The sequence below is a fragment of the Magnolia sinica genome, chromosome 1 (assembly GCF_029962835.1).
Source record: "Magnolia sinica isolate HGM2019 chromosome 1, MsV1, whole genome shotgun sequence".
Classification (NCBI taxonomy): Eukaryota; Viridiplantae; Streptophyta; class Magnoliopsida; order Magnoliales; family Magnoliaceae; genus Magnolia; species Magnolia sinica.
This window is the reverse complement of record NC_080573.1, coordinates 90,816,494-90,960,672: the sequence shown is the minus strand read 5'-3', so window position 1 is coordinate 90,960,672 and position 144,179 is coordinate 90,816,494. Positions and strand designations below refer to the sequence as shown.

Sequence of the window (144,179 nt, the reverse complement as noted above, 5' to 3'; positions counted from 1 at the left end):
GATTGCGTGGGTCCGCACAAACCCTCACATTGGTTGCCTGCACCCGCACAGTGTCAATATGACCAGGATGAATAAAATAGTTGGGATCTGTTGAAAAGTGGGTCCCACGGCATGAAGATCGAGGATTCGCACGTGTGGAGGCCTATAAATACCCCACTCCCCCTCTCATTTGGACACAACGAAGGTTCTGAAGAAGATCAGCGCTCTAGAGAAGAAGAGAAGAGAGGAAGAAGAAAGAAGGAGCTTTATGCAGAACCGCACAACAGCATGGTGTTGTGTGGCCATAAACATACAGGGGCTAGAATGTTTTCGGAATGATTAGATGGAATTCAATCTTTCTTCCCTATAGGAATATAAGTTTAAGAAGGAGATATAGGACGGTCATATCTGCACAATATTCCTCTCAATGAGATGAATAAATCACAAGTCGAAATGCTGCCAGATTTGATAGTCAAACTCTTTCAATTCTTGTATTCTGAATAATCTATCTTAAAATCAAGGGAAACAAAAGGATGTAAATGAACTCAGAATGAATAGATATGATGATTGTTTTCTTTCTATTTTCTCTTTGTTATGATTAAATAAGATAATCCTCCAAACCAAATGCTTTTGTTTCTTGTCAAAACAATTGTCGAGCCATGTAATAATGGTAAACCAATCGTCTGGCCAACAGGGTTACTAGATCTGACTGGGATGTGACTCCCAGAAGGGTGGTAACTCTGCCGGCCAAGATGTTCTGATTGGTTATAACTACAACATCTTGTTCTTCCTCTACCACCTGGGAAGGCAATAGAGGTCGGGCAAGTGGCTTGCCTTCGTTGACTTTGTTCAAGAGCTCAATGAGTTGTTTTGCCTCATGTCCTCAAGGATGGAGAATGGGAGAATGTCTACCAAAAACTTCGAGTCTCCGAAGATAACTTTTAGCATTTCTCTCACTTATCTCATATCGTGACAAAGCATACCTATTAATTGGTTGTATGCACTTTGTGAGGCCCGTATACTAGACCATACCATTCCATAGGCTTCCATGGTCCTCCCGATCAAATTCTGACGACCCTCAACCTGTATCCGACGTTTGCACGTGATCCTAAGCCGAGTCCTGCATACTGAAGTCGGCTCGACCTTAGACTTGTACCCTAGCGACCGCACCGTCGCCGCGGTTTCAACGCTACGTCTTGCGCACCAAGGCGATAACCGGGTCAGGAGATGTGGGCCCGCGTTTAGTTCGAGGAAAAACGTCACGCAAGAGAATCTCTACCAAATATCAAATCAATCTCATCAATCAATCAAAGTACAACCCATCACTCCATCCCATCCCCAAGTCAACTCTCTCTTACACAACCTATACCACACATCACCCATCATCCATCACTCCATCCATCACTCATCTCTCTCCCTTACATCACTCCTCTTCTCTCTCTCTTCACTCCATTTTCTTAAGCAACCCCATGTGAGCAATCGTCCAAGCTCCATGGATAGAGTTTGTGTGGCTCACTTTCTATCTCTCATCTCCACCATCTAAAGATCATCTCGACCGTTGAAATCGTTCCCTTAGAGCTCTAGATCGCATCGGTGGAAGGAGGAGTCCAAAATCTAAGGTGGGTGTTAATAGCATTAATTTGTTTATTTTGATGATTTGAGGGCCCACATTTGGTGGGAGCCATCTTGATGTATGTATTGGATAGGGAGGGCCCAATAGTGGCGGGGTCCCTCCCCTTCACATTTCCCTCCTCTCTCCCTCGCTTTTGATGATGATGATGGTAGATATATGTGTGTGTGGCCCACCCGATGTAACAAATAGAAATTCAGACTGCCCAGACTTTTCTGTGCATCCTGTTGGTGGAGTCCACCTTGCTGTCCACTGCTGGACTGGCTTGGATGAAAGGAAACCACAAATATCAGCCTTGTTCCAAGCTGTTGGTGGGTCCCACGCGTGTGGACCCACCTTATGCATGCAATAAACCTGGGCCGTCCATCAGGGGGACGGCCAGCAGCTGGACGTTGCTGCTATTGCAACATTAGCAAGTCTGGTATGAAAGGCCACCTTGATGTTGTATTTAATATCCACTCCATCTGTCCAAAGCATAGCCCACCCCACACGTGTGGGTGGGACCCACCTTGGTGCATGTATGCTGTCCCCACCATCCAGAGAAGACTGGATGGTGCTGAGGGGGCTGCACCATGATGTATGGTTTCATCCACACTATCCTTGGTTGGGACGGTGGATTCCCACCATGACGTATGAGTTTTATTCATGCCATCCATCTGCTGATGGAGTGGGCCCACCCCACACGTGTGACACGTGTGGGTAGGTGGGACCCACCTTGATTTATATATTGTATATCCCCGCCATCTGTCTTTGGACGATGGTTGGGTGGGGCCCTCCTTGACGTATGTATTTTATACATACCGCCCATCTATTTTGGATGTGGGGCCCACCCCACACGTGTGGCATGTGTGGGTGAGACCCACCTTGATGTATATGTTCTATAATCCACGCCGTCCACTTCTGGAGACCACAGAGAGGGGCCTACCTTTGATATATGTGTCTTGCACCCATGCAGTCTGTCTATTTTCAGGACGATGGGCCCACTGTAGTGGCGTCAGTAAGTTGTGTAGGCTGACCATGATGTTTGCAGCCATACCGTCCATCTGTTTTGTGCTGAGTGGGGTCTACCATGATGTAGTGTTTTATCTGCACTGTACACGGTGCTATCAGGCACTGTATTGATGTATGTGTTGTGTCCCCACCACCGTCCAGCAGACAGTGGGGCACACTTTGATGTATATATATTTTATCTACACTGTCCATGGTGTATGGGTTTTATCCTGACCGTCCATCTGAATGGACCCCATCTCTGATGAATGTATTTTATGCACTCCGTCTGTTTAGATCAAGGGAACGTGGGCCCCACCTTGATGCATGTGCTTCATTCCATGCCGTCCACCTCGAGGGTCCACCATGATACATGTATTTTCTCCAAATCGTCCAGCAATATGGCTGCTGCAGTGGGACCCTGATGTATATGTCTCTATGCTGCCCATCTGTTTTGGCAGCTGTGGGCCACGTGCCATATGGGGCCCACCTTGATGAATTTATTCTACATCCACTCTACCCATTTGTCGTCCAGGGATGTGGGATTCCTACATGATGTATGTATTTTGTATCTGCACCATCCATCTGTGGACGGTGCCATGTGGGCCACACCGTGATGTATTTGTTTCATCCACACCGTCCAGATGTGTTGGATGGTGCTGCGCTGTTTGGACGGTACTGCCATGAACGACCCCACTGTGATGTATGTTTTGTATTCCAAGTCGTCCGTGCCTGGACGGTTCTGTGGGACCCCACCATGTTGTATGCATTTTATAGGCCTATGGGCATGGCCCATTGTAATGTATTCGAGGCCTATGGGCAAGGCCCATTGTGATGTATTTGTGGCATATGGGTAAGGCCCATTGTGATATGTATTTCTGGCCCATAGGATGTGGCCCAATATGATGTATTTATGGCCCATATGACGTGGCTCATTATGATGTGTATGTGGCCCATGAGCGAGGCCCAATGTGATGTATATATAGGCCCATGTGAGCGGTCCATTGAGATTGTATGTGGCACATTGTGATTGTATATGGCCCATTGAGATTGTATGTGGCCCATGGTGATTGTATGTGGCCCATTGAGATTGTATGTGACCCATTGTGATTGTATGGGGCCTGTTGTGACGTAATTGTACCCATTGATGAGGCCCGATGTGATGTATTTATGGCACAGTGTGATGAATATTAGGCCCTTGTGTGAGGCCATGGACACACTATGTGTTTAGCTCTATGTGGGCCACTCCTTGAGAGCAATGTTGGTTAAATGTCCGCATTGATGGGCAATGATGGTTGGATGTCTACATTGTGACCTACTCTTAGGCCTTGTTAGGCCCGTTCTCACTGATTCCGATTGTATAGGCTGATTGTCGAGGTCGATTATCGAGGCTGATTCCGATTATTGATGCCAATTCCGATTGTCGAGGCCGATTCCGATTATCGAGGCCAATTCCGATTATCGAGGCCGATTCTTATTCCGATTGTCGAGGCCGATTGTTGAGGCCGATTCCGATTTCGATTGTCGAGGCCGATTTCGATCATCGAGGACGATTCCGATTGTCGAGGCCAATTGTTGAAGCCGATTCCGATTTCGATTGTCAGGGTCGATTCCGATCGTCGAGGACGATTTCGATTGTCGAGGCCTTTTATTGAGGCTGATTCCGATTGTCGAGGCCGATTATCGAGGTCAATTCCGATTGTCGAGGCTGATTGTTGAGGCCGATTTTGATTTCGATTGTCGAGGCCGATTGTTGAGGCAGATTTTGATTTCAATTATCGAGGCTGATTCCGATCGTCGAGGCCGATTCTGATTGTCAAAGCCGATTGTCGAAGCTAATTCCGATTGTCAAGGCTGATTGTTGAGTCCGATTTCGATTCCGATTATCGAGGCCGATTGTTGAGGCCGATTCCAATTCCACTTATCGAGGCCGATTCCGATTGTCGAGGTCGATTGTTGAGGCCGATTCTGATTCCGATTATCGAGGCCGGATATTGAGGCAGATTGTCGAAGCCCAATGTGATGTATATACGGCCTGTGTTTAAGGCCCATTGTGATGTATATGCGGCCTGTGTTTGAGGCCTAATGTGATGTATATGCGGCCCGTATTTGAGGCCCGTTGTGATGTGTATTCAGCCCGTATTTAAGGCCCAATGTGATGTATATGAGGCCTATGTGATGAGGCCCATTGTGGTGCATTTGAGGGTCAGGCGATAAAGCCCATTGTGATATATATTAAGCCCTTATGAGAGGCCCATCATGATGTGTATTAAGCTCTCAAGTGAGGCTCATGGTGTTATATATTAGGCCCTTATGTGAGGCCATGGGTCCACTATACGTTAGGCTCTATATGGGCCATTCCTTGGAGGCAATGTTGGTTAAATGTCCATATTGTCGAGGCTGATCGTTGATACCAGTTATTGATATCGATTATGAGTATGTGATTGCATAACATCATGATAGATGCCCATACGCATCACTGCATGTTTATTATGAGTTGTGATTGACCATTGCATATGCTATAGTATAGATGGTTTATGGGACTCCCTGATAGGTGGAGTTATCCCACATGAGCGCATGGTATGTACAGGATTGATGCATGATTGGACTACATGACTCATATATCTTGCATTGTATGATTGTGATTACTATACGCCCTAAAGACATCAGGGCTGCGACCTCCACAGGCATGTCGTGGATGACCAAATGGGACACCGAAAATGTTTGAGTTCGAGCATCTAGACACTTTGGATGTCCATGGGTGAAAGTCTCTAAACCTCCAAGGCCAGGAGACACCCCAATATTGAGATGGAGTGGATACATGAGCACCCAAGTGTCGAATACCAGGAGGTCGCGTCTCCCACTGTGTTGTTGTCAATTAGGAAGGGGTGTGGCCTTATCTGCCAGGGGTTGTAAGCTAGGCTGAGTTTGACCAGCTCCCAAATGGGTCTGCTATCGACGAGCCAGGTAGGCATCGGTATACTACTGGCAGGCGGGTAGTGAGGTCTTTTCCACTCCCTGGGCTACCCGGCCGGCTGGGGTGGTAGCCAGCTTAGAGTGTACTAGACCCCGGTGATGATCCCAGAGATGTACAGTACTGATTTGTGGAGCAGATGTTGCATACTCAGCATTATATTCATTCATTCATTCACTATCCACTCGGGCTGGTGGTGTGTAACTAATAGTTATGTGTACTTTCACAATGGTCAGGATTTCGGTTGGGGCGTGCGACTAACCTGAGATCACGAGCTTACCACATTGAGTTTATCTATTAAAATTTAAGTATGGGACTGGTTTGGATAGAAGTCCTTTATGATAGGCCCCATAGCCTGCGATACCACGTACTATCATCCTGAATTCATACTGCGGCTTGGTCATTTCATTCGCACCACATATTGCATTACATCCTCAACATATGGCATTCTGGGTTACTATGTTTCTACATTTATATAACGTAGATAAGGTTGATGGTATTCATAGCTCTTCCAAATTGCATATTGTATTGCATCCTCGATATCTGATATCTGGTTTATTATGTTTCCGCATTGCATAGCCGATTTACGTTACTTTCTCGATATCTGATATCTGGTTTATTATGTTTCCGCAGCGGATTTCTGGAGCATATGATTTTTAATATATGTATTTTTCCCTTTCAGTATTATATTCAACTATTTATATTAGTGGATATGTGATGATGATGTTGTCTTTGTGATTTGGGTATGTGTTATGCTTCTTATTGGACAAATGTATGTTGGAAAATCCTCCTTGTAGGATCACAAGATCGGAATCTGGCATATGGGCACTGGGAGCCGAAAATAGGGTAATACAGAGGCTGTCGGCATCGGATTCGGCGATCGAGAATTTTGTGAGCCCAGTTTCCGAGTTTGGGGCGTGACACACTTCGTGAATTGATTCATGAATGCAGCAAAATCACACGGGGCATGATGGGAGGATGCTTTTACGTCAACGTCAACGACAACGGCAAGCTCATAATGCTAAGCAAAGTCTCATTGTTATTCCACAACATTGGCAATAGAACTACTCTTTTTCAATTTTGGTGGTATATCTTTCTAATTGAGAAATACACACATTCATTGGGTCCCACTGGGCGTGCCACGAAAGGGTGTTGCTCTTAATTCAGCCAGCCGAGCCACTCATGTAACCGAGGGCCTAAATCAGTTGTACATGTGTGTGTATGATTGCGCGGGCATGCCAGAGTTTGCCCGACTCAAGGGTTTGCTTTGCTTGACTGAATTGTTGGTGCCCCCATGCCAAGATGGATAGATTGGAGACTGGACTAGGATCCAGGGTCCTCTCGACTACCAATTAATGTGCTCCGCACTCAAGCAATTTGTGCAAGGGTAGGGGTTAGCCCTTATGAATGAGTTCTTTTTTGTCTTATGCTGGTAGATGCAAGATCGGCCGGCTTAAGGACTTTTTATTACACCAACACATTAGTGTAGTATTTCTCAATTAGAATGAAAGATTTGCAAAAAATGGAATATAGGCCAAGCTAAACACAATTAATTTTATTAATAACTCAGCCTTATTACAATCATCGTACTTTATAACCATATATAAATAAAAGCGAGAAACTAAATAAATACCTGATGCGCCTATTGGAACAGACAATCAAGACAGGTAGTCAACAAACTAAATAAATACCTGATGCGCTTATTGGAACAGACAATCAAGACAGGTAGTCAATAGGATATGATTAGGATATGAACAACTGAATCATAACTTTTATGAAACTGGTGATCTGGCGACTTAAGGTCACAAATATTTAACCTACTCATAAGATAAACATGCTACAACGAAGTCCGCTGGCTAGTAGCGAACTAAACAAGGAAAAATAAGATAGACATTAATGTAAAGTAGATGTAAAAGTATATAAATGTGTTTGGTGTAGGCCTGTTTTTCTCCTTGTACTCCTTTTGTAGCTTTCTTTGGTGTAGGCCTGTTTTTCTCCTTGTACTCCTTTTGTAGCTTTCTCGAGGTGGTGAAAGCCCCTTGTTGGGCTTCTGGATCCTTTATGCAGGCTTACCAGATACATGATTCCTTCCTGAACGTGTAGACTTGTTTGGCCTCATCTTCTTAGCATCTTTGCTTGGATCACATGGGATGATGTCCTTGATGATCGGGTCCATATATCATGATTGTTAGCCATGGCCCACCTCGTGATGATAAACATTGTTGTCGTTTCTATGGAGGCAAGGTGGATCAGTGTAGACTAGAAGATTACCGTATATGATCAACATCTTTGTCATTTCTCTAGTGCAGACTGATGCCCTAATCATAGATTAACTAATCGTTCGAGTCACCTTGAACTTGATAATTTGGCTTAGTAGCAAGGGTCAATAGTGAAAATAGGCCCAACTCAGCCGACATATGTTCAGCCGTCCTTTTACGATCTAGGTCGGAGACTGGGTCTAGATTGACTCGGAAGTCAATTCAACGCCTTGATCTTTGAAATATTCTACATCGCTGCTAGTTCTCCGAACATCCCTCGGAGAAATCTCACATTTTAGAAGAATTGTAAGAGAACCTGGTAGATGAAATCATATCCAGTTGTAAGATAGGATATGCTTGCTCGACAGGTTTTTTATATTTTATAGACGTGCCAGGCACGTTGCCTCATTTAATAGGCACGTTAATCATGGCCACATGGCATGCGATAATTCCTCCCCTTAAAGGGCCTGATAAGAGTCCATAAAATCCATACCATCACATTAACGACAACATACATAACACCGAAGGAAGATCAAAAGCAATTTTCTTCATGTGCAAGTACGGATTCTGCATATGCTAAACACAGTCTCCACATGGCATCTCTCTGTTGGTTCATGTCAAGGCGCCGAAAATGGGTATAAACAGGTACCATTAACGAAGTTAGGATATCATCAGTCTGCTAGAATACATCTCAACGTAGTGTATTGCTTTGTCCACCACCTATTTAAGGATTGAGATTCCTCCAACCAATGGAATTTTTGGTACATGGCATACCAATAATAAATTCCACAATAGCAAGTATTTGGATCGCCCAAACATAGGCAAGGCAGGACTGTTCCAAAATTTACAGTAACCATCATTTCAAATCCAAGATGAAATGGACGGATTGTAGGTTAGGGTAACTCGTTTTTTAAAATTATTCCTTCCTGATCAGTCTTGATCTGCAGCACAATCGGGTTACCATTTCCTACTGTATTTGACAATTGAAGGAGCATGAAGTCTTCCTTTCCTCTTTCAGCTTTAATCAAACAAAGAAACATAACATAAAATGAGAGGGAGAGGGAGCTGCTAGGGAGCGGGGGAGGGAGAGGAGCTTCACGTCATTTATTTGAGCCGAGTCCAAGTTGATTAAGTCAGCATAAACTACTGCTACTACTACTACTACTACTAATAATAATAATAATCACACTCTCGCCACTTAAACTGCTGAGAGACTAGCAAGATAATCAAAGACAAACCTTAACATGCCATAGGCAAAAAATGAGCAAGTCACCAAGAGCCCATTTCAAGAAAATGGGAAGAGTACAGAAAATCCTTTTTTCTCGTCTCCCTAACAATGTTAGCTCCAAAATGCAGGCATATAGAAAGAGCGAAAACATGACTAGACTCTTGAATTCTGTTAGAATTGATGATACAGTCAGGTCTACAGTTTACTGCGGATTGTATATGCACCCAAGGCAGAGCAGGCCCCACCATACACATGAACGCAAAGGGGCATTCTTCAGTTGCTAGCATCAGATACCAGAAACAAGGACAACCCACTTCACCATGGCAAGTAAAATAAAACATCAGCAACCACATGCAGACCACATTAGATGAAACAAAAGAAAAACGATAATTGATCAACAGAGCTGTAGATCTATTTCTTTTAAAAATATGATAATAGACGAGAAGACAAAAATCAGAGAGATGAGCTCCCATTTTGAGGCACAAGCAAAATACCATGAACAGTATGCATACATAACCTGTTGGAGCAAACCTGATTGGCAGGACCCGACTTTTACGTATGTACCTGCATTACAAATAATGATGTGCAATTTCCCTTTGGGATATCAACCATCCACTTGATCCTGCAAACACCAACCCCCAACAAATAAAGGCTCAAACATCCATCTACTTATTTATGCAGCATAAGAAGCAGAAATTTCAGAATCTACATTAGAGTTTATTGCATCTCCAAGACTCAGATTCTGGTTTGTAGGTTTACTATGAAGGCTTAGCATCATGGTTTAAGAGTACTTGTAGAAATGGAGCTGTTTAGAATGTCGCTAGTAAGGGCCCAGGCCAGGTCCCATTTACTTTTTAGGTCCAAACAGGGTCATGGACCTAAGATTAGCCCATAGAGACTTCCAGTCCAAGCCTAACTTATTTAGTAATGGGACCCCGAATCTAGGTCACAGTCAGAACCAACAGAAGCATTGCACGGCAGAAGCTCAGCACATGTCAGACCAAGGCCTGTAGTCATTTGAGCTCGCTTGGTTCATTGACAGCCTACATTGAGCCTTAGCTCTTAGGTTCGCTGTTTGAAGGAAAACCTCAGCTCTTCTTTACCAGAAATGAAACAAGCAGGCAACGAAAGGTAAAAATAAACACTTTCATGGCCAGAAGTTGCCAGACGCTAGAGATCACAAGATTCCAAAGTGGATGGGGCAAACTGTATGTATTTGTTCAATCATGGAAATATGATTGTGGGTTACTTGGGTTTCCCAATTTACCTCCATTAGGGGAATCAAGTTGGGATCATCACAGCCACGGAAACTTAAAACATGTCACTGAGCAGAAAGAATAGGATCCATTTCGAAATCAAGTCAATTTAGAGAATACTGCCATACCATTTCAACAGGCCCAGCCATGTCCAATTCACCATTTGAGCTTCTTGACACGCAGTTGGCATGTACAATAGGGCCCTCTGCAGCACTCCCATCAGTGTGTCCTGCATCACCTTTCCCATCAAGTGTAGTCATATACATTGCACCCTTGTACATCCATTCGTCCCTTTCGTCACTGTAAAAATCCTCAAAGGGCTCTCCGCACAACACACATATGACCTGGCTTTCATCTGCGGGGACCATTGGTTCACATTTCTCCGCTGATGTGGCCACCACTTCCATGGAAACAGTAGGCATAGGTCCACATGAAGGTCCCAAATTCCCAGCAACCCAGTCCCTCAAACTTGCATACCATTCCCGGGAAACACTCTTGCAACTGCTCAACTCATGTTTCATTGAAGTATGCCAGTCCAAGTGTCTCGCAAACTGTTCTTCGAGTTTTAGTCGAAGGCCGCATATACTGCACTGATGTGGAAGGTCATCAAATAGGGCATCAATCACTAATGGATGCAATTGTCGGATGATTTCTGGTTTAAACATAGTGCCTATCATGTCCTTTGTCTCTACTGTTGTTGCTTGAGACAAGGTAGTGCCTTTTGCAGCAGATTCCTTTGCAGAAGAGTGAGATAGGGATGAGGAAGGTGAACTACAAGAAACAGGCATGGAGGCACTGGTAGTGGTGCCTGTGCTCTGATTCTGGAGTTCGATGGGAATCTGACATGCAGTGACAGCTGGTGATTCTTTTGGTGGTTCTGATAATAATCCTTTTGCAACTAATGAGCTCAAAAGAGTAGAGAGGGGATTCAAGACAGTACTAGTAGAGTTTGACATCTGAGACAATGTCACATGGGATGAGGGAGGTGGTGGGCCAGGTGGCAGTGGAGGCGGGACTACTCTGGGAGGATGTGCGGCAGAAGCAGGTATATCAACATGGGAGGTTGGGCCTGGTACAGAAGCAGGCGTTACCGTAGGCAAGGAAGATGTTGTCAGCGGGACAGGAGGAGGTCCACTTGGTAAAGGAGGCTGACTCTTCAAAATAGATGGCGTTGATGATGACAGATAACTCAGGCTCGGAAAACTATTGGTGACCAGTCCGCTCTTCATAAGGGCCAACAATAAACTCCCTGCACTAGATTGTCCCACGATATCTGTAGGACTATTTGAATGGCCAGGCCTTAGGTTCCCTGTTGTTTGGGGAGCACTGACGATGGCTGTTGGAGATGATAGCTTCTGGTTCTGACCAGATGGTTGAGATTGCATCGGCTGCAGCGATACTTCTGGCAGTGGCTGCTGTGGGAGGGGAACATGATGCCTGAGCTGATCTAGCAGTGCTAAAGAAGGCAATGGATTTTGCAAATGCTGAGAGGGCAGCTGTGAAGAGGGCAACTGTAAATTGCGCAACATGCTTGACTGAATCTGATTTTGAGGCACAGCAGCAGTTGAATCTTGAGCAACTTTAATATGTGGTACTTGGCCTGGCTCTCTTGCAGGCTGAGAAGATATTTCACCTGGTTGAGGTAACAACTGCGCTAGTGTGTGATTGTGGTCACTCAAACTACGGGAATGCTGATGCTTATGGAGCACTGATGATGAAGGTGAGTGGGGATGTTGGTGTCCATGTGATGGAACAGATGGTGCTAGTCCCAGAGGCTGTGACTGTTGATGCCCAAGCTTCCCACTTGATCCTGAAACCACATTGGCCAGAGATCCAAAGCTTGACGGAGATACAGGTAGCCTTATATGTGGCTTAAGTACTGTTCTGGACAAAGATGAACTCACAATCATTGATACGCTACCAGTTGGAGGGGTACTGTCAGATTGTTCTGAAATTGTTGAACCTATGCGTGTGCAGTTCAAACCATCCACAGGATGTGGCTCTAGTGATGACCACGTAAATGCTGTCTGCTGCCCAAATGAAGTTTGTTCTCCATGTTCTCTGGATAGTGAATCTGTGGAAGTTTCTCTAATAAGCCTGGACCCATTACGTGGTTGGCCGTGAAGCTGTGCAAGTTCATCTTCAGAATCCTGCATGAGCAAAATGAAAACATATGGGAATAAGAAAATTGATCATGCAGCATTACATTCTGAATGGCCAACTAGCAAAACCAAAGTGAACGCACAGCCACGCACATGCGTGCACACAAAAACAAGCACAAGCATAAGCACAAGACAATCTAAAATGATTTAGACATTAGGAGAAGAATAGTACTCTTCGCAATGGAACTCTATCTCCACCTCCAGAAGGCTTCTTCAATTGAGAAGTATTGAGTGTGTTCCACTGAGTTTCAAGAAGTTCAGTCTCCAAAGGCATCCATTTGCCTCTTTGCAAGCTTATCGGCTTCTCCATGCCATCATAAGTCCACCCATCTTTCTGTGAGTTTTCAGCCCCCCCATGATCTTTCAATCTGGAGTTCATATCCTCCCACATATACTCTTCTTCCTCCGAGTTCTTCCAGTTCTCCAGCATCCCTTTGCTGCTTCTTGTTGCCATGTTATTTGGTGCATGCATCTGAGTAAGTGCTTGCGAAGGTCTGGGTGCTTGGTAATTTCCATATGCATTTGAAATATCAGAACCATTCCTTTCTGCAGCTGTTGTCTCTACATCACTGCTACCAGTTCCATACCAAGGCTTTTCTCGTCCTCTCACTGCAACCCTGTCATTTGCTTTTCCAGCTCCTAGGTCTGAACGCTGTGGAAGATCAGAAACAAATTCATAATCTCCATATCCTGCACCTAGGTTCTTCTCATGGGCGGGCTCATCCAATTGTTCTCTTTGAGGATGATGCATGTTCTGCAAAATGTGCCTTAAGTTGATAGAAGGGGCGCTAAGAAATACAACAGCCTCTCTACAGTTGATATTTGGAAAGGCAAATAAAGTAAATAGTCAAGTTAATTGCATACATGCATCTTAGCAGGCAGATCTGCCCATTGTCTTGAACTATCAACAGCAGCTGTTCTGTCAGGCCTCTCTACATCCTCTGATGAGGTAACTGTATTCTCAGTGTTGTCACTGCGTACTCCCTTTGACTTCATCATATAAAACAAAAGAACAATAAATGAAACAGACTCAAATGTGAAATCCCAGATCAGCCTCTCCAGAAGATAGAATAGATATGGAAAATTCACTGAAATGAATTGAACAGATGGGTCATGCTGAAGGGAAAACTTATTATGCTGCAAATTCCTACAGCATATTTGAAGAGGCATCAAGTGTTATCCAATATATGAGGACCTTTGTTTAGAGAGCTAGTACATGCACGATAGCAATATGATAAATGGCTACAAACACAGACACAAAACTCTTCACATTATCGAAGATAAATGCCTACGATGGGTTATGCTAAAGTGAATTTTGCAGATTTTGACAGGAAGTCCTGTGTGTGCAGATTCATAATAAATTTGGTGGGGACATCACGCGCACGCACGTCGCCTCCCTACGCACGTACGCCAGAAGAAGGACCCCCACCATCGATCTGGATCGATGACGACATCCAGGGAGGGCCTCCTAGTTAGGAGACAAAGTTTTGATTCAAAAAAGTGGGCCCGACAATCAAGAAAAGCCCACCATGGGATTTCATTATCGTAGCCCACTAGTGGGATTGATTTCATATATTAGGTTTTGCTTATTGTTATTATTTAGAATATCATGAACACTTTAGATTTCTTTGTTTGGTTTTTATTTTAGTTTACTTCATCGCCAAGTAATAGGTTGCACACATGGCGCGAGTTTTAGGGTATAGGGTTCTCCAATAAATAAGCATCCATTGTAGTTTTTTTGATTCATTGAAGCTTAATAAAAATTCATGCTTTATTTTTCTGCTCTCTTAGTGAGTTGTGGAAGAATTCAAAAGTGGGCGTAAAGCCCTCCCTTTTCGAAGGGCTAACTACGTGGTGTGAAGCCACATCTATCATCATCCGTCCTTACCCTCTCCCATTCCTATATCTCATCTTATATCATCATTATTGCTTTTAATTTCTCAGTTTTTGCAACTATTCATCCCCCTATAGCCAATTTGCAGAATCTAGACCTGTAGGAGGGCTGAAACTTCGGCGGAGGACTACGCCTCGACCTTACGTCGGATCGTCGTCAAACTTGGAGGGATTGAAGGTCTTCACTTTGGGGAGGCGGGCTTCCATCACATGTGCGGTCAACCCACCCGCACACGTGCGTCAGCCGTGGGCCACCATCTGCACGCAAGAGCTTTCTCCGGGTCAGGTTTTCCTCTGATTTTCCTCCTTTCATTCCTATTTCCTAAACCCTAGCCTTAGTTTACATGAGCCCTAATTTATTTGCCCGTTTTTTCACCCTAGAGCTCCTTGAATTGAGATTGGGGAATCACTTAGATTAAGGACTGTTTGCTATGCATGTGCAGTTGATTTCTATTTCCCTTTGAGCATTGTTTGGTTTATAATTTTTATTGGTCTAGTCTTATAGCCTGTGTAGGCCTGGACCTGCATAAATTCCCCTTTGCTTGAATGTTTGAATTTTTTATGTGGGATATGGAATTTGTGTGATTGTTTCTGAACTATGGTGATTTTAAGCATGAAATCTCACACATCATGTTTAATTTCATGTCCTGCATCAAATTTGGTATTAGAGCTTAGGGCTCTTATAGGGGAATACATTACTTGTTTAGGGTTAGTTTGTTTGAGTCCTTCATGCATCCAGTCCATCACATGTAGCTTTTAGGAGTCCATAGTCTCTGATATTAGTTGCTGAAATTTCTGTTAGCAGGAAGTTAGCAATTAACATTGCTGTAACTTTCTGTTATTCCTTTAATTTGACAACTATATTGCTGGATTTTAGTAACACTGCGTAGTTTCCCTCATATAGAGTCTCATAAGATCATTTAGTCACATATAGTCGTCGTAAAAAGTCCTTAGGTGGAGTTAGCAAGTTGTATGCCCACACGTACGAGTCATGGTTTTGGCTAGCACCCTACACTAAACATGGAACAACTACTAGAGTCACTAAACAAACTGTCACAGCAGATTGAGTCTTGGGGTAAGTGCTTGGAACAAAGCATAAATCAACACCTTGACCAAATAGAGGCCTCCCTCAGGACATACCCCGCCATTAGGAAATATGGTCAATCTCAAGCAAGTGGCCAGGGGGATAGACCAATGAATGGAGGTGGCCAAAGAGTCAGTAATGGGCTTGCACCCGTACCCCCACCCCATGAGAGATATCAAGACCATTATTTTGAGAGGTACAACATGTGCGGCCTCGTGGCTAGAGAGAGTGCACCAGAGGCTTCTGTAGAGTTACCCACTGAGGCCATTCCGGTAGTGGATGAGTTTCGTGACGGCTTTCCTGATTATCTACCGGATGAGTCTCCCCCCAGGAGGGATATAGAGCACACTAGAACATGGGATACCGTAATACCTACAGCCGAGTTTGCGTTTAATAGTTCTGTCGATAAATCCACAGGTCTCAATCCTTATGAAGGCGTTACTGGTTATAAACCTGAGAAACCTATTGATCTTGTCCCCATGTCACTGTCTCATAGGCCGTTAGAGTCTACAAAGTCTTTTGCATATAACATTCATTCATGGCATCAAGAAATCAGGCAAAAGATCACTACTAGTAATGAACGTTACAAATTTTTTGCAGACCAACATAAATGTTTCAAGGAATTCAATGTAAGGGACTCTGTGATGGTCCGCATCAGGCCCGAGCGGTATCCTTTGGGGATCGTTCGTAAGTTACGCGCGCGTAGCACTGGACCCTTCAAAATTATAAAACGAAACAGTCTCAATGCATATGTGGCAAATCTTCCACCCTCCATGGGAATTAGTTTCACATTCAATATGGAAGATCTAGTTGCATTTCAAGGGGTCATTGATGCATTGTCCATCATTTCGCCTAACCATCCTAATTCCCCAGACCTTTCCCTTGATCCATGGCCTCTTCCTGACTCATTTTCTCAGCCTCTACCTCCCATACCTACTCTTCCTGACCTTTCTTCCCAGGCTCTACATCCCATACCTACCCTTCCCGACCCATTTTTCCAACCTCTACATCCCATACCTACCCGTCCCGACCCATTTTCCCAGCATCTACCTCCCATACCTACCCGTCCTCACCCATTTTCCCAGCCACTACCTCTCATACCTACTCTTCCTGACCTTTCTTCCCAGCATCTACCTCTCATACCTAACCTTTACACACTCAGAGAGGAAATAGAGGATCTTGGACCATCAGATAGTTTCAACATCGGACAGCGGGTTTCAGAAGTGTCTGGTTAAATGGAAGTCACGCCCAACTTCAGACAGCACGTGGTTCACTGAGGAAGAGCTTCAAAGACTTGATCTTGACATCCTTGAGCGGGTCAGGAGTTTTATTTCGCCAGTGGCGAAATCTTCGCAGCCTGAGAGAATTGATGGGGACATCACGTGCACGCACGCCGCCCCCTACACACGTACGCTAGGAGGACCCCCACCGTCGATCTGGATCGATGACGACGTCCAGGGAGGGCCTCCTAGTTAGGAGACAGTTTTGATTCAAAAGAGTGGGCCCGACAATCAAGAAAAGCCCACCATAGGATCTCATGATCGTAGCCCACTAGTCGGATTGATTTCATACTTTAGGTTTTGCTTATTGTTGTTATTTAGAACATCATAAATGTTTTAGATTTCTTTGTTTGGTTTTTATTTTAGTTTACTTCATTGCCAAGTAATAGGTTGTGCACATGGCGAGAGTTTTGGGGTATAGGGTTTTCCTATAAATAGGCACCCCTTATAGTTCTTTTGATTCATTGAAGCTTAATAAAAATTCCTACTTTATTTTTCTACTCTTAGTGAGTTGTGGAAGAATTCAAAAGTGGGTGCGAAGCCCTCCCTTTTTGAAGGGCTAACTACGTGGTGTAAAGCTACATCTATTCCCATCCGTCCCTACCCTCTCTCATTCATATATCTCATCTTCTATCATCATTATTGTTTGAATTTCTCAGCTTTTGCAGCTATTCATCCCCCTACAGCCAGTTTCCAGAATCTGGACTTGTAGGAGGGCTGAAACTTCGGCGGAGGACTACGCTTCGACCTTACGTCGGATCGTTGTCAAACTTTGAGGGATTGGAGGTCTCCCCTGGCCAACCAAGGCCTAGGTGTCACTTTGCGGAGACGGGCTTTCATCACACGTGCGGCCAGCCCACTCGCGCAAGTGCGTCAGCCCCGGGCCACCATCTGCACGCAGGAGCTTTCTCCAGGTCAGGTTTTCCTCTGGTTTTCCTCTTTTCATTCCTATTTCCTAAACCCTAGCCTTAGTTTGCATTAGCCCTAATTTATTTGCCCATTTTTTTCACCCTAGGGCTCCTTGAATTGAGTTTGAGGAATCCCTTAGATTAAGGACTGTTTGCTATGCATGTGTAGTTGATTTCTATTTCCCTTTGAGCATCGTCTGGTTTATAATTTTTATTGGTCCAGTCTTAGCCTGTGTAGGCCTGGACCCACATAGATTCCCCTTTACTTGAATGTTTAGACTTTTTATGTGGGATATAGAATTTGTGTAATTGTTTCTGAACTAAGGTGATTTTAAGCCTGAAATCTCACACATCATGTTTAATTTCATGTCCTGCATCAAAATTTTACCAAGTGGAATGTGGAGGACACAAGAACTTCATTGCATTGGTATGAGAAAACTTACGATTACACTACTTGGGGCGCCCAAGATGCCAAACTTAAAGTCTTCTATACATAGATGAAGTGGACGGTTTTTATAAACCAAATGATGTGAGTCACAGTGACTCCAATTATTAATGATTGAAGAGATCTCAACTTTTTCAATATGCAACACAAATACATATTAGATATTTAGATCCAAAGCGGATATACACAGAAGTGACAATGGCAACAAACAGGAAAACCTAGATCAGAAGATTCTAGAGGTCCAATCTGTTAGCCTTCTTTCCATTGACCATGAACCATTGTTGCCATTTTTCATAGCCATTTATGTGTGCGTCACTATTCAATGGACAAGGATCATCCTATAATGAAGACTTTTGGATCCATCAACAGTAAGCCCAAAATTTCAAAAGTTTGAATCAACTAACAGCAGACCAGCTTGTACAAACTAATGCCCAAGGATACCATACATATCCTCGAGTCAAGGATCATATAATTCCTTTTTCAATAATCACAGTCAGGTATGTACCAATTTGGAAATTCCTGCTAATTTTAGATCAAGATATTTTGTTTCTATTGATATTACACTAACTATATATTTATTTCTTCAGTTGAAAAAAGTTAACCCTTAGCACATGTAATAAACTTACGTAGGGCAGTGTTGGGCAATAAGGAGGCAACAAGAACAGAGGACAACTGTTGCAGAGATGAGAATGTTGAGAAGGATGTGTTGGAAGAATAGGAAAAAAAGAATCAAGAATGAGGTCATCAGAAACAGGCTAGGCAGCCTACTAGAAGATAAATTGATGAAGAGTTGGCTGAGATGGTCTGGCTATGTTCCTATGGAAACAAGAGATGCACCTCATAAAGAGGGGAACATTGATTAGAGATAAAGGGCCTGAAAGGAGGATGAGGGGAATGCTAAACAGATTGGATCAAGGTGGTGCAGTAGGATATGAAGACTCATTTACTTACTGAGGACGGGACCTGAGATAAGAATGTTGGAAAAATAAGATCCGTAGCCAACCCATATGGCTTGGACAAGGCTATGGTGATGGATAAACTTGCAAACTGATCTAGGAGTAGCACCTTGTACTACTAACGTGTCAGCTCTCAGGTAAATGAGGGAGCAGAATGAGAATGGGTTTGCTGTCTGAATGCTATGATAATGAAGTACCTTCATTCTTTTCTGGTTTAATATTTCATGTCAGGCTAGAAGGACAGTGAATCTTAGATTATACTTTTAAGTAATTTAAATTCAAAGACCTTTTGTATCTGAATGCCATTTTCGCCACCTCAACAATGAGAAGATCGGCAGGTGGAAACTGTTTTGTTAGCCAGAAGTTTGTCAATCCAGTTCACCACTGCTACAGCATTAACATCTTAACAATGCACGTTGAGAACAGGAAATGCAGATGGTTGCGCTTCTTGAAGAATACCTTTTTCATCTGATCTTTATCTTCAATCTTAAATCGAACAGTGGGCCCAGCACCAAATATAATATATCCCATTAAAAGAGCACTAGCGACTGAGCACAAGCCAGATTGAACACTTCTTTGTCTCAAAAGAACCCTTCCCACTTGGGTTTGGCTAGTCAACGGACAACTATTATGATTTAAAACAGATCTTAGCAATAAAACCATGTTGGTCACCAAGTCAAAACCTCAACTCAGTGACTGACATTTTTCAGATGGTATTGCTCACATACAAGGAAACACAAACTTAGGCATACAATAATACACATGGATGAGCCCATAGCTCAATCGGGTAGTGCTCTATGTCACAACTGTGAGATCACAGGGATGGTGCCAGTTATAATACATCTAATATTGTATTTTGTTGCTTGCCATCCTTCTAGTTCCTGAATTATAGATGCTGTAGAGAAATCATATGAAAGTAATTCCTGTGGGTTTTCCACTTTAATTTCTTCATCAACAGTAGGTCATGACAGACTTACAGATGGATCGTTGTCATCTTTACCCAAGCAAGGATCTATTACTGCTATACCATCTATGTCCTTGACACCTATTCTTTTTGCCTCACTTATACTACAAACTTGTTTATTCAAAAAGAAAAAGGATGATGCAACAGTGCCAGAGCTATAAGCCTTGGCTCTTGTCCGAAATCTGTATTCATCCTGAAGCACACCTTCCTTGGCTAACTTGTGAACTGTAGAGAGCTCACCAATGTGAATGACAACAGTGTTTTAAGTATCGATGATATCGACCGATATATCCCACGATGTATCTTGTATCCCACCTGTGTGATACGAAATGCATAGGTAGTGCCAATATATCCCACCTATTCGATCTAGTGAGCATTTTCGATTTTCGATCCACTATCTTGCTGTAAATCACGTTAAATCAATGTCAAATGGTTACAAATCTATGATTCTTCATGTTTTCCATGAAAAATCATGGATTTGAAGCTTCGATTTCGAGATTTGGGAGAGATGGGCCAAGTTGCAGAAAATTAGGAAAAATCAAAATTTCTCAATTTCTCACAAATCAGTTGCAATCTTAGTATCCACACATGATCAAACATGTACGTAACCTGATCTAGTGATTCACCTTTCGTTGTTGAATGTGTTGCTTGTTTTTCCATACATGTCTTCTTATTTTTATAAATTATATGAATAGACTTTGAATATGCTTGCATTAGTTCAGTAAGACATCGCATATATTAAGACCCTATACAAAGGAAACCCCTATTATGTGCACTTTTCTTTTGTAATGTTTTGATTTCAAAGTATGTATTGATGTCTTTTTCAAAAATCCCTAAAGTTTCATTGAAAAATTCGATCTATTTACCAATATTCCCACGTTTACCAACAACAGCGATACATTATGTGATACAACCGATATATCCCATTCGATAACTGAGATGTATTTGTATCCCAAGGCTACGATACATTACGCGATAACGATATTTAAAATATTACATGACAGAATATGCTGAGAGAGGCGAGGATATTTCTGAGGATTCCTCGATACGATTGATTAGTCTCCAACGGTATCGGCCTTCTATAATCCATTTTACCATGTTCCTAGAATCCCCTTCTATAATTATTGGGCTAAAGTCATACTCAATAGCAATCTTGACACCCAGAGCTAGGTATCTAGCCACATTGTCTCTTTCTACTCGTCGTTGCTTTCTTCTGATCTTGGTCGAGACCTACTTTAGATAACCTGCTGATTCCTCAACTCTCAACCGGCAACACTTCCTATCTTGAAAGTGCCTTCTCTGAAAAAGAAATTAAACAAGCAGTGTTTTCCTTAGCAAGCGAGATATCTCCAGCAGCCTTTTTTTAGATATTCTAGATCTAGTTAAAGATGATATTATTGCTTTGTTGTTGAATTCCATAGCTCTGGGAAAATTTCATGTGACATGGGACCCTCTTTCATTCTCATCCCTAAAATTGAAGAGGCTTCTGATGTTAAAGATTTTTTGCCAATAAGCCTTTTCTGTGTGCTCCTATAAAATTTTGGCTAAATTTCTAGCATCCAGATTGCGCCCTATTCTCTCTTCAATCATATCTGAATCTCAGGGGGCTTTTCTTGCTCATGGACAGATCTTGGACTGTGCATTACTTGCCCATTAACGTACTGAGTCTGGTCATAAATCGGGGGAAGGGAGAACTGTCTGCAAATTAGATATAGAAAAGGCTTTTGACCATGCAGATTGGACCTACCTTGATTACATGCTAGGCACATTTGGCTAGGGTAGGAAATGGAGAGGGTGGATTTATGAATGTCTCTCCTCGGTTTCTTTCTCTGTTCTGGTCAATGGATCCTCTAAAGGCTTCTTTTAAGCTTCCAAGGGCCCTCTCCCCTTATCTCTTTGTTATAATTGTTGATGGTCTTAGTCGTATGTTGTCCAAAGGGCCCTTTGTGGGTTACTTCAGGGGCTTCAATCTTGCCTCTTCCTATCCCCCTATTCCCCACATACAATTTGCAAACTTTGCTGCTCTGTGAAGCTTCTGAATCTGATTCTGTTGTTTTTATTTTACACATGTTCATAGGATGCTTTGAAACCATATCTCGTCTCAAGGTTAACCTTTTTAAAAGTGAGATGTTGGGCACTACCATCTCTAACGATACTCTTGCTTCCCTTGCAGATACTTTTGGCAGCAAATCTAGATCCTTCCCTTCCAAATACCTCGGCCTGCCTCTCTGCATTGGAAAACCTCCCAATCATCTCTGGGATGTGTTCTTGAAAGAATGGATAGGAAACTTGCCCCTTAGAAAAGTTGATACCTTTCTTTGGGAGGATGCTTTACTCTTATCAAATTCTCCCTTCCAATCTTCCCTCCTACTTCCTGTCCCTCTTCTGAGGACCTAAATCTATTATCCAAAATTTTGAGAAAATTAGGGGAGAGATTTTCTCTAGAATGGGAGCTTCCCCCACCCCAAATTCCATCTCCTCAACTGGTCTGACGTTTGTAGACCTTATACTGAGGGAGAGGCTGGGATTAGAGTCCTCGCTAATATTAATTCTGCCCTATTGGGAAAATGGCTTTGGTGCTTTAGTTCCGAGGCTGGAAGTAGGTAGAGGGAAGCTATTGCTACCAAGTATAGTGCGGAGGATGGTGGTTGGTTCACTAAGCTATTCTCCCTCTACAGGGCTTCTGCCATATGGAAAACTATTTTAGGTGTTAGGAATCCCTTTTTACAGGAAGTCTCTTTCAGCCTGGGTAATGGTACAAACATCAGATTTTGGCTTGACAGCTAGGTCTCAGAAAGACCTTTAACTAATGCCTATCCCAATATGGCCAATATCTCCTCTAACATCTCTGTTTCTGTTGCCGATTGTTTCTCTCCCTCTGGTTCTAGAGCCCGAACCAGAGGCCCTCCTTGCAGAAGAAACCTGTCTGATTCAGAGACTAAAAACACACACACACACTCTCTCTCTCTCTCTCTTCCAACTCTTGCAGGGGATTCAGCCTTCTCCAGCTACCCACAAGCTCAGTCTTTCCCTTCCAAAGGACTCTTGCAGGGGATTTAGCCTTCTCCAGCTACCCACAAGCTCAATCTTTCCCTTCCAAAGGTCCTCTAAAAGTTATTGCTTTCGCGTGGTTGCTTGCTAGAGGAAGAACCCTGACTACAGACAACCTTCAGAAGCGCAGATTGATAGCTCCCCAATGCTTGCCCTCTATGCCTCAGACTGGCAGAGTCTATCCCTCACCTCTTCATCCACTGCCCTTTCTCACCGGCTATCTGGATTGTCAACTGTGCTAAGTTCTCAGTGAATTGGGTATCACCAAGATGCATTCCATCCTTCTTGCATGCCTGGCACAACCCTAGTCTTGACAAAGACTCTGTCCCTGTGGAGGCTTTTTGGGGTGGCCACCTTATGGGTTGTATGGCACAAAAGCAACCTTCACTGCTTCCATAACTCATCCAACTCGCCAAATGCTATAGTCGCTCTCATTGCCATGGAAGTTCGAGAATGGTCCATCTATCTCTCTCTAAAAGATAGCTCCCTCGTTTCCAACTTCCAGGCTAGAGTTCCTCCTTTCTCAGCCTGCAACTTGAGGCTTGTTATTGGTTCAGTCTCGAGTTGCATATGTTTTTTCTCTTTTCTTTTGCTTCTTGTTGCTTAGGGTTTTCTTCTATTTTTTTTCTTCTAATATATTTCATCCTTTAAAATAATAAAAAATAATAAATTAATTTTTAAAAAAAAAGGGAGCATCATTTGCATGCTAATCGAGGGCTTGAATAGGAGGGACCACAACTAACGTCATCTTTTTGTTTTCTTTTTTCTTTTGTGTGTGTGTGTGGTGGTGGTGGGGGGGTTGCTCACAACTAATGTCATCACTACATACGAAAGACAATCCTGAAGAGTGAAGTACATCTTTTGGTGGAGAACAATTTAGAAGATTTTGGTGATGTTTTTTCAAGATTTTTTGGTGTGTTTTAGATGCTGATTTCCAATTCAGCTCTATGGATAAATTCAGAGCTTCCAAAAGTAGAAAAACTCAAATCAGTTGAGATTTGAGATTGTTGTGATCGATTCTTAGAGGAGCCTTTGCCATCCGGCCCTTCTTTTGGACTTATTGGGGACTCTGGTATCCTTCCCTTTTAGATGATGATTAATGATTTGTTGATGCTAGTGATAGATTTGGGTGAGGATCAGTGCTTGCTGTTAGGGTTGAATAATTGTTTGGGGAAGCTTATGTAGTTTCTTAGGCTAATGAGATACTAATTATGACTATGTGTCGTTACTTGTGGGTTTATTAGAGATCTGGTGTGGACTAGATCTACGCTTCCGCATTGATATATTTTGAGAGGAAAGTGCAGCAGTTTGATGGAAGGAATATCTTCCAGTTCAAGTGGGTCTTCCGATATGGTTCTCAACTCAAAAGGATTGAGTAGCTTCTGGGGTAATAAAAAACCCAAGTTTACAGATCACTGCTGTCAAGTTTGATGGAGAGAATGATTTAGAATGGACCAAATCTGCAAAGATGTTTATCAGTGGGAGATCAAAACTGAGCAATTTGGATGGTACAGCTGTGGAGTGAATCCCTCTCATGCTGACTGGGAAGCAAGACAAATTATGTCATGGTTGCTTCATTCTATGAAGCCTGAAATTAGTAAGACATTCATGGACCATGAAATTACAAAGGATTATTTGGAATCCATTGCTGCCTCTCATTATCAGAAAAGAAATGTGGCTCAAAATATTCCAATTGACCAGAGAAAATGATTTGTTTCAGCAACATGACAAGTCTGTGGGGGATTATTACAACATGCTTCGTGGAAAGTGGCTTGACTTATCATTGACCCATCAGACCATGTTGTTGTAAAGAACACAGGCTGAAATAGAAGAACAACATATCTTTGATCTTCTGACAAGCTTATGATGAAGTATGACTAGAAGTTGTCTATGGTATCATGCGAAACTTAACCTTAGTCAAGGTCTTTGTATTCAAAGCATGGCCATTTAGATGTTAAGGTGTGCCGTGTGCACTATGTAGATTGGGCAGGGCCTCATAGAGATTGGCGCTCAAGCACTAGCTATTTTACGCTAGTGGGTGTAATTTGGTGACACACAAGAGTAAAAACAACTGGTTGTGTCTAAGTCTAGGGATAAGGTGGAGTACCATGCTATGGCTCATGGAGTTTGTGAACTTTGGTTGAGACATTGTTTACAGAGATTGGGTTTCCTGTAACTCTTCTGATGATACCATATTATGACAACTTGGCTGCAATTTGTATTTTGTCCGATCCGGTATATCATTTTTTTAATGCACACACCCTCACACCCACACACACCACAATGGGTACTCGAACCCATGACCTTAGTGTTGAAACTCTTGTGAGTCTACCACCAAGCCATGAGTAGGGACCCAAAAAGAAAATGTGTGCTGTAGCCTGTAGGAGAGCAAAATGCATGCTTATGTCTTTCAAAAAAAAAAAAAAAGAAATGTGTGCTTATGTATGTATGCCTGAGTGTTTGAGATTTATATGAACAAAGTCTCATTTATGCCTGAGTGTACACTTCCTCCCTCAGTACGCCAGTCATTTATGTTCATTAGGATTAATAAAATATCATTTGGGTGTGAGAGTAGAGATTATTCTCTACACATCCCTGCTCCAAAGTTCTCTTTTCTTCTCCAATCACATTGAAGTTGACTTCCATTTTCTTCAAGAAAGAGCGACTTCAAAGAAGGCGAAAATGTCATATCAGAAATCTAAAGATCAGCTTGCCAATTTTCTTACTAAAGGAATTGTTTGTAATCATCTTCATCGGGTTTGTCGCAAGCTAGGCATGATTAATGTTCATGCTCCAGCTTGAGGGAGAATGTAGAGATATACGAGTCACATACCATCGTGCAGTCATGCAGAGTATCATACCCCTCTATTGTTAAACAAGTAGTGTTAGTCACTTCAGATTAGCAAAGAGCGTTAAGCTGGTTAGATTTACCTTTGGAAATTACAGTGGCTTGGACAAACACACACACACACAAACACCCCTTTTCTATTATTCGGATCAAAAAAGTTTAGGTGGCAGCATCCACGTTCAGCCAAAAAAAAAATCTTCTATGTGATAAAATATAGAGTAATGGTATTTGAGACACAAAGATCAACTCAATTGGATAGATTTTCAAATGGAGTTTTCAGGTTTTTTAAACTATAATATATAAAGATTGCAGGATGTCTTGAGAAAATTTCCTAATGATTAGAATTATAACGAGCAGGAAGACAGATGACAAATGCATCAAACAATTCCCGAAGCACCTAATATTCATTACATAAGACAGAACTGACAGTCCTGTACAACTTATTAAATGTAGCGCTTCACTTACCCTGCTTGATTGCTGGAGCCGTTGTCTTGCCTCTAAATACTTGGGGTTTATGTGGATACTGTGTGGTGGGCGTTGAGACTCAGAAGCAGGCCTAGATGAAGTGGTTGCAGAAGATGAACCATTGATTGTGGCTGTGAAGCCAAGTTCTTTCTCAATGATCTGAAGTGTAGCAGGGTGGAAAACCCCTTTCCAAGTCCCAAAAAGATGTCGCATAGCAGGATGTACTGAAGAATCAACCTGTCTATAAGCCTTGCAGAATACCTAAAAACGAGAAAAACATTAATAAGGTTTGACAAATAGCTGTACGAAACTCCGGCATACCAAACATAAGTAGCAGTTATAAATTAATGAGAGGCTAGCATGATAAAACTTTCAAGAGGAACTCGAGGGGTCCGAGAAAGACTAGTGACGAACACAGAATATAAGTTGTGTTTTGGTAATGCAGCTGGGTGATTTTCTTCCCCCACTTCTGTTAGCAGTATTTTATATATTGCTCAGACTGAAAGCTTGTGCAGTTCTGTTAGGCCTTTCAGTTTGTGCACATGGCAGCGATGGGTCGGTTATCCAAACCATTGATATTGTAGCCCTGTTGTAGACAGCCTGTGCACCAAAAATCTCCCAGATGGAAAAGAAAAAAAATCCAAATCCTTCAATAGGTGGCTAGCCAATAGAAATGGACATTTAACGAACAAAGGCCAAATATTTATATTCTAGAACAAGGATTTCTAAAATCTAGTGGATTGTGGTGCATGAGCCAACATGGTGAGACCCATAGTATCATTGGTTTTGATCAGAGAATCATGGGCCAAACTTTTTACAGAATGAAAGCATGGGCATAATGTACAAACTCTCAGCCCAAAACATTGTACAATACGGTACCTCATGTAGAATTACATTATAGTATGGCTTTAGCATAATTCTCTCCTAAAAATTATGAGGACTCAACGCACATGAAAGACAGAATTCTCTCCAATATTCATTATGAATTATGATACACATAACGTATAGAAAGGCATGTGTATTTCTGGAATATAAAACTGATCAAAATCCCCTTTGACACATTGTGTCAAGTTGATAGATAGATGGGAGAATCTAACCTCTGGAAGCCTGGTGGCAAAATATTTGATGTAATCTCTTCCAATATTCTTAACGATACTATCTAGAAGATAGAGAGAGGGCAGCTTTTGATCAGTAGGAACCTGCACATGAGCTGTAAGATCAGATAAAAGAAACCACAATTAAATTCTTCTCCTAACAGCAACAATGAGAGATGGCATAACCACAAAGAACAGATTCTCATGAAGAAACATGTTACATACTATAATTATCATTAAACTTCAGCTTGCAGACATTTTAACTGTAAAAGAGACAGGTAAGACGACTATAAAAAATAAAAAAAAATAAAAAAAAATACACAGTAATTATCAAAAGTGAGAAAACAGGAAACAGTCATGGAACCAGGATTTGGCCTCCAACAAATACATATCCATGCAAACTGAAGAAAAAGATGGTAGGAGAAATGATAGGTGAGAACACAAAATAAAATAGCCTCTGAGGGCATACCACAAGGCACAGGTAACTATATCAACAAGCTTCTGTTACACAGAGAGGGCAGATGTGTTTGAAAAATAAATGAAATTTTGGGAAGATGGAAAATTGTAGGAATAAATCTTCCTGGCTTTGAGCAACAGATGACCACTTTCTTTAAGACAACAATTGCCCCATCTACACTTTTAACTGCATAATGCAAATGGGTCCAGGCAATTCCACCTCCAGATACACCAAACCCAAATGTGTTGTACACAGTGTTCGAAGTATCAGTATCGCTACAAGTTTCGCTGACCAGGGATACGGAAACAATATCGATATTGCCAATAATATCGCTGATAAGTGGAAATGCAGAGAAACATGGAGAAAACGGTGGAATTTTTAACGAAACTTCGGGAGATGTTAAAATGTACATATTTGCATATTTAGAAATTAAAAAATTGCAAAAGGAGTGCATCCATAACAAGTTTCCATTTAATGGGGCCTTAAAAGCATGTGTTGTTGTAAGAAATCAGTCCAACCATCCTACCCGGTCTATTTAACCATCCAACCTTCCATCCAAACATCCATCGGTATTGCAAAATATCAACAACAAATGATATTTCATCAAGAAATCATCAACAATTGGAAAGGAAATGAAAGATTGTGGTCTCAAATCGCGCACGTTGTGATATCGATAATATCGAGAGATTATCAATATTATCAATGACAAATTGAACACTACATACAACCATGTTGCCATGAAAAAAAAAAATCAAAATATTTTTTTTTCTAATAAACGAAATTTTGATTATGTCAATACATTGGCAATATTATTGAAATATCGTTGATACAATTACGATACAAGCATTACCAAGAATTTACATAGTTGAAAATATTGGTATTACATTGGTGATATTGATGCATTGGCAATACAAGCGACACCTAGAATTTACATAGTTGAAAATATTGGTGATCACATTAGCGATACATTGCTAATACCTGAAATTTCTGATACTACTAGCGTTATCGGTATCACTACCAGTGTTATCGGTATCGTTGAGTTGAAGATAAAGATAATATTGAAGATATTTCTATAATACCGGAGATAATTCGAACACTATTTGTACATAAACTTTGCTTGGTTCAAGGCAACCCGAAAAACTTCAAGATAGATGGGCCAAAATTATGCAAAATTTTGACAATGATTTCTCTACTCTCATAATGTCATTTCTACTCTGTGAGTATATCCTATTGCTAACTCCCCTAACACTCAAAGAATCTCTCAAAGTATTTCCTGTTCATGGTCCAACACTAGAGAGTCAGGAAGGATGTTTCACTCTCTTAAATGAGTTTTTGTCAACCTCATTCTTCCTCCTTGTAACGAATTGTCTTTTGGTGACACCATTTTGTCTTATAGAGATACACCCAAGGAGTCCTTTCATTGGTGGAGGGCACCACTTCTCATGGTCTCGCACTATATCACCTCCTTCAAATTTTTACAACCGTTTCCTGCCCCTTAAGTTTCCAATTGTCAAATTGAAGTCAAAGCGAAATACTACAAAAGCTTCCAACCACTAGTAACCAAGTGCCACATAAGCATGTCCATGACACCCAACCATTACTAGCCAAGCAAGACACACCAACACATCAGCATGCCACATGTCAAACACATGCCATCCACGTGCAATCTAATGATTCAAGGTGCACGCTATTTGGCACACATGTACATAGCATTAACCCCTCCAAAACGTGAGGCAAAAGCTAAATAGTGTATAGTGTAAGGTATATGCTGCTTCAAGATTTTTAGGGCCCATTTGGATCATAAGTCGTTTTGCTTAAGTTACTTATTCCTCAAGTAGCTGATCTCAGTTTCTAAGGTAGGCATGCTTGGTAAATAACATACTTACCTGCCCAAACTAAAGACAGAGAATCTCTCTCTCTCAACCAGGGCCAGTAGCCATGGTTGTCTCCAGTGTTCGAAATATCGGTTATCGCTTTATGTATCGCATCCTTGGGATACAAATACGTATCGGTTTATCGCACTTTTAGGAAAACATGAGGAAACATTGGAAAAATGATTGAATTTTTCAATAAAACTTCAGGGATTGTTAACAACGACCTTAATACACATTTTTAAATCATAACATCTCAAATAAGAAGTGCATATAATAGGTTTCCTTTGTATAGGGTCCTAAGCTATGAGTCGTCTAACTGAACTAATGTAACTATATTCAAATTGAATGCATGACATTTAGAGTTTATGTGATGATCATTTCATCAAACACTCCTAAATACTTCGAAATTAGTCTCAATTAACAGCTGGTTGAAGGGAAATTTCAAAAAAAAAATAATATTTTAATAAAAAAATTTATTAATTTTTAATTAAAAATGTTTTTTTCCAAAAATTGAAAATGACTTAACAAATCAGTAGATCAGCCCTCACATATGCTTGATTTCATGTTTGGAGTCTATTATTACAAGTAATTTGGGAGAAATTGGGAATTTTCCAAAATTTCCCCAAATCGAACCATGGACTCTACAAAACACCCATCTAAGTCCAGAAGAGATCTCCTGGATGAGAACACCGACAGAGAAAGCCCTCGAACAACTATTCCCCTTACGCCAAAGGTAATGGGTCCACAAAACAATAACACCCACCACCGCCCCCCACCGAATTTAAGGACACCTAATCCATAGACCTACGCCCTCAAATAGACTTCACCATACCCCTATCAACATATTGAAGCTTAGACTCTTGAATAACAATAATACTAGCTTTAGACCACTTACCAGAGGCGACACCCTCTCCATGCTACCACCATGACTTACAACAAGAGCAGGTCCAAAAGAAGGCCCTAAACCTTCTACACAAACCACCCTAATAGAGAGCTTCACCTCCCCCACCAAGACAGCGATGGAAGAGGGAACCAACGCCGAATTTTTAAGCTTAATGCAGATCCTAGCCCACCTGAGCTCCTCCCGATTCAAACTGGCATCATCAATGGCAGTCACCACCCTAAGACAGGAACTGATAGCCACCAAATCCTTTTCAGAACAGAGCTCCAAGGGGAGATCAAAGGGATGGAACCAAACTTATGTTCCATCTCTATCAATTTACAGATCGATAGAGATATATGACCTGACCAGACCATTCAACCTAGTTACAAGGGAGATAAGACTAGACCAGACCACTCCAACATATCTGACCTGTAAGAACAACTCTATTAATGTCCTTCGAAGGCCGAATAGAGACCCAAAAAATAGAATTAGATAGTTGTCGGAGAAGGAAGTCCTCCAACAAGCTGCATGAATAGATAAGCCAAAAAAATCAAGTTAGAAATCGAAGAACCCACCTACATCGTCACAAGCAAACTCCATTGAAGAGCTTACCTAGCTTTATCTCTGACTTAAGGGAGAACTCTTACCTCATAACCATTGACAAATATGGACTTAGGATTAGGGCTTGGAACTAGGACCGAAGAAGACTCCATAAGGGGAGAAGGTCCTGCCGGAATCTTAACCTGACTGGAAGAACAACCAACGTTGGGAAGATCCCCCACAAGCACCACCTTAAAAGATATTGAACCCCTTCCCTGGAACCTCCCTTCAACAACCATTCTCACCATAATAACAGGAGTTTTGGGAGATACTCTACCCCCAAGTTGCCGACCTCCATGCTTTCTATCCTTACCCCATTTCCCCTCCTTATTCACCGTCATTGGCCTAAAAAGGGCTCTATGGGCCTTGATTTCCTTACCATTGAAACTTGTTCCTTTAATACCCTCGATGGCTTTACAGAGCTCCTCTTCACTATCCATCCTCACAAAGGTGAACCCCCAAATGAAAGAATACTTTTTCATCCTAGGTACAACCACCTCCCTCCCCTTTCCAAAATGCCCAAATACCCAAAAGAAATTAATCTCCATCCACTCCTCAAAGAACTAGTTGACGAAGATGTCGTCGGCAGCAGTGTTCACAGTATCGGTATCGCTACAAGTTTCACTGGTCGGGGATACGAAAACAATATCAATATCGTCAATAACCGAAAATTTGGGGAAACATGGGGAGAACGATGGATTTTTTCAGTGAAACTTCAGAAGATGCTAAATTACGCATATTTACATATTTAAGAATATAAAAATTACAGAAGGACCGCATACATAATAAGTTTTCATTTAATGGAGGCCTAAAAGAATGTGTTGTTGTAAGAAACCAGTGCAACCATCCCTTCGATTCCATCTATCCATCCAACCTTCCATCCAAATATCTATCGATATTTCACAATATCCACAACAAACAAAATTTCATTGAGAAATCATTGATAATTGGAAAGGAAATGAAAGACTGTGGTCTCGATATCGCCCATGTTGCGATAACGATGATATTGTGATATGATACATATTTTAGTATTTTCCCTCTATTTAAATCATTACCTCGGGCCTCTTGAATAGGAAGAACATGTCATCCTCTGTTTAATGGTCCATAAGAGCATAGTGATAGCTTTCCACAAACAAAAGCTCAAAATTAAATGCACACCTCCTACCAATGGACAGAGAAAAGCTCTCAATATTTGTCTATGGCCATGAGTCACAAGCCTGACATTACAATCAAAGCTTCAATTACCAACTCTTGCTCAAGACTTCCATTGTAGCTACATGATCTATTAAAACCTCAATAGTAATGGAAGAATTGGCCAAGCATCATTGTCGTCCAATTTAATAAGAATTGAAGCAATCCTTTGTAACAACCTGATTTTCCTAATAGCCGGCAGTGCGTTTGTACGAATATCGCGGCTACCCGCTCGTAGGCAACTTTCATGACTGTAGTAGTACCCGAGTACCTCACATCTCTTCCGTGCACGAGTGCACATCATCCGAAGCCCCAGAGCAGGACTCAGACCATTCTTGAGCAGTACACACCCGAGTGACCCGAACCTCAAGACCTCGAAACCCCCTCCACATCAAGCAGCACATCGCCCCGATAGCGGAGGTACCATCCGTTTGTCCGTATGACACTCCATTTGTGAGATACGCCGTAAAGAACCCGAGAATACAAATGCGTAAAGAACTGCACATACGCACACCTCATATGGGCTTGGGCCCATAGCCCATGGGCCATTCTAAAAAGCCAATTCCATGGCTTAGTGGAAAATGCCAACGCTTAACCCACACTTCACCTTGATGTCATGGTCCATTCACCACACATGCATCCAGTGTTTTAAATATCGACAATATTGGCCGATATATCCCACGATATATCTTGTATCCCACTTGTGCAATACGAAACTCACAAGTAATGCGATAAATCTCACATGTTCGATCCGGTAAGCATTTTCTATTTTCAATCCTTTTTTTTCTCTATAAATCATGTTAAATCAGTGTCAAATTGTTACGAATCCATAGTTTTTCATGTTTTGCATGAAAAATCATGGATCGGGAGCTTCAATTTCAAGATTTGTTGGAGATGGGCCGAGTTGCGTGAAATTGAAAAAATTCAAAATTTCCCACTTTCTTGCAAATCGGTTGCAATCCTTGCGTCCAAACATAAAATCAAACATGTATATAACCTAATCTAGAGATTCTTCTTTTGCTTTTGAATGTATTGTTTGTGTTTCTGTACATCTTCTTACATTTATAAATTATATGAATAGACTTTGAATATACTTGCATCTATTTAGTTAGACAACGCATAGATTAGGACCCCATACAAAGAAAACCTATTATATGCACTTATTTTTTGTAATATTTTGATTTGTAAATGTGTGTTGATGTGTTTTTTAACAATCACTGAAGTTTCATTGAAAATTTTGACTAATTTCCCCATGTTTCCAACAACAACAATACATTACGTGATACAACCAATATATCCCATGCGATAACCGATACGTATCTGTATCCCAAGGGTACGATACGTAACGCGATACCGATTTTCAAACACTGCATGCATCACATGCGCATGACACATCACCCCACTCACACCACATGCATATTCTCCATGTGACACCTCACCCCACCCACACCACATATATATTCTCCATGTGACACCTCACCTTCCCATGCATGAGCCATGGCCATGCAATGTCATCATACACCACTAACTAGCTAACCTAAGTAAACTAACTCATCTCCCCTAACCAAGGGTTATCTCCCTACACGAAAGAGGGTCAACCATGGTGGTTAGCCATTTCCAACAAGAAAATTTTCCAAAGAATGAGAGAGAGAGAGAGAGAGAGAGAGAGAGAGAGAGAGGTGGGCCACCATTGGAGAGGAAGATCTAAGCCATCCAACCTTAAGGTGGTTAGATCTACCCCTTGTATTTCTTTCTTTTCTTTATGTATACTAAAGTGGGCCCTACCATGAAATTATGGTAGTTTTTGGGTGGCCCCAAACCACATCTAAGTGGGGCCACCCCATTGAGGATATATGGGAATAAAATCCATTTGAGGAAGCATGGGAATGAAATCCATCATTGAATCCCATAGAGGCCGACTTAAGTGTCTATGTTTCTTCTTGATTCTCTTTTACTTTGGTTGTATTTATTGATCCTTAATTTTATGTGATAATAGCATATTTGATAAAGTATATATGTACCAAATTGAGGGTCAATCCAATCGGTCTAACCCCTTCATTTGATTAATGCAATTCGGACCAGATTTGTTGTCCAGAGCAGTGGTCGACACTATCACCCTTCTGAACGACCCATATTGCTTTGGTCCACAGATATCCAATTGGTCTGAAATTTTGTATGATGATAGTATATTTAATAAGGCATATATGTACCAAATTTGGGGTCAATCTGATCGGCCCAACCCATTCATTTGATTAATGCAATTCATACCAGATTTGTTGTCTAGTGTAGTGGTATGCATTGTCACCCTTTTGAACAGCCCATATTGGTTAAGTCCACATATATTCAATTAATCCCAATATTTTGTGTGATGATATTATATTTGATAGAGCATGTAATTACAAATTTCAAGGTCAATCTGATCTGTCTAACCCCTTCATCAGATTAACGCATTTCGGACCAAGATTGTTATCCAGTGCAGTGACCAGCACTAACACCCTTCAGAACGTTTGAAAATTTATAGGTCCAGAGACAGATATCTAATTGGTCTTAAATTTTATTTGAATATAGTAGACTTGATGGATACCATGTTACATGTATACTAAATTTGGGGTCAATCAGATCTGTCTAACCCCTTGATCAGATTAATGCAATTTGGATCAAGTTTGTTGTCCAATGCAATGGTCAGCACTGACACCCTTCTAAACGGTTGAGAATTTATAGGTCCACAGATATCCAATTGGTTTTAAATTTTGTGTGATGATATTAGACTTGACAGATCTTATATGTACCAAATTTGAGCTATATCCAATCTGTATAACCCCTAACATGGACCCCACTATGATGTTTATTTGTCATATAACCTATTCACAAGGTCACATAGTCATGGGTGAAGGGAGTACACAAATATTAGCTTGATACGAAACGTTGTGGCCCATCTTAGGGGCCCACTATGCATGTGATCCACACTGTCCATTCGGACACTAAACCCACCTTGAGATATGCATTTTATTCTAGTCAGGGGACCCGATCCACAAGGCTTGAAACGTGTGGTGCACAAGGTTTGCAACCCTAGGACTATGGCATGCGGACAACCCTAAAATCCATGAATCTTGCTGTGTATGCAACCCATAATGACATGATGAACGAACCCCTATGTTGTATTATTTGCGCTGTATGTGTGGCCCAAAACCACAAAATTTCATGATATGTGGACCACCCCTAGAACATGTGAAATATGTTGCTGTGTGACCCACTTTTTTTAACCTTTTTTTTACACGCACTCACACCCCACACACCCATGCATTCACACCACAATGGGTACTCAAACCCATGACCTCGTGTTGATTGTGTAGCATGTGTGGCCAGTTAATCATGTGAAACCGTAACGTATGTGTGGCCACTTGACTATATAATCATGTGAGATTGGTGTGGCCACCTGGTGATGTAAACTTGTGATATTGTATGGCCCTTAATTGTGTGATTTTGTGACGTATGGATGACCCTTAGGCAAATTTTCAACATATGTGTGATCATCTAACTATGTTATCATGAGAAGTATGAAGGGTGTGGAATGTATGAGGTGCATGAATTGAAGCCCACCAAAGGGACTTGGGCCCATAACCGATTGAATGAATAACATATAGTGACTTGCTGACAGTAGGATAATAGGTGCTTTTTGCATATATTTGGCATTAACATAACATACACATGCAATATCCAATCAATGGAGAGGGTCCAATCAAGCCATGAGGAGCGAGCTTCACAAAATTTCGAATTTGTAAAAAATAATTCTAGAAGTGATAATAATTAAATTTAAATTGATGCAGGCCAAAAGTCAGCCATGATCAAGATATCCAATCAATGGAGAGGGTCCAAGATCGTTCTAATAAGTAGAGTGAATCTCACAAGAATCTAACATCTATTGATGTTTGAGCCAGAGACTCCTCTAAAATCCTTTCTCTTTACCAACAAAGAAATCTTTATGCACACGGCTTCAACTTCTCAGGACAAAGTAATTTTGAACATTGCGAACATATAAATTCATGATATCCAAGATTCGAAAATGGAAGGCGAAAAAAAAAAAAAAAGAGAGAGAGAGAATTGCATAATATTAAGTTGGTGTTAAAGATGGTCATGATGGAATTGTGATGGAGGTAACTGGTGGTAGAAGTAAGAGAAGGATAAAAAGGACCAAAAAGGCAGGATTCTCGAATGGTGTGGCACCTAGACCATTCTGTTACTAAGGGTGACAATATTTCTATCTCAATCTAAGTAAAAGAGAAAGCTTAACTACCAAAGTATTAGCATTTCATACTTCAAAGATTATGGGTGCACCTATGCATGCTCATGGAGAATGAGGCCTGTCAACAAGATGAAAGCATGGAAAACCAACCATGCAATATATCCTTGAAGCAGGATGCTACAAGAAGTAGCAAATAAGCTACCTTAAGACTCAAAGCATGTTGAAGTCATACAATTTTTAAGCAGGTGCTACAACCCAATCAGAAGAAGCAAAGGACGACCCCGCCACATTGTTACAATGCAAATCACAGCAACACTGAAGAGTATATATGTCATGACCCGTGAAAGCCCTCAACTTTAATTTATTCTCAGGTTAGAGTCATCGACACATCGATCAAAACTCATCAAAATTCCTATGCGTGACTTCTACAATACTAAATCTAAGCATCTCCTCCATAGTACACGGGGCATACATGCACACCAATCCAGACAGTAGAAATCATGGGCCGCACTGACGAGGAAGCAAAGCCTGAAAATCAACTTGATGAACAATCTTAGCCATTTGATTTCACCATTGTATTTGGTGTACTAACCATTTTCGACGGGGACCAGCTAATGGTTATAACGGAGTGCCAGACATAGTTAAAACAAAAAATCAAAACTTTATAGACTCTCTGTTCAAGTAGCTGAGAATCACATAACTGTCAAGTCTTCTGAATTTTCTTTTGGCTCTTCCTCAAAAATGACAGAAATTTATAAATCAAAACTTCCAATTTCAATGAACTGCAGGCAGAAATCAAAGCACTTTAGGATTATTTTTTTAATAGAATTCAGGGAGAAATTCACCTCGAGGATGTTGGTACAGACAACGGAGGATATCCCTTTTGCAGCCGGGAGATTCTCCCCAGCGATGATCGTGAGGTTGGTGATGATCGGCTTCGAGTTGAAAGTCAGCTCCGCGAGGGCTGTCTTGTACTGTCCTACAATCTCCTGCTGCTGCTGATGCTGAAGCTGCTGTGGCTGCGGCTGCGGCTGCGGCTGCTGCTCAGGATGATAGGCTTCAAGAGCTGGATCTTCGCGTCCGTTGTCTCTATCCCTTGAGCGGAGACTGCCACGGGCGATGGGGGCTTTCTGAGGAAACGGACGGTTGCGATCGACGATGGCGCCGATCGGTGGGGCATCTTCGGCCAGTCTTTGCTTTTTCAGGCCTGGTTCTCTCGATCGGCGAGAACTCTCCATCTCCATCTTCATAGCAGTAGAACAGAGGAGAGAATCTGAAACCCTAAAATTGATATTTATACATTACAGAGAAATGGAAACCCTAAGCGGAGAAAAATCACACACCCACAGAGAGAGTGTGTTTGTTGTATTGCGAGTGGGAGAGGGTGGGGACAGGGGAGGGGTGGAGCAGAGGTTTGCTCGAATGCATCACGATTCATTGCAGTGCGATGCCCGGGAACGGGAGCGGATGGGGTATTACCTCCACCACAACCAAGCTAGAGACGGACGGTCATGACAGGGGCTCTGTGACGCCCACCGGGATCTATATGTTCTATCCATGCCGTCGATCCATTTTAACGAATCATTCTAGGGGGTGAGCCAAAAACAGGAGGTAGATCAAAGGTTCAAGTGGACCATACCATATGAAGCAGTGGGTATGTAAAGCCTACCGTTGAACACTTGTCATTGCACCGAACTTTTGGATGAGGCCAAGGGGTCGTTTGGATGCCCCTAATTACATTTGAAAAGAGTTTAGGTGTACACAGTTTACGTGCTATTCCATTTGGCTTTTCAAGTGATAACACATTTACGATTAAACAGATTATATGTTTGGCAAGCCTATAAAGTATTTACCATGAATAAAGTAGGTATTCATACCATAGAGCTTAGTTGGTGAACCTTTCAAAATCTACAAATCATGTAAGAAAGCCTTAATATTTTTAAAAGGCCTGATATGTTTTAAAGGCTTTAAGAGAGCATTAAAGCATACACATACTAGATGAATTGGATGTCTTCCACCAATCACATTAGCCCAAATGTAATTTAGAAGTTTTTAATGATGCATGTCCCATCCTTCCCTCGTGTGCTCCATTTGATAATGATAGGAGAGCATTAAGGGAAGTACATGATAGGTAGATTACATTTTACCATACACATTACAGTGGGCCCCGCACATCACAAATGTATATTAACCATTGTATTCTAACATGTATAATGCATTTTTAGCTGTAAAGACTCTAAAACATGATTATTATTTTTTTTACTAGGTTTTAGATTAGCCTTTACGTGCAAATACATGCATCTAAACAACCCATGTAATCATATTACATGTAATCCCTTTACAACTTAAGGACTTTGCAGGCATCCAAATAACCTATAATATTTATGTTTTTCCTTCATCAAGTTCAATATGACCTTGTGAATAGGTTGGATGTAAAATAAACATCACCGTAGGCCTGGCGAAGTTTTTAATAGAAAGAGTTCAATCTCCACTACTTCATGCAATGTGGTCAATTTGATCCTTCTATCTGCCTCTTTTTCGAGCTCATGCATTAAAATAATCTGTCAAAATAAATGAAGGGTGTGCAAAAATTATATAGATCATGATAGCCCCATAGAGTCCCTGATATGACGGTATGACTTTAGCTAGGTCCTGATGAGGTAGTACCCAATCCAAAACCCTTGACGTGACCGCCCGTCTCTAGCTAGATTTGATAGGGTACTACCCCCACTTGGACCTAGCTAGAGACGCATGGTCCTGTTAAGGGCTTTATGAGGACCATTGTGATATATGTATTTTATCCAAGCTGTCTATCCATTTTGAAAGATCATTTTAGTACATGGGCACAAAAATTAGTTAGACTGAGGGCTCGGGTGGACCATAGTGAGGATTGAATGCATGTTGCTGAAAACCTATTATGGGCCACAAGATTTGGATCAACCTGATATTTTTGTGTTCCCTTCATCCAGGTCCATGTGACCTTATGAACAGGTTGGATGCAAAAAAAAAAAAAACATCACGGTGGCCCCTAGAAAGGTTTCAACAATAGGAGTCATTGTCACCATTGCTTCTTGTGGTGTGGTTTACTCGAGCCTTGGATCTACCTAGTTTTTTGGTTCATAGCCTAGCCTAGATTGATCTTTCAAAATGGATGGATTGGATGATCTCTATTGACTGTTTATGTGAACCAAAAGTGGTCTTACTAGTGGATGGTCTTACCAGTGGCTCTATGGACCCCATTGTGATATACACCATATGAAGACGGATCATGGTCGAACAAGGAACGGTTACCAGGACAGCTGTCAAAGAAGAGTATGAAAGGCTAAAGTAGTGTTGAACTTACGAAGAAGCATTCAAATGGCTATCTCAAGGAAGTCTATAAATAGTAAAGGAGCTTAATGAAGCAAAGTATCTCATACCAACCCAACCCAATCAAACAAATCAAATCTATCAATTATCATTTATATTTCTTAGCATAATCTATCTTTTGCATTCTTTAGTGTAACTAGTAGCTTAATCCTACATTAGGAGTATCAGTAATCTAGTAGTTGTAATCCTTAGTGGTAATCCAAGTCCACGCTCATACATTGGGTTAAAAAATGCAGGGGCTACTTAACAAAGAGCAATGAACGCTATATTTCATGATATGATTTTTCACTTCATGAAAGTATACATTGATGACGGGTCTTACAAAGTTAGTCGATATTACAGAGCAGTTTGCCTATTTGCACAAATCATTTAAGTGAATAAGGGTCCATAGGCTAAAATTGAACCCCATTAAGTATGCTTTTGAGGTCTTGGCTGACATTTTCCTAGGATTCCTTATGCATTGGCAAAGAAATGACATAGATCAAAACAAGTCACGAGTGATCATAAATGCTCAATCGGCAAGGAACAAAACCGAGTTACAACATTTTCTAGGTCATGATAACTTTATATGTAGATTCATTTCTAATTGTATGGGAAAAACTAACATGTGTTCTCCATTGGTGAAGTTGAAAAAATGAGATAAGTTCATATGGGAAGCAAAACATCAATTGACTTTGGATAAAATCAAGGAATACTTGATGAAGCTATCGGTGTTTATACATCCAGTCACTTAAGCTGTATCTCACAACTTCTGTAGAATTGATTGGAGCTCTACTAGTGCAGGACAATGATGATTGGAAAGGGCGTGCAGTCTACTACCTTAGTCAAACGCTACTAGATACTAAAAGATGGTATTTTGTAGTAGAAAAATTATGTTTGTCATTAAATTTTGCGGCCACTAAGTTAAGTCATTATTTACTGGCCCAATCAGTTAATGTTATTGCAATTATTGATTTAGTGAAATATATGTTAAATCGGCCAATTTTGAATGGTCGAATTGGCAAATAGGTGTTAGGATTATCTCAATTTAATATCAAGTATGTGCCCCAAAGAGTAGAAAAAAGACATGCCATAGCAAATTTTTTGACTGATCATCCATCTGACATAAAAAGTCAACTTCCTCCAAAGGTTTTAGATTTATATCATGTAAGTGCTTATATTTATTAGCACACATAAGGTTGTCAAATTTCATGAGACAAATATATATAGTGATACCAGTCAGATCGCAAGTACGGTTAGTTCGCAACTACTTTACATCTCTAAATATCAACTCAAGATTGGCTTATCATCTCAAGAAGATATCGCTCTATTTCAAGATTATCATGACTAGATGATCTCTATATTTTCTAACTAACATGTAATCTTAGGTTGGGTGCTTTCAAAAATCATTTATTCTCGGTTATTTTTGGTATATTTTTTCTGGAGTTCAGCCAACTTAACTTCTTCAGCTAACCCAACTTCAAGTTCGGGCTAAAATTCAAACTTTGTTGAAAATTAGGCCAACCTAACTTTTGGTTCGACTAGCCTAACTTGAAGTTCGGCCAGCTCGAGCGAAGTTCGTCCAGCCCGAGTGAAGTTCGGGTCAAATTCCAGCAATGCAATTCTTGAATTTTTGCGAGAATTCGGCCAACTGAATTGGACATTCGGCCAGCTGAATTTCACCTTGAACCAGCCAAATTTTGGATCAAACTTATCCTGCGAAATCCGATAGCTGTTGGAACGAATTTGGTGGAATCAGGCCAATCGAACATATTCTTAAGCTAATCGAATTTCCATACCCTTTGGTTATAAATAGAGACTTTCTCTCATTCTAAATCACAATGAAAAATCACTCTAAACCTTCTGTAAGTGAGAGAGAAGCTCAGGTCCTTGTCAAGCTAATTATGTGGTATTTATAAATTTTTTTCATGCTTATTCAATTCTCTTTCTCAAGTTAATCCTAATTATATTCTAAAGAGTAATCTATACTTTACTTGAGAATTAAGATAATTGAATCCGTGGTAGTATGGTTTTTCATTTTTTAAAATACTTTAGAACCCTATACTCTTTCTGGTTGAGCAAATATTGTCTCCTCTACATTTAAGAAAGAAGATATTCTGCTATAAGCTTTGACTGCATCTTCGAATCTACATTTGAATATAAGTACTTTATTATTTTATTTCATTTAGGTTTTTTTGAGATAGCCTGTGAAAATCTCAGTGGGTTGATTTGTGATAGCCCGTGAAAATCACAAAGTGAGTTTTTATTTGTGATAGCCTGTGAAAATCACAAAAAGAATTTTATTGTGATGAGGCCATGAAAATCACAAAGAACTTTATAAGGTTGTTAAGGTAAACTCGTGAAAACCTTGAAATAGTGAAAGCCAAAATTACAAGGGTAGTAATTTTGGGAGTGGAATAGGTGTGGTTTTTTTTTAAAACACCGAACCAATATAACTCTTTATGCCTATGTGGTGAATGCTTATTTCTTTTTTGTGGTGAATGTTATTTATTTCATTCCTTTGTGGTGGATGTTGTATTTATCTTATTTTCTCTTGCTAGTTTGAAAGATTGATTTTAAAGACATTCGTGAAATAAGATTGTTCTGCATAATATTTTAGGTGAAGGTTGTCCTTCAAATTATTTGGAATCAAGGTTTCAATACTTGAGCGATTGAGATTTATATTCTTTATATATTCTGCTTTTATTTCAATTATTTGGCATTGTCCTATTCACCCCCCCCTCTAGGACATCGATAGCTCGCGTTCTCATATTAGGTATATTTAACGCATTGGAAACTAATTTTTTATGGTTCAAGGACTGACAAATCATTAGAAGCAGTGATTATTTTAATCGCCCTAGATAAAAAGAGACAGGAGTTTGCATTCCAATTAGAATTTGAGTGCATAAATAATCAAGCCGAATATGAAGCTTTGGTGATCAATTTGGAAATGTTGATGGAATTAGGTGCACAAAACATATCAGTAACATCCGATTCGCAGTTAGTAATAAACTAAATAGCAATTTTGTTTAAATGTACTAGTATTGTATTATTGTTATATTATGTCCTAGCAACTCAGTTGATGGATAATTTCGATGAGGTCGAATTGAGACATATAACCCGAGAACACAATGTTGATGCTAATGAGATGATAGAACTAACATCTGGACTCCAAATCACCCAAGGATATCCAACGAGAGAATGATTGTTGTGCCAAAAGAGGTCATTACCCTTAGTTTTTTTTAAGGGAATTGACCTTGAAAATTTGTCAGGCCGAGATAAATGAAAATATTGGAGAGCTTTGATTATGAGTTATTATAACACTCTAGATTTTTGCTATTTTGGATTGTCAAAATCTTTAATTTTTTTTTTATAAAAAAACTAGCCCACTTGTTGACCCTTAACGCTCGAAGTGAGCCTATATGCAGCTGGTACCGATAAAGAACTGTACAAATAAGATTGATCAACCGTAAAAAACCAACAAATCTGACCGATCACTTAAATATCGAGTTTAGCCCCATGATTTGTTCATTTAGGACCTAAAATCTAACCGACCCATCTCTGACTACTCAAGACATTCGTAACTAAATTAAAGAACTACCTAAAGTCGAGTCAGCTGTGGCTCAGATCTTTACTAATGGACCAAATCAACTTGGTCACTCATTTAGCCTAAGAACCAACGATTTAGAGTGATCATGACCAAATGACCATTTTAGCTAATTTCGAATAGGCCACATTGTGAACTTAGTTAATCCAGACCCTAACAACTGTGCTTAAGAAATCTACCTGCCCAATTTATTCCAGAAATGCCCCGATTACCCGAACAAGCTCTAAACCACTCGTTAGTAGGCCACTAGTTCCGAAATTATAGAATAATGTCCATCTCAATGGGCTTGACATCCATCGCAAGAGGTGGGCCCAAATGATGCCCCGAACTGCACAACTTGGACCATGAAGATAGAGCTTGAAAGGTGCAACTCCCCGGGACTTGAAACCTGAAACTTAAGTAAGTTCGCCTCACCACTAAAAACGATGAAGTTGAGAGTTTTCAACCGTTGAAATGCAATCAAACTCGGGCCATGAGTCAGGGATATTTTCTTGCTCATATCCGTATAATTATGGGCCCGATTGGTCATCAATCACCGTTGATCGCAAATCAAGTCCCTACGATTAAATGAGTACCCTTGTGCCACTAAACTTGGGACAACCCTTCATCTGACTATGAGACACCTATTCCATAGCATAGATAGGCCAAGGGGCCACTAAGACAGCCCCTGGGGCCAAAAATACACCCACCAAGGGTATATGCATTAGGTCCAGCCTTCCCATGGCCAAATGAGTTAACTTCCTGCCTATATAAGCTTTAAAAATCCTCTCCCACCCTCTCATACGAATTTTCCAGCAAATAAGGGAGAGAGAGAGAGAGGGAGAGAGGAGAAAGAGGAGAGAGTGGAAGGGGAGAGTGAGCTCAAAGGGTAGGAATTGAGAGGATTCCCTCTCCTACCACGACCTCACGCTAGAAACCGCATCTCTACCTCCACTAGAAGGGATTTGCTGTGATCCAAAAAGGTAACCACCCTATGATCTCCCTAATTCTAATAAGAGGAGCCACACGCATGTGTCCTAACCTACAAATCTATGTGACGTAGGCTCCGACGCATCAACCCACGAGTCCAGCACCCCAAAAGCCACTTTGCAAGCTTTCAGCAATCCCTAAGTGCGAACCATTAGCTATAGGTGGCTGTTTATCAAATCTAAGCCAAAATTAGTGATTATGGGTGTAGAATTTGCTTGCATGTATGTTAATTGTGGAATGAGAGTATTGTTTCGAATGTTTTCTGATTTTGGGGGAACTTGGGCTCTCAATTGTCCAAGATCCTTGCATTTCCTTAATTCCTGTTATTTATGAGCATAAAATTAAGACACATTCCCCAAATTCTGAAACAAATAGGAAAATTCCACTGCATGTCCCTTATGCACATGATTAATTACTGATTTCATTCCATGCATGATTGTTTCTTTGAAATTAAGCTTGTTTACATGTTTATTTAATTTTTCCATGTATTTAAGAATCTTTGATGAATCATGATTTCCATGTCTACAATTTATTGCTATGTATGCCTAAATCCCTCACAACTAGAAGTAGACTGATATCTACTTTAGTATCATTCATTTATACCCTGCCCCCTTTCCGGATCGATGAGCAAATTTCAGTACCCACCTAGGCAGCCCCTCTGGTAGGGCTGCCCATGGGCAAATTTGACCCAAATAGTCGAATTAGGGATAGTCGGTTATAGTCGGACTACGCAGGACGTTGGTCCTATTATCGTACGATTCATAGTTCATCTAGAGGGGACAAATTGGCTCACCAGTTGGCCATCCATATTCGTTAACCATGTATGTATATACCCGTCTGAATCTGAAGCACCCCATACATTTGAGAGGCCACTATTAACCATTAATGATACAATCCCCAAGACTAATGAGCCATGTATGGTGGTATGAGACACCATGTCCGAGCTGTTGGCCTGCGCTGTGGTGGCGAGCCCCCCATAGTGACCAGTGAGCAACTAAGACTTGGGAGTCGGGCATGGTGGTATGAGACACTGTGTCCGTGTTGTTGGCTTACACTGGGTGACGAGCCTCTCCATAGTGACTAGCAAGCATAGGAGGTGATAAGTCCTTGTTTGAACGACCCCTGTCAAATTATCCGGCTGATGGTTTCATGCTAAATTACTGTTCGAACGACCCGGGCATAAATGGAATTGGGCAACGATCCATTCCTTATGGTGATTTGGTTATGTAACAAGCCCGCACCTCGGAACTGAGTGATCATACTTAGTGTTTGGGTGACGACCCATACCGACTTGATCCTCATACCTTTAGGTATCATGCCATACATTTGAAATTATTGATTTTTGAGACAGATGGATGATACCTAAATTTGGATCGTGGATTGTAGGCTTGGAGCCACTACGGCCGCCCTAGGCCAAGTGATCTGGATAAGGCCATTGATTAAATGTAGGTGTTTCAGCTTCCCTAATCTTATGGATGAATGAACTTAATTAAATACTTGGCTAACATCTCACCATCACATTGCATTAGTTAGGATTGACGATTCGGTAGTCAAGGTCACATTGAGGGAGTGTTGGGCATTGCGATCATTAGACGTTGTCGCTTGAGAGAGTGTTGGAAGTAAGGGCATGCATCATATCATGAAACCATGCATATGCATTAATAAGAGTGGTTAGGATTCTATGAATGATTGCATTTCACTAACTTTGTCCATGCATTTGATAATATGAGTAACTTATTGATAATGGTATCCACTGAGTTAATCACTCACTCCTACTCTGGGACGGTGTTTTAAAATACCAACCAGACCCTATCTTAGATGCAGGTGTCATGGAGCTTGACGCGCCGGATGGGGTGAGTATAGACGAGGAGAAGGAGCTCTCCTACTTTCAACTTTTAGGCGAATCGCCATAAGCTGTCCTAGGACTAGTGATGGGGTTTAGGGCAGGATTTATATTTCTGGATTATGTGTATTTTTGTGGGACACAATCCCTCACGTTCACTTACATTATCTCTTTGTCGAATCTGCTTACTTCATGATAATTGCACGTGCTTACTATTTTAATATTGATTTATGCTGCATAGTCCACTTAATTTTCCCTATTGCTTATGAAATGAACAAATTATACCAATTCTGAAACCCAGTACGGCATAAGTGGCACCTGAGAATTTGGGAACCGAGTACCTACTCGCCCTCCCCCCCCCCAAAAAAAAAATAAATAAAAATAAAAATAAATTCGGGGCGTTACAGGTGGTATCAAAGCATGGTTTGACATTAAGTTGGGCCGTGGGCAGTGGGCCTGTCATAATGCAAATTCTTGACTTAGGTGGGAGCTTTCGAACCTAGTGATATGTACGGACCCTACGACTGAGCCCTCCAGCTATTTGGAATGTTGTGATCTTAGTTTAGAATTTAGATTTAGAGGGGATTTAAGCTAGAAGGGACAGTGAGGATAACACTAAGGGCAAGGCTTAGGGCGCTAAAGGATGATTCGAATTACACTTAGTCGGGAATGCAAAAGAATTCTTAGTGTCCTGACCAACATAGAAGAGTCAGATGACTGAGATAACCAACCCTACCCCAAATTCATATATCGCATGTCCGATAACCCGCTCCAATATATGGCATATGTCCGTTTCAATTCTGACGGGCCAGATCATCTCTGCCCTGAGATTGAAGGACTTCTAGTCTACCTGGACCATCAAATGAATGACCCTTTAAGCCTGAATGGGCTGTCACCGTCACCGAGCTCGAGTGGGCCTCCCTTTTTTTCCCCTTCTAACACCTAAAACCCCAAACCTCCCTTTCTAACCCAGTTCCACCCCAAGTAAGCACCCAATTCGAAATTCCTCAAGCTATCCTTCTCAACAACCCCAAAAACCTTCCATCCCTACCCCATTTCAATCCAAAACCATTTCCCCAAGACCCACAACCCGTCTTCTTTTAGATCCCCCATTTCTAAACACCTAAAGCCTTCATTTCCTTCATTCCTTTCATCTCTAGGTCCTCTTACTACAAAAACTCCCTTCCAAACACCATCTGCTTACCTTGTCCCTTATTCCCTGAACCCAGCTTCCTCAAGGTCACCAAATTCTCACATTCCACCATTTTATTCTTCTAATTTTTCTAAGAACTTTTCATGTTGGACACAACTCCTAAAGCTCAGGGATGAAGAGCTATAATTAAACTAAAACTTAATATAAATAGTAAAAATGTAAATAAAATAGATTTTAGACCATTAAACTGATGTATTCTCACAAAATAACCTAGTTTTTGGGATAAAGTGACATCTCCTACCCCAAAATCATATATGGCATGTCAAATAACTCATTTTGGTTTGCAATATATGTAATTTTCCAACAAAGAGTGGCGGAGCCACCGCCAGACACCATAGAGGGTGGTGAGGCCACCCCTGACCACCACAGGGGGTGGCGAGGCCACCGCCAGATCGGCGGGCCACTGCAGGATTTTTTCAAAAAAATCCAGATTTTGGGCAAACTTCAAAAATTCATATCTCCTTCAATAAAACTCTAATTTAGGTGATTAAAAAGCCAAATTGAAGCTTGATAAGTCTAGTTTCATATAAAAATAAACAAAAAATAAAAAATAGTTAATTTTAGGATGTTTTGACAACTATCCAAAAATTATTAGTTTTGGATAGCTGTTACTTCTAGAATTTTTATAATTTTTCTACAATAACAAATGAATTGAAATTTTGTGAGATGACATTAAACTTAATGATAAACCACCATAAAAATTTTAAAAATATTTTGCCAACTAAAAATTTAGAAAATATTACAAGGAATAAAGACATTATGGAATCATATAAAAAATCGTTGGTTTTGGACAACCAGTACTTGTGAAATTTTTATGATTTTTATGGAACTTAAAATGAAACAAAAATTTGTAAAATATAAGTAAGATTAATAATGGATTACTAGAAAATTATAAAAATAATTTAGTAACTAAAAATAACAAATATGTTACAAATAATAGAAGGGTTGAAATTGAAAATTTCTGCAACTTCGAGTTGCTAATAGAGTAGTCATATCTTTTCATATTAAAGTTTAGTATTTGGTGTCTATTTAGGAATTTTTTATAATCGTACTAAGAATCATCCCTTGATTAAATTTAACTATATGTATTTTTTAGTTTAAGTTATTTTTTGTGCAATTAAATTAGGGCCTTTGAGTAAGATTGAGTTTCATAGTTTAATACTCTGTAAGCTTATATTAGAGGCAGACTATAATAAAATATTTTAATTTTTCTTATTCTCTTATGGACTCAAGGTTCAAACAACATTGAGAAGATGATATTCTTCATCTTTCCTTTTCTATGTCCTTATTAGCGTTATTGGCACTCCAAACCTCTAGAATATCTTAGAACGTTCGATTATTCCTTCCCTCTTGAGATTAATGAAACTGAAATGCAGTTTACTCATAACCCACTTGCCATAAGATCGAAATAGCAATATACATATAAAATTTTATTCCATTAGAAACCTTTTTAGGATGATCTTTGACCATAGGCATATTGAGAGATTTATTAACCCCTAACATAAATTAAAATGAGAACTTGCTTAGACCAAGACCCAAAGGACAACCTTATAAATAAGAGATTTGAACTTTTCAATGATAGGTATTCCCTAAACATTTAGGTTGATCAGACTAAGAAATTGCGGGACCATACACTTGCGAAGTATTCGCGGTTTGACCCAATTCTCAATCCTGGGTGACTACCAACGGACTCAATCCTTTGACCGAGCAGAAGACCAAGATCTACCAGGACTAGGAATGGATACAATGAGCATTCTACTCTAGTCAGGTAGATGATCGACGTATCGGGTTCAAGCCCACTACAACCGTCTCTCTGTGTTGGCCGAACATTGAAAACATATATTTTTACTCTAGATAGAGGGGAACCGTCATTATGAATCCAAATCTTAAAAAGATAATAATAATAAATAAAATAAATAAAAATTGTAGTAAACCATCAGGGTGAAAAAGTTTTAAGAGGGGTAGACTATAGTAAGCCAGACTAGCATAGTTAGTATGCACCTTACCATGCACATGAACGTGAAATCAATGAAACTTAGGTGTACAAAATTAAAATACCTTTACCTATTTACATTATGCAATTTCGAGGATGAAATTATTTTTAAGGGGGGTAGATTGTAACACACTGGATTTTTGCTATTTTGGATTGTCAAAATCCTTAATTTTTTTTAAAAAAACTAGCCCACATCATCACTTACTGACCCTTGACGCTCGAAGTGAGTCTATACGCGGCTGGTACTAATAAGGAATTGTACAAATAAGATTGATCGACCATAAAAAACCAACAAATCTGATCGATCACTTAAACATCGAGTTTAGCCCCATGATTTGTTCATTTAGGGCCCAAAATCTAACCGACCCATCGCTGACTAATTAAGATAATCGTAACTAAATTAAAGATCTACCCAAAGCCGAGTCAGCTATGGCTTGGATCTTGACTAATGGACCAAATCAACCCAGTCACTCATTTAGCCTGAACCAACGATCTAGAGTGATCATGACCAAATCACCATTTTCGCTAATTTCAAATAAGCCACACTGTGAACTTAGTTAATCCAAACCCTAACAACTGCACCCAAGAAATCTCTATACCCAGTTTATTCCAGAAATGCCTTGATTACCCGAACAAGCTTTAGACCACTCGTTAGTGGGCCACTAGTTCTGATATTATAGAATAATGTCCATCTCATTGGGCTTGACGTCCATCGCTAGTGGTGGGCCCAAACGATGCCCCGAACTGCATAAATTGGACCGTGAAGATAGAGCTTGAAAGGCGCGACTCCCTGGGACATGAAACTTGAAGCTCAAGTGAGTTAGCCCCGCCACTAAAACAACAAAGTTGATAGTTTCCAACTGTTAAATTGCAATCAAACTCGGTCCATGAGTCAGGGATATTTTCTTGCTCATATCCGTATAATTGTGAGCCCGATCGATCATCAATGATCGTTGATCGCAAATCGGGTCCCTGTGATCAATTGACTCATCCGTTTGCCACTAAACTTGGGACAACCCTTCATCTAACTATGGGACACCTATTCCATAGCACAGATGGGCCAAGGGTCCATTGGGACAGTCCCAGGGGCCAAAAATACACCCACCAAGGGTATATGCATTAGGTCCAGCCTTCCCAAGGCCAAATGAGTTAACTTCCAAGCTATATAAGCTCTAAAAATCCTCTCTCATCCTCTTATACGAATTTTTCAGCAAATGATAGAGAGAGAGAGAGGGAGAGAGGAGAAAAAGGAAGAGAGTGGAAGGGGAGAGTGAGCTCAAGGGGTAGGAATTGAGAGGATTTCCTCACCATGACCTCACGTTGGAAACCGTATCTCCACTGCCACTAGAGGGGATTTGCTGTGATCTAAAAAGGTAACCACCCTATCATCTCCCTAATTCCAACAAGAGGAGCCACATACATGTGTCCTAACTTACAAATCTATGTAACACAGGCTCTGACGCATCAACCCACGAGTCCAACACCCCAAAAGCCACTCCGCGAGCCTTCGGCAACCCCTAGGTGTAAACCATTAGCTATAGGTGGCTGTTTATCAAATCTAGGCCGAAATTAGTGATTATAGGTGTAAAATTTGCTTTTATGTCAATTGCATGTATGTTAATTGTGGAATGAGAGTGTTGCTTCAAACATTTTTTGATTTAGGGGGGCTTTCAATTGCCCAAGATCCTTACATTTCCTTAATTCCTGTTATTTATGAGCTTAAAATTAGGACACATTCCCCAAATTCTGAAACAAATAGGAAAATTCCACTGCATGTCCCCTATGCACATGATTAATTACTGATTTCATTTTATGCATGATTGTTTCTTTAAAATTGAGCTTACTTACATGTTATTTTAAAATTTCCATCTATTTAAGAATCCTTGATGAATCATGATTTCCATGTCCACAATTTACTGCTATATATGCTAAATCCCTCACAACTAGAAGTAGACCGACATTTACTTTAGTATTATTCATTTATACCCCGCCCTCTTTCCGGATCGGCCAACAAATTTTAGAACCCACCTGGGCAGCCCCTCTGGTAAGGCCGCCCATGGGCAAATTTATCCCAATTAGTCGAATTACGGATAGTTGACTGTAGTTGGACTACATGGGACGTCGCTCCCATTACTGTACGATTCATAGTTCGTCTAGAGGGGACAAATTGGCTCACCAGTTGGCCATTCATGTTCGTTAACCATGTATGTACACGCCTGCCTAAATCTGAAGCACCCCATACCTTTGAGAGGCCACTATTAACTGTTAATGATATGATCCTGAAGACTCATGAGCCGGGCATGGTGGTATGAGATACTGTGTTCTAGTTGTCGGCCTACGCTGGGGTGACGAGCCTCCCTGTAGTGACCAGTGAGCAACTAAGATTCGAGAGCTGAACATAGTAGTATGGGACACTGTGTCCATACTGTTAGCCTATGCTGGGGTGAAGAGCCTCCCCATAGTGACTAATGAGCATAGGAGGTGATAGGTCCTTGTTCGAATAACCCCTGTCAAATTACCCGGTTGATTGTTCTGTATCAGATTATCATTTGAACGACCCGGGCATGAATGGAATTGGGCAACGAGCTATTCTTTGTAGTGATTTAGTTATGTAACAAGCTCGCACCTCAGAACTGAGTGATCATACTCGGTGTTTGGGTGACGACCCATACTGAGTTGATCCTCATACCTTTAGGTATCATGCCTTACCTTTGAAATTATTGATTTGTGAGACAGATGGATGATACCTAAATTTGGATTATGGATCGAAGGCTCGGAGCCACTACAGCCACTCTAGGCCAAGTGATCTAGATAAGGCCATTGATTAAATGGAGGTGTTTCAGCTTCCCTAATCTTGTTGGATGAACGAACTTAATTAGATACTCGGCTAACATCTCACCATCACATTGCATTAGTTAGGATTGACGATTCGACAGTCGAAGTTGCATTAAGGGAGTGTTGGGCATTGCGATCGTTAGACGTTGTCACTTGAGGGAGTGTTGGAAGTGCATGCATCATATCATGAAACCATGCATATGCATTAATAAGAGTGGTTAGGATTCTATGAATGATTGCATTTTACTAACTTTGTCCATGTATTTGATAGTATGCGTAACTTATTCATAATGGTATCCACTAAGTTGATCACTCATTCCCACTCTGGGACGGTGTTTTAAAACACCAACCAGACCTTATCTTAGATGCAGGTGTCATGGAGCTCGACGCGCTGGATGGGGTGACTATAGACGAGGAGAAGGAGCTCTCCTACTTCCAACTTTTGGATGGATCACCATAGGCCGTCCTAGGACTAGTGATGGGGTTTAGGGTAGGATTTATATTTCTGGATTATGTGTATTTTTGTGGGACATGATCCCTCACGTTCACTTACATTATCTGTTTGTCGAATCTGCTTACTCCATAATAGTTGCACATGTGTTTACTATTTTAGTCTTGATTTATGCTACATGGTTCACATAAATTTCCCCATTGCTTTTGAAATGAACAAATTACACCAATTCTAAAACTAGTAGGGCATAAGTGGCACCCGGGAACCCCGAAATTTGGGGCATTACAATTATCTTCAATGTCCTCGGGCAAAAAACAATAGGGATATTAGAAGAGCGGTTCATAATTACATCATGGTCGACAGTGAGTTGTATAGAAAGAGGGTTGATGGTGTGTTATTACGATGTTTAGTCTAAAAGGTGGCCATGTTAGTCATGACCGAAGTACATGAGGGGCTGTGTGGAGCACACTAAGTTTGAAGGAAAATGAGGCTCACACTTAGGTGTTATGAGTATTTTTGACTGAAAATTATGGTTGAGCGTATCCAACATAATAAGAGGTGTGAGGGATGTCAGAAACATGAGTTGATACAATCGTGGCTGCTACCAAGATGCATTTTATTGTTAATCTTTGGCCTTTTTAGGGTGGGTCATTGATTTAATAGGACAAATCTATCTGCCTTCATCAAAACTGGACAATTTTATAATAACGGCCACCGATTATTTTATCAAGTGGGTAAAAGTAAAACCCATGAAGGAAGTTTACCATAAAGAAATTATTGAAATGATCAAGATTCATATTATTCATAAATTTAGAATTCCTGAGTCTATTACCTTAGACTGAGGTGCAACATTCTCGTCCAAAGAAGTTAAATTGATAGTCGAATAGTACAAGATCAAAATACTGTATTCAACGCCTTACTATGCATAGGCTAATGGCCAAGTTGAAGCTAGTAACGAAGTCATAAAAAATATCTTGGGAAATATTATCAAATATAATCCATGTGAATGACATAGTAAGTTATTTGAAGTCCTATGGGCTTATCAGAATTCACCTCAGACTAGTACTGGGGTAAGTTCTTTCACACTTACTTATGGGTATGATGCAATACTACCTTTAGAGGTTATTGTGTCATCCTTAAGGGTTGCGTATAAGGTTGGCTTAACCTCGTCCGAGTTTATGGAAGCCATGCTAGTCGAGTTAGAGGAGTTAGATGAGATGCGACTAAGAGCTTTCGATTCCATTATAGTTAACAAGGATAAGGGTGCTCGAGCCTATAACAAAAGAGTAAAGGGAAAAGCTTTTGGAGAAGGAGACATGGTCTGGAAGGTGGTGTTACCATTGAGGTCTAAAGACATTGCTTTCATAAATGGTCACCTACCTGGGATGGACCATTCACAGTTGTCCAAGTTCTCCGAGGTGGATCTTATATCCTTTGTGACATGTAGGGAAAGGTCATGAAAGCTCCAATCAATGGACATTTTTTTAAGGTTAGGCTAAGTAAGAGTATTTGTAGTAATAAGTCCTTACCATTAATGATAGACCAAAATCTAACATGCTCAAGAAAAGCATGAAAGGGTAAAAAGATTTTATTAATATGGAAGAAGGAAAAATAGGAGGGCCCCTAGGCAACTACAAAAAAGGAGAGAAAACTAAAAAATGAAAAAAACAAAGTGGAAACAAAGACCCGATAGAGCGAGCACTTCATGTGTGCGTTGCCTTGATTTATTCAAATTCCTTATGTGCACGTGCCATGATGTCCTCTGCCTGACATTTTCTATTTTTCCAGTACTCCCCTTCGATCACTACAAGCTTAAGGAAGCACACGAGTTCATCCACGTGACAGCCGATGACGATGGCATTAGTCTTTATCTCCCTCCTATGGGCGCTGCTCTCTTGTGATCGAGATTGAAACATACCAATCTAGGATCGATGAAAGCCAAGAGTTCCTAGGCGTTGGAGCAATCTCTCCTAGGCGAAAGACAATCCATCTCCTTTATGTCATCCTCCAAATCCTTGCACTGGTCTTGGTGTGCTTGTAGCACAGTCTTGTTGAACTGATGCTACTGAGTCCAATGAAGGCAGTTGTTCCACCTCGTATTTCTCAGAGAGGGTGTGAGCTTCATCTCGGATGAAGGCCTATTATTTTATTAAGCAAAGTATGCATTGAGCATCAAACTCAGCCTTGAAGAAGGTGTTCCTGAGGCAGCTTCTAAGAAGCTTCAGATGAAAGAGTCTATGTCGAACAGAAGAGATGACTGTCCATAGTAGTCAAGATCATTGGAGAGGATCTCCTTCAGCAAGGCCTTAACTTGAATAAGGGGAGAAGAGACTACAACGAATGACATGTTAGCTGGAAGTTAGAGAGGTTCAAAAACATAGAGAGTTTGGAAGCATAAGGAAATAAAAAAATGTCATTCATATAGATGTTATGAAGTAGGAATCACTCCCTCATTTGATGCATCATGACAAGGGATATGGGCAGTAATTACGTGCAAGGTGTTGTACCTGCTTCTGAGAAGTTGGGACATGCAGGCGCAGTGGCATTTATTTCTGCAAGAGAAGCGGTGCACGACTCCTCGATTCGATACCATGTCATTATGGCAGTTATGCTCTATAGCATATAAAGACAAAAAAAAAGCTAAGTAAAGAATGATTAAGAGGTATAGAGAGACGAAAATGATGTTTCGGGCCAATTCTATAAATTCCAAATTATCTTATAAACTAATAATAAAAAGTCAAAAGAAACAAAGAAGTAGTCATCTTTATTATTCTTGCCTGCCTAGCCTGCAGTTTGGTAAGGGTTGCTTGAGTCTTCAAGGCCACACATTTGGCTTGATTGATTGATGAGGTTCTGTCTTCGATGAAGTCAACCAGGGGATTAATCTCACTCTCCTGGTCCTCACAAACCTTTTTTTACCTCATTTTTTGTGTTTCCTCAAAGACTCTAACTACTCCTCTAATGCCGCAATCTGGGCGATAAGATCAACCCTTTCCACTTCAAGTTCTTTCAGTTTAGTATATGCAACAAAAAGTTTTTCTCCAGCAGCACTAGCCTCTGTCATTTCAAAGCTTGTCGCTGAATGTTCAACCTAAATCTTCTTGACCATGACATTGATCTCCTGATACTCTTGCACAAAGTCCATGAACTCGCAAAGTATATGTACTCTGGCCAAGATGGTTTTATCCAAGCGAGAAAGTATTTGGTAGTGTTGAAGGAGAAATGCAAGTCTTTGAATCGACCCCATGAAAATAATTTCTATGATTCCTAAATGTTTGAGAGCTCGTAGTTTATCCTTGAGTTTTTAAAGTTACAGGGAAGTCAAATGAGACTCGACCATAATAATATCACTATTGAGAGCTTGGTCAAGTGGGGAGAGCACAACTTTAATAAGAGATACCATCTTGGTAGTTAGAGGAAGTGCTAGTACCATCTTAGTTTCTGCAGGAATAGAAGAAGATGGTTGCTCTAAAGGAGTGATGACTCTAGATATGGTAAAAGTACTTGAGTCTGTCATAGGAATCTCACCGGCTGTTTCTTGACTAGGGGAAGTTGTTTCTGTCTGCTCAATTGGCCGAGTTACTTCTTCTTCCTCCTCTGCAATCACTAGGCATTTGACAACTGTGACAGGAGTAGGTTGTTCAGTAGGGCTTGCGGATGGTATAAAGGGTTAGCCGATGCAGGAGTGGGATGAGGAGATATGTCTTGTTGGATACTTTGTGGTGTTAATATATTTGGTTCATTATTTTCTTGGTCGAGCATGGTCGATGGAGCCCCAAAATGAGAGGAAACATGGAAAGGCTCCAACGATTGGGCAATTTTTCCAAGAATATCTTTATCATGCCGGGGCACATTGCTTATAGTTGCTTCAGAATCAGAGCTGTTGAGTTCCACCATTTGATTTGCAAAATCTTCCCTAGCAACAACAATGATAGTTTCTTCAATTTATTGGAGAGAAAGGACTGCTACAAGAACAACTTATTTTTTTTATCAGTCGTAAGTTCTCGTGTTACTACACAAATGAGAAATATTAGGAAATATAAAGAGTATAAGGTGAATAAATATAAAAAAAAAAAGAAAGGAAAATTTTCTACTTAAGTCAGAATGAACAAGGAGGGTGGAGTATCGGTCAATCACTAATTGAATTTATCAGTCAATCACTAATTGAATTTTGGTTGGGTCACTGATAACTGCAACAAAGGATGAGTAAAATGAGGAAAAGGTGGTGGATTGTGATAGTATGGTTTGAGGTAATGATCGAGAGGAAGGTTAGAATCATTCAATCTTTTCTTATCTTTTTCCCATTTATTCCAAGCTCAATTAAAATTGTATTCCTCAAAACTCTTATGAGCCTGATCCATTTTCTAAGAATATTTCAAAGGAGGTATTCTTGGCTAGTTCTTAATTTTATAAAAATTTTCAAAGGCATAAACAACACTGGCTGTAGGAGAAATACCTAGAGTTTTTCGCATGACTTAGCAAGTCCAGGCCATTTTGGAAGAACTTATTGGTGATGCAGGAGTAGTAGAAGATGCAGGAATGTGACCAGGAAGAGGTCCATGGTCTGAAATTCTCATAACGACTTGAGGAACTGTAGAATTGGAGCAGGTAGAATTGGTTGTTCAGCCTGGAAGGGCTCGCAGTAGAGACTTTTTGGTGCTTGTGATAAGGAGATGCTAAATTGATCACCCTTATTATTACTGATGAAGGAGAGGTGATCAATGTAGCTGATGCTCTTTGAGATTGTGTCGTCTTCTGACTTGAAGATGCAGTTGGTTTCAATATAACTTTCTTTGTAGTCCTCTAGATCATTGGTCTCTTTTTCTTAGTCACGAGTTCAACTTTCCTAGTTTCAAAAGAGAAAAGCCAGCTGATGATGAGGCCTGTTTCTTCGGTGATCAATATATTATATTAATTCTGCCATGAATCGTGAAAAATAATCATTTGGCAGGGATGACTTTGAAAGATAGGCAGCTCAAAAGTAATGCTTACTATTTGGAAGTTGTTGTAGAGTCTGATAAATGCTGACAGATTCCACAAGTAGACGCCAGTGCGGAGGTTGGTTAGAAGTTTTATGAGTGAAGGGGTAAGGAATGAATTGGTCTAAGCCAAATTGGTGAGAAAGGAGGTTAGGACAATATTACTCGACCCCCGCCTTAGCATTGATACCAATTTCCATGATGCCACCATAGAGGAGATCTCTACAAATGAGGTAACTTTTTCAAGCCTTATCTCTATTATCAATTGTGACAGTATCGTCCAGTTTAAAGTCCATTTCAGTGAACTAGGCTAAGCCGATTTCTTTATTTTAGAATGCGCAGAAGGAACGATTGGACATATCAAAGCAAAGAGAGAAGAAATAATTCATACATTTTACAAACGTAAGATGAACTTAGGATAAAGAATACTCATTGACAAAGGAAGAGAAATAGAGATTGGAAGTAGAATGATTACAAGTAAAAGAATAAAAATATTCACAAAACCACATTTAGAGAAGCCACATAGGTCCTTTGCTCTGGTAAAAAAACTTTAGTTGTTGCTTCATACATGCCGTGACACAAATGGCTGAGTACAAATAAAGAGAGAGCTAGTTGCTATCCTACAACTAGTGCCTCAACCGAATGAATATATTCTTTTGTGATTTGTACAATTGTAAGACCCGCATCCTAAACCGTACTGTTCCGTCGAATCCCACGATCTTTCCCAATGAATTTCGACAACCTGCGACCGATAATCAACGTTTGCACACATCCCTAAGTCGTATCTTATAGAATTGACTCGGTTTAATCCAAGACTTGTACCATTGCGACCGCACCGTCGCCGCGGTTCCGACACCGCGTCTTGCGCACCGATTTGATACCCTGGTCGAGAGATGTGGGCCGACGTTTATTTTGAAGAAAACACTGCGTGTTTGCAATCTCAAGAGAATCTCTACAACATGTCCCATCAATCAATCACTCAAATCAATCAATCAATCACCTCATGTCAAGTACAAGAGTAATCCATGCTTTCTTTCTCCACAAGTCAAGCAAACCCCAAAGTCAACCAATCTCTCACCTCACCCATCACTCACCTCACATCTCTCACTCCATCACCCATCACTCTCTCTCCTTACATCCTATTCTCTCTCTTTCTCTACACCATTTTCCAAGCAACAAATGAGAGAAAGAGTGTGGACGTCCATGGTTTTTCAAGTAAGAGAAAAGTGAGTTTGTGTGGCCCACTTCCTCTCCTAAAATCTTTCATCCTAGCCATTCATTTCTCATCTTCCACCATCAAAGTGAGATATAAGGAGACCAGCGTTCCAACGGACCAAGAAGATCGAATGGTGGGTGCTTCTATAGGCTAGATTTTCATGTTTTTATGATGGGCCAAATGGGGCCTACCGATCAATGGTATGGATCTCACTTGGGACCCTTGATGTGGCCGATGGCCACCTTGATTCTCATTATCATTCCATGATGGGGACACTCTCCATGGACCCCATCATGATGTTTATTTTTCTTGTACAAATACGGTCATTTAGACCTTGCATTTTGGTGGAGGAAGGATCTCTACCGTTGATCTTGATCGGTAGGCCCACGTGCTATGGGACCCACTTGATGTATGTTTTAAATCATGCAAGGGAGGGCCCATAATGTCGGGGTCCCTCCATCACATGTGTCCCACTCTCTCTCTCTCTCTCTCTCTCTTTTTCATTTCTTTTCATGTGATGATGTGGCCGTGTGGCCCACTCGGATGGACCCCATGATAAGGCATATATTTTATCCAAGCTGTCTATAGGTGGGGCCCACTTTATATGTTTTATTCCACTCCATCGCTCATGTGGTGGCCCATGTGGGCAGCCCACTTGAAATGCACACCCGTCCAGCATCCCTGGACGCTAGACATTGAATGGAAAACACAAATATTAGCCTTGGTTCAAGGCTATTTGGGTGAGCCAATTGTATAGGCCCCACATAGATGTATGGATTCAATCCACTCCGTCCATCCTAATTACCAACTCGTTTTAGGCGTTGAGCCGAAAAATGAAGCTGATCCAACTTTCTGGTGGGTCATACCTTAACAAACGGTAATTTGCACCGTTCAAATTCATCTTAACTTTTCTACACGTCGAAAGATGCCCAATATTGGGCTTGATGGATTGGTTATGAACTACGGAATCCATTAGGTGAGTCGGATTCACCTGATGTGGGCCCCATGCACGAAAAACTGTGAAAATACGCATTTTTAAATATATATATATATATATATATATATATATATATATATATATATATATATATATATATAACTAACATTTATGGTAGCGCCTAGCCGTGGGCCCCACCATGATGTGTGTTTTGTATATCCACACCATCCATCTTGTAGACCCTTAGGATAGTGGGCCGCCCTCCAAATATTAGCCTCATCCGAAGCTCAGGTGGCCCACATCATAGGGAACAGCGGTGATTGCACGGCTGCCATTGAAACCCATTTTTGGGTTCACAGAAGTTTTGGATTAAGATGAAATTTGTTTTTCCTTTCCATCCAGGTCATGCGTGACCTTATCAACAGATTGGACGCCAAATAAGCATTATGGTGGGCCCCACGTGGGACCCACAAGGATGTATGCATTTTATTCGCATCGTCTACTGCTGTGGACTGTGGAACCCACTAGACTGTATGTGTTTTAGCAATGCTGTCCAGCCATATAGCTGGCTGCTGGATGGCTAGTGGCCCCCACCATGATGTATGTGCTGCATTCAAACCGTCCACCCATTTTAAAAGTTCATTTTTATGATATGAGCTAAAGAATGAGTCAGGTCCATAGTTCATGTGGACCCCCACCATGATGCATGAGTTGCATCCAAACCATTCGCCATTTGGCAAGCTTATATTATAGGCTTGAGGCTAAAAATGAGGCAGATCTAGGATTAGGTGGACCACACTATAAAAAACAGTGGGTTTGAACCTCCACCATTAAAACCCCCTTTCAGGTCAGTGTGATCTCATGATCAGATTGGATGGGAAATAAATGTTATCATGGGCCTTGGAAATTTTAATGGTGGAAATCATCATCACCACCTATATTCGGGTGTAGCCCATTTGATATGTTTATGGCCCATCTGTGAGGCCCACCTTGGATATGTTTATGGCCCATCTGTGAGGCCCACCCTTGATATGTTTATGACCATCTGTGAGGCTCACCTTTGATATGTTTATAGCACATCTGCGGGCCCACCCTTAATATGTTTATAACCATCTATGAGGCCCACCTTTGATATGTTTATGGCTCATCTGTGAGGCCCACCCTGGATATGTTTATGGCCCATCTGTGAGGCCCACCCTTGATATGTTTATAGCCCATCTATGAGGCCCACCTTGGATATGTTTATGACCTATCTGTGAGGCCCACCCTTGATATGTTTATGGCCATTTGTGAGGCCCACATTTGACATGTTTATGGCCCATCTGTGAGGCCCACCTTGGATATATTTATGGCCATTTGTGAGGCCCACCCTTGATATGTTTATGGCCAGCCCATCTATGAGGCCCACCTTGGATATGTTTATGGCCCATCTGTGAGGCTAACCCTTGATATGTTTATGGCCATGCCCACCTTTGATATGTTTATGGCCCATCTGTGAGGCCCACCTTTGATATGTTTATGGCCCGTTGTTGAGGCCTACCTTGATGTGTATGAGGACCATATGATGAGGCCTATTTTGATGTATTCTAAGGCCCATGGGTCGAGGCCCAATGGGTTGTATTCAAGGTCTATTACATTGTGTGATTCCACCATGGGTTATGTAATGACATTTATGGCGGACCATGCCTTGGGAGCAATGTTGGTTTGACGTCCACATTGTAAGAATAATGTTGGTTAAATGTCCACATTATAACTCTCCCTAGGGCCCATTGATAGGCCCATACTTGTTATGTGTAGGCCATTAAGGCCCATCTTCGTTGTGAGGATAGTTCGCACCATATAAAATGCTTAGTATAACTCCATGATTCATGCCCATACGCATTATATGTATGCCTGATATGAGGAATGTTTGATCATAGCATACACCATTGGGCAGGTTATTTACGGGACTCCTTGTGAGATGAAGTGCCCACATTATCGCGCCGTATGCACAGGATTGCTGCATGACTGGATAGTGTGACTCATGCATCTCGTATATATGTGACTTGATCATTATACGCCCTAGTGACATCAGGGTCGTGGCCTTCACAGGCACATCATGGATGGCTAAATGGGACACCGAAAATGCTTAGTTCTAATACTGTGGGCACGTAGGATGTCCTTAGGGTGAAAATCTCAAAATCTCCTTGGTACTAAGATACTCCAACATCTAGACCTAGTGAAATATGAGTGTCGATGCCTATACCATGAGGTCGTATCTCCCACTATATCGTGGTCGGTTGGAAGGGGGTGTGGCCTTATCCGGCCGAGTGAGGGGGTTATAAGCTAGGCTAAGTATGACCAGCTCATAAATGGGTCTGCTATCGACGAGCCGGGTAGGTATTGACAAACTACTGGTTAGGCGGATAGTGAGGTCTATTCCGCTTGCTGGGCTGTGCAGCTAGGGATGAGGTAGTCAGTGTAGAGTGTAATAGACCCCAGTGATTTCCCAGAGAGCAATTGTACTGATATGTGGACTTATTGAGCAGGAATTGCATATCCATTCATTCATTCATTCACTATCCGCTCGGGCTGGTGGTGCGTAACTATTTGTTACGTGTACCTTCGCATGGCCGGGATTTCGGTTGGGCACACGACTAACCTGAGATCAGGAGTTTACCACATTGTGTCTGACTATCTGTAATGACCCGAAAAATTTCGTGCCAAGACCCGAGTACTACCTCTATTTTCCTTAGAAGTTATTTGTGGGGTAATTAACGCTAAACTCGATTGCTTGTGAAATTAGCATCAATCACTTTAAATTTGATCTGCATGACTCAAAACTTGTAGAATCATTAGCACTATGTTACTCTCAAATCTGGGGTTCATCGCTAAATCCAGTTGCTCTCGGGAATTTTTAGAAACTTTGGATCGGACCTGGACCGCGCGTCGAAAGTCTGATAGCGATGATCTTAAACAGTATTGGTCACCATGTTGGACTTGACCATCACCTCAAAAATCAAGTCCAGATGATGTCCTGGGTCGATTTGATTGAGTCCGGAGTGAAGAGTGTGAGAACGGTGAGAAATTAAATATGATTTTATGAAATCTGAGTCGTGTCACTTGCGCGATGATTTTAAGCAATCTAATCGTTGGATTTTGACCCAATTTCACCCTCGGATCAGGGAAGATGGCCCAGGCATGTCATAGTGTTTGTGGACCTGATCGAGTTTCGGTGGCCGTTGAATTGAGTGTGGTCCGCCACGGCTGATCTGTAAAGCCGATCGGTATGAAAACTCAGCCTGACCTATATCCATGGTCAATGAGCTTAAGTCCGACCGTACGCGGAGAAAGGACCATCGGAAGTGTTCGGTTGGATCGAGAGAGGCCTGTTTTGGTTATAACCTAAGTATACCTTAGCCCTAGAGTTATTTTCATCAATGTTAGGCCTATATAAAGACCTTAAAACCCTCACTCTCTTTTCCATACGAATTTCCTAACCCCAGCTAAGAAAGAGAGGAAAAGAGAGAGAAAGTGAGAGAGAAGTTGGTGAATCATCTTCATATTCTTTCTTATTACACTACATCCTTAAACCATCACTTTTGAATCATTATTCCGGCGATTCTAAGTTCATTCTTGGGTAAGTTAACCTAACCCTAATCTGTTTTAGAGCTTAGAATAGTCTATGTGTTGTTGTAGCTCATTTCTATCCTTGCCTTAGGTTATCTTGTCGCCGTTAACGAAGACATATCGTCTGAATCAGTTCGGTGCGCTTTTTCTGGTTTAAGGTGCGGACTTTAATCGAATAGGTTATAGTTTTCAAGGCTTTCAATGTCAGTTAATGGTTTATTCTTGTTGTGTGTGAAATTTCACATGCTAAATGTTATGTTTATATTGTATTCCTGATATATATGCCTTGTGTAGAGATTTGTGTATTCTATGTATATGTAGAAAGTACCGTATACGTATAAAATATGAACATGTGTTTGCCATGATTATTTGTCATGTACTTGTGCTAGATATATGTGTGGTAAAAGGAATTGTCCAAATGTGTGTATTTTCAACATACGTCATGTATGTTGCACTATGTAGTCTAAGTGTTTGTAGAAATGTCTGAATGGTCTAAAGTGTAATGTCTTATCCAAATTGCGGGCATTGAGAAGCGATTCTCAACTCTCCTATTGGTGTGTATGATTTCCTATATGCAAGTCACATTCTTCGTTGTTTAACTTTAAGTATTTCTTATGTTAAAATCCATGTTAAGTGATATTCTTCAAATGCTCACATACTACATGATTTAAATTGCTGTTCCATTACTATTCTAAATTCTTGATATGAATATCTATTGTAGTAGAATATGTTTGGGACTATGAATAGTCCAGAAAATCGGTAATCGGCCTTGAGTTCGTGGCTGAGGTTGCTTTCGTCACGAAGGACATGATTTGACAAACTCGACTCGTATTAGAGTTGTCGGCAGTGGTTTAGCCACACGGAGTGTTTGTGCACTCTATGTCATTCAACCCAACGTGCGCTCGTGCTAGTTGAGTTCATCAAGTAACTCGATTGTCCGATGTATGTTCACCATGTATGGACACTATTGCTTGAATCTAAGGTGCCAAACTTACCAGTGCAAATCTTGTTAACCATTGTACCTTGATCCGCTAAGACTCATGAGCCGGACATGGTGGTATGGGACACCGTGGTCGAGCTGTCGGCCTACGCTGGGGTAACGAGCCTCCTCGTAGTGACCAGTGAGCAACCAAACTCGTGAGCCGATTATGGTGATATAGGACACTATATTCGTGCTGTCGGCCTACATTGATTGGTGACGAGCCCTTTGTAGTGACCTCGAGCATACTTGGATACCGCATTGAGGTGACGAGCCTTATTGTAGTAATGAAGGTATGATAGGCGTGCATTGATTGGTGAGGAGCCCTTTGCAGCGACCTAAAACCATATGATCGTATGAGATGATCTAGGATTGACGACCCTAGAATGGATCACTGTTTGGACATTGATATGAGGAAGGTACCTTAGCTTCCCAATCTTGCTGTATGAAAAGGACTAATAACAACTTGGTAATCATGTTCATGCACCGCATTGCATGTGCCTGGAAGTGGTGGAGCACTTGAGGTGATGTCATGCGTAGCGTAAGATGAAGACGCTGAGGGTGTACTGGCGAGGGCATACATTATTCCACATACATCCTTACAGTAACAAGAGTAATTAGGATATGTTTGATTATTCTGCTTTATCATTACTGCTTGATTAAATTGATAACATGTTAACCTTTGCTTTATTGTTCCACTGAGTTGATCACTCACTCCCACGTTCTGGGACGGTGCTTAAACACCAACCAGACTCTGTCTTAGATGCAGATATTGATGCGACCCCTGAGGCAGAGCAGGAGTTCGAGGATGATGAGGCCGCATTTTCTTTTATGCAGTTCTCAGGCGGGTTCTTGTGAGCCATGTCCTGATGTGCGGGGATTCTGGATTTTCTTTTGGGAATAGATGAATTTCATTTTGATGCATGTAATTTGTGTAGCAACACTTGTAATATGACCTGGTATGTATCCGTATTTCAGGGATTGCACATGTACACTTATGTTTCTTTAAGTCTTCCGCTTGCGTCTATCACTTATCCTTGAATTATGTTTGCAGTTTGGCTTAATCTATTCCATGTTTTATGTACTCATACAGACAACATACATCCATCATTAAATATGTTGCATAAGTGATGTTTTGGAACTCAGGAGCTGAGTTATGCTCGACCCCCGAATTTCAGGGCGTTATAAGTTGGTATCAGAGCATGAATTGGATTAAACCGGACCTGGGTTATGGTCACACACCGCATGCTGTCGCCACCTTAGTGTATTTGGGTGCGAGTTTTCTGTAGAATTTGTGTATGTGTCCAGTTGCTTCTATCGGCGAAAGTTTCCTGAAAACGATCACCGAGATCGAGTCTGTGCTCTCTCCTGATCACACACAGCGACCCAAAATCTCTTCTAGACTGTCCATTGACGTGTTTAGATGGTTTATCTTCCCATCTTAACCCTTCAATTGTCAGTAAATCAGTGTTTGCATCAGATTTCAACCTGAGTGGCCCGATAGGCGTCGAATCGAACAAAGGGGCTGATCGGGCCATTTTCAGGAGGGGCCCAGGGGGGACTCACCTCATTTTCAAGCTTAGGGGCTAGGAGGACCTTGCCCAAACAGTGAGTCATCGCCGGATGGTCCAGAGACGGGCGATGACCTCGCCGGTTCGGCGGGCTGTCGCCGCCCAGCGGGCCAGGTCGGGCGGGCCGGCTCGGGCCGATGCATTTGGGGCCTAGTGTGGCCCACCCCTCCATGGTTGCTCGGTATTAGGTCTTTCTAAACCCTATTCCCTTCACAAAATACCCTCCCAAGCTTTCCTTTTCTCCAAGTTTCTCTCAAAACTCTACCAAAATCCCTCCCCAATCTCCTTTCTTCTTCCATTTTCGTGCACACCCAACCAACCCATCTTAAAAATCCATCCCCATTGCTAATTTCACTCCCTTTTCTTTTCATTTGAGCTCTCAAATCCTCCTTTGGGATCTCAAGTGTGTGGAAGCTTCACCATTCTTCCCATTTCTCCTTTTTCTCTAATTTTTCATGGCCCTCTTTGAGTTTGTCACGACCATATTTTTCATCTCCACCTTTCTCTCTTTGATGGGGAAGAAGAGAGCACCCATGGATGAAGCTGGGCTTAGCTGCCCAACCCGTGCATGGAGGTCGAGAGGTGCCGCCGCGAGCACGACCACCACCCGTGAGTTTCAGACCAAGCGGGACCTTGATCCTCAAGCTTCCATTAGAAGAACCTTGTTGGCGGAGTTATCTCATGGAGTCTATGAAGGCCGTAGGGTCCTTTTTGAGGCTCATGTTGATCCACGGCTATTTGGTGAGTTTCTGTTGTTGGAGAGCCCGGGAAGGGGCCAGTTGGTGTCCCTTATTTGAGGGCAAATATCGTGCCAATGCAAGCACTGTTCGAGCTTTTTATGCCAACATTCGTGATCCTTCGCTGGAGCCTCTATAGTTCAAGATTCCTTGTGGTAGCGGTCGGGAGGCCACGGTCAACGTCGCTTTGATATCCTGACTCTTTAATGTGCCGCTTGGTGAGGTGCATGTTAGTGAGAAGAATTTGAGTAGTATGCGAGAGAGGGATCATCGTACCCGGCTTCTGGGTGGTCGTTTGGTCGAATGGCAGCCTAATAGAAGCCTTCTAGTTACCAACATGATGGACGACTTCCGCTTGCTTCACCACATGTGTACATTCAACGTATATCCAAGGTGGAGCAACCACAGCGAGTGTACGTGCCTGATGGTAGATTTTCTGTATCAGGTGGGGCAAGGAGCGAAGCTATGTGTGCCGTCGTACATCTTGCGTCAGATTATCCTTATCGCTCGTTCGACTAGGACCAAATCGCTCCCATTTGGCCGACTCATTTGTAAGCTTGCACATGAGTTTGGCTAAAGGCTTGGGACAGAAAAGTCGGTACCTGTTCGCCACATTAATCTGACAACCCTTAAGTAGATGGACATTGGTCCTCGTCGACAAGCCTCAGAAAGTGAGGATGAGACAGAGAGCGATGAGGAAGAGAGCTATGGCGAGGGTGGAGCTGAGATTGAAGAAGAAACAGAGCAGGACGAGGAAGAGGTTGAGGCACAGGGTATGAGTGAGAGTTCTCCTCCTGTGGAACTAGAGCAGAGTGCAGATCAGGCTGCCAGGGATGCCCGTATCGCTCAGCTTGAGGAAGGACAGGCTATTCTATGCCAGGATATCATGGATCTTTGAGGCCTTGTGAAGTATAAGTTTAAGAAGGTGACTCGAACTCTGAAGTCTATCCTGTGTTGTTTACATGATAAGGGTACCCCACCTCCATCTCCAGATTTCGACGAGTAGCTGCAGTTGTAGTCATCCTTTACTTTGTTTTGTGTTTGCCGTTGTTGGCATAGTTGTTGGTAGTTGTTTGTTGTTTGAAGTTTTAGATGTTTTAGTTCACATGCTTTCCCTGTCGTGATTCATGTAATGCTGCACTTCTTGTATTGTGACAATTTTGTTTAATGGAATGCATGTTGTTTATCGTTGAAGTTGTGCTGTGATTACTGTGTGGGTGGATTATGTGGATGTAGAATCTAACAGGTTACATCCTCTGTTGAATGTAGGGTATGCCTCCTAAGGGTTCGAAGACTTTGGCCCGTCTCTCTTTGATCGAGTCGCTTGTCAGGGTTTCTCCCCTAAGCGATAGCCAGACGGATCCACAGTAGGGCCCGTCTCATTCTGGTGTTGGGCCGACACCTGTGATTCCACCTATGGCTCCTCCAGTCACGCCTTCGGTTCATGAGCCGAACCGTGCATCTTTGTCTGCTCCGCCTTCTGATAGGTTTGAGCAGATGATGCTGTTGATGCAGCAGCGGCAGATTCAGCAGCAGCAGCAGTAGCAGTAGTAGTTTCTGTCTTCCATGGCTGGCATCTTTGCTCAGTCAGTGGGGGCGACTCCAATTGCTTTACCTATGCACCCATCTGGGAGCGCTAGTGCGAGCGGCACATTTGAGCGATTCCAACGCTTACAACCTCCCACATTTGCTGGTTCTCATAGACCCGAGGAGGCCGAGTACTGGATTGATCGCATCTCTAAGATGCTGAGACCGCTGCATTGTTCTAAGGTTGAGCAGGTCGAGCTTGCCTCCTTCATGTTTGAGAAGGAGGCCAGTTTATGGTGGGACAGTGTTCTTCGCACTATTGAGGAAGGGTATGAGTGGTCGTGGCAGGCGTTTGAGGCACGCTTCCACAAGAAGTATTTTTCGATTACGTACCGACATGAGAAGGAGAGTGAGTTCCTTCGCCTCCGCCAGGGAGGGATGTCGGTGACGGAATACGAGAACCGGTTCACTGAGCTAGGTCTTTATGCTCCCTTGATTCTAAGCGATCAGCCGATGAGGATGCGGCATTTTTCTAAGGGATTGAGGCTTGAGATCCGATCGAAGATGTGCTGTGCTAGCATATCTTCCTATGCGGAGTTGGTGAGCATGTCCCTGCGAGCTGAGCAGGACGGGGACAGGTCATCCCGTATGTGAGCACCTATGGTTCCCAGACTACGACCTGACGTCCAGAGTATACCATTTCTCGGCAAGAGGCCGTGGGCAGATTCTCCTCCGCGGCGTTCAGCGTTGCCCGCTTAGCAGGTGCGAGCTGATCTTCGCTGTTTGTACTGTGGGAAGATGGGGCATTTGGATCATTCTTGCTTTTCGCGTATGCGGGATAGTGGTTTTACTCCACTGCAGAGGATCAGCCGTCCAATGCCTCAGGTTATTTCACCTCCACCTCTTCGTTCAGTGCCAGCTCATCCATCCTTCAGACTTTTTGTACCTAGCTTCAGGCCACCTTAGCGGCCCATGGTTCCTCCGCTGAATCGCCAGCAGCAGGCTCGAGTTCATGTGCTCTTAGCTGAAACGCCTGCGGCTGACTTGGTGCCGAGATCTTTCGAGGTTACAGCGCACATTGAAGGTATTCCCGTTTCTATATTGATGGATACAGGGTCCACTACCTCTCTTATATCATATGCGGTAGTTAGGTATCTGAGTTTGAGCACTATTTCTATGCAAGGAGTGATGCTCACTACCGCTAGAGGGATCTCCTCTGCTATGAACAAGCGTTGTATGGATTGCTTGATTGATATAGGGAGTGGATCGATTCTTGTTGACCTTTTTGTCGCACCTCTTTACCATTACGATGTCATTATGGGTATGGATTAGCTCACGAGGATGCAGGCAGAGATTGATTGTGAAACTAGGTCGGTGACCATCCATGGACCTGAGGGCGAGACAGTTACTTTCCTAGTATAGGTCGTTACCCTTTTCGTCTTGGTTATTATACTTCTTTGTTGGAGAGTATTATTGAATCGGCGTTTGAAAGCACGCATGTAGTTAGGGAGTTTGAAGATGTGTTTGAGTCGATTCCTGGATTACCCCCTCAGCGCGAGATTGATTTTACTATCGATCTCATGCCTGGTGCGGCACCCATTTCTTCGCCCACCTATCGTATGCCTCCTAGTGAAATGGAAGAATTGAGGAAGCAGATAGATGGCTTGTTGAATTTAAGTTTTATTCGGCCTAGTGTCTCTCTTTTGGGAGCACCTGTCCTGTTTGTAAAGAAGAAAGATGGTTCCTTGCGATTATGTATTGATTATCGCAAGTTGAATCAGGTGACTGTGAAGAACAAGTACCCTTTGCCTAGGATCGATGATCTGTTTGATCAGTTGAAGGGGGCACGGTACTTTTCGAAGGTTAATCTGCAGTTAGGGTATCACCAGTTGCGCGCCAAGAAGACCGCTTTCAGGACTAGCTTTGGCCACTATGAGTTCCTGGTGATGTCGTTCGGTCTTACGAACGCACCGACCGTGTTCATGGATCTGATGAAAAGGGTATTTCGGCCATTCTTCTTCCGATTCATTATTGTCTTTATCGATGACATCTTGATTTATTTTGCGAGTCGAGAAGAACACGAGGAGCACTTAAGAGCGGTCTTGGATACTCTTAGGAAGAATAAGCTTTTTGCGCAGTTCAAGAAATGCAATTTTTGGAAAGAGGAAGTTAAATTCCTGGGACATGTGGTGTCCAAGGAAGGGATAACTGTCGATCTTGCCAAGGTAGCTGCAGTTCAGGATTAAAAACAGCCTGGTTCAGTTACTGAGGTGAGGAGCTTTCAGGGTCTAGCAGGCTATTATCAACGCTTCATACGAGACTTCTCGAAGATAGCCAGACCGTTGTCTCAGTTGACACAGAAAAATTTGAAGTTTGCTTGGAATGAGAGGGCGGAGATAGCTTTTCAAGAGCTGAAGGACAAGTTGACGTCCGCCCCTGTGCTAGTATTGCCAGAGCAAGGGGTTAAGTATATTATATATACTGACGCCTCTCATGTTGGCCTGGGTTGTGTCCTTATGCAGAAGGACAGGGTGATTGCATATGCTTTGAGACAGTTGAGGAAACACGAAGAAGATTACCCTACACACGACTTGGAGTTGGCAGCTCTCATTTTCGTATTAAAGCTCTAGAGACATTACCTCTATGGAGAGGAGTTCGAGCTCTTTTGCGACCACAAGAGCCTTAAGTATATTTTCACGCAGCGTGACTTGAATATGAGGCACACCGATGGATGGAAACGTTGAAAGACTTTAAGTTCGATGTTTCTTACCACCCGGGCAAGGTGAACCTTGTGGCAGACGCGTTGAGTCGCAAGAAGGATATAGAGTTTGCGGCTCCGCTAATGATAGCAGAATAGGACATGTTGGAGTTTGTGCGAGACTTTGAGCAGAAACTTACAGTGGAAGAGCCGTATGAGGTTATTGCACACATTTGTGTACAACCCCTCATTGATGAGAGGATCGTTGCAGCTCAAGTAGATGATGAGCTTTTGGCGAAGATGAGAAAGCGGGTTGGTACAGATGAGAACTCCGAGTGGAGTATTAGTTCAGATGGGGGCTTACGATTTCGTGGTCGGTTATGTGTCCCAGACATTCCTGACTTGAGACAGGAGGTTCTCGAGTTAGCCCATAACTCTAAGCTTGCGCTGCATCTAGATAGCACGAAGATGTATCAAGATATGAGAAGATCTTATTGGTGGGACAACATGAAGGTTCACATTGCTGAGTTTGTATCTCATTGTCTCACATGCCAGCAGGTCAAGGCAGAGCATCACAGACTTCCTGGGTTGCTTCAGCCCATGCCCATAGCAGAATGGAAGTGGGACTTCATCTCTATGGATTTTATTTCAGGGTTGCCGAGAACAAGGAAGGGACATAACTCTATTTGGGTGATCGTCGATCGATTGACGAAGTTGGCTCATTTCTTACCGATCAGAGTCACAAACTCTGCAGACGAGTTGGCTAGATTGTACATCAAAGAGATTGTACGTTTGCATGGAGTTCCTTTAGAGATTGTATCTGATAGAGACACGCGTTTCACATCTATTTTCTGGACTCGTGTAAAGGAAGCGATGGGTGTGAAATTGAAGTTTAGCACCGCGTTTCATCCGTAAATAGATGGGCAGACGGAACGTGTGAATCAGATTCTGGAAGACATGTTGCAAGCTTGTGTTTTGAATTTCAAGGACAGTTGGGATGATTGTCTCCCTTATGCAGAGTTCGCGTATAATAACAATTTCCAGGCGAGTATCGGCATGGCTCCCTATAAGGCATTGTATGGTCGCCCATGCAGAGCACCACATTGTTAGGTAGAAGTTGGCGAGCGTAGTTTGATTGGCCTGGAGTTGGTGTAGGCGACTTCAGAGAAAGTTGACATTATTCGACGTCGACTTCTGACAGCCCAGAGTAGGTAGAAGAGTTAGGCTGATACGAGGCGTTGATCGCTTGAGTTTGAGGTTGGAGACTATGTATTTCTTAAGGTTTTCCCTATGAAGGGAGTTCTGCGGTTCGGTAAGAAGGGAAAGCTCACGTGAAGATTTATTGGTCCATTTCTAATTCTGGATCGAGTGGGAGCGGTAGCATACCGCCTTGCTTTGCCCACACCACTTGCGGGCGTGCATAACGTATTTCATGTTTCTATGCTGAAGAAGTACGTTCCTGATCCTTCGCATATTATCAGTTGGGAGCAGGTGCAGTTGAGCGAGGATGCCACATATGTACTGCGATCGACGCGTATCCTAGACAGGAAGGAGTAGGTATTGCGTAGCAAGGTCATCCCTCTTGTGAAAGTACTATGGACACATCATAGTGAAGAAGAGGCTACTTGGAAGTTTGAAGCTAAGGTCAGAAAGAGCTACCCTCAGATCCTTGAGGAATATGAGAAGGTACGAATTTCGAGGATGAAATTTTTCTTTAAGGGGGGTAGATTGTAATGACCCGAAAAATTTCATGCCAAGACCCGAGTACTACCTCTATTTTCCTTAGAAGTTATTTGTGGGGTAATTAGCGCTAAACTCGATTGCTTGTGAAATGAGCATCAATCACTTTAAATTTGATCTGCATGACTTAAAACTTGTAGAATCATTAGCGCTATGTTACTCTGAAATCTGGGGTTCATTGCTAAATCCAGTTGCTCTCGGGAATTTTTAGAAACTTTGGATTAGACCTGGACCGTGCGTCGAAAGTCCGATAGCGATGATCTTAGACAGTATTGGTCACCATGTTGGACTTGACCATCACCTCAAAAATCAAGTCCAGATGATGTCCTGGGTCGATTTGATTGAGTTCGGAGTGAAGAGTGTGAGAACGGTGAGAAATTAAATATTATTTTATGAAATCTGAGTCGTGTCGCTTGCGTGACGATTTTAAGCAATCTAACCGTTGGATTTTGACCCAATTTCACCCTCGGATCAGGGAAGATAGCCCAGGCATGTCATAGTGCTTGTGGACCTGATCGAGTTTCGATGGCCGTTGAAATGAGTGTGGTCCGCCACGGCTGATCTGTAAAGCCGATCGGTACAAAAACTCAGCCTGACCTAGATCCATGGTCAATGAGCTTAAGTCCGACCGTACGCGGAGAAAGGACCACCGGAAGTGTTCGGTTGGATTGAGAGAGGCCTGTTTTGGTTATAACCTAAGTATACCTTGGCCCTAGAGTTATTTTCATCAATGTTAGGCCTATATAAAGACCTTAAAACCCTCACTCTCTTTTCCATACGAATTTTCTAACCCTAGCTAAGAAAGAGAGAGGAAAAGAGAGAAAGTGAGAGAGAAGTTGGTGAATCATCTTCATATTCTTTCCTATTACATTACATCCTTAAACCATCACTTTTGAATCGTTATTCCGGCGATTCTAAGTTCATCCTTGGGTAAGTTAACCTAACCCTAATCTGTTTTAGAGCTTAGAATAGTCTATGTGTTATTGTAGCTCATTTCTATCCTTGCCTTAGGTTATCTTATCGCCGTTGATGAAGATATATCATCTGAATCAGTTCGGTACGCTTTTTCTGGTTTAAGGTGCGGACTTTAATCATATAGGTTATGGTTTTCAAGGCTTTCAATGTCAGTTAATGGTTTATTCTTGTTGTGGGTGAAATTTTACATGCTAAATGTTATGTTTATATTGTATTCCTGATATATATGCCTTGTGTAGAGATTTGTGTATTATATGTATATGTAGAAAGTACCGTATACGTATAAAATATGAACATGTGTTTGCCATGATTATTTGTCGTGTACTTGTGCTAGATGTATGTGTGGTAAAAGGAATTGTCCAAATGTGTGTATTTTCAACATACGTCATGTATGTTGCACTATGTAGCCTAAGTGTTTGTAGAAATGTCTGAATGGTCTAAAGTGTAATGTCTTATCCAAATTGTGGGCATTGAGAAGCGATTCTCAACTCTCCTATTGGTGTGTATGATTTCCTATATGCAAGTCACATTCTTCGTTGTTTAACTTTAAGTATTATTTATGTTGAAATCCATGTTAAGTGATATTCTTCAAATGCTCACATACTATATGATTTGAATTGCTGTTCCATTACTATTCTAAATTGTTGATATGAATATCTGTTGTAGTAGAATATGTTTGGGACTATGAATAGTCCAGGAAATCGGTAATTGGCCTTAAGTTCGTGGCTGAGGTTGCTTTCGTCATGAAGGACGTGATTTGACAAACCCGAGTCGTATTAGAGTTGTCGGCAGTGGTTTGGCCACACGGAGTGTTTGCGCACTCTATGTCATTCAACCCAACGTGCGCTCATGCTAGTCGAGTTCATCAAGTAACCCGATTGCCCGATGTATGTTCACCATGTATGGACACTATTGCTTGAATCTAAGGTACCAAACTTACCAGTGCAAATCCTGTTAACCGTTGTACCTTGATCTGCTAAGACTCATGAGTCAGACATGGTGGTATGAGACACTGTGGTCGAGCTGTCGGCCTACGCTGGGGTGACGAGCCTCCCCGTAGTGACCAGTGAGCAACCAAACTCGTGAGCCGATTATGGTGGTATGGGACACTATATTCGTGCTGTCGGCCTACATTGATTGGTGACGAGTCCTTTGTAGTGACCTCGAGCATACCTGGATACCGCATTGAGGTGACGAGCCTTATTGTAGTAACGAAGGTATGATAGGCGTGCATTGATTGGTGACGAGCCCTTTGCAGCGACCTAAAACCATATGATCGTATGAGATGATCTAGGACTGACGACCCTAGAATGGATCACTATTTGGACATTGATATGAGGAAGGTACCTTAGCTTCCCAATCCTGCTGTATGAAAAGGACTAATAACAACTTGGTAATCATGTTCATGCACCACATTGCATGTGCCTGGAAGAGGTGGAGCACTTGAGGTGATGTCATGCGTAGCGTAAGATGAAGACGCTGAGGGTGTACTGGCGAGGGCATACATCATTCTACATACATCCTTGCAGTAATAAGAGTAATTAGGACATGTTTGATTGTTCTGCTTTATCATTACTGCTTTATTGAATTGATAACATGTTAACCTTTGCTTTATTGTTCCACTGAGTTGATCACTCACTCCCACGTTCTGGGACGCTGCTTAAACACCAACCAGACTCTATCTTAGATACAGATATTGATACGACCCCTGAGGCAGAGCAGGAGTTCGAGGATGATGAGGCCGCATTTTCTTTTATGCAGTTCTCAGGCGGGTTCTTGTGAGCCATGTCTTGATGTGCGGGGATTCTGGATTTTCTTTTGGGAATAGATGAATTTCATTTTGATGCTTGTAATTTGTATAGCAACACTTGTAATATGACCTAGTATGTATACATATTTCAGGGATTGCACATGTACACTTATGTTTCTTTAAGTCTTCCGCTTGCGTCTATCACTTATCCCTGAATTATGTTTGCAGTTTGGCTTAATCTATTTCATGTTTTATGTACTCATACAGACAACATACATCCATCATTAAATATGTTGCATAAGTGATGTTTTGGAACTCGGGAGCTGAGTTATGCTCAACCCCCGAATTTCAGGGCGTTACACTATCCAAATTTAGGTACGGGACTGGTTTGGATAGAAGTCCCTTGTGATGGACCCCATAGCTTGTGATACTTCGTACTATCATCCCGACTTCACATTCCAGCATGGTCATTTCATTCGCATCGCATATCACATTGCATCCGCAGTACTTAGCATTTTGGGTTACTATGTTTTTCCACTTATATGGCCTATATGAGGTTGATGGTATTCGTGGCTCGTTAGGATTTACATATTGCATTGCATCCTCAACATCTGTTATTGTCTTATTATGTTTTGCATCGCATAGCCTTGGTACGGCTGATAGCACTCATGGACTTGTTAGTATTTCCGCTTATTCCGATGATGTATGATTTATGGGCTTTATGGTATACTTGACACTTATCTTGTGCACACACTTTCGCCACCCTCTAAGCTTTTATAAGCTTATGCACGATAGATGCGTGTAGGTGGCATTAGGTTATAGTAGCATTGAGTTTGGAGCGTGCAGCTGTCTTTTGGAGCTTTGATTTCGATATATGTATTTCCCTTTTAGCATTGTATTCAAATGATTATATTAGTGGATATATGATGATGATGTTGCCTTTATGATTTGGGTATGCTTGTGGTTATGCTCCATTACAAAAAAAAAAGAAATTCATACTGAAAATCCTCGTAGAATCCTAGGATCGGAATCTGGCGATGCGCACTGGGAACCGAGAATGGGGTACTACGGAGGCTGTCGGCACCGGATTTTGCGATCGAGAATTTTGTGAGCCCGGTTTCCGAGTTTGGGGCGTGACAACAACATTCACTCAGAGCAAATAATGTCATATCCACATCAACAGGAACATTGTATGTTCCTAATCACTAACTTTAGTGCTCTTCTTATACTGATTAAGCAGGAAGTTGGAATACGCTCTTTCATTCCTGTCTGAAAAGATGAAGTAGTGATCATTGTCTGGGATAAAACTTAGATAGACTGCTTCGCCAAAAGAAAGAAGATGGTTGAAAGCACAAACATCCATGATTGTTGGGCTCATAGGACTGCATCTGAAGTGAAATGTGTTGGTTGAATGGCTCTAGAAAGTTAAAGCTGCAAAAAGGAAGGATGTGTATGATGGAAATTCAAAAAGAGAAAGCCTGATGCATTCATAGATGCTGGCTTATCTCTATGTATCGCCATGTTATTGAACTATGTGATTGTACCATTATGTCTACCATTTCATCAGTTTTAGCTTGGATCGTGAATTTTGAAGGCACCAGAGGGATTTGGAAAATCAGATTGAAGTAATAATTTTTCATTTAGATAACCTGTGAAGATCTGATCCATTATTGAAATTTCCTGATGAGTAACTTCGGGGTGGAAGGCCAGTAAAAGTGAAAGAAATGATCTGTCTTGATCGACAGGGACATTGAAAACAATATCATTTATGATTGCAAGAGAGATAGTGTTTAGCTCTCATATGAGATCTTCTTGATTGAAGGTTAAAGGAGTAGAAGATGAAGAGGTAGCCATGACGGTGATAGAGATTTTGGAAGAAAAAGAAAAAGAGGGATAAGACAGTAAGAGGTGTAGAAAATCAAAACTGATTCAAAAATGCATATACACTACAACAAAACAGGGATCACCGACGTTTGGGGGATCCTTTACCAACACTAACTAAAACTAGGCATTAGCAAAGATCCCTAAAAATAGGAAAAAAAACCTAACCCTTAATTTTCAACTCTCTCCCTCTCTCCTAGCCCCTGAGTCTCTCTCTCTCTCCCTGCCTCGACTCTCTCTCTCTCTCTCTCTATCTCTCCCCCCTCTTTCTACAACTCCACAAAACCCATATTCTTAGCTGTAGAACCAGCTTCTTCTACAACTCCAGCAACTACCCACTACGAATCTCTCTCTCTCTCTCTCTCTCTCTCTCTCTCTCTCTCTCTCCTTTTGCTAAGCAAGCGCTCTCTCAATTGAGTGGAGAAGCAACCACCGTGGCACAAGAACTCTTGGTCTCCCTCTTCATCTCTCTCTCTCTCTCTCTCTCTCTCTCTCTCTCTCCCTCTCTCTCTCTCTGTCGATGTCGCATTTAATCTCTTTCTTGAGATCGAGCATCTTCAATGTTAAAACATTAATTAGGATTTTACAATGGTAAATTTCTAATTAGGGATTTACAATGTTGAAACCCTAATTAGGGATTTACTATGTTGAATCCCCAATTAGGGAATTACAATGTTGAAACCCTAATACGGAGTAGCCCATTGATAATTAGAATGGCCATACATCCGGATCATGCCAAGGGAAGGACATTATTAAAAAATTATTGAATTTGCTAAAAATGTATACAGAAGATAATACCACTTCTTGTTTCTCATTTTCACTTCGATTGTTTCATGAAATTGTCATACAATTGTTTTGGCCCTATTTGACAGTGATTTTATATTGTTACTGTTAACTAAAACGAGTCCATACAAAATCACTGTTAACTACAAATGAGATGAACTCATTATTTGGTGTCTATGAAACTAAGCCTTTTCTATGAAAGGGAATTTGCTTAGATAGAAGTTTAATTTTGTTCTTATAGCATTAACAAATAATCAGATAGATGTTGCATATATTCACACAATGATTTTTTGCTGTGGGGTTCTACATAAACTTCCATATTAAATTGTTGTTGAATGGCTAGATTACTGGTTGAACCTACGGCCTGTGGTGAAGATTGGTTTGTTGGGTCATCTCTTGAGTTGGTGCTTTTTTACTTTTTGAAGTTTTGGATTCTTTTATTTAAGATATTCTAGAATTATGTTAAAAGATGCTAGAGATCTCTCTAAGTATTTCAATTTAGTTGTCCAAGTTTAGATAAAAAAAACCATTCATTTCTGAACAGCGACCGAAGCTAGAGACTGGTTTAAAATATTAGCTAGCTTAGATTGTTACCATAAGAAGAATTTTGTGCTTGTTCTCAGGAAGTTCCCATGCGAATCAATTCTCAAGAGAGCATTTCTTTATACAAACACATGAGAAGAACCGGTTCTCATGAAGTTCCCATGAGAAGCATTCGGATTAGGCCTGTTGTGATATGAAGAGGATCCTTTGATTTGTTTTATCAGATTTTTTGTGAATTCATTGTCTTTATCATCTTTGAAATCTCTAGTCTTTCTCCATCTTCTTACAGGTGCTTACTTGAAAAGGAAAAGAAAAGAAAATTAAAAAAAAAGAAGTAAAATAGATTTTGGAGTTTTATTTTTGTTCAACTTCTGAATAGTTCATTAAATATTTATATTAAAGGTTCCCTTAACCTTGCTCATTCTCTTAATAGCCTCTCCTAAGTAATCAATCATCCAAATAAAACCATAATAGGAAGCTAATTTATAGTGTGAACTAAAATAACAAAAAATATCCATCTACAAAGAATTTCCTACCCTAGATGCAATGAAGCCCAAAATCACAAAGGTTTACAACCACTAATCATAGGATGGAATGCCATGATTTAGATGATCATTGATAGGAAATCCAAAAATTAGCTCGTCCCATGCATAGGACTATAATCAGCCATCCAATCAGTGGGTATTATGTATCTTAAGAGGTCACTCATTTAGTTAGTAAACACCACATGTGGTACAGTTCTCCTATTGAATTATTTATAGTTGAAATTCTATGAATTGTAGGAACCCAAGCAGTTTTTTAGATGTCTATTTTGCATTTAAGGTAGTGTTTGGTTTCTTAGAGAAATGGTTGTTTTTCATTCCAAATCACCTGTAGTGTTGTTTCAAGTAGGACGTGAAGTTCCACAAATGGTGTTGCATTTTTTTTCAACTCCAAAATTATATTTTTCTTGCATTGTCTAGACATTCAAAATTGTATTTTTGTTGCACCATCTGGATATTTCCAAATTGCACTTCTACTGAGAATCCATTACACTAGCTTTTGTTTCCCTTAAAACCTAAATATCATTTGTCTTTAGCATCACCATCCAACCGATAAAGAAGTTATTATAGATGCAATAACTACCAACTTTCGTTTGCTTTTGTTATTTTTCTTCTCTTTCTTTACATTGTTTTGATGTTGGAATATAGATTTTCATCCAAATAAAACTCAATTATACTGAGATTTTTTTGGACTGGTTTGAGTCATATCACTTGTAGAAAAAAAATCATTATGCTTAATTTAGTTTCTTTTTGGTTTCTTTATTAGTTGTTGATGGATGTTGAAACTTGTTTTCATTTTTTTTCAATTAAATGGTAGTTCTAAGTTTTTGATCACATCTAGGAGCTTCTCTATTCCTCAGGTGGGTCTTACTGTAGATTTCCTTGCCCAAAAATCATGATGGTTTAGTTATTAGGTGGTCTAGGATTTATGGTACAAACAGATAGTCGAGATAACTTCATCATGTTTTTGTTAGATGTCTATTTGTTTTTAACATTGTGGTCCACATGATAGCTAACAAGCTTCCTTTTTGGGACATGGCATTGCATTGCAGGAGCCACTAAATACATGGTTTGGATCTTGTATCCATATGTTATTTTGGGAAACGTAGTGTGTAAATGGGCTACCTTATATCTAACCACCTTGTTATTTTATTTAGATGCTGATGGCTTGTTTCACTAATTATGTAGGAAGTATGAGGAGATCAGCCCTTCACATGTGGAGGATTTTTTCTATTTCTATATAATAGATAATACTTTTTTATTTTTATTTTTGTATAATAGATAATACTTACAACCAAAAAGAGGCACTACAACAAAAAAGGGTATACCCGACACTTTGGGGGGATCTTATGCTAGCGCTAGGTAAAACTGGGCACTGGCAGAAGATCTCTATCTACAAATAAATAAATAAAAACCCTACACCCTCGTTACGATCCTAACCCTTGACTCTCCTTCTCGCCCCTCTCTCTCTTTGCAACTCCACGATCCCCGACTCTCTCTCTCTCTATGCAGCTCCATGACCCATATTCTTAGCGGGAATTACCTTTTGCTGCAACTCCGATAGCTACCCACCATGACTCTCTCTCTCTCTCTCTCTCTCTCTCTCTCTCCCTCCCTCTCTCTCCCCTTCTGCCAAGTAAAGAGCTCTCTCTCAATCGAGTGGTGAAGCAACCTCCGTGGCACAATCACTCTCGGTCTACCTCTCTCAGGTCTGTGTGTGTGTGTGTGTGTGTTAATCTCAAGCTCAATCTCTCTCTTGAGATCGAGTATCTTCAATGTTGAAACCCTAGTTAGGATTTTACAATGGTGAATTCTTAATTAGGGATTTACAACGTTGAAACTCTCTTTTGGGATTTACATTGTTGAAACCCTAATTAGGGATTTACTATGTTGAATCCCTAATGGGTGGATAAGATTTATCATTTGGGAATTCTTTTATTGTTGACAATATTGAAAACTATATAGTGTAAGGCAAGTCTTTCCTATTATCTTCCAGGATTTGATCCAGTATTTCATGACTTTGGTTGCAGGTTTCATGCGAGTACCCTGCTCATTTGGTTCCTTAAGCTTGTTAGAAGGAAATGGGTCTAGTTGTGACTGAATTGCTGCTGTTATTGAATTTACATCCTTTATGTCCAATGAACTTGAAAGTATCTTAACTGCAATTAAGCCTACTCTCATATAACATTAAGGATACCAAAGGTCAGAGCCGTAATAGAATTCTACTACTTGAGGGTCAGCAGGATCATGATGTGAGTGCTTGAACTTTGCAATTTTGTTGGCCCCGCTGATCAGCTCATCATACATGAACAATCCATGAGACCATAAGGCACTAACACATTCTAGCTAACTGCATGAGTCTAGGATGCTACAAAGAATGTTACTGGATATAATGGCATTGTTGAGGTTGAGCCACTTGAGCTTGGGCATGAATTTTCCTATCGCTATTGTCATTGTTCTCGTTACTTGTTGACTGCCTAAGTTGAGGCCCACTAGGCTCAGAAAAGATCGATCCATTTCTTCAATCACTAAGGCAGAGACTGCGAAGCAAAGCTTAAGGTCGATGAGTTTCACGTCCTCGCAAGTGCGGATTAACTTGAGAACAACGGTTTATGAGATACGTTCACAACCTTGAAGGGATATTGATTCAATTAATGGGCACCTGACATTCAATTCAATCCAACATGATACATGTTAATGAATGGTGAATGCATTGGCTTGGATTAGCTCTTCCTTGCAGAGCTGATGACCCAAAGAAATACTACCTTTTGTTTGATAAATGTCATTTCTTGTATGAGTAGAAACTGGAAACAATCTCTACTACCACTTCATGCCTTTTGTTTGATAAATGCCATTTCATGCTCTTTTCATTGCCCTAGTTTGGGCCTTGATCTCTTACAGATGACCAAGATGCCTTTATAATGGGCTATACCGCTCTGAGGTCTAATTCAACGCTTTCATACTTCTAATAGATAGGTTAGTCGGTAGTTGTGGCATATACCTTACGATATTCGAACTGTGCAGTTTATTATGATATTTGGGTAGCCCATTTAGTGGATCCAAATATGATGGACGGTCAAATGTCTGGTTAAAAATAAGAAAAATTGATGGTTAATACTTTGACCATGTATATAGGTGGATGTACGGTTAGTTTCATAAACAGAAAAGTAAAAAATGGGTTTATGGAGTGATCAAAGGTAAAACATGAGTATTATTGGATTCGAGTGACTTGTTCGCATATATGAGTTCATATTGTACTTTTGGTGGTGCGTTAAGACCATTCATAGGTGGCGAACAAGATGAACGGATCGAAATCTCAGTCTAATGTGTGTACGAATGGATGTAGAGATCAAGTAGTTTATTTACTATGATCGGGTGGTTTAAAATCAAAGTGGACGGTCATATGTCTTTATCTAGCAGTGAATATTTGGCTGAATGGTCGGTTATGATGGACAGGTGAGAATACTTGGATATATGATGGTCTGTCTTAGAAAATTTTATACTCGAAATTTAATTACTTCTACCATTTATATCGATTCATTATGTTTAATTTTTCATTGCATTCCTTATGATGTAGATATACATGTCTAGTTGTGCATATAATTAGCTACACGAAAGCGGGGTGCTATAATCTACCCCCATTAAACAAAAATCTTGATCCGAGATTTATATGAGTATATTTATTTTATTTATTTATGTATAAAATTTTATAGAATTTCACATATTATTTCTCCCACTATCTAATAAGATTTCCTTTTTTTTTTTTGTTCTTAGTATTCAGAGCTACATGGAAAAATAGTTATAGTAGGGTTAATCTTGAAACACTGAACTCTTATCTGGATAGGGCAGTGAGTTATTTGGTATCATTCATTCTGGGTGAGTCTTGAACTTTTGCTTGATTAGGGCATTGAGTTCATTAGTAAGCGCCTGGGATTTGGTGTTCGGATCAAACCGCTTATAACTTGCTTGAATATGGTTCCATAGGTCCGTGGTCCTGATCGTTCTAGATCCTTGGGGAATATCAGGTACCTTTTTTTTTTCATTCCACCATAAAAATACCCTAGCTTTCATAAAGGATAGGCCCAAATGGTCTATCCCTTGTTGAACCTAAGCTTTAGTGTTTTCATTTATATAAATAGTTGTAAATTTTGAAAATTATTTTATATTGAGTGCCTATCACTCCCAGAATTTTAATTTCTAAACCATATATCTAATTCATATGAAATTTTAAAACTAAGTCATTGACTTATTCTTGAAAATCTAAAAAACCCCCGAATTTCAAGGCGTTACAGTTTTGGAGTAAGATTCCACATTTTGGTGAGTGTTTTATCCTTGTAAGTTGCAAAAATACTTGCTGTCCAACAGTAATTCCTACCGATTTTTGCTACAGTCAGATTTTTATAGAATTTTATAAAGATCCAATTGATTTAAAATTTTAGGAGGGGATTTTTGGAGACTAAGTGAGCTACCAGAAAAGTTTCAAAATTTTTTAATACGTCCACACACTATAACTAGTGGATATTTTGTAACATGTCAGAATTCTACTGAAATAACTAAGAAAAAGTTTATTTGGGATTTTGGGAATTTGTTCCAAGGGTACATAGATTCATTGTTTCTAAATTCCATGTTTAGCAGTTTAATGGGAAATTTGAATATGGATTTCTAACTCCTTAATTTTTTTAACTTCTTTAGGAAATGATCACAAGTATAGGTATGTAATTCATAATTCCATCCTAGTCTCGTAAAGCTTATGATGGTCCATGCCCTCAGGCCTAGTTAATCTCATTCTCATAATCTGATACCAACTGTAATGCTCCGAATTTTCATGGCCCGAGTACATACTCATGCCTGAGAATTTTGGGTGTTAATAATGTAATAACTAGATGCTTCAAAATTGCACCTTATCTTTTTTTTTTTTTTTTTTCCATTTAGATCACGTTCACTTACATTTACGAAGGTAACCATTCACAAAAATAAAATCAACTATACTTCTTATTCCTTTAAAGTATAAAATCAACTAACTGTCTAATGCCCTTTAAAGTGGGAGCTTATTACATTATTCAAAGTTTTACAGTGAAAAATAAATAAAGCTAAACGTAATGCTATCTTTCTTCTTTATTCGTAATAATCTTCCATAGAGTGATCATCAACTGTATCTTCAATCTGCACTTCACCTGCAACGTCTGTATGGTTGGAGAGGGTTAATGCCCTACTTATAGTGATGATTATCCTTTAAAGTTTATAATGATTCAAGTGATTCATAAGAATAACAAAAGGGTCCTGATATATCTCATACTCCACAAATACGAGTGGTATCAGTATGTGCAAATATTTTACATGAAATGCATGCTTAGCAAAGTATGTGCGGTCCATCAAATGTAGCGATCATCACAATGTAAAAAATAATTCAAAATATCTAGCTCACCCAGCATCCCATACTATGGAGATTCATCGACGTGTTCAACATTACCGAGAATTTATACGAACATCTCAAGGCATCACAAAACATGGATCAAATGAATTATGTGACACGATTTATTCATGGAGCGACTATTTATGACATCTAATCCTGGAAGTGATGTAACATGCATTACGAATTACTTACATCAATTTGTGCACCACTACCCAAAATCTATGGAATTACGTGTCGACCAAGAGGGTCGCTACCCAAACGCATTACGTCCATGATAATATATTGACTACTAGGGTGGGATTTCCAACACGATACTTGCGTAACGAGGTATTAATCCAATAATTAAAATTACATAACAATGATTCACACAGTGAAGATGAATGATAATAAAACTTGAAACATGCAAGAATAAGGTAATTAAATCAATTCAATTGCAAATTTTAAAGGAAAACCCCCCACCTTTTATGTCAAATGTACTATTTAAGATTTCATATCCACACTTTCGAATCACGTTTAGATCATTAAACTAAACTTGGTTGAAGTCGACATGAACAACTTCTTCTTGAATGTTTTGGCTGTGTACTTTAGACTTAATTTCTACAATAGATCACAAAACCCTGTTTAGTAAGTATTCTCCACCAGTTAGAATTTGCAGTTCAACAAATACTTCCGCTGAGTTAACTCAGTTTGTCTCGGCTAGATGAACTCTTACAACCATGGCTAGGAATTAAGGTTTGAATTGGGGATCAATATAGAAAAATCTGGGTGATTTACCTACTTTTGGGATAGTGATTTCGACTCTTGATCGAATTTAAAACAACTCTTAACTTAGTGAGTTGAGGTTCAGTGTGTAGCACCAAACTCTCTCACGTCCTCCCTGTCTGGTTTCCTCTCTCTCTCTCTCTCAAGATGTTCATGTTATAGGTGATCTCTTCATTGATCCTAGCATTTTATATAACACATTTAAGAAGCAAGTGTCTCACGATCATCCAGACTTGAGTTGCATCGTATAACAACATGCGAAGACACCTTACGCAATTTCCAGTTGGTATTCAATTCCAACTCTCGATCCTTTAGCCAATATACGTCATTTGATCATAGTTAGAATTTAGGGGTCATACATAAGTTGCATGGGCCTTCTAATGGTCATATTAGATCATATGATCAAGGTCTATCCAATGGGTTGTTTTGGCCAGTTAATCGGAGAAGATCGCTTGGCCTCTAATGAAAGATTCACAATCAGTGGATTTTTCTTCAAGTCGTTTCTTCCGGACGGTCCGGATTGACCAATCGATGCTCCATGGGACATAAATTTGAGGGTTCAGATTACTTTACTTGGTAGTTCAAACAGGAGAAGTTTATGATGTTATATCGCAAGTGACCCACAACACTAGATTCTTGTTTCTAATTTCGTTTATCCTTGAATAGTTGGATTGGGATTATGATTCTAAGACTTCTAGAGTCTTGATTAGATGGTCTGAATTTGTTCGTTAATCAATTCCTTGCTTCAGTTTGCAATAATGTTTCGACAAAAGAAAGAGAAGGAAAACTGCATACGAGATTGTTATTGGCTGTGTTCATGAGCTTGAATGGCCTATGAACGACTGAGATTTGATGTGAGTGACCCTCCTTGAGTCGTGCTGCTTTGGGAGAAAGAACTAGAGTTGGTTTCCATCTGGAATGCAAACCGAATGCGGATGGAGCTTACATTTTGGTTTCAATCATCATTCACAGGGTTGATGGGATGTGATCGATTGCTGAGGTCATGTGGGGTCTACTGTGAGGTTTTTTATGAGAATCCACTCCACTCATTAGTTTAGTCAAGTCTTGTTGACCCGTGTTTCTAAGTATGAAGTAGATCTGAGCCTTAGATTGGCTTATCTTAAAAACTCTCCTAGCGGATGCCAAAACAGACTTGATTTAAAATAATGGTCCACACTTAATGATCAAGGCCCAATTTTGAAGAAAATATGTAGTCAGGAGAGGCAAACGGTTGGACAAAAGTTGGTGGTTGATTGATAGTGGAAAAGACCTAAATTTCAAATTTCATATGCCGCGACAAACGAAAGGAATTGGCTTGGTGTAGGATCATAGATTAGGGTCTAAATTTTGTATAATCTCATAGTCATATGAGTCCAAAGTGTGGTCTAAGTTTGAGTTGCGATGGACGACAGAAAGTGGGTAATTTGGAAGGTTCATATTTAAAAAGAGTTGATAAGCTTGAAAAGGTTAACTTTGCGCTTAAGGAACTAAAGTGGGGTCTTCCTATTTCATACTCGGTCCATATGCTAGGCAATCCAAGTTGTTCATATGAAGAGAAATATCCTATTATGACAACCCACGAGGTTTCCTCACTCGATGTATACCAAAATCAACAATTAATGGCTGATTTGTCAATTGGGCCACTTTTACAATGATCTAAGTGCTGAAATTTGATGTATATGGTTAAATTTTTATACATAGGCATGGTATAAAGTTTCACATCAAACAGATTATGAAAACCATGTGATAGATTAATGGCATTAAGTATTTACAATTTTGCCATCTTTTATTTCTCTAACTTCCACCATTTGTATCGTCGGACTACACCATTTGAATGCATTTAAAATTGGTAGGAATTTTTTATTTTTTATGCTCTTTCCATCGCCCTAGTTTAGCCCCTGATCTCTTACAGATGACCAAGATGCCTTTTTAATGTGCTATACCGCTTCGAGGTTTAAATCAATGCTTTCAAACCTCTAATAAAGAAGTTAGCCGGTAGTTGTGGCATATACCTTACGATCTTCTAACTGAGCAGTTTATTTCGATATTTGAGTGGTTAATTTGGTGGATCCAAATATGATGGATGGTCAGATGACATGTTAAAAATAAGAAAACTTGATGGTTAGTACTCTGACCATGTATATAAGTGGATGTACAGTCAGTTTCGTAAACGGAAGAACAAAAAATGGGTTTCTGGAGTGATCAAAGGTAGAACATAGGTACCATTGGATTCAGTAGAGATGGATAGAATCTAACTCAATCCGAAAGATCCGACTTGATCCAATCCGAACTGAAGGCCAGGATTGGGTCGGTTTGAGTAGGCCTACTTAGATTCAAACGTACATCGAGTCGAGTTCGGATTAGTGGCCAATCCAGACTGATCTAATCCGAATGGATCCTATCCATTCCGATTCGGCCGGGTACTATATAATTAATATTTAATTTTTTATTTTCACTTTTTTACTACTCGCCTCACCCGAATGAAGCCCCAATCCCTCCTTTCTCTTTCTCTACCCGAACGAGGTGCCGTACCCACTCATATCTCCTCCTTTCTCTCCCTCTTTCTCTCCTGATTTCCCTCATCTTGTTCTTTCTCTCCTCCCTTCTCTCCTTCTTTCTCTCTCGGTTTTCCACATCTCCTTCTTTCTCTCCTCCTTTCTCTCCCTCTCTCTCCCGATCTTGATTCAGCCGAGTCCGAATTGACTGGACAGACTCAACTCGATCTAACTCGATTCGGTTTCCTAGATCGAGTCAGACTCGGTTCGAGTTAGGCTAATAAGGATTCGGATCGGATCGAGTTAGCCCTGTTCGACTTAATCCCGCATCGGATCGAGTTCGGGTTAGGTTCTTGAAAAATCGGATCGAGTCGAGTTGGACCTAATCCGGTCCTATTCGACTCGATGCCCACCTCTAGATTCGAGTGACTTGTTTGTATATGTGAGTTTCTCATATTGTACTTTTAGTGGTGGGTTAAGCTCATTCATGGTGGCGAACAAGATGAATGGATCAGAATCTCATTCCGATGTATGTACAAATAGATGTAGAGATCAAGTAATTAGTTTACTATGATCGGGTGGTTTAAAATCAAAGTGGACGGTCAGATGCCTGTATCTAGCAGTGAATATTTGGCTGAATGGTAGGTTTGATGGATATGTGAGAATACTTGGATATATGATGGTCTGTCTTACAAATCGATGGTTGGATGACTTAATCTACGGATGAAGATGATTCCCAATGGTCATTTAAGTAAGGTTAGGATTGGTTAAATTGGAATGTTCACATGTATATATTAAGTTAAATTTCATGGTAACACTCAAGTACTTTCAATACTCGGGTATTGAAAAGTTCAGGGTGTTACAATGAGGGAGAGGGGTGTGGGTAGTAGTTTTAAAGAAGTGGGGTTGTGTGAAGGGTGTGTTACATCCTACTTAGAGCAAATTTTCTAAATCTCCTTAATCTGGTGATCTTTTTCTAATTCTAATTCGTTCACCATGTTAAGTTTGAAGAGTAGAGTTGGGATACATAATTTTCTTGGTGATCTGAAACTTAGGTTTGCCGATCTTTGAAAAATGGAATTGATCTTGATTTAAGGGTCCACACATGATACCTAGGACCCAAAATTGAAAAAATACTTAGTCATGATAGACATAAAAGTGGGCTAGTTTTAGTCCGTACTGTTCCGGTGGCTTCCGCGGTCCTTCCGGCCAAAGTCCGGCAACCTTCGCACCATATCCGGTGTTTGCGCACGATCCTAAGCCCGGTCCCACACACCGACGTCGGCTCGATCCGAAACTTATGTCTTGGCGATCGCGTCGTCGCCGCGGTTCCAACGCCGTGACTTGCGCACCGAACCGATACCCAGGCAAGAAGATGTCGATCAGCGTTTATTCCGAAGAAACACCGCGCGTTGCGGATTTCAAAGGAATCTCTACACAATTAGTCCCATTAATTAACCATAAATGCAACCTTACATCAAGTACATCAACCCATCCCCTCTTTTTTCAAAAAAAATCTACCCTCTTTCCACTCACCACTCCCTTTTTCCCATTTTCAACATCCACCATACCCCTTTTTCAACTTTTCAACCCAAACCATCACCCATCACACCTCACCCATCCATATCTTCTCTCTCTCTCTCATTTCTCAAATCTCCAAGCAACTCAACCCCAAGCCTCATACGTCTAAGCTCCCATCTCCCTCTCAAGAGTGGTCCACCTTCCATCATCCATCTACACCCTCCCATCTCTCATCCACACCATTAATTCCCCATCATCCACCATCCAAGGCATAGGCAAGGTGCATTTGAAGCCAAGGGAGCTAGGAGGAGGCTTAAAGGTGGGTGATTTGCCATTATTTTAAACTTTAAGGTCCACTTGTTGGTGGGACCCATTTGGCTGTATGTGATTTAATCAAGAGGGCCCATAGTGGCGGGGTTCCTCTATCTCACCGTGTAGCTCTCTCTCTCTCTCTCTCTCTCTCTCTTTCTTTCTTTGTAATGGTGTGGATCCCACCAATATATGTTACATCTCCCCCGTCCATCTACATCAGACGGTGTGGCCCACTTTATTACAGGTGATGATCCGCACCATCCACTGTTTGGATGGGCCCAATGCATCTTTATATATATATATACATATATGTTATATATTATATAATATATGTATATAATATATAATATAATATGTATTTATATACATATATAATATAAGGTATATATTATACATATATGTATTTATATTGGTGGGCCACGTCCACGTGGGGCCCACCACAATGAAGTGATTATGTAAGTCGTCCAGCGTCCGGACGCGGACGCGGCAACGTTAAGTGCTAATCGCACCGCTTTAAAAAAAAAAAAAAAAGAAGAGAGAGAGAAATGGTGAACCACTCGTGCAGGGCCCCACCTTAATGTATACATATAATCTAAGCCGTCTATCCCGTTCCAGATCATTTTAACCGTTGAGCTAAAATTTGGGACCAATGAGAATCAAGCGGGCCATACCATAGAAACAGTGTTCCTACCTTCGATTTACTCCCTAATGTTCCTGGTATATTAAAAATAGCCCAATATTGGACTCTATGGGCTTGTATCAAGCCACGGGGACCCATGGCTGGAGTGGACTTGTGGATGCGGGCCCCGACTATGAAAATCCGCAGAAAAATTGCTTTTCAAAAAAAAAAAAAAAAGAAGGGAGGCAGCAGCGCTGACGCCTGCGGCTGCGCTGCCGCTGACGGACGGACGGTCGGGCTGGGCTCACGGCCCCAATTGTGGGCCCCACCGTGGTTCCTTTCGACCATCAGCACCGTGCATTTGATGGGTCCCCTCAGTCCACACGTCCACCCCGAAAATCAGCCTTATACGGAACTCAGGTGGGCCATACCATTTAAAATCATGAGAAAACATGCCAAAACATATAAAATCACTTGGTGGGGCCTACTTGAGTTTTGGACGTTCCTGAAAATTGGTCTGGACCGTTAGTCCAGTGGGACACACATAATGGGTGGTCTGGATCAGTGGACCACATCACAGTGGGCCCCCAAATCATGACCCTATGAACGTTTTTTTTATAAAATAAAATAAAATAAAATAAAATAAAATAAAGGGGTTCCAGCGTGACCCTGTGACAGGTTGGATGACAACATCACTGTGGGCCCTACCCACCTATGGTCCACGTGAGTTGTTTGGATGGCAAACAAACATCGCAGTGGGTCCTACTCAAGGTCCACGTGACCTTAGGGATGGATTGGATTGCAAATAAAAATCTCAGTGGGCCCATTTTGTACGAAAAATAAAGTGGGCCCATTTTGTACGAAAAATAAATATTAGTGGGCCCTATCCAGGTCCACGTGACCTTATAGATAGATTGGATGATAAATAAAAACTACAGTGGGCTCTACCCTGGCCCACATGACCCTATGAATAGTTGGGTGGAAAATAAACATTATGTTGGGCCTTAAGTTGGGTGGAAAATAAACATTATATTTGGCCTAGGGCTGGGTAGAAAATGAGTATTTTGGTGGGCCCCACTTATGTAAGTATTGTAAACCACACCCTTTATTAGTGTGGGCTCCATCATAATGTATGTGTTTCATCCAACTGTCCAACTGTTTTGGAAATAATTTAAGGCCCATGGTGGAGGCCCATCTTCATGTATTGGTGGTCTTTGTTGAGGCCTACCTTGATTTATATTAGGCCCATATTATGAGGCCCAATTGATGTACTGGAGGCCCACGGGTTAAGGCCCAATAGAGCATACATAAGGCCCAACATGGTGTAATTCCACCGTGGTATATGTATTGATTTTGTAACGGGCCACGCCTTGGGAGCAATGCTGGTTTGACGTCCACATTGATAATGTTGGTTAAATGTCCGCATTATAACTCTCCCTAAGGCCCACTGATAGGCCCATACTTGTGGTAAGTAGGCCGTCTAGGCCCATCTCCATTATGTACAGAGCCCATCTCTTTATATACGTTTAGTATAGATCCATGACTCATGATCATCCGCATCATATGTATGCCTGATGTGAGGAGTGACCGATCATAGCATATGCCTTCGGGCGAACTGTTTATGGGCTCCCTGATAGGTGGAGTTGCCCCTTATAAGTGCATGGTACACGCAGGATTTTTTCATGACTGATAGTGTGACTCATGCACTTGCATTTATGTGATTGTAGTTACTGTATGCCCTAACGATATCAGGGCCATAGCCTCCACAGACACATGGTAGGATTGGATACTGAAAATATTTAGTTCTAGCATATGGGCGTCATAGATGTCTCTGGGTGAAAATTCCTAAACACGATGGTACCAGAGGATGACTCCAGCGTCGAGACCAAGTGGATATATGAACGCACGAGGGCCGAATACCAGGAGGCCGCGTCTTATACTGTGTCGTGGTCAGTTGGAAAGGGGTGTGGCCTTACTCGCCCGAGGGTAGGGGGCAATACTAGGCTGAGTTTGACCAGCTCGTGAATGGGTCCGCTATCAACATGCCGGATAGGTATTGACAGACTATTGGCTAGGCGGATAGTGAGGTTTCTTACGCTCACTTGGACTGTGCGGCTGGGAGAGCGGTAGTGTCATTTGGAGTGTACTAAACCCCGGTGATTATCCATAATGAGAACTATACTGATATATGATGAGGATTGGCATGCTTGAGTTGCATCTCGCATCGCATGGCCTTGTTATGGCCGATAGCATTCATATCTTGCACCGCATAGCCTTGGTACGGTTGCTTGCATTCGTGTACTCATCACCATGATTCCGCATCACTCGACCTTGCATTTTGAGCACGTTTATATTGTGCACACACTTACACCACCCTCTAAGCTTTCCATAAGCTTATGCACGATTGATGCGTGCAGTTGACGCCAACACAGTCGCAGCCATAGTCTCGCCGTAGTTGGAGTGTGCAGCCGAGCTTCTGGAGTTTTGTTTCTTTTATTATACTGTATTTCCCCTTTCTGTCGTATTGTACTAAAAGTTTTTGATCATAGTGGATTTTGTGGTGGTGTTCTTGTGGTTATTGTTTGTGGGTTATGCTTTTGTTATGCTCATTATGAATCGGACTGATGACTTGAAATCCTCCTTGTAGTATTCCAGGATCGGAACCTGGTGAATGGGTGTCGGGATCCGAAAATGGGGTTCTACGGAGGTTGTCGGCGCCGGACCCAAAATTGAAAAAATACTTAGTCATGATAGACATAAAAGTGGGCTAGTTTTGGTGTTTGATCGATGGTGGGAAAGGTCTAAATATGAAATTTATCTTATTATGCTAAAAGGAAGAAATTGACATTAAGGTGATCATCGTTCAACATTGTAGGATCATATATCAGGGTCTGACTTTTATATGATCTCATAGTCATATGAGGCCAAAGTGTGGTCCAAATTTGAAGTTTCATATTTAGTAATGTAGTTATTTCCTAAATGAGGTGACTTATCGCTTAAGAAAAGGCTTATGAAAGTGGGACACTCATATCTCACATTCAGTCCATATGGTGAGCGATCAAGTCATTCATATGAAGGGAAATATTTGACTACAAGTACTCACAAACTTTTCTCACTCAATTGACACTAAAATCAATGGGTTAAGGGGTTGATTTGGCAATTGGGCTACTTTTACTATGATCTAAGGGTTAAAAATCAATCTGTACAATTAATTTATGATAGATAGACATATGACAAAATTTCAGGTCAAACAAATCATGGGAACCTTGTGATCTACAAATCAAGTGTTAAGGTCAATAAATTTTTTGTAATTATTACTGATCTAGGAGTTTCGAGAAATATAATGATTCCACATGGTTCTAGACATGCTTCTAAGAAATTATTACAAAAGAATCCATATTTAAATAACCACGAATAAAGAGTTATTCACCAAATAATTAAAATTCTTATTAATTAAGGGGAGATAACAAATCAAACATAGGCTGAACTTAGGCTAAAATGGTAACATTTGGAATATTACAAAACTGGTCTCTTTTACTTTCTCGTGAGCATACTACATTCCAATTTATACTAGTCCATTTTACTTTCCTACCTGTACCCTACATTCCAATGCAAACTGGTCCCTTTACTTTCTCGAGAGAACCCTACATTTCAATTACTATTGGTCCATTTGCGTTACTATAAACAAGTTCGTACTGGTCCTTTTACTTTTCTATCTATATATTCCAGTGTGCATTGGTCCTCTTGCATTTTCTTAACATTTACATTCCGCATGTTTGCTTTTTTAGAAATAAAAGAGAAAAATAAAATAAAATCAGTTGAGTCTCTCGCCCGACAAAGTTATCGCAAACATACCAAAACATTATCTGAACCCGTGCACATGAAACCATGTCGGTCTGTAGACAACCCACTATTAAAATAAAGCTAAAACTTGGCTAATTGGCTTTGATTTTGCCCCAACTAAGGCATGTGCATCGCTAAAAACACCTCACGAAGATAACCATCAGATCAGATTGGTCTAAAGATTAAATCAGATAAAAAACCACCCAAAAACTTAAAACCTACCATTGGATAGTCAAATTTGATCAAAATTGCCCATCCCATGGCAGATTTTGATCAAGACTGCCCGTCCTCTGGTTGGTTTTGGTCATCTAATGCACTGGACCAATCACAACCTCACCACTTGGCTTCTTTACTTTGCTTTTTCTGAACCTAACTCCATGTTAAGCTGACAATATTAGATTTGAGGTTTGGTAAAGTTAAAACTCACTCCAAACCCTTATGTGTCGCCTCCTTAAATGCCTATTTAAAGGGTCCCACAACAGCAGAAAAAAGAAGAGTGAGAGAGAGAGGGAGAGAGAGAGAGAGAGGGAGAGAGAGAGAGAGAGAGAGAGAGAGAGAGAGAGAGAGAGAGAGAGAGAGAAGAGAGAGAGAGAGAGAGTCAGAGGCACTAGAAAAAGAGCCAGAAATCTCTATAGGATTTTCGATAGACTTCCTAACATCTAGTTTTTAAACCATTTTATCTACTCCTTTGCTTTTGTCCTACCTCTACCTCTTTCATTTGACAAGCCTAAAAGACAAAGTCTATCCAAGTCAACAATTAGGGTCAAAACTCGGGATGTCTGATCACTCTTTTATTAATAAAAGGGTGTTGGATTTCTCCAATTCCCTCTCACATCTTGAGCTAAATCTCATCTCACTCCATACCCTACACACTTGCACCCACTCATTTTTTATTTTATTTTTTGTATTTGTTTCTTTCTTTATTTTTATGTACACCTCTATGAATAGGCTGATACAACCCAAGGATTGCACAACCCCAAGTGCAGGGTTGCGAGGTAATATATTCTTAGTGATACCGATGTTGAACCATAGGGAGTGTGAAACACAACTAGAACTAGCCTAAAACTAAACAATTTTTCTAGGTTTTTAATTTAACAAATAGGTTAATGATAAAAACAATAATAATAAAGCACTAAGGATCCAAGGATCCACTTATGTTAATTACAATTTCTAATTCATCGATTCATCTTTTATGAGTCAACTAGAACCGAATTCTGTTTCATTCTAATTGGAAGATCAAATAGTTAAACCAATCTTAACATCCAACAAGGTATGATTTCAATTAAACGATTCTCTCATGAAGCACTTGGACATTAATCGAAGGGAATTCAATCATCTATTGTACTCAAAACCTATATAAATCCAGGAATTTTATAGATTGATTCCTTCTCCAATCAAGCTAAACAATTGCTAAATCAAAGCATCCATTGTAACCTAAGTACACAATGAATTCAGAAAGAAATAAGTCAAAGCTATAAAAGTAAATTTTAAATTAAATTAAATTAATAATTAATCATTCAGTCCAAAGTATGAATCAATAGACTAAAATATCGTAATTAACTAGAAGCTTCACCCCTTAGCCTTAACTAAGAAATCAGGTAGACATAACTAACTCTACAAAATAGAAAAATAGAAAAATCTACTAGAACAAAAGAAGAAACTAGTGAAGGAAGGTGCCCCTCCAAGCTTTCTCTCTCCCTCAACCCCAAAAGATACTTATGGATGTGTAAAACATCTCCTTAAATAGATAGGTGCTCTAATCTTATGCACCCTTTTGAAAAATTCACAAACTGACTTTGATTTAAGTAGTTATGCACACCGTTGATCGATTAGTCGATCGATCGATAGTCTTTCAGTAATGTCCAGAAATTGATTTTCAAACTTGGACATCATGTTCAATTAATCGACTCGACCCATCAATCGATCGAACTTAGCAAAAAGTGTCCATGTAACGCCCTGAAATTCGGGGGTCGAGCATAACTCAGCTCCCAAGTTTCAAAACATCACTTATGCAACTTATTAAATGATGGATGTATGTTGTCTGTATGAGTGCATAAAACATGGAATAGATTAAGCCAAACTGCAAATATAATTCAGGGATAAGTGAAGAACGCAAGCGGAAGACTTAAAGAAATATAAGTGTACATGTGCAAATCCCTGAAATACATATACATACCTGGTCGTATTATAAGTGTTGCTATCAAAATTACAAGTATCAAATTACATCATTTAATCTCAAAAGAAATCCCAGCATCCCGCGCATCAGAACAAGGCTCACTAGAACCCGTCTGAAAACTGTATGAAAGAAAATGCAGCCTCATCATCCTCGATCTCCTGCTCTGCCTCAGAGGTCTCATCAACATCTGCAGCTAAGACAAAGTCTGGTGGGTGTTTAAACATCGCCCCAGAACGAGGGGATGAGTGATCAACTCAGTGGAACAATAAAGCAAAGGTTAACATGTTATCAATTCAATTAAGCAGTAATGATAAAGCAGAGTAATCAAACATGTCCTAAGTACTCTTGTTAATGCAAGGATGTATGTAGAATGATGCGTGCCCTCGCGCATACACCCTCAGCGTCTTCATCTTACGTTACGCATGACATCGCCTCAAAGTGCGCCACATCTACAAAGTACATGTAAATGCAGTACATGAACATGATTACCAAGTTGTTATTAGTCCTTTTCATACAGCAAGATTGGGAAGCTAAGGTACCTTCCTCATATCAACGTCCAAACAGTGATCCATTCTAGGGTTGTCAGTCCTAGGCATCTCAGACGATCATATGGTTTTAGGTTGTTGTAAAGGGCTCGTCACCAATCAATGCATGCCTATCATACCTTCATTACTACAATAAGGCTCGTCACCTCAATGCGGTATCCAGGCATGTTCGAGGTCACTACAAAGGGCTCGTCACCAATCAATGTAGGCCGACAGCACGAATATAGTGTCCCATACCACCATAATCGGCTCACGAGTTCGGTTGCTCACTGGTCACTACGGGGAGGCTCGTCACCCCAGCGTAGGCCGACAGCTCGACCACGGTGTCCCATACCACCATGTCTGGCTCATGAGTCTTAGCGGATCAAGGTACATTGGTTAACAGGATTTGCACTAGTAAGTTTGGTACCCTAGATTCAAACAATAGCGTCCATACATGGTGAACATACATCGGACAATCGGGTTACTTGACGAGCTCGAGTAGCATGAGCGCACGTTGGGTTGAACGACATAGAGTGCGCAAACACTCCGTGTGGCCAGACCACTGCCGACAACTCTAATACGACTTGGGTTCATCAAAACACGTCCTTTGTGGTGAAAGCAGCCTCAGTCACAGTCTCAAGGTCGATTATCGATTTCCTGAACTATTCCATAGTCCCACACATATTCCACTACAACAGATGTTCATATTGACAATTTAGAATAGTAATGGAACAACAACTCAAATCATATGGTACATAAGCATTTGAAGAATATCAACTCAACATGGATTTTCACATAAGTAATACTTGAAATTAAACAACAAGGAATATAACTTGCATGAAGGAAATCATACACACTAATAGGAGAGTTGAGAATGGCTTCTCAACGCCCATACTAGGTTGATATATTACACACCAGATCATTCAGACATTTCTATAAACACTTAGAATACATAGGTCAACATACATGACGTATGTTGGAATACACACATCTGGACAATTCCTTTTGCCAAGGAGTTGTCACACATACATCTAGCACAAATACACGACAAATAATCATGGCAATCACATGTTCATATTTTATACGTATACAGTACTTTATACATATACATAGAATACACAAATCTCAATATAACACATGCATATCAGGAACGCATAATAAACATAACATTTAGCATGTGAAATCTCATCCATAACAAGAATAAACCATTAGCTGGCATTGAAAGCCTTGAAAACCATAACCTATACGATTAAAGTTCGCACCTTAACCAGAAATGGAACACCGAGCTGATTCAGACGATATGTCTTCGTCAACGGCGACAAGACAACCTAAAGACAAGAATAGAAATGAGCTACAACAACATATAGACTATTCTAAGCTCTACAACAGATTAGGGTTAGGTTAACTTACCCAAGGATGAACTTCGAATCGCCGAAAAAATGATTCAAAAGTGAAGGTTTAAGGATGAAGAAGAACAGGAAAGAATCTAAGATGATTCACCAACTTCTCTCTCACTTTCTCTCTCTTTTCCCTTCTCTTTCTTAGCTAGGGTTAGGAAATTCGTATGGAAAAAAGAGCTAGGGTTTTAAGGTCTATATATAGGCCTAGCATCAATGGGAATAACCCCAGGGCCAAGGTATACTTAGGTTATAACCAAAGTAGGCTTCTCTCGATCCAACGGAGCACTTCCAGTGGACCTTTTTCCATGAGAGGTTGGACTTAAGCTCACTGACCATGGATCTAGGTCAAGCTGAGTTTTTGTACCGATCGGATCTTCAAATCAGCCATGGCGGACCACACTCAATTCAACAGTCACCGAAACTCGATCAAGTCCACAAGCATAAGGACATACCTGGGCCATCTTTCCTGATCAGAGGGTGAAATTGGGTCAGAATCCAATGGTCAGATTGCTTAAAATTGTCGCGCAAGCGACACGACTCAGATTTCATAAAATCTCATTTAATTTCTCACCGTTCTCACACTCTTCACTTCGGACTCAATCAAATCGACCCAGAACATCATCTGGACTTGATTTTTGAGGTGATGGCCAAGTCCAACATGGTGACCAAAACAGCCTAAGATCATCGCTATCGGACTTTCGACGCGCGGTCCAGGTCCGATCCAGAACTTCCAAAAATTCCCAAGAGCAACTGGATTTAGCGATGAATCCCAGATTTCAGAGTAACATAGCGCTAATGATTCTATAGGTTTTGAGTCATGCAGATCAAATTTAAAGTGATTGATGCTAATTTCACAAGCAATCGAGTTTAGCGCTAATTACCCTAATTAACTACTAAGAAAAAAATAGAGGTAGTACTCGGATCTTGGCACAAAATTTTTCGAGTCATTACAATCTACCCCCCTTAAAGAAAATTTCGTCCTCGAAATTCATACCTTCTCATATTCCTCAAGGATCTGAGGGTAGCTCTTTCTAACCTCAGCTTCAGATTCCCAAGTAGCCTCTTCTTCACTATGATGCATCCATAGAACTTTCACAAGAGGGATGACCTTGCTACGCAATACCTGCTCCTTCCTGTCTAGAATACGCGTCGGTCGCAGTACATATGTGGCATCCTCGCTCAACTGCACCTGCTCCCAACTAATAATATGCGAAGGATCAGGAACGTACTTCTTCAGCATAGAAACATGAAATACGTTATGCACGCCCGCAAGAGGTGTGGGTAAAGCAAGGTGGTATGCTACTGCTCCCACTCGATCCAGAATTTGAAATGGACCAATAAATCACGGCGTGAGCTTTCCCTTCTTACCGAACCACAGAACTCCCTTCATAGGAGAGACCTTAAGAAATACATGGTCTCCAACCTCAAACTCAAGCGGTCGCCGCCTCGTATCGGCGTAACTCTTCTGCCTACTCTGAGCTGTCAGAAGTCGACGTCGAATAATGTTAACTTTCTCTGAAGTCGCCTGCACCAACTCCGGGTCAATCAAACTACGCTCGCTAAATTCTGCCCAGCAATGCGCTGCTCTGCACGGGCGACCATACAACGCCTCGTAGGGAGCCATGCCGATACTCGCCTGGAAACTGTTATTATACACGAACTCTGCATACTGGAGATAATCATCCCAACTGTCCTTGAAATCCAAAACACAAGCTCGCAACATGTCTTCCAGGGTCTGATTCACGCGTTCTGTCTGCCCATCTGTCTGCAAATGAAACACGGTGCTGAACTTCAATTTCACACCCATCGCTTCCTGGATACGATTCCAGAAGATAGATGTAAAACGAGTGTCTCTGTCAAATACAATCTCCAAGGGAACTCCATGCAGACGTACAATCTCCTTGATATACAATCTAGCCAACTCGTTTGTAGAGTTTGTGACTCTGATAGGTAAGAAGTGAGCCAACTTCGTCAATCGGTCGACTATCACCCAAATAGAGTCATGTCCCTTCCTCGTTCTCGGCAACCCAGAAATGAAATCCATAGAGATGAAGTCTCATTCCATTCTGCTATGGGCATGGGCTGAAGCAACCTAAGAGGTCGGCGATGCTCTGCCTTGACCTGCTGGCACGTGAGACAACGAGATACAAACTCCGCAATGTGGACCTTCATGTTGTCCCACCAATAAGATCTTCTCATATCCTGATACATCTTCGTGCTACCTGGATGCATCGCAAGTTTAGAACTATGGGCTAACTCGAGAACCTCCCGTCTCAAGTCAGGAATGTCAGGGACACATAACCGGCCACGAAGTCGTAGGCCCCCATCAGAACTAACACTCCACTCGGAGTTCTCATCTGTACCAACCCGCTTTCTCATCTTCGCCAAAAACTCATCATCTGCTTGAGCTGCAATGATCTTCTCATCGATAAGGGGCTGTACACGAATGTGTGCAATAGCTTCATATGGCACTTTCACCGTAAGTTTCTGCTCAAAGTCTCACACAAACTCCAACATGTCCCATTCTGCTATCATTAGCAGAGCCGCAAACTCTATAGCCTTCTTACGACTCAACGCATCTGCCACAAGATTCGCCTTGCCCGAATGGTAAGAAACATTGAACTTAAAGTCTTTTAATGTTTCCATCCATCGACGCTGCCTCATATTCAAGTCACGCTGCGTGAAAATATACTTAAGGCTCTTGTGGTCACAAAAGAGCTCGAACTCCTCTCCATAGAGGTAATGTTTCCAGAGCTTTAATACAAAAATGACAGCTGCTAATTCCAGGTCGTGCGTATGGTAATTCTCTTCGTGTTTCCTCAACTGTCTCGAAGCATAAGCAATCACCCTATCCTTCTGTATAAGGACACAACTCAGGCCAACGTGAGAGGCGTCAGTATATATAATATACTTAACCCCTTGCTCTGGCAATACTAGCACAGGGGCGGACGTCAACTTGGCCTTCAGCTCCTGAAAAGCTATCTCCGCCCTCTGATTCCAAGAAAACTTCAAATCTTTCCGTGTCAACTGAGACAACGGTCTGGCTATCTTCGAGAAGTCTCGTATGAAGCGTCGATAATAGCCTGCAAGATCCAGAAAACTCCTTACCTCAGTAACTGAGCTAGGCTGCTTCCAATCCTGCACTGTAGCTACCTTGGCAAGATCGACAGTTATCCCTTCCTTGGACACCACATGTCCCAGGAACTTGACTTCTTCTTTCCAGAAATTACACTTCTTGAACTGCGCAAAAAGCTGATTCTTCCTAAGAGTATCCAAGACCGCTCTTAAGTGCTCCTCGTGCTCTTCTCGACTCACCGAATATATCAAGATGTCATCGATGAAGACAATGACGAATCGGAATAAGAATGGCCGAAACACTCTGTTCATCAGATCCATAAACATGGCCAGTGCGTTCGTAAGACCGAACGACAAACTCATAGTGACCGAAGCTAGTCCTGAAAGCAGTCTTCTGCACGTCCTCATTCTTGACACGCAGCTGGTGATACCCTGACTGCAGATCAACCTTTGAAAAGTACCGTGCCCCATTCAACTGATCAAACAGATCATTTATCCTGGGCAAAGGGTACTTATTCTTCACAGTGACCTGATTTAACCTGTGATAATCAATACATAATCGCAAGGAACCATCTTTCTTCTTCACAAACAAGATAGGTGCTCCCTAAGGAGACACATTAGGCTGAATAAAGCCCAATTCCAACAAACCATCTATCTGCTTCTTCAATTCCTCCATTTCACTCGGAGGCATACGATAGGTGGGCAAAGAAATGGGCGCCGCATCAGCCATGAGATCGATAGTAAAGTTAATCTCACGCTGAGGAGGTAATCCAGGAATCGACTCAAATACATCTTCAAACTCCCAAACTACAGGCGTGCTTTTAAACGCCGATCCATCCATACTCTCCAACAGAGAAGTATAATAATCAAAACGAAAAGGGTAACTGATCTTAACTGGGAAAGTAACTGTCTCACCCTCAGGTCCATGGATTGTCACCGACCTTGCTTCACAATCAATCTCTGCTTGCATCCTCGTGAGCCAATCCATACCCATAATAACATCGTAATGAAAAATACGTGCGACAAAGAAGTCAACACGAATCGATCCACTTCCTAGATCAACCCAACAATCCATACAATGCTTGTTCATAGCAGAGAAAATCCCCATAGCAGTAGTGAGCGTCACTCTCTTTATAGAAATAGTGCTCAAACTCAGATGCTTAACTACCGCATATGATATAAGAGAAGTAGTGGACCCTGTATCCACCAACATAGAAACGGGACTACCTTCAATGTGCGCCGTAACCTCAAAGGATCTCGGCAACACGTCAGACATAGGCGCTTCAGCTGTGAGCGCATGAACTCGAGCCCGCTGCTGACGATTCGGCGGAGGAACCATGGGCCGCTGAGGTGGCCTAAAGTTAGGTACTGAAGGTCTGAAGGATGGATGAGCTGGCACTGAACGAAGAGGTGGAGGTGAAATAACTTGAGGCATCGGACGGCTAATCCTCTGCGGTGGAGTAAAACCACTGGCCCGCATACGCGAAAAGCAAAAACGATCCAAATGCCCCATCTTTCCACAATATGAACAGTGAAGATCAGCTCGCATCTGCTAAGCGGGCGGCGCTGATGCCTAGGAGGAGAATCTGCCCGTGGCCTCTTGCTGAGAAAAGGTGCAGGTATGGGAACCACAGGTGCTCGCATACGGGATGACCTGTCCCCGTCCTGCTCTGCTCGCAAGGACATGCTCACCAACTCCGTATAGGAAGAAACGCTAGTACAGCATATCTTCGATCGGATCTCAGGCCTCAATCCCATAGAAAAGCGCTACATCTTCATCGGCTGATCGCTCAGAATCAAAGGAACATACCGACCTATTTTAGTGAACCGGTTCTCATATTCCGTCACCAACAGCCCTCCCTGGCGGAGGCGAAGGAACTCACTCTCCTTCTCATGTTGGTACGTAACCGGAAAATACTTCTCGTGGAAGCATGCCTCAAACGCCTGCCACGACCACTCATATCCTTCCTCGACAGTGCGAATAACACTGTCCCACCATAGACTGACCTCCTTCTCAAATATGAAGGAGGCAAGCTCGACCTGCTCAACCTCAGAGCAGTGCAGCGGTCTCAGCATCTTAGAGATGCGATCGATCTAATACTCTGCCTCCTCGGGTCTATGAGAACCCGCAAATGTGGGAGGTCATAAGCGCCGGAATCGCTCAAAAGTGCCGCTCGCACTAGCGCTCCCAGATGGGGGCATAAGTGAAGCAGGAGGAGTCACCCCTACTGACTGAGCAAACATGCCAGCCATGGAAGATAGAAACTGCTGCTGCTGGTGCTGCTACTACTGAATCTGCTGCTGCTGCATCAATAACATCATCTACTCAAACCTATCAGAAAGCGGAGCAGATGAAGATGCACGACTCAGCTCAGGAATAGAAGGCGTGACTGGAGGAGCCATAGGTGTCGGCCCAACACCAGTATGCGACGGGCCCAACTGTGGATCCGTTTGACTATCGCTCAGGGGAGGAACCCTGACAAGTGACTCAACCAAGGAGAGACGGGCCGAAGTCTTCGAACCCTTAGGAGACATACCCTACATTCAACAGAGGATGCATCCTGTAAGATTCTATGCCCATATAATCCACCCACACAACATTCACAGCACAACTTTAACAATAAACAACATGCATTCCATTTAACAAAATTTGTCGCAATACAAGTAGTGCAGCAGTACATGAATCACGACAGGAAAAGCATGTGAACAATATTTAAAACTTCAAACAACAACAAATAACTTCCAACTACAAAAGCCAACAACGGTAATACATAGAAAGAAACCACAAAACAAAGCAAAGGATGACTACAACAACAACTACTCGTCGGAATCAGGAGATGGAGGCGGGGCACCCTTATCCTGCAAGCAACACAGGATAGACTTCAGAGTTCAAGTCACCTTCTTGAACTTATGCTTCACAAGGCCTCGAAGATCCATGATATCCTGGCGTAGGACAGCCTGCCCTTCTCAAGCCGAGCAATACAGGCATCCCTGGCAGCCTGATCTGCCCTCTGCTCTGGTGCCACAGGAGGAGAGCTCTCACTCGTATCCTGTGCCTCTACCTCTTCCTCGTCCTGCTCTGTTTCTTCTTCAATCTCAGCTCCACCTTCAGCATAACTCTCATCCTCATCACTCCCTGACTCATCCTCACTCTCTGAGGTCCGTCGACCAGAACCAATCTTCATCTGCTTAAGGGTCGTCAGATTAATGTGACGAACAGGAACCGGCTTCTCTGCTCCAAGCCTATAGCCAAACTCATGCGCAAGCTTACAGATAAGTCGGCCAAATGGGAGCGATTCGGTCCTCCTAGTCGAACGAGCGACGAGAATAATCTGGCGCAAGATGTATGTCGGCACACATAACTTCGCTTATTGCCCCACCTGATACAGAAAATCTATCATCAGGCGCGTACACTTGCTGCGATTGCTTCACCTTGGATATACATTAAACGTACGCATGTGATGAAGCAAACGGAAGTCGTCCGTCATGTTGGTAGCTAGAAGACTTCTATTAGGCTGCCACTCGACCAGACGACCACATAAGAACCGGGTGCGACGATCCCTCTCGCGCATACTGTTCAAATTCTTCTCACTGGCATGCACATCACCAAGTGACACATTTAGGAGTCGGGATATCAAAGCGACGTTAACCGTGGCCTCCCGACTGCTACCACAAGGAATCTTGAACTGCAGAGGCTCCAGCGAAGGATCACGAATGTTGGCATAAAAAGCTCGAACAGTACTTGCATTTGCGCGATACTAGCCCTCAAACAAGGGACACCAACCAGCCCCTTCTAGGCGCTCCAACAACAAAAACTCGCCATATAGCCGTGGATCGACATGAGCCTCAAAAAGGACCCTACGGCCTTCATAGACTCCATGCGATAGCTCCGCCAACAAGGTTCTTCCAATAGGAGCTCGAGGATCAAGGTCCCTGAAAAGGCCAAGCTATATGTCCTAGAGGGGGGGTGAATAGGACAATGCCAAATAAAAACTTATAACAGCGGAATAATAAAGAAAATGATAGCCAAATTAAATAATAATGCAGGAAAGAAAAACAACCTCAAAATTCAGATCTTGAGAGGTTGATACAAACGTTATTCTAAGGACAACCTTACACCAAAAACAGAGTTTATGGTAGGACAACCTTATTTCTAGAAAGGTCTTTGTATCAAGTCTCAAATCGAAGAGGAATACAAAAACAAATATGAACTGAATTGAAATAACTTGTAATTAAAGATGTATTGTTCTAGGGACAGCCATACACCATATTGAAAAACAAGCTTATAAAGGAATAGCAGATAGTAAATTCTAAGCTATTACAACATTCTCACAAAGCTTGAAATAATTACAACATTCACCACCATACATACATCCCACAAAAAGAATAAAAACAATTAAAAGAATAAATCAATCAACCACAACTCAAAGGATTTATAGTGGTTCGCCTGTGTTCACCAACTGTTATCCAACAGCCACACAACTCCTAATATCCTCACACAAGGGATATTAGCGTTCACTAAAGATAGGTTTTCCCAGGTTCACCCAAAACCCTTACAATTGTGTCTTTGTATGTGGGCTTACACAATTAAAAACCCCCACTTCTGAGTTTTCCTGGCTCTCCTCAGATAACCAAAATAACAAGATTTTTCTGCAAATCTTGAAAGAAACCAAAATAATAGAAAGGAATTTACAATATGTAAAATACCTGAATGTAATGTCGAGTACTCGATTACAATGGTTCTAGATCTAATTGATTTTAAATTAAACCAAACAGGGCTTGCCTTAATTGATTTTGATTCCAAAGAAAGGGAATAACAATTCCTCTTTTCAAATCACGAAACAAAATCAATTAAAATAAAGCTAAGGAAAGAAGATATTAAATAAGCACACTTAGCTTAAATGGAGCCCTTCCGAAGATTGGCTTGCGATGATTTCTCCAACAAAGACTAAACTCGCCATATAGCGTGACTAGTGATTTTATCCTAATTTGATCGAAGAATACCAATCACATGTAAAATAACATGAGCCTCAAAAAGGACCAAGAAGTATGGACTGAAACAAGAGACCGGCCTTGAAGTCATAGACTAAACCTTGAATAGCTCAATCATGAAAGTGGCTTGAGTTTCAACTTGAGTCTTGAGTTCAGCTTGAGTCTTGCATTCAAGATCTTGAGTCATTCAAGATCTTGAGGACATACGGCCTTCATAGACTCCATGATATTGTTCCGTCAACAAGGTTCTTCCAATGGGAGCTTGAGGATTAAGGTCCCGCTTGGTCTGAAACTCACGGGCGGTGGTCGTGCTCGCGGCGGCACCTCTCGGCCTCCGTGCACGGGTTGGGCAGCTAGGCCTGGCTTCATCCACGGGAGCGCTCTTCTTCCCCATCAAAGAAAGAAGGGTGGAGATGGAAAATATGGTCATGATAAACTCAAAGAGGGCCATGAGAAATGAGAGAAAGAGAGAAATAGGAAGAATGGTGAAGCTTGCACACACTTGAGATCCCAAAAGAGGATTTGAGAGCCCAAATGAGAAGAAAAGGAGATGTAAACAGCAATGGGGGGTGAGGTTTTGAGATGGGTTGGTTGGGTGTGCACGAAAATGGAAGAAGAAGATTTGGAAGAGATTTGGTGGAGTTTTGAAGGGAACTTGGAGAAAAGGAGAGCTAGGGAGGGTGGATTGTGAAGGGAAGAGGGTTTAGGGAAGGTTTTAATCAGCAAACCATGGAGGGGTGGGCCACACTAGGCCCCAAACTCGTCGGCCCGAGCCGGCCCGCCCGGCCTAGCCCGCTGATCGGCGAGGGCTGGCCGAACCGGCGAGGACATCGCCGGTCTCTGGACCGTCCGGCGATGGCTCGCCATTTGGGCGAGGTCCTCCTGGTCCCTTATGCTCTAAATGAGGTGGGTCCCCCCTGGGCCCCACTGGAATTGCCCCGATCCGCCCCTTTGCTTGGTTCGACGCTTATCGGGCCATTCGGGTAGAAATCTGATACAAATAGAGATTTCTAGACAATTGAAGGGTTGAGATGGGAAGATAAACCATCTAAACACGTTAATAGATGGTCTAGAAGAGATTTTGGGTTGCTGTGTGTGATCAGGAAAGAGCACAAAGTCGATCTCGGTGATCGTTTTCAGTAAACTTTCACCGATAGAAGCAACTGAACACAAACACACAATCTACGATAAACTCACACCCAAATACACTAAAGTGATGACAGCGTGCAGTGTGTGACCATAACCTAGGTCCGGTTTAATCCAATTCATGCTTTGATACCAACTTGTAACACCCTGAAATTCGGGGGTCGAGCATAACTCAGCTCTCGAGTTTCAAAACATCACTTATGCAACTTATTAAATGATGGATGTATGTTGTCTGTATGAGTGCATAAAACATGGAATAGATTAAGCCAAACTGCAAATATAATTCAGGGATAAGTGAAGAACGCAAGCGGAAGACTCAAAGAAATATAAGTGTACATGTGCATATCCCTGAAATACATATACATACCTGGTCGTATTATAAGTGTTGCTATCAAAATTACAAGTATCAAATTACATCATTTAATCTCAAAAGAAATCCTAGCATCCCACGCATCAGAATAAGGCTCACTAGAACCCGTCTGAAAACTGTATGAAAGAAAATGCAGCCTCATCATCCTCGATCTCCTGCTCTGCCTCAGAGGTCTCATCAACATCTGCAGCTATGACAGATTCTGGTGGGTGTTTAAACACCGCCCCAGAACGAGGGGATGAGTGATCAACTCAGTAGAACAATAAAGTAAAGGTTAACATGTTATCAATTCAATCAAGCAGTAATGATAAAGCAGAGTAATCAAACATGTCTTAAGTACTCTTGTTAATGCAAGGATGTATGTAGAATGATGCGTGCCCTCCCGCGTACACCCTCAGCGTCTTCATCTTACGTTACGCATGACATTGCCTCAAAGTGCGCCACGTCTACAAAGCACATGCAAATGCGGTGCATGAACATGATTACCAAGTTGTTATTAGTCCTTTTCATACAGCAGGATTGGGAAGCTAAGGTACCTTCCTCATATCAACGTCCAAACAATGATCCATTCTAGGGTCGTCAGTCCTAGGCATCTCAGACGATCATATGGTTTTAGGTCGTTGCAAAGGGCTCGTCACCAATCAATGCACGCCTATCATACCTTTGTTACTACAATAAGGCTCGTCACCTCAATGCAGTATCCAGGCATGCTCGAGGTCACTACAAAGGGCTCGTCACCAATCAATGTAGGCCGACAGCACGAATATAGTGTCCCATACCACCATAATCGGCTCACGAGTTCGGTTGCTCACTGGTCACTACGGGGAGGCTCGTCACTCCAGCGTAGGATGACAACTCGACTACGATGTCCCATACCACCATGTCCGGCTCATGAGTCTTAGTGGATTAAGGTACAATGGTGAATAGGATTTGCACTTGTAAATTTGGTACCCTAGATTCAAATAATAGCGTCCATACATGGTGAACATACATCGGACAATTAGATTACTTGACGAGCTCGACTAGCACAAGCGCACATTGGGTTGAACGACATAGAGTGCGCAAACACTCTGTGTGGCCAGACCACTGCCGACAACTCTAATACGACTCGGGTTCGTCAAAACACGTCCTTTGTGGCGAAAGCAGCCTCAGCCACAATCTCAAGGTCGATTACCGATTTCCTGGACTATTCCATAGTCCCACACACATTCCACTACAACAGATGTTCATATCGACAATTTAGAATAGTAATGGAACAACAACTCAAATCGTGTGGTACATAAGCATTTGAAGAATATTAACTCAACATGGATTTTCACATAAGTAATACTTGAAATTAAATAACAAGGAATATAACTTGCATGAAGGAAATCATACACACTAGTAGGAGAGTTGAGAATCGCTTCTCAACGCCCATACTAGGTTGATATATTACACACCAGATCATTCAGACATTTCTATAAACACTTAGAATACATAGGTCAACATACATGACGTATGTTGGAATACACACATTTGGACAATTCCTTTTGCCAAGGAGTTGTCACACATACATCTAGCACAAATACACGACAAATAATCATGGCAATCACATGTTCATATTTTATACGTATACGGTACTTTATACATATACATAGAATACACAAATCTCAATATAACACATGTATATCAGGAACGCATAATAAACATAACATTTAGCATGTGAAATCTCATCCATAACAAGAATAAACCATTAGCTGGCATTGAAAGCCTTGAAAACCATAACCTATACGATTAAAGTCCGCACCTTAACCAGAAATGGAACACCGAACTGATTCAGACGATATGTCTTCGTCAACGGCGACAAGACAACCTAAAGACAAGAATAGAAATGAGCTACAACAACATATAGACTATTCTAAGCTCTACAACAGATTAGGGTTAGGTTAACTTACCCAAGGATGAACTTCGAATCGCTGGAAAAATGATTCAAAAGTGAAGGTTTAAGGATGAAGAAGAACAGGAAAGAATCTAAGATGATTCACCAACTTCTCTCTCACTTTCTCTCTCTTTTCCCTTCTCTTTCTTAGCTAGGGTTAGGAAATTCGTATGAAAAAGAGAGCTAGGGTTTTGAGGTCTATATATAGGCCTAACATCGATGGGAATAACCCCGGGGCCAAGGTATACTTAGGTTATAACCAAAGTAGGCTTCTCTCGATCCAACGGAGCACTTCCAGTGGGCCTTTTTCCATGAGAGGTCGGACTTAAGCTCACTGACCATGGATCTAGGTCAAGCTGAGTTTTCATACCGATCGGATCTTCAGATCAGCCGTGGCGGACCACACTCAATTCAACGGTCACCGAAACTCAATCAGGTCCACAAACACAAGGACATGCCTGGGCCATCTTTCCTGTTAGAGGGTGAAATTAGGTCAGAATCCAATGGTCAGATTGCTTAAAATTGTCACGCAAGTGACACGACTCAGATTTCATAAAATCTCATTTAATTTCTCATCGTTCTCACACTCTTCACTCCGGACTCAATCAAATCGACCCAGAACATCATCTGGACTTGATTTTTGAGGTGATGGCCAAGTCTAACATGGTGACCAAAACAACTTAAGATCATCGCCATCGGACTTACGACACGTAGTCCAGGTCCGATCCAAAGTTTCTGAAAATTCCCAAGAGCAACTGGATTTAGCGATGGATCCTAGATTTCAGCGTAACCTAGCGCTAATGATACTACAGGTTTTGAGTCATGCAGATCAAATTTAAAGTGATTGATGTTAATTTCACAAGCAATCAAGTTTAGCGCTAATTACCCCAATTAACTACTAAGGAAAAAATAGAGGTAGTACTCGGATCTTGGCAAAAAATTTTTCGGGTCATACAGTCCAGTAAGCTTTTCTCATAAATCTGAATTTCCATCGATCGATCGGACTTGGCTATTGATCGATCGATCGTTCTAAAATATGTCTAGGGAGTTTTTGTTTAAATTCAGCTTCTTTCAATCAATCAAACAAATCACTCAAAACAACTCGACACATCCTTGATCAATTAAACCTTGAGTTCGATGAATCAAAACTATACTGGTTTCTTCTGTTTGAATGCACATGATCTTTGGTCACTTATTTCATTTTGGCATTTTGTTTCCTTGGGTCTTTGGGTCTTCAACTCTTCATCTTCACATCTCAAATCTTCAATTCTTTACTTGCATTCTTTCGGGCTTTATTCCATCATCTTAAGCAACAAACTAACTTAGACTCTGAAATCTTTCTGTCAATAAAAATGTATCTAATTAGGAGAATTTATCATGATTTTGCATGGAAAAAGTGATGCAATAGAAATGATAAATATACAATATATAAGCATTATCACATGCTCTGTTATGATGCCATGACTAGTATGCTCTACAATTTCTCCTTTTGGGGATTTTCCATATAGAAAACCCAGGATCGTACTTATCTTTATTTTACTTTCTGCTTACTCACACCCTTATTTATTTTTAGTTCTTTAAATCCAGTTTTTTTTTTTTTTTTTTTTTTTTTTTTAATTTTATTTTAAATTTTTGCTCTTTAAGTTTCTTATCTACTTAGGCCTTATAGGCCAATATAGTACTATTTAAATTATACAAGTTATTAGGAGTCTCTTGAATCCCCTTAAAAAATGTACAACCCCATAAAGTAGAGACTGTGCATTACAGGGGCAAAAAAGGATGCCTAATTACTTTTGTTGATGCGGGTAGTCCGCCCGACGCATGCCCGGAATGCTGATGAGTCGTCCGAACCGACTCAACCTTTGTCTCGGTTTAGCGAATCATGCCTCGGATTTGACACATCCTATTGTCCCCAACAACTTTCTTTTTCGTAACTGACCCCTTGCCCAGAATCCACGTTGTAGATCAACTTAAGAGTCACTCAAGTCAAGAATTCTTTAGATTTCTTGCTCTCTAGGCGATTCTACGAATTCTAACCAATTGTGGATTCTGAAGCCATATTCTGGCTAGTAGTGACTCCTAAAGTGCTTGAAATATCCAAACAAGCCATTCTGTTAACCTTAATAAAAGTATTGCACAACTAAGGAAAGCAAATAGAGCCAAATACATCCATCACAACCTCAACCCCTCTTCGCTGGACTTCCATTGGGTCCAAGCTCTATGATTTACTAGAATTTTAGATCCTATCTCATCAAAAGACTCATGATCACTCAATCTTCATCCATTGCATTCTAGAAACTTTGTGCATGTATGCTTTGTGACCTACCGGAATCCCGAATCCCATCACATCAGAAATCCACGCATGCCTAGACCTATATTTATTAACTCTATCATATAACCATCCTTCGCACGTGCAACCATAAATGATCCTATGGGGATGCATGGGCATCTATTTTTTCAGTTTTCAGATAGTCCAATGAGATAACCCTCCAACTTCACCCGACTCGCCTATGCAACAAGCTCTCTAGCCAGTTGTCGCCCCATCGGTAGCTGACTTAGCCCTCAGCATGGTAGGCTAGAAGTTCTAGTAACCCGCCTTCTCTAAGAAAGGGCCTTACATTCCGTTCATAGTGCACAATAGCCCACTAACCATCCATGTCTTTTTGACCCTACTATCAATCAATTTCATCCCATTCCTCCTGATGGGAACTGGGTTCACTTTCAATACCCTCCAACTTTGACACATCCTCCCCCTAATGGGAGTCAATGATAGGTCTTGATAGAAGGTCGGTTACCTGTCCATTTTCCTCCCCCTAATGGGAGCTAGCTGGTGCCTCAACGACACGCTATAGCCAATCCTGGTCTAATTAATTCCACAACTGCTCCCTAACAGGAGTGCCTTTCAATTCTAGTTAGAACAACCACAATATTTGCATTCTAGTCTATCTCAACCTCTACTTTCTACCCATGTATATCCCAATAGTCAATCTTGCCTTATAATGGGGAGTCCTCTCTAACCCCCTCTTCTGATATTTCGCTTTAAACAAAATCTCCTCACCTGGGAATACAAGAATGTTGAACAAATTAATCACCATGAGGAAGAAGCAAGCCAAGTTCTGTAAGGTGCACAACCACTTCTTTAGCAACCGTATGAAATTAATCAAATTTAAGACATTTCAAGAATCAACTCTGGGCTATGAGAAATGAGCTCCAGAAGCAATAAGGGTTAAACTCCCTTTCACTAAAATTTAGGATCTTTATTTGTTTCTAGATGCTAGGGTACCATTGAGTTTCAAAGTACCCAAGTTACAAAGACACGACGACATGGGATACCCCAATGCCCACTTGAAGGCTTTTTGTGGTGAACTTGATGCTATAATAGGGGATGTGTAATCTCTTGTAAAATTTTCAAACTAGACCCTAGCATGTACGTGAGCATTACTGTTAGATAAACGTATAAACTCAATTAGTTACCATGTTTAGCCTAAAAATAAAGGATTTAGGGTGATTAGGACTGAATCAGTATTTCCACTAATTACGACTAGGTCATCATGTGAACTTATCTAATCTAAACCCTAATGATTGCACACAAGAAATTCTACTACTTGGTTCATTTGAGAAATTCATTGATTATCCAAACAAGCTCTATACCGCTCGTTAGTGGGCCACTAAACTCAAAACTATAGAAATGTATGTCTTAATGGGCGTGATGTCCCTCGTGGACATTGAGCCGAGATGTGTGCCAATTTGCTTAACTTGGGCTTGCAATGTGAGCACATGTGATGCGTGAATCTGCCTATGAACTACAAGAAAATTAAGTTATTTGTGCACTTCCAAATTTACCAGAAGTTGTGACTTTTGGACTGTTAGATCATGACCAAATTAAGGGCACTAGCCTAAATTAATATCCTATAACTATCCTTATACCTGTGACCTTGATGAACAATCAATGACCGTTGAACTAATCTCTTACCATACCCGTCGATCGGTGTGCTGAAATGGTGGATTGATCGAAGCCTTATGTAAATCACTTGAAGCATAGAGTCTAGTTATTTGGTAGATTTAAAAGTTAAATTCTCATTGTTAATCTTCAGGTTAGATAGTTGTAAACATTGATTGGGTCATGACTTTTTACATATCACATCTAGCTTACACTTTTAGAGATGAAGTTTGATACCATAATGTGAATTGATGATTATCAAGAGTGTTAGGAGCCAAGCCTAGGGAATTTGTCCATCATGCTTAAGTGAAGAAAAATGAAAAAGGAATTGAAAAAAAAGAAGAAGAAAAAATCTAGTTAAAAAATAGTGAGCATAAAAGGGCTATTTATTAAAAAAATTTGAAAAAAATAGAGAAGAATTGTAAAGAAGGAGAATAGAGTGAAAGCTATCGAGGAAAAAATTGAAAAATGAAAATTCCTCATAAAACAGTAAGGCACATTTTGGTTTAGGCTTTAATTTATCTGTCCATTCTTGGGTAATTATGAGTATCACAAGAATGTAGATAATTAAACATTTAGATGTCTTAAGTTTGGATATCATTGTGCACCATGAAACTTAATGTTTAGAATGTTTCAATTAAAGGATTAATACTTTGAATTTAATTTGATAAATTACTAGGTGGTAAACTTTAGGAGGATAATGATTTTAAAAACTTGTGTGCCTTAGAATTCTAGTGTTCAAATTATTTTGGGATTATGGGAACTTACAGAATGAACTTTTCTTAGAAGAAATTTTACTCTTTGATTTGAAAATCTTTCGCATGTTTTGCTCGGGAGTAGAAAAATGCTGGTTGGGGGTGTGATCAGGCTTAAATATTGCATATTTATCCCTTCATATGCATTGTTTTCCCTTGCATTCAAATGTTAAAATGTTATAGTTGCATATGTTTCTTGTATGCAAAGTGATTTGGGAATCAAAGGTAAATATGTGCTTAAAAGGATGATTTGAAGCTCGAAAGAATACAAGACAAAATTGAAGAATTGGAGTTAAAAAATAAAAAATTGAAGACCAAAAGTTTTAAGGAAATTAAATACTGGAGCGATGAAAGCTACCGAAGAGCACTATATATTGGAATGAAAGAAACAACATAGTGTCAAGTGATCGAACTCAGGGCTCGATCGATTGACAACCCTTCGAGCATCATCGAGCATTTGACTCGATGGATCAAAACTCCTTTAATTTATTCAGAAAACTCACTGGACATATTTTGCCATGTTCAATCCATTGAGGGACAAGGTCAAATCGATCGACAAAAGTCCAAAATTGGAAAGTCCATTACTGGACATTTTTCAGTAAGTTCAGTCAGAAGGTTTAATCGATCAATCAATTGATGGTTTGTGTAGCTGCTTAAATTTTAACTCGGTTTGAGATTTTCCTATTTAAGGAGGTGTTTTAGGCTATTTTAAGGAAGAATTAGGTTGTAGATAGATACTTAAAGAATGCAAAGATCTTTCGGTGTCGTTCTTCTTCTTCAATCATTCCTTCCAAGTTTGTCTTTTCTTTGTTTTTATTTGAGATATTAACCATGGTAGGCTAATCACTTAGTTAAGGCTAAGGGATGAACCTTTTGAATTTTTTTATTTAAGTTTAAGGATTTTGAATGTTGAATTGTGATTGGTTTGATTGAATTCCTAGATTGGATGATTGAATTCTTAAATTGGATAAGGAATTTGTAAGGCCTGTATCCTAGTCTGTATCGTTCTTTAGACTCCCGCGATCCTTCCCGTCGAATTCTGGCAACCCGCGACCTATAACTAGCATTTGCGCACGACCCTAAGTCTCATTCCATATATCTAAGTCGACTCGACCCGAGACTTGTTCCCTAGTGACCGTGCTGTTGCTGCGGTTCCAACGCCATGTCTTGCGCACAGATGTGATATCCAGGCCAGGAGTTGTTGGCCCGCGTTTATTTCGAGGAAAACGCCGCGCTTTGTAAATCCCAAGTGAATCTCTACCATCCTTCACATCAATCAATCAAATGCAAGTCAAGTACACAACCCATCCCCCTCTTACACAAGCCATTCCCTAAAGTCAACTCTCTCTCTCTCTCTCTCTTTCTATCCACCCATCCCTTTCTTTCACTCACCCATCCCTTCCTTACACCCATCACCCACCACTCCACCCATCACCCATCACATCTCTCTTACAACAACCTCTCTCTCTCTCTCTCTCTCTCTCTCTCATTCTGTACCCATTTTTCCCAAGCACCCAAGGAGAGCAACCGTCCAAGCTAAGGAAGCTCCAAAATTTACCAAGTGTGGCCCACTCCCTACCTCTAAATCCTCATCTCCACCCTTCAATCTTTATCATCTTCCATTAAAGAAGAAGCTTAGGAGCTAAGGAGGACAAGGGACCAAGAAGGAGTGCAATCAGTGGGTGATCTTAGGATTTTCACCGTTGATTCTATTTGAGGGCCCAATTATCGTAGGACCCATTTTGATGTATGTGTTGTAAACCAAGAGGAGCTCATAGTGGTGAAGCTCCTCCCTCACATATGCCATCTCTCTCTCTCTCTCTCTCTCTCTCCCCTTGATTGTATGGCCCACCTATGAAGTATGTATTACATCCATGCCGTCCATATGTTGGACCAACCATTGCTGGACTGTCCAGTGGCAGGCCCACTGTCTTGTCCGTTTGGATAGGACCAGATGAAGAGAAAACATAAATATTAGCTTGATGCTAACCTGGTGGGCCCCACACGTGTGGACCCACCTTGATGATGTGCTAGATCCACACCGTCCAAGTAAGGACGGTGGGTCCCACGCAGGATGCAGCTGCTGCTGCATTAACGTCAGCAAGTTCAGTGGATTTGATCATGAGGTATGTGTTATACCACACCGTCCATCCATTGGCAGTGTGGGACCCACCCCACATGTGTTGCACGTGTGGGGTTGGGGCCCACCTTAATGTATGTAATCTATATCCACATCGTCCATGGTTAGGATGGTGGGACTTCACCGTGATGTATCTGTTATCCAAGCTGTTCGTCCAATGCACGGACGTGGGGCCCACCTTAGTGGATGCCTTGCATCCACACATGTGGGGCCCTACCTTGATATATGTATTCTTTATACACACCGTCCATCTAGATGGTGCTGTGAGAGGCTGACCATGATGTATGGGTCCGATCCGCATCGTCCAACACTCTGGACGGTGGGACCCACCCCATTTATGTGTTGTATATCCAATCCGTCCATCCCTGGACGGTACTATTTGAGGCCCACCATTGATGAATGTATTGTACATCCACCCCATGCATCCATGAGGCCCATATGATGTATATCCACACTGTCCAAATGGGACGTGGACCCACGTGATATACATGTTTGATCCTAGCTGTCCATCCGGTGGGGCCCATTTGGAATATGCAGGGCCCACCTCAATATAATGTATTTGAGACCTGATGTGTTGTATTTAAGGCCCATTTGGTGAGGCCCGATGTGATGTATAAGGCCCATATGATGAGGCCCGATGTGTTGTATTTGAGGCCCATTTGGTGAGGCCGATGTGATGTATGAGGCCCATTTGGTGAGGCCCGATGTGTTGTATTTGAGGCCCATTTGATGAGGCCTAATGTGATGTATATGAGGCCCATATGGCGAGGCCCGATCTGATGTATATGTAGCCCTTGAGTGAGGCCCATTGTGATGTATATTAGGCCCTTCTGTGAGGCCATGAGCCCACTATATGTTTGGCTCTATGTGGGCCACTCCTTGGGAGCAATGTTGGTTAAATGTTCACATTGATGGGCAATGATGGTTAAATGTCTTCATTGTGACCTTCCCTTATGCCTTGTTAGGCCCATTCTCATCATTCTCTAAGTGGGTTGACCCTAATCATTGGGTCTCACTTGCATGATCCATCTATTCTTATTGGGTTATCCCAAGATGTTGGGCCCCCATTGGTTGTTAGTAGGATTATTTTTTTATCTTGGAGTCCACCTAGGACTTATTTGGGCCCCCTAGGGCATCTAGCAGGCTATATAATAGTATGGAGAAGGAACCCTTTCCGGATCCTTAGGAATATAGGTAGGCCACCTAGGCCCAACCTTGATATGAGGAGGTTCATCATCGCCATAGATGGAGGGATCCGTGCTATTAGATTTGGTATATCCACAGTTGAGGGCCGATCTTTATGGTTTAGATCGACTATCCATCTATGGACCCTGCCTTGTATATAGGTCGGTTATTGATATCGATTATGAGTTCGTGATAGCATAACATCATGATACATGCCCATACGCATCATCTACATGCTTGATATGAGATGTAGTTGACCATTGCATATGCCATTGGTCAGGTTGTTTATGAGACTCCTTGATAGGTGGAATTGTCCCACATGAGCACATGGTATGCGCAGGATTGATATATGATTGGAATGCCTGACTCATGCATCTTGCATTGTGTGATTGTGATTACTATATGCCTTAGTGACATCAGGGCTGTAGCCTCCGCAGATATAGCGTGGACGGTAGGACTGGATACCGAAAATCCTTGTTAAACAAGGTGGCGCGAAGGATGTCCCAGGGTGAAAGTCTCTAAACCCTTATGGTACCATGGAGGATGCTTCAATGCCTAGACTGAGTGGATGTATGAGTACATGAGGGCTGAATACCAAGAGGCTACGTCTCCCATTATGTCGTAGTCAGTTGAAAGGGGGTTTGGCCTTACCCATCCGAGCGTAGGGGGCAATTGTGAGGCGAAGTCTGACCAGCTCGTAAATGGGTCCGCTATTGACGTGCCGAATAGGTATTGACAGGTTATTGGCTAGGTAGATAGTGAGGTTTGTTATGCTCACTTGGACTACACGCCTGAGGAAGGGGCAGTGCCATTTGGAGTGTACTAGACCCCGCTGATATTCCAGAGAGATGAACTGTATTGATATGTAGATTCCAACTGAGGACTGGTGTGCTTGCATTACATCTTACATATGACATTTGGCCATGTAGGTCTTGCATAACATAGCCTTGATATGGCCGTTAGCATTTATGCATCTTGCATCACATGGCCTTGGTACGGCTGATAGCATTCATTGACTTGCTAGTATGTTTTCGCATTACTCTGATATTACATTCTTGCATTACTACCTTGTGCACACACTTTCACCACCCTTTAAGTTTTCTATAAGCTTATGCACGATCGTTGCGTGCAGGTGACGCTAGGATGCCATAGTAGCATTAAGATTGGAGCGTGCAGTGGACTTCTGGAGCTTTTGATATTATTATTGTATTTCCTTTTATGCATTATACTTAAAAGTTTTTATATCATAGTGGAAATGTGATGGAGTTGTTTGTTTGTGGGTTATGCTTATTACGAATCAAATTTATGTTGAAAATCTTCCTTATAGGATCCGAGGATCGGAACCTGGTATATGGGTACCGGGAGCCGAGAATGGGGTGCTACAGAGGCTGTCAGTGCCGGATTCGGTGATTGATAATTTTGTGAGCCCGGTTTCCGAGTTTGGGACGTGACAGAATTGATCTGTAAAATCGATTGATCTATAGTTAACTCTAGGTACAATAAATGCTTTTGATTCCCTATGATTAATTGCCTACATCTTCATGAGAGATTGATCTATCTCGATTCTTATATCTTATCAGATGTTTATGATTGGCTTTATAACTTTATATTCCAATTAGAACGGATTGGAATCCGGTTTTAATTGAGTTACTAACTTGAAGAAGACGAAATTGATTTTCAGAATTCGTTAAGTGAGAATTCCTAGTCCTTTGTGTTTTTAATTATTGTTAAACCTTTTTATTTCCCACTGGATTAAAAACTCAGACAATTTGTTTAATTTTAATTGTATTCTCAACCTAATTTCCTATGGAACGATCTCAGCCTCACCGAGTTAAGATTGCATTGTAGCTCTGCATTTGGGGTTGTTAACCCTTGGGTTCAATTAATACGTGAAAAGGGCGAGCTCTAAGGGGGGGGGGGGGGGGGGGTGAATAGGAATATGCCAAATAAAAATAAAATAAACAACCTCAAATGCACAAGTATTGAGAGGTTGATACAAACGTTGTTCTAAGGACAACCTTACACCAAAAAACAATGGCTTACAGAGGCAAAAGAAATAAATCAGGCTATTACAACATTCACCACATGTACATGAAAATAAATACAACATTCAATACATCACATACATCACCACCACCACCATCATCATCATACAAACTTCGAGAATTATAGTGCTTCAGGTGTACACCAACTATTCTCAAACAACCACCCTACTCCACTCCCAATATCCACAACCCACGGGATATCGGCTTTCACTAAGAAAGAAGGTTTTCCAAGGTTCACCTTAAAACCTTTACAATTGTGTTTTCAAAGGGCTATCACAATTAAAAATCCCACACACTGAGATTTTCTGGCTATCTCAGTCAAAACCAAAGTGAAAGATTCTCTGGCATACAAACTACAATATAATAAATGAAATATACTTATCTGACGATTCTTCTTCGATGTAGCCTAGTAGAACCAATTCTTTATAGATGTAGATGTTCAATGTTCAATCTCACAAATGAAAAGGTTCTAGGTCTAAATGAATTTTAATTAAATCTAACCTTTGGCTACTTGGGTTCAATTTCTTAGATCTCAAAAAGGGTTAAAGTAAAATCCCCTTTATATCAAGTAGAATAGAATAACAAGAGATCAATAAATTAAGAAATCAAAAAGCTATTTAAAATGATTATAAATACCTCACAATAACTTCACAATAGTGGGGACAAATCTCTCAAAGTGATGGCCTGAATTGGCTTGGAATTGATGATAAAATCTAAGAAATGTCCTCTATTTATAAGCTGTAATTCAGTTCCCTCGATTGGTCTAAGGTTCGGCTCGACTAGTCCTAGCAGAACCAGCTTTCAAAATTTCTGGCGCGATCGGATAAAAAAGACTCTCGACTAGTCGAGTGGGCAAAATTCACATTACTGGAGTTTGAGTCAAGTCTTGCTTGACTGGTCGAGCCAGTCTCCACGACCGGTTGAGCAGGATACTTGATTGGTTGTAGACCAAACAACTTTATCCGATTTTTTGAGTAAAATCCTAGACTGGTTGAGAAAAACCCTGGACTGGTTGAGCCAGTGCCTGGACTAGTCGAACAATGACTAGGACTAGTCGAAGCAAAGCCTAAAATAAGTACTATGACCCAATATAAACACACAACATTAATGACCTAATCCTAAGTTCTTTCTAGGGTGAGTATTGAACTTGTTAACTCGGTCGCTTCGGTAGATAAAATACTTGAAGTACTTTAAAGTTTGGAACTTGTACACTTTGAAGCTTAAGCTTAAATGCTTAAACTTAAGCTTGATCACTTGAGCTTGAGCTTGTGTACTTGTACTTGAGCTTGGACTTGAGCTTGTGTATGAAGTTGTACTTGCACTCTGACTTGTGTATGATCTTTGGCAGTTGAACATGCTCTTCAACTTGAAGATGTAATAGCTTTAGATTGTTGATGTAGATGACACAAAAACTCATCTTTAAATGAAGGTGAACTTTCCATTTATTAAACTTGAAGGTTCATCAATCACTCTTAAGTGGTTTGTCACTATAAAATTTGACAACACAGGGTGCTAGATATAAAATATAATACTTACAATATGTGACGTACAAACACTTGCATTCATAAGCAAAAATGGTTCAAAATACTTGATAAACTCTCAAGAATAATAATGCCTCCTCAATGCAATTAAAAGACCTTAGAACTCATTTACTACGAATTATCCTTTTCTCATGCCTTGCTCGCTAAATGACTATCGGATGTCATCATCTCTGATGGTCATCCTATGACACCAACATGACTATATGAGATGTCTAACGCCTAACAGATAATGGGAAGGTAAAAATACTACTCCCAACCAATCAAACACTACTTACTACTAAACAAACACCATTATATTTAACAAACATAACTTTTCTCAAACAAACCCCTAGTGGGGCTTACCCATAAGTAGCATCTTAAACAAACCCCAAGTGGGGCTTAACCATAAGTAGCATCTCAAACAAACCCCTTATCTCCTTTATAGAGAAAGAGAGAGGTGTAGTGAGTGGAAGCATGATAGGAGCAAAGAGATAAGAGAGAGAAGAAGATAGAGGGTAGAGAGAGAGAGAGAGAGAGAGAGAGAGAGAGTAGCATGTTTGATTGAAACCATGTTCACCAATGGTTGCCACCAGATCATGTAAGGGAATATGCATGTCTTCCCATTCCTGTGGTTGACTTTAGAAATTTGTTGAATTGCATGTTTTGGCTCCTCGATTTAGTCTTTATGTAATTTTATTATTCGATTTATGATAACTTAAATTGTAAAATGCCACACTATTCACATCCACCCATCAAATGGCCCATAATTTACTTTTAATCGGATGTTTTTAATTGTGATATTTAGAAGTGTGCCTTTAGAAGATCAAGAAGGCTTGAAAGATTGCACTTATGCACCCCATAGGAGAAGAAATAAAAAACTTCATAAATAAGGATATTTATGCTCAATATAGGTACAAGAACCATGACCAAACTAAGAAGAAGATTGTAAAGAAAGGAAATCACAATTTTCTTATTTTCACGGCATTAAACTAATAACTGCGATTTAGTTTGATAATGTATCCAAACGTGCCTTTATACATATCGTTTCATGTATTCTTCAATAGTTGTATATTTGACTTCTGGGTAGAGCTTTGAAGCTTCCTCATCATTGCTCAACTCAAAATTTGCCAAGCATCCTTCGTAAAACAGGTGAATGTTGTGAACAATGGCTACCTGCAACCCCAATGGCTTCCCCTCAACCAAATGCATGTGTCTTTTATTCTATTTGATCCACATTGATAGATAAACCAATAATGACAAATACTTGCTTTCCTACTTTTATGGAGTATATAAAATCATACAAGCTAGTTTATGAACAGAAAAGTCAAAGCATCCATAGAGGAGGAAGAAAAAGACAAACAAGAGTGTAGAGAAAAGTGAAAGAGAAAAAGACCGATGGAAAAAAAAAAACTACTTCATTCAAAAAGTAAGAGTTAGGGAGGAGTGTTTTTATATGTGTTTTTTACATTCTAGCTAGCCCTTATATAGAAGAGGGCTCCTTATTTTTCAATCCTACCAATAGCACAACCTTAGGAAGGAAATCTTCTAACTAACTGCTTTATTAATTTGACTTAATGAAAGCTTGTTGAATAACTAAGTATCCTAATTAAATTATGGCTTAACATTGATTCTCAATGCTCTCCTCATTATTAAGTTCAACTTGTGTTTATCACTCCTAAACTTCTTTTAAAGAGATTATAACTTATCTATGCTTAGTGCTTTGGTGAAAATATCTGCTGCTTGGTCACTTGTATAGATGTGAATAAACTTTACCTCTTTACTCATGACCTTCTCGTGAGTAACGTGATAATAGGCCTCAATGTGAACCATATGAGCATGAAACGTTGGATTCTATGCTTGCATGATCGAGCTAACACTATCATTCACAATTGAAAAGGGATATTCAACTTTTTATCCAAAATCTTTCATTAGTTGTGTTAACTACACACTTTCACATGTAACTATCATTGCAATTCAATATTCAATTTCATTAAAAGACAACATAATAATTAGTTGGTTTTTTTCCCTATGACATGCTTCAAGATCCAAGACTAAAAAAAAAACTAATGTTGAATGATATGTAGAAGTGTCACTGGCCTACTCTGCATCACAATGGTCTGCAAGCTTTAGTGATACACCATACTTGTAAAACATATGTTCATTAATGGTAATTTTTAAATATCTCAAGATACGCTTCAATATTTGTATGTGGCTTACTTGGTTCCTATATAAACTAATTGACTACTCCAATTAGATATGTCAAATCTAGGTGAGTACTGGTTAAGTATATCAACCTTCTAACCATCTCTCGATAAGTATGCACGTTTGTAAGTAGCTCTCCTTCATTTTTTACAGTTTACAATTTACTTCAAGTGATGTCATAATCAATTCTGACGTAAGCAAATCAAGCTTTGCAAGCAAGTCCAAATAAATTTCCTTTCAAAAAATAAAAAATCATTTTTTTTAATCTCTTATCATTTCAATACCCAAAAATTATCGAAGGTGTCGCAAATCCTTCATCTTAAACTTTTGAGATAGAATGTTTTTTAAAAAAAAACTTTTCACACCTCTTCTAAAAAACTCCATGTAATTATCAAATCAACTATATATGACATATATAACCATTCCTTTGTAGAGTGCTCTACAAAAGTGATGCATCAGTAGAAGAAATAAAATCACTTGAAGAAAAGAGTTCCCTAACCTTTGCAAATTAAGTTATAGGTTCTTATTTTAGACCACAATGCACCTTCTTAAGCTTGTACAATTGTTTAAACTTTTTAAGAAATTCAAATCCCTTGGTTCTTCCATATGTTTATCAATATTTCCATTTGAGAATGCATTCTTTACATCTATTTATTGAAAAATCGAACCATTTGCAACTGTCAAAGCTACTCTTGAGATTTTATCCATGTGACTATTTTTTATCATAATGTTTCCTATAGTTTTAAGAAAAACCTTTAGCCACAAAGCATGTCTTATAACATTTTACTTCACTTTCAGTCATTCACTTTATTTTGTATATCTACTTGTAACTAATAGCTTTCTTTTCCTCAAGAAGCTTAATCAAGTTCCATGTAAAATTCTTTTTCAGTTCACCCATCTCTTCTTCCATAGCTTGCTTTCATTGAAGATCATCAACCGCTTCTTGAATGGTTTTTGTCTTGTAAGAATCCACGGCATGCATCATGTAAGAATAGTGTATATTTGTGATATAATAATCAATAAATTTTAAACAGGAAACCTTTTACAAATGTGATGTTATTATTCTAAATCACCACTTGATGAGGCCATAAGCACATTCTCCTTTGATTTTACCAACTAAGATCTTCTTATCAACTTTTATGATTGTAGAGTGAATGGTCATGTATCTAATTCTTCATTTGATAAAGTTTCTGAAGACCCTATCTTATCATTTAAAGCTTGATATTATAGTAAATTTTCATCAAAAGTTACATCACAACTCTTGTGGATACAATGATTTAACAAATCATAACACTAGTATGCTTTTCTTTCAGATGAATATCTAAAAAATATTTTATGATTTTCCAATTAAGTTTGTTATAATTTTTATCACCACGCTTCTTGTAAGCTATGCATTCAAATACTTGTAGATGCATCATTTGGATCCTCCTTATAAAGAATTTGACATGGGAATTTCATACTTGCTCATAATGACATATGAATGATAAAGTATATTGCAATATCCATGGCTTTAGTCAAATACACTTAAGGTATTTTTTTATGTTCATCATAGCTCGATTGACCTTGACCATGTAATGATTCTTTCTCTCAGCAATTCTATTTTGTTGAGGCATTCTTAGGTAAGTATTTTAGTTTTTAATTCTATGTACTTTTAGAAAAGCATTGAAGTTGTTATATAAATACTCTCTACTATTATCGGTTCATAGAATTTTTATTTTTAATTGAACTAATTTTTCAAAAATGCTTTAAGTTTTTTAAAGTATTTAAATACTTCGGATCTTTAACATAGAAAATATATCTTAATTGAGAACTCAATGATGTAAGTAGTACCTTAAGTGTGTATATGATTTCACTAAGCTTGGTCCCCCAAACATCACTATAGATGAATTCAAGTTGATAACAAGCTATGGTGATGGTCAATGTGAAATGATAACACGTTGCTTTTGCAAATTCGCATACCTCACACATGTGATTCTTATCATACTTTGTCAACAATATTTTAGTGATGAGTTTCTTTTATGACACATATTTGATTCTCTGAAGGTTACAATGACCCAATCGCATATGCTACAAATTAGCTACCTTGAATGAGAATTTCGTAGAAGAAAATTTCATAGTAAGTGCAAAAATTGGCCTACTTTCTTTTTCATGAGTAATGATCCTACCATCATCTTTTGATAGAATTTTATATTATTCATCACCAAATTTGACTTGTAACCTTGATCTTTAAGTTGTCCAATGAATAAGAGATTCTTCTGTAACTTTGACGTGTGCAATACATTAGACATATTTTTTTTATTTCCATTTGAATCTTATAGGCTGATGCTACCCTTATATCTGAACTTAAGGAGGATGTTATTTCTAGGGATACCTCCCGATGCACTCGACACTAGCTTTTTATTAATAAAGAGATCTTCTCTTGGTGTCATGTGATTCAAGCAAGCCATATCTATATACCACTTATCTACACCCGACTTTGAAGCTTGTATTGCTTAAATGGCTTCTTTGGTCTTCTCTTTATAATATCTTTATTTATATTTAACAATGTAGTTTCCTTTATCATATCTACATTGCTTTGTACAATGCTCATAATTTCTATAATATAATACTTAACTAAATTTTGGCCTATGCCTATTTGAGAATTGTTTTAATTGTTATTGGTGGTGGGTGATCGAGATTGTTGATGATGTTGGCATTATCAATGATTTTGGTTAAAATTTTGAGAATTTCTTCTCAAGCCATAAGCTATTTTCATCCCATGGGTTGACCACATGTTTGTGAAAAGAAAGTATTATTGCTTCTCTACACCTTTTTAGAATCATTTTGATTCTCCAATATTCATCTTTCCAAAAGTCTCTTTTTGTAGTAACGTACTCAATGCCTCCTCCACAGGTAGCTTATTTTGTTGAATTAACACTTTATAACATTAAACTGCTTTCATAGACTATCTGAGATGATCCCCAGCTGAGTGTTATTTTTCATCTAGATGCCAATTCCCTCCATTTCATCACATAAACCCTTCACTTTCGAGAAAACTTTGTCATTGAGTCGTTGCCTTGCTTGATCGTCTTCAATTTTACTTTTAGAAACAGCTTTCTCTGCTGCTCATTCTCTTGTGTGCTATGGTTAAGCAATCCCATTCTTCTTTCACTGAATTCAATTCTCTAATATAAAAAAGCATAATTGATCTACAAGAGATTTAGATCATATATAGAGCCTTCCCATCGTTCTTCCTCCAATTTAGAGTTCTAACTTTATTTGACATCAGTTTAGGATTTCTATCATCTATGATATCCCAAAATCTAGGCTTGGCCTATTAAATAGCTTCATAACCACACTTTTTAATTTTTATAATTTTTCGTCATAAAAAGTTGAGGAATAATAGCACTCAATTTTGATAAGATTGAGAACACCAATAGTAAATGAATACTTGCAGAGGAGAACTAACACAAAGTGGAAGTGAAATAATTCAAAACATGATCAATTTACTCATCTACGATACTCTAATACTATATACAAAAATCCATAAACAATGCTATAGAGATGAGGGCCTTGACATCCATGGAAAAGGAAGAAGAAGATAAAAGAAGAGAGCGTAAAAAGTAGTGAAAGAAGAGAGACACGAAAGCAAAAACTATTTTATTTAAAAATTAAGAGAAAGATTATGGAGATTTCTACCTTAATCAAAGTTTAGTAACTAAGTGTCCTAATTAAACAAAAATTTGGAAATTGTTATCAACATATTGAACTATAGCAGTGTTGCATTATCAGCATGTATAGACACAAGCATTGTCTGGCGCACATGAGTTCTACTCGATCGTTTCCCATACCTACATCTAGGTTAGATTATTGTAGGTGTTTTCCACCATATTTTTAGACGGTGGAAGCTCATTTGCTATGCATATTGCATACAGGTAAGTCAATCCAAACCATCCGCATCCTAGTCCCATTGTGGATCAATGATACCCACATCCTAATCAGGCAATCCTAACCATCTGATTTCCCCCGTGAATTCTAAATTCGTGCAGTTGCTTGTTGTCTATTCAATAGTCCATTTGATTGCCCACCAATAGGCTAGTTAAAATAATCTAACCGGCGTGGTTTTAGAATTTCTCCATCCACAACTGGCAGATGATCTGAACAATTTGGTTGATGGACATGTGCCCATATGCATGCGCATGCATACACGCAAGTACATTCGTATAGATGCATACGTACAGATAGATGGAGTACCTTCCATGGTTTTTAACCAATCTTCGGCTGAAATGCATGCCTTGTGTAATTCATGGCCAATCAGTTTCTCCCATATCTGCACCACCTCCCTCTGCGACAATACGTTCGCAGGAGGCCTAACGAATATCGCTTTGTTTAGCGTACGTGGATCGTGGGCCGCCTTTACGACGTATGTTGCGATGTCCTTCTCATCATTCCACACCGCTGCGAAAACATGCGAACAAGATCATTTTGATAACGAAAACAACCGCATACCATCTTATCGGCACTTGAAATGACATGGGTCCCTCTTACCTTTGACATTGCCATCTCCAAACAGTGTAACGTGTTTGCGTGGTGGGATCAGACCCTGTGCAATTTCACCTAGGCCCCCGACAAAATATCCAGCATAACAGTTTCCGGACACATAGGTATGTGGAATGCCAGCCTCCTCGATCGCACGTCTGACCAGACTTTTGTCCTTGAAAAGTTGGTTGCCAGGAGGTAGAGCGTCGGTCATCCGATCCGGGTCCATTCCAAACTCAGAAGGTACAAACCTCTGTGAACAATAACAGAGGAGATGAAAAAAGACAAATGAATGCTTTATAGAACGTGAAAGCAGCTATGTGAATCTGCATTAGGAATATACGCTATTTTGGCATGCTTGGCCGTTCAACAATTTAGACCATTTATATTTTCTTTACTGCTATAAATAAGTTAACGTCCCATGATCAAGCTTTATTGATGATTCTCGCCTTTAAATTTTAAAGTTGAGTGAGACCCATTGATTTTTGTTTTCGTTGTTCTAAATTCATCAACAGATCATTCAGCGTAAGTTTCTTGCTGTAGTCCACATGCCAAAGAGTTCGCAACATGAACGCTTTTAATTCTTTCAAGCGCCGATAAATGGGTATGTCGCTAAAAGTATTGGCGGCGCTAGATAACTTCTATCGGCGCCTTTCTGAGCGCCGATAATTGCATGTTTTTACGACGCGAAAAAGCGCCGTTAAAAATTACTTTGAACGCCGGTCTCATGAAAAAGCGCTGTAAACTTTCTACACAAGCGCCGGTAGAAGCCTTTGTATGGATTTGAGAGGCCCTAGCATGCCAGTAAATTCAGGTCGTGTAGATACTCGATGGGTGTCGTGCTGTTGAACTGCTCCACCCACATGCCCATGTTCACATCTTCCATCTTGAAGAGCTGTTTCAGAGTTGAATTGTCAGCGTGATGGCCTTTTTTTTCCTTTTCTTTTTCTTTTTTTCAAGTTGGTAATAAGGGTTAAAACAATAGCAGCAGAAGTTTGTACATCTTACCCTCAAACCCTCAAGGCGTGTTTCTCAAACTCTGTTACAACAAATTGTGCAATGTCTGATGATACGATGTAGCCTGGGCCATTGGCATACGGTGGATAATCTTCTTCTGGCCATTCTTGAAACACAAACAATAAGCATAGTGTTGTGAGCTATTTAGAGTGAAGGAAAGAGAAGTTGGTAATGAATAAGACGATGAGAACGAATGACGAGGTTTCCACCAAAACCCATAAATATTACAATGAAAGTATATAAATCACCAGAAAAGCAATACCGCCCCAATGCTTGCAGTGTTTGCTGCATTTGACAATAGACATTCTACTAAAGTTGAAAAGTCAGTAGGGAATTGAGATTCTAGTCCTGGTAAATTAGACTAATGTGGCTATCCTGACTATGCAACAGGCCATGGTGTTTGGACCAGTGTCCTGACTTCTCTAAGAAATGAAAGGCCTGAGCATGAATAGAGTCTCTAATACTAAAGTTTTCAATTCAGTTCCATTTTTGCCAACAAGATATGAAATTTAGTTCCCAGTCCGCTCTATTTATTGCAATAAATCATCTACTTTTCAATCTTTTGCTTCCTTTAAACCTGTAGTAAGTCAATGAGGAAACATTGTTTTCGGAGCATGTTGGTGTCCCATAATACCTCTTTTACTTGCATAAGTAAACTAAGATAAGTACCCGACCCCAAAAACTCTTCTAAGATGGAAAAGGCAAGTAAAGTTCCAGATTTTCCTTTGTTTCTTCCAAACAGTTCAATATGTAACCATGGCAGTCCCCCGTTCAAGGAATGCAATTCAGAGCATTTTATCATCAAGTGCGATTTAGTACCACATAATTACTCAAGCAACGGATTTTATTTTATTTTATTTTTAAAAGAGCAGTATAATAATTTAAGGGAAAGGTGGGGAAAGTTAATTTATACCTCATATGTCACAGCCCATTTACCATAACGCAAGGGCTTGTGGTAGTAATTCATGTTTCCAACATATAGGCTTCTACCACTGGGGACTTTCTTGGCTTCCTTAATCACCGAATCTATTCTGACAAATGTGTCATCATCACATTTCATGATATAATTTGCAGAGACTGTACGAACCTGTGTCAATAAACAAATACATTAAGTCCAGCAATCCTTATAAACTTTTTCATTATCAAGGCATACAATTTTCTAACTTTTTCTTTCTTAAAGATAACAAGATTTCATAATTAGAAGTATTTCTATTCTGACAAATGTGTCATCGTCACATTTCATGATATAATTTGCAGAGAATGCATGGACCTGTGTCAATAAACAAATACATCAAGTCCATCAATCCTTATAAACTTTTCCATTATCAAGGCATACAAATTTCTAATTTTTTTCCTTAACGATAACAATATTTCATAATTAGAAGTATTTCCAACTTTGATAGTTGAATTTCACTCACCCCATACTCACAGATGGCAACTGTCTTCAAAACAACTAGATCATAGCCATCCATGAAAGGCACTATTACAATGTCGTCGAAGAACTCTGCTTCTTTCTTTAGCTCCACATTCACTTCCTTCCTTCCATGCTTTCCTCAAAAATGATACCCAACATTAGATTCTAAATTCAAGTTAAAACAGTGCAAAGATACACATGGATGGTTTCAGAGAATGACTCAAGAGATGCCCTTACCAGTGCCACAAAGAATCGGGCCACCACATTAGAAGATATGATTTGTTGTGACTGCATCCAAGACTTCCTTACAGCCATCCGCTCAGCAAAATGGTTGCCCGCTAAAAGGATGCCAATGAAGAGCTCCACAGGGCCATCTGGAAGGGGTGGGGCCTTCCATCTACTTGACATTTCAAGAATTTTTTGAGGGGCAAAACTTGGATGTGTAGTGGGCAAAGATGCAGCAAATATAGCCTGGACATCAAGGTCGCCATTCAGTGATAGCCCAGTTGCATCCTCGAGAATAAACCCCTGCTAATATCACCAAAACCTTCAGAATCAACTTAAAACTCAAACAGTCCCATTAAAATTGATTCAAAGGACTTCTAAATGTACTCACAGTGCGATAAGGAAACGATGTGACATGCCTCCCATCAACATTGACATGATAACCTTCCAACCCAGCACTAAGGGTGAGAATAAACAACTTATCCTCCACAAACGGGAATGGCCAATCAATTGAGACCTTCTTTGTTCGGCCTATTAGTCGGTTCAACCACCACGTTGTTTTCGATTCCTCTGAGTGATTATCATCATCACGGATCCACTTCTCACACTTTGGTAGTCCATCAACTGCACATACCAATCCCAGTTAAGTACTTTAAGAGATAATGCTTGTGATGGAATAAATTTTTAGCCTAGCCTAATCTCGACATTCAAAATAAACGATACAGCTGTATCGACCCAAAACAGTCCGATACCACCCAATACAATTTGGGTAGTTGCCTATATCTTGAAAGTGTAATACTATCGCCTCTTCAATTGAGAATTGGGAGGTAAGATTTGTTCTTTCTTTAAAAATAAAAATTAAAAATTAAAATACAAAGAATTTTCCCAAGTAAAAGATCAATCAAATCGAAGGCAGAGATTCACCACTTAATAAACAATCCTAGGCATACAAAAAGAAAGAAGAAGAAGAAGAAGAAAAGGAATCACTATTTTGCACAATTAGCCTGTCGAATTGAGCTGAGAACCATAGGATTTCCAACACCACACCCGTTTGATACAATAAAAGACAAGGATCTATTAACAGAATTGCACTAACATCAAAATCCACATTATGGGTTATCCTGAAGATATTCTAAAACTTAAATCTCACTTAAAAATACATTTGAAGAGGATACTCGAGTCAAAACAATCGCCCAGTCAGACAATCCGCATATCAAATTGAGTTGAATTGTGCTTAAAACAACTAGAACAGTCTCGGATTTAATATAAACAGAAAGAAGTGCAAAAAAATCACATACCTGTCTCTTCATCAGCCTTGGATTTCCAACCCTCGCACCGGAGAGCGGAGCCCCACTGCATCCTATAACAAGTGTTCTGCTCAATCACAGGCTTCCCACTCCAGTCGCCCTTCAACCTCGGATTGAAGTGCAAAATCCTTGGGGGATCCTCTCCGTCCACCGTCTTCAGCCCCTGCAATTCCATCATGAACTGCGAAACCAGCACCGACTGGGCCCCATCTTTCAAAGGGGCGATCTTCGGGTCATACCTCCAACATGGGAAAGAAAAGCACAGTGCCTGAAGAAAGTTTATGTTTATACATTGAAGTATGAGAAAGAAAACAGATGATTCTTATAACAGCTTTTGTTAGCATGCCAATCTGAGCAGGAAAATATCACTATATGTCTTTCTGATAGAAGAAGAAGAAGAAGAAGAACACCATATTTTACCCAAGTAATCCTCAGAAAAAATTGAAGGCAGCTAATTTCAGAAGAATTTCAAATCAAAGCATCTGACAAAAAAAATTGATTTACATAGATCCAACCTCATCAAAATCCAACCAAAAAAAAAAACCCAGAGAGAGAATCCATTCCTGAAGCAGTTAGGCTCTCATCTAGAGGCAGCTTCTCAAGTGCTCCTAGCACTGCACTGATTGATTCTTCCACAGAACTGTCACTTGTGCCACCACTACACTTTTGAACTTCCTAGAGTCATTGGTTGAGAAACCTATGCCCATTTAACTGAAAAAAATGATTAAGGCAACCATTCTTCTCTATCGCTGACAAGGTACTTGCTACAATTGACATCCTTGAGGGCCTTTCGGTGCACAAACTTGACCATGTTCCCACATCTGAGAGCTTCATTAATGACCTTCAATTAAAAAACATTAAAAATCATACACATCATTGGAAACAGGCTAGAAAGTGAGAAAAATAATAATAAAAAGAACAAGGACAGCTAGAAAAAGCAATAAACAAAAAGTGTTAATCTAGCATGTGTTTTGCACCATTCATTAAAAGTAGGCTGATCCACTAAAAAGCTTTTTAGCTTGAGTTTGACCTACAATTCTAGGTGTGGGCCAATTTTGATTTGTGTGTGACATCCAATCTAATTAACTACCTTTGGACCTCTTCATGTTCTCCTTGACACTCAAAAGATACTCAGGTGGCTGTGGTGTGGCCCACCTGATCATTCAATAAGTTAAAATCATCAGGATATGATCCTTCCACATTGGGGCCACGTGTACCATCTATCCAATCACTACCATTTAAGAAACCAATATAAAGTCATATATTAATCTATAGCCTTAATTTAAAAGATTAGAAAGTTACACTTACATGTTGAGTAAACTCCATTTTCTTGTAGTCATCCCAGTTCAAGTACTCTTCTTTTCCTTTCACATTTCTTATACTTTCATGCTCTGACTGTTTCAAAAAAAAAAGGGTTTCTTTCATTTTCTCTCTTTTCTTTTTATAAAAAATTTCAAAGAAGGCCATTGAATTTCAGCTTTTTTATATGGAGCTTGAAATGGCTAAAAGGGGAGGAGAGAGACAGATTGTGTCTACCCTCAGTTGTTGCAAAGCAGCTGGTGATTGACCCAAGAAGAGAACTGCCAATGCCATGAGGAGGGAGGTGGTCTCACACCCACCCAACAAAGAATCCAGTACAAAGCTCACCCTTTCATCCTCAGACAGGCTATTTGCTGATAGGAGTATTTCAAGGAAATCACTTTTCTTATTACCAGCAGAGTTCTCTCCCTTTGATCTTCTCTCTTCAACTATAGCTTTCACCGTAGAAGATATTCTTGCTCTAGCCTGCATATACACACACACAATCAGTCAAAAGTTCTGGTTAGAAAGTAAAAGGAGCAAATATCTAATTTGAAATGACACCAATGGTGGTAGTTCACTAACAGTCTCAAAATGGTGGTGATCCATGCACCCTACACATGTGATGCATGTATCAGAATCAGGATCTTTCAAATTAAGTGGCACTTTTTGGGATAGACAACAACCTCAATATCAGACTGATCTGATGGTTAGGATCATTTGGGCAGCATCATTTTGGACTCTCAATCAACCATAATATGTCATCACATTACATAATAGGTAATCTTTCTTGATGGGTTTTTACTCCCTGGTCAGTCACTAATCTTTGTTTGAATTTCTTTTTCTTTATTTATTTACATCACCATCATCATCATCCTAGCCTCATCCCACCAATTTGGGGTTGGCTGTATGATCATGCTTTGTCAATCATATACCAAACAGAAATTCTCATGATTTCATAGCTAAAGTTTTATGTATTCTCATGATTTCATAGCTAAAGTTTTATGTATGTGGTCTCCTTGTGTAATCGTGCTCTGGTCCATGGTGCAGGCATAGCGATGTGCTCCATGCCTCCTCACCTGTAGCAGGTCCTGAAGAGCCTTAGCCCCCTATAGTTTCTGGCTTGATTGTTTCTCCTCATTGGGGCAAGTGTTTTCAGCATGATGGGAGAATAAAAGAGATGCATGTTTGTACTGTACAAGTACAGATAAACAAAACATGAAAACAAAACCATAAAAAAAAAAAAAAGACCTACCAAACCATTAAGAAAAACAAACATAAAAATTACACACATTTGTTTCAGGAATTTCGTCAAACATGTGACATGCTTATAGCTCAAATTCTATACAAGCATGCTTTGTGTAAGAAATAAGTGGCCTGTAAAATCCCAAATCCAGTGAAGTAAAAAATAAAATCCATTAGTGATTAAAAGAGAGAGGAAAAAAACCACCTGACCAGTCTCTTCAGTTCAGGCAGCTGCAGAGTTGGAATGTGAATAAGGTTTTAGAAGATTTAGAGAAATCAACTAAAATCTCTAGGGTTTTGGGAGATTTGGAGAAATCGGGAGATGCATGAAAGGAATGAGGTGCAGGAGAGAGAGAGAGAGAGAGAGAGAGAGAGAGAGAGAGAGAGAGAGAGAGAGAGAGTACCGATTGAGTGCAGCGGACATAGCAAACGTGTTCGAGTGCAGTGGCATCGAGCGACATTTTCAGGGGTAGCGATAGAAATCTACCCAACTTGTTACAATATCAGATTTATTGGTAGAAGAGAGAGAGAGAGAGAGAGAGAGAGAGAGAGAGAGAGAGAGAGAGAGAGAGAGAGAGAGAGAGAGAGGGACGAGATCGGAAAGGAGGGAGGGAGGGAGAGAGAGAAGAGAGAGAGAGAGAGAGAGAGAGAGAGAGAGAGAGAGAGAGAGAGAGCGTCGGGGGCGGTGAGAGGGAGAGAGTCGGGAGAGGGGAGAGAAACAGGGCTAGAGCTTTTAGTACGGTATATATACCCGATCGCTAATCGATGCCCATTTTAATTAGCGCCGGTAAATTAGTCACATAAATCGTTGGCTAATCCACTTTTTGTTGTAGTGCTGTAGTCCACATGCCAAAGAGTTCGCAACATGAACGCTTTTAATTCTTGAAACACTAAGAGCATGTGGACCTCTGTGGTAGCTATGGACGCTTAATCCAAGCCAGGGACAGAGGCAAAAAGAACTCCCGGGGGGCATTTAGATGACCTGGATTTATGGATTTCCAAGTATTGAATTGGGTTTGGTTGGCTTACTAGCTAGTTAGGAAAACCAATGTTGTGTACTGTTTATTTATTTCAAAAGCATCCAAATTAAATGAACAAATCTGGCCCACTCTATTCAACTATAACTCTGAAAAATAAATTGTATAGCATGCAATCAATTTTGATGAGTGGAATGGATATTGCCCACTTGAGAAAAAAATGGATATGAATAATCCACAACTGTTAAGGGAAATCAACAACCCATATAGATCATACTACATTTGATTATTGACCTTGGCCATCCATCTTGTGGTTCTGTCCATGATCTGCCATCTCCTTAAAAAAGTCACTTTTTTTGGAACATCCCAAGGGTGCACTCAATGGTTAGTGAAATGGACACCCAAATGGATTGTACAAGTACATAAGGTTAATCATTAATGTAAACCATCCATCATATACTGTTGTTTTCCCATTTAATTAATCACTTGTGTTGGATGATCTTAACTGCTCATTTATTAGTTAGAGAAATGGATGGTCCATGATCATAATGCGAATGGTCTAATCATTGACCTAGACTATAGGTTATGTGGGTTCACCCTTGATTGTCCATCCCTCTTAAAAATGAGATACATTTGATGATTTTAAACATTAATCCAACGCCTAGAGAAATGGATGGTCCATATTAATTAAACACACTATAAGTCCAATCATTGATCTAGACCATCTATCATATGGGTCCCACTGTAGATTATCCATCCCTGTCTGAAAAATCACTTTCCTTGAATGATCCTAATCTTCTAATCAACGTATAGGCAAATTGATAGTAAATATTAACCATGCTACAAATGTTATAATCATTGATATATGACATCCATCATGTCAATCCCATCCTTAATTGTTTATCTTGAAAATCACATTGGATGATCTACCCTTAATCAATACCTTGGAAAATCGACTGTCCATATTGATCATACTAAAATTGTGCTGCCATTGCTGGACATTCATCATAACGTTGGTCCCACCTTTGATTGCTCGTTCTTCTCAAGAAATTAGGCGCAGCCCAGATCCGCTGAGGTGGGTGAGATCCCTGACCGTGGGGTGATTTACTTGCCTTATTTCTACACCGTCCATCTGTTTTGAAAAGTCATTCTAGAGAAAAATCCCAAAGATGAAGCAGATATAAATCTCAGGTGGACCATAAGACAGGAAACAGTGGTAATCGACTGTTAAAAACTTCTCATGGGCACAAAAGCTTTGGATCAAGCTGATATTTGTGTGCTCTCTTCATTCAGGTCTTTGTGAGCTTATCAACAGTTGGGAAGAAAAATACACATTCTGGTGGCCCCCATGAAGTTTTTAATGATGGGGATTCAATCAAGAGTGTTTCCTGTGGTATGGTCCACCTTAGATTTGGATCTGCTTCATTTTCAGGATCAATCCCTAAAATGAGCAGTCAAAAATGATGGACGGTGTGGATACACATATACATCAAAATGGGCCCCACAGTTAGGGATCCACCAGGGATCCACCCAAACCGCGCCCCAAGAAATCACTTCTTATGGGTGACCTTAGCCTTCCAGTCAATGGCAAGAGAGATGGCAGGTCCATATATACTGTACTACAGATGGTGCCTGTATGGATTTAGACCTTACATCCCATGGGTTCCATACCTTAATTGCCTATTATTTTTGGAAAGCCAAGTGCCCATCTTTTGGGTATTGCAATGGCCCAGTGGCCATTTAAATCGCTGGGATTTTTTTAATCCCTACCATCCTCCAAACGTCAGAATTATGATAGTAGGAATACTCGGACATTCGAATTCCTAATCGAAATGGCCGCTTGGGAATACAGAATCCTCTACCCAATGTAAACTCGTATATGGACCTGGTTGGCTAGGCCAAAGCACGTCCGAATACAACCCATCAGCTAAGGACCATAGTCCAGACTCAGTCCAGTCCATGAGATAAGGCACTGGGTTAGCCATGAGCAGAGCCCCTGATCCAGATGCTTAAAAAAACTCGAGTTAAATAAGTTTGGCACAGTCGGGTCCACTTGCGCGCCCTTTGAGGCTGGCAGAAGCAGGCGTTAATGAATGAACGGTCCTGAAACTTGGGCTGGATCGAAGCCATGAACCTTGAGACTCATCCCAAAACTGACATATTGGAAGGGGCTGATTGTCACTTAAGTCGATGGAACCGACATGGGACCCACATGTCCCAGTGCGACACATTTCCCTCTCATCAGGTGGGTTATTTCTCATGAACTGATGATGGGTGGGTCACTCGTATTTGTGGGACGCAACATTTGCAGTGACCCAACTGCATGATGACCCAGAAACCATACATGCGAATCGAAACGTCCACTGTTCATGTCTGTTGGGTCAACTTTTTGTTTATATTCAATCCAATCGTTCATCATCTCGTCCTTCATTGGTTCATTGGATGAAGGGACAATCCTAAATTCAGGCGGTCTACACTACATGAACTTGAGGCTTTGGGTATTAGATTAAAATTTTCCCATTGGTGTGGCCCACTTGAGATTTATGTCTCTTAGAGATCAGGTGGGGTGTGGTAGAGGATTAATTCTAGTCCATTTTCAATAAGTGCAGAACGGTGAAAAATAGCCCAGCTATGGTCACACACCTTGATATGGCCCATTTCTTTGAGGATGTCTACGAGCTTCAGCTGCTCCAGAATGGCATCTTGGATATGGTTTCCTGCAACGGTCGAGATCACCACATCCACATCCTTAACGGCTCGCACAAGGCTATCACGGTCATCGAATGAGCCGGACACAAGGTGTGCACCCTCTTGTTTCAAATCCAGGAGCAGCTCCACCTTTTCCATGTCATTGATGTTCTCGTCTCGAAATAGCACATATGTGGGATGGCCAAGTGCAAGGCTCGCTCGCACCATCCTTCGACCCATGTGGCCAGAGCCACCCACGATCAGTACACGGCTGCTGCTCATTATTGTCATCTCTCTCTCTCTGACCTTGGTGATTTTATCTAGTGTCCTCTTGCCATTTATAGTGTAAACCACCCAACAACCATGGATTTTATATTCAGGTTGTAATAATCTAATTAAGTAGGGTGTTGGAGAAAACAAAAGAGAAACTTCCAAATTTTAGAATGTATTAGCTTCATGGGATTTTCTATTCGGGGTGTAACAATCTAAGTAGGGTTTTGGAAAAAGCAAAAGAGAGACTTCCAAATTTTAGAATATATTAGCTTCATGGGATTTTCTATTCAGGGTGTAACAATCTAAGTAGAGTATTAGAGAAAACAAAAGAGAAGAACTTACAAGAATTAGAATCTATTCGTAGCTTTAGACGATAACATGTATTGGACTGTTTGGTATGGCAAAAGTTAAGATACAAGCTCCTTGAATATGCACCTCCTATTACCTTGAGAGTAGATAACACAAAACACTGTACTTGATAATGTTGTCAAATTTATTATCGTATTGCTAACCATAACAAGGGATAGACTCTACTGAATCACAAATGGTAGCCTAAAACTGTAGGATTATTTTTATATGATTCTCTTAAAATTTTTGAAAAAAAAAAAACAAACTGCAAAAAAAAAGAAAAAGAAAAAAGAAGAAGATATATTTAAAACCCATCAATCATCCATTTTCCATTAATATGCACAAAGTAATACCATCATATCATGATAGCTTTAGAAGATTCTTACCTTTTCTTTGTTTTTCGCCATTGTTGATGCAGTTTCCGATAGACTCTCCTTAGTAAACCCACTGTGACCTACACGGAAGAAAGTAAGAGACAAAGGAGAACCTAGCTAGTATAAGGGACCCTCCGATGCCTAAGTCAGGATCTTGGGTCTTTGTAGGAGATGATCTTGAGGAAAAGAGTTACCAGTCGTTTATATGAGTGAGTATAAGGATATGTATGCGTACCTCACATTGGCTAGGAGCACCCCTATTTATATGAGAGGGAAGATCACACTGTAGGAAGTCTTTCTCATTTAGGATTCTTGATATGTCAGAGATCTTCCTGCACAAGTTTCCAGATCTGTCAGGGATCTGCTCGAGATTATGGTTGTGCGAGATCTTCTTGATCTGATTTTATCTCCCAAAGATCTTGAAAGATATCTTCAGGCCGTTGGAGGGATTCCTGGATTGTTAGTTCGGGAAAAGGTCAGGTGGTGGGGGCACCAGATACAGTAGAAGTAGATAATGCTGAGCCTTTCGACAAGTCAGCATTTACCTTGTCAGAGGTTAAGTTGACCTATGGTTGAGCTATGTCCGACCTATGGTCGGGTTGACCCCTAGCCGACATATGGCTGAGATATATCCAACCTATGGTTTAGGTCGACTTATAACCTACCTATAACCGACGTATGATTATGCCGACCTATTCAATAGGTCGGCCATTTGAGTGGACTTACAGTTGTATCTTATTTAAGTGGACTTACAGTTGTATTGACGTACTTGAAGGTTGACCTTTCTTTGCCAGTAGACGCCTCTTAAGTGGTTTAGACCTATTGGGTCTATGCTGGTTTGTAGAGTTGGTCCATTTCATAAGTTGTTCTATTTTTCCCCCAACAGTAAGCCCCCCTTACTTTTGAGTTGATTTCCAGAGGCTCGGGAAGTAAGTCAAATGTAGCTTAGGTCAGGTTACGTTATCATAAATGCCAAGTATGACGGCCAACACAGTAGTTGAGGCATGTCAGTAATTATATACGGCATAGTCGAGGTGGTGTTTCGTGGCTTGAGGTCATGTGGTTTGCCAGGCCACTGTTTTGGTGTCACACCAACGGGAACATGACACGTGGCCAATTCTCGACATTTGGGTTGAGTAATGCATGGGGTCGCACCACGTGTCGAGAGGGGGTAGTTGAGAGGACGTCGTATGGAACCCGCATTAATGGGCGCATTTGAGCGTCACCCTGTAGCTTGCCTATATAAAGAAAGCCCTAATGCGCTTTATATGCCCATTTGCATTTTATTCCCCTTCCAATCGTCTTCCATAACCCATAGAGGCGATTTCCAGTGACTAGGTGTGATTTCTTCCCCAGTGAGCTCCATTTTTTATTCGCCCCCTCATTTCTTTTTCCTTCCATTGTTAGCGACTCTCAACATCTATAAAAGCCACCATGTCTGACTCTTCAAGCTCACGGGAGGGGGCTTCTGGCAGCGACATTGGGGCAAGTAGCCTTCGTCCCATGTTGAACCCACCGTCGCCGTTGGTGATGATGGCCGATGTCGATTTTCGGGTGTCGCAGTTATTAAGGGTGATGGAGAGTTCCCCGACAGAGAGGCCGGTTAGGGTGGAACGTGGTTTGTTTGGGGAAGAAGAGGACCCGAAGGAATCCATAGGCGAGGAGGGGATAAAGGGTCCTGTAGCTTCAACTATAACTGAGGCTGACTTGGCATGGATTTGGTTAGGGTACCATATCCTTGAGTCAGTGGGTCTTCAGGTTCCTTCGCTGGATGAGCTACCTGAAAGTCCTGCAGAGGGTGCTGTAGCCATTTTCTAAGTCGCCCTTCAGTGTAACCTTATGCTCCATCTGCAGAGGATAGTGGGGCAGATGATCCCCAATAGGTGGAGGGCATTGATTGGCTATGCAGTCTTATGGTCCGAGCTAGAGCAGCTCAAGCTCACTGTCGAGAAGTTCCTCCACTTATGTCAGTTGAAGCTGAATAAATTCCATCCTGGATGGTATTATCTCTCTGCCTGGCAGGGGACTGGAGAGAGACTCGTTACTGATCCCCCCTCATCCAATAAGAATTGGAGGGTGTTGAGGGTTAAATATTCCATATTAGACCCTATTTATTACTTAGTTTTATGAACATGATAATGCTTAATGTTCTATTTTAATCATGTTTGTGTTGCAAGGTGAATTTAAGAGCTTGGATTGAAAATGATGTTAAAAGCATGGATTTAACGCTCAAGAATCACCAAAGCCAAGAATGGATCTGATGAAACTAAGAATCAAGAATGCACATACTAAAGATCCAAGATGAAGGACGTGCGGAGGAGGAAGAGAGAAGTGAAATTCAAAAATCCTACCTGCACCCACTGTATATAGGCTGCGATACTTCGATGCCATTGAAGCATCTTCGATGTCATCGAAAAGTGTCCAGATAAGTGCTTCGACTCGAACTCCAGTGAGTAAAACCTCAAAATCTCTGTCCTGCTCGACCAGTCATGGGTGGTCCACGACCGTTTGAGGATGGCCCATGACCAGTCAAGGGTTACATAAAAATTGCGCGGACTGCGTAAATTTGAGATGGTTTCTGAAAATTTCTACTCGATACAAAAGTCTAAGGCCTAAAACTATAAATAGGGGTCCTAGGGCATCCCTAAGCATCTTCTAGGGTTTAAGGAGTGGAGCAAAAGGGTGGAGCCACCGTCTGGGAGTTCTTCTTGTTTTTCTTTAGCTGGACCTTTTGTTTTGTTTAAGAGTCTTTAGTTCAATCATGTCTATGGTTAGCTAAACCTCTTAGCTAGGGCTAAGAGGTAAGCTTGTAGCATGATTGGGATGTTTGCTTCATTTTGATTCATGTTTTGTTAAACTCTCTTGGATTCTAGTTTGATTATGAATGAATATTTTAGTTTTTAATGGTTTGTTGTGACAAATTACAATATATCTGCGATAGCTTGAAATATCTTCTTGTCCTGAATTGGGATTGTGAAATTAGTAAGTCCCATTGTTCACCATCGTCCCTTGAGCATGGTAGGGTGACGAAATCCTTCCTAACTTTCACAATTCTCTTATTAATGGTTGTAGGATTGGTAAATCCTGTTGTTTGCCTTGTCTCATGGGCATGGTTAGGTGACGGAATTACTTCCAAATCTTCACCACTCTCATCCATTGATGATTAGATTCATGAGAAGTTCAGATATCTGACAAATCTCTTCTTACCAATTGGATAGGATAGGACTTTGATTCAAGTTATGTTCTTGAATTATGCAGGGTAGCTTCCCAATTGCTATAAGTGGATCCTTAACACCCTAGTTCATAACTTTAAATTCACTAATTTTAATTACTTTAATCACAATTACTCTCTCAAATATTCCAGATTTAGATTCTCATCTTCTTCTAGTTCTAATTCTAGTTACTTTTAGAAGATGCACAAGTTCAGTCCTTATGGATTCGACCTTGGTCTCACCGAGATTATTATTGCATCACGACCCTACACTTGGGGTTGTGAACAGAGGGACAAGTGGTTTTGGGCATCTAGATGTTGGAAAGTGGCCGACCTAACCTTCCATTAGCACTTGGTCCCCACAGCATGTACTGAACTAGGTCGGCATTCCTCGGACTCAGTTCATCCTTAGTTGGTCAGAACGTGTTTTAGTTTGTCCTTAGTTGCTTGAATCAAGGGAGTAAGGTCGTTAACGAAGGAGGAACGATCTTGGAGAGTACTTCTCCAGCCTGAATTGTTGCTCAAGTCAGGCTTAGACCTCGCCCTCACCGGTAAGCGCTTCGGTAAGAATCTTGGCCGACCTTTAGGACTTAGAAAATTTTCATGGAATTTCATTACTAAGTTTCCTCTTGTTGTGACGCAGAAATTCCTGAAGCTTGTCCTTTGTTGAGGCCTACCTCCAAGCTCCAGGTGCCTTCCCTAGAGGAAGTAGCAGCGCCAAAAAACAAGAGGGCAAGGACCTCCTCCAAAAGCAAGGGGAAGGTTGGCCCTTCTTACCCCGTTGTTGTGAAGGTCGGAGATGGGGAAGCGACTATGGTACCTGCCCCTGATGCTGCTGTTGCGACGGTCGAGATGGTTGTTCAAGAAAAGGCCTCCGCGGTTGAGGTCCACGGAGCTGCCGAGCCTTATATGGAGGCCTGGCTTATGGAGACTGAAGAGACTGGCTGACCTTCTAATGGTCCTTCGAAGGTTCGGGAGGAGGAAGAGTGAGGCATTCGCGGAGCTATTGAGGAGCTCCTGTCTTGGGCAGATCAGAACATGCCCAAGAAGGAGTTCCTTCGTTTGTTGGATTCTTCTATAAATGCGATCCTCGCATCTATAACGAAGAGCCTCATTGGGATAAGTGTGTCTCCATAAGTAGTTCGTTTTTCTCCCTAATCATTCGACTTCGCTCATTCTTTCTCTCTGTGTCTTGGTAGCTTGCCCCTTGCATGCTGAAGGTGCATCGCGACATCACTCAGCTACAAGGGAAAATGTGCGAGGCTGATCAGAAGCTCGTGCTGAAGGAATCTGAGGCCATAAAATCCCAAGCTCGTGCTTCTTTTCTAGAGGCCTAGTTGGAGGCCACAAAGAAGCTTCTTACATAGGCTTTTGATAAGTCGGCTCGGTGGGAGGCTGAGCTAAAGGTGAAGCTCGAAGGTGTGGGGGCGAAGCTTGGGGAGACCTAAGCAAAGCTCCATAAGATCAAGGTAGAAACCTGAGCAGATATTG

The 144,179-nt window shown here is 40.8% G+C and overlaps 3 protein-coding genes across 4 annotated transcripts; all 3 read right to left on the bottom strand.

Annotated features, from left to right (window-relative positions):
* Positions 1 to 9,446: 9,446 nt before the first annotated feature.
* Positions 9,447 to 38,289, bottom strand: LOC131251568 (uncharacterized). Of its 2 annotated transcripts, none has more exons than XM_058252344.1 (7): positions 37,556 to 38,289; positions 27,466 to 27,567; positions 26,369 to 26,629; positions 13,339 to 13,464; positions 12,647 to 13,228; positions 10,441 to 12,462; positions 9,447 to 9,678 (listed from the first exon to the last, which is right to left on the bottom strand). In XM_058252344.1, exons 1-7 carry the CDS (start codon positions 37,958 to 37,960, stop codon positions 9,661 to 9,663), a joined length of 3,516 nt encoding a protein of 1,171 aa, XP_058108327.1. In that variant the 5' UTR covers positions 37,961 to 38,289; the 3' UTR covers positions 9,447 to 9,660. The 2 variants fall into 2 exon arrangements, with proteins under 2 accessions (XP_058108327.1, XP_058108333.1); XM_058252350.1 differs by having other exon boundaries at positions 12,647 to 13,126.
* Positions 38,290 to 55,190: 16,901 nt separating this feature from the next.
* On the bottom strand, positions 55,191 to 134,327 carry LOC131247594 (uncharacterized). Its single transcript, XM_058247740.1, has 17 exons — positions 133,810 to 134,327; positions 133,582 to 133,668; positions 133,035 to 133,114; positions 132,818 to 132,931; positions 132,265 to 132,512; positions 131,358 to 131,590; positions 130,979 to 131,269; positions 130,746 to 130,874; positions 130,243 to 130,414; positions 129,327 to 129,436; positions 129,113 to 129,205; positions 128,320 to 128,563; positions 128,026 to 128,229; positions 56,686 to 56,907; positions 56,370 to 56,590; positions 55,477 to 55,582; positions 55,191 to 55,321 (listed from the first exon to the last, which is right to left on the bottom strand). The coding sequence occupies exons 1-17, from the start codon at positions 134,062 to 134,064 to the stop codon at positions 55,191 to 55,193; spliced, it is 2,940 nt and encodes a 979-aa protein (XP_058103723.1). The 5' UTR covers positions 134,065 to 134,327.
* A 354-nt stretch (positions 134,328 to 134,681) lies between these two features.
* LOC131247578 (bifunctional pinoresinol-lariciresinol reductase 2-like) lies at positions 134,682 to 138,764 on the bottom strand. Its single transcript, XM_058247739.1, has 2 exons — positions 138,438 to 138,764; positions 134,682 to 134,765 (listed from the first exon to the last, which is right to left on the bottom strand). Exons 1-2 carry the CDS (start codon positions 138,762 to 138,764, stop codon positions 134,682 to 134,684), a joined length of 411 nt encoding a protein of 136 aa, XP_058103722.1.
* Positions 138,765 to 144,179: the final 5,415 nt, after the last annotated feature.

Coding starts and splice junctions, on each gene's coding strand:
- LOC131251568 (XM_058252344.1), bottom strand. CDS start 37,960: ATGAAGATGGAGATGGAGAGTTCTCGCCGATCGAGAGAACCAGGCCTG. Junction 26,630..27,465: donor TTGCCACCAGGCTTCCAGAG/GTTAGATTCTCC, acceptor TCTCGTTTTTAG/GTATTCTGCAAGGCTTATAG. Junction 13,465..26,368: donor GGCTCCAGCAATCAAGCAGG/GTAAGTGAAGCG, acceptor TATATGATGAAG/TCAAAGGGAGTACGCAGTGA.
- LOC131247594 (XM_058247740.1), bottom strand. CDS start 134,064: ATGCAGGCTAGAGCAAGAATATCTTCTACGGTGAAAGCTATAGTTGAA. Junction 129,437..130,242: donor TAAATGGGCTGTGACATATG/AGGTATAAATTA, acceptor TGTTTGTGTTTC/AAGAATGGCCAGAAGAAGAT. Junction 55,583..56,369: donor TTCCTCTAACTACCAAGATG/GTATCTCTTATT, acceptor TATATGCTATAG/AGCATAACTGCCATAATGAC.
- LOC131247578 (XM_058247739.1), bottom strand. CDS start 138,764: ATGAGCAGCAGCCGTGTACTGATCGTGGGTGGCTCTGGCCACATGGGT. Junction 134,766..138,437: donor AAGAAATGGGCCATATCAAG/GTGTGTGACCAT, acceptor GTACTTGTACAG/TACAAACATGCATCTCTTTT.